This window comes from Onychomys torridus, chromosome 19, assembly GCF_903995425.1.
Source record: "Onychomys torridus chromosome 19, mOncTor1.1, whole genome shotgun sequence".
Taxonomy (NCBI): domain Eukaryota; kingdom Metazoa; phylum Chordata; class Mammalia; order Rodentia; family Cricetidae; genus Onychomys; species Onychomys torridus.
This window is the reverse complement of record NC_050461.1, coordinates 36,524,187-36,639,036: the sequence shown is the minus strand read 5'-3', so window position 1 is coordinate 36,639,036 and position 114,850 is coordinate 36,524,187. Positions and strand designations below refer to the sequence as shown.

Below are 114,850 nucleotides of genomic sequence, written 5' to 3'. Positions count from 1 at the left end.
TTGTTTTATTTATTTCTTTTTCAAGAGGGTTTCTCTGTGTAACAGCCATGTCTGTCCTGGATCTCACTCTGTAGACCAGGCTGGCCTCAAACTCACAGAGGTCCTCTGCCTCCTGAGTGCTGGGATTAAAGGTGTGCATGACCACCACCAGGCTGAGAATTGTAATTTTTACACTAATATGAAAATACAATATTTAATTTCTATATATTTTAGCCATAATTTAAACTTTCAAGCATTAGAAATTATAGTTTCATTTTTGAAATATACTTAAGTATCCTGAGTTTACAATTCTACACTGTACCAATGGATTTAATTACCATAACACAACATAGTAGACAAACTGTCTACTAACAACAAAGTAGACAACAACATAATCCCAACATATAGCTTTTCCCAATCAATCCTTTAACTATGCAAAAAGAATTCATTTTTTACTCACCTAAATTTTATTACAGGTGCTTTCTAAGACAAGGTCTCTAGCCCTAGCTGTCCAGGAACTCTGTATAGACCAGGTTGGCCTCAAACTCAGAGATCTCCTGCTTTTGCCTCTGAAGTGTTAGGATTAAAGGCATGTACCACTATGCCTGGCTACTTCTTTTAAGTTTTTGAGATTATGATATAGTTATATCATTTTCCCATTTCCTCCTTCCAAACTTGCCCATAAACCCGTCATTGCTCTTTTAAATTCATGGCCTCTTTTTTCATTGTTATATGTGTATACGTATATGTATATACAACCATATTCCTAAATACAGTCTGTTCAGTCTGTAACTGTTACTTGTATGCCTATTTTCAGGCCTGACCAGTTGGTACTGGATATCTAATCGTTGTTATGTTCCCCGAGGAAGACTGTTTCTCCCACTCTCAGCACCCTGTGGTTGTCTTTAGTTCTTTGTGTAGGGTTGAGGTCTGATCTTTCACCCATCCATGTTGGCATTTCTATTGTAGCTGTCCTTGTTCAGCTCATGTTTAAATAGTCATGTTGATGAGACTTTATGGGTGTAGCTTCTAACATTATTAGGAGACAAATTCTCACAGAAAACTTCCTAGTCCTCTGGCTTTTACAATCCCCGCCCTCCACAATGTTCCCTGAGCCTTAGGTTCTGGGCATGTTTTGTAGATGAATCCACTGGGACTGGGTTCCATAAATCTGCTCTTTGATTGGTTGTGGTTTTCTGCAATGATCTGTTTGTTGCAAAGAAAGGTTTCCTTATTGAGAGATGAGGAACACACTAACCTGTGACTATAAGGACAGATATTTAGAATGAGTTAGGAATTAAGCTGCTTTAGTAAAGTGGTGGTGGTAGGTTCACCTCTGAGAGCCATGACATCACTAGCCCTGAATAGTTGCCCAGGTTTCCAGTACCAGGCCTGATTTCCTTCTTATTGAGATGGTCTTAAGTCCAATTATAGAGCTATTGGTACCCCCAGGTATACATGCCACAACTTCACTCTTATGGCTATCATGCCATGCTGGTCATTGTAGTTCATAGACATCATAGCTAGCTAGGACTGTTGGTTGCTTCCCTCCTGTTGGAAGTGCCTTGACAGTTAGTCCTTAGGGAGGGGTCTTCAGCCCATTCCATTTCAGGAATCTCTGGGCCCCGAGTCTGAAGTGCAACAATTTCCATTCATTTTTACAGATTATTCTAATTTTTATGGGTGTGTGTGTGTGTTTTGCCTACATGTATCTCTGTGTACTCCATCTATACCTGGTACCCATGGACGCCAAAGGGAGTATCAGTTTCCCTAAAACTGGAGTTACAGGTTGTAATCTACTGTGTAGGTTCCATGAATTAAAAGTCCGGGCCCTCTGGAAGAACAGCCAGTGCTCTTAACCAATGAGCTGTATCTCAGTCCCATTCATTCATTTTTGTTACTTAAAAATTACATTTTCCCACCACTGCATTTCTAAAAGTATTGTTTAAATTTTTTTTAAAGATTATTTGGAAGATCCAAGAATTTGGTCTTAAAGCAAAAAGTAAGAATTATAGAAAACAAACAAAACTCACCAAACTTTTTAGTACTTTGAAATGGCATATTCTAGTGCCTTTAAAAAAGGCACTTTCACATTGTTTGACAAGTACTTGAGAAAGCTGCTATTTCTATTTCTCAGATATATCCTTAAAGTCATTAATTGCTTCATGAAAAAGTTGGTGAATCCCAAAATTCAAGTATTTTTCTAGAATGCTCATGAAAGAAGCGTTCATTCGGATTTTTCATTACTCATCTTTAGAAACCTACACTTTTTTTCTCATTGCTCTTTGTGTCAAAGTGTTTAAAATAATGCCTTTGAACAGTAGCTACCAAAAGATGTGGTTCAAAATTATAGACTTGTTCTTATACTCCCCACATAGCTTCATCATACATTTTAAAAGTTGGAAGGAACCTCACAGATGGTCCTAGCTCATCCATCTCCTCAGCACCCATGACTGATCCCTCTGTGTTTCTCATTAGATGTTTTGAAGCAGAAAACATGGTATATGAACTTCCAAGGACCTTCTTGTCTGTTTTGAATCTAGTCTTACTTCATACTGCTTCTGATTGCACTTTGGAGTACAGACAACCAAAGGAATTTATCATCCGCCTCCTCAGTAGCACAGATCCATTCACGTTTTGGACCTTGAAGAATGAATGCATTCTTAACATCTGTGAAAACATTTGAGATACGTTAATTTTTTTCATCTGTTGAAAGTATACCACTTAACTGTATTTTTTTTTTTTTGACTGTATTTACAGTTACATAACTCACTCTTGCCTGATTAAGGAACATCTTTCTTTTTACCAGTTTAGTTTACTTGGCTTAAACATAATGTGCTCTGTGTTCATCAGTGATCTCACATTCACATATGGCAAGGTTTTCTTCGTGGCTAAGCAATACTGGACTTGAGCTACACAATGTTTCATTTTCAAAGGCAATAATCAAAATTTTTTTGTTTGTTTTTGTGTTTCGAGACAGGGTTTCTCTGTGTAGCTTTGTGCCTTTCCTGGAACTCACTCTGTAGACCAGGCTGGCCTTGAACTCAGAGATCCGCCTGGCTCTGCCTCCCGAGTGCTGGGATTAAAGGCGTGCGCCCCCACCACCCAGCAAAAAAATGTTTTAAGTTCAAAACTTGACTGGCTAATCCTAGAATTAGCCTACAGTCAAGAATTCAAAGTGAGGACAAATATAATTTAGAAGATTGTCTTCTAAGCAAAATTGAAACATCATTAAAAATCCCATCTTTACCATTATTTGTCAGTTATTTTGAAGACCAGATGATAGATAACGTGAAGCCCTTTAACCCCTTGTTTCAGTAGAAGAAACTAGAAAGAACAGGAATCAGTAAAACCTTTCCTGGTGGCTGTGGAGAGGCTAGACTTGGAATTGCCTTAGCATGAATGGTACAGTGAACCGGTCTTCGTGCCTGTGCCCTTATGTAAGCGCAGCTACAGATTGCAGTGCAAGGGGACTGAAGAAAAGTGCCCACTACTCAGTGGTTAAAGGTGGAGCGAGACTCGGGAGTCAAAAGCGTAAGTAAGGTCTTGGTTCCTGCTTTAAGTTGCGGGCCTGTCTACACGCGGGGAAAGTATTGCAGTGAGAAATGTTGCCTTCCAGTTACCTGTCCTAACAGAAATGCAGAAAAGAGACCGATCCTGTGAAGCTTGAGAAATAGAGGAGGTACAGTATGCAACATTAAAAATAAGCACCACTCATTTAAGTAGTGTTCTTTAATGACATGCTATTTCTATTGGAGTAGCAAACCAATGTTTAGTTACTAAGCACACTTTGTAAACACTAGCTCTTTTAGAGAAGAACTAGCTAAATGCTAATTTAAGGAAGAAAAGAATAATCAGGTCTGGAATAACAACTTACTCCTAGCAGAATAGGAAAAATGAAAGAGGGCTGAGACTGTAGCTCAGGGGAGTACTTGCTTAGCATGTATGAAACTCTAGATTCTATCTCCAGTACTGCCACTAATAGTAATAGATTGATAGATTGTCTATCTATCTATCTATCTATCTATCTATCTATCTATCTATCAGACAGACAGACAGACAGACAGACAGATGATAGATGGTAGGTAGGTAGACAGACAGACAAACACCTGAAATGTGGCTCAGGCCTGTAGCATCTTCAGAAAGTGTAAGACAGTTTCACAGCAGCCCTCAGGATGATATGTCCCTTGCCTACCTCTGTGGCTGAAAGTTGTTTCTGTTGTCTGAGGTACGTGTCTGGTATTGCCAACTTTTGATTCTTCAGAGGCAAGTTAATGAAATCTTAGTATTGGTAATTGTTAACAAACTAGCTAATTGTTCCAGCCTTTCCCCTACTTGGATATTTTTATAGTTAATGAGTTTGGTATGAGATAGCTTTTCTCATGAAAGAAAATACATACATTTGGAGTCTGGAATGTCTTCTATGAGCATCCTGGGAAGGGCCACTGATGCACTGAACTGGTAGATTGTTTTAGAAGTCCTTTCAAATGGAGTATGAGCTGTGCCCCGGCTGGTAACAAGCAGTGCATCATTGAAAAGGAAGAGGCTGAGGTCTCGGGTCTCTTCGTAGAGCCTGTTAAGAGTGAAGAAAGGTGCTATTTTCATGGGTATGCACCTTGCTGAACAATTAACCATCTTTAAATCGATACACCTATGATTAAGACCTTACCCCACTACAGACCTTTTGTGTAATTCATGGAATCCTTGGTAAAGTAATCCTGCCCCTCTCAAACTAATAATGTAGGCCACCAAGGTACCTTATAGAGTTATTTGATCTCATCCATTAGACAAGTATTTCATAATGTGCAAAACATGAACAGTGAGGACTGGAAAGATGGTTAAGAGCATGTGTTGCTGTTGCAGAGGACTGGGGTTCCATTCCCAGCAACCAAATGGTGGGTCACAGCCATGTGACTCCAGTTCTAGACACCCAGTGCTGCCTTCTGACCTCTGTAGGCACCAAGCACACACATGGTACACGTGGAGCAGGCACACGTAAAGGAATGAATCCAGCTGCTTTTCTTTTTTTTTTTTTTTTTCCGAGACAGGGTTTCTCTTTGTAGCTTTGCGCCTTTCCTGGATCTCACTTTGTAGACCAGGCTGGTCAATTTTTTTTTTTTATAAAATGAGCATTGACTGTTCCTTCCTTTCCTCCTTTAGTAAACGAATTCGGTCATGACTTTTCAGCACTTTTGTGAGGTTTGGTGGTATGCTAGAAATATTTGGGTGACTGAAAACCATACAGTTTTGCTTTGTTTCAGCTAAGATTGACACATCGGGTAGGGAAATATAAGGGAATGGTGTGAGTGGAGGCATCCATTGGAAACCTGGAAGACCCATTAGAAATTGGGCATCCAGTAGAAACCTGGGGAAGAACCATTTAACTATTGGTTAGAAATTAGTTTCTTACTCCATTTGGAGAGAAATTGAAAGAGAGGTAGTTCAATAGCTTTGCCCATATGAAAAATGAAAAGTAAATTGTTCTTTGTTTTTATTGACATTGCTAAAAATGGTCAGCTGTAGGCAAAGAGCAGACTTTGGTGTGCTTCGGACCTCATCTATGACCCTCTTTTTTTTATCCAGGTTGCTGGATGATTCTTTGCATATAATCAAATTCTTTACATGAGCTGTTATATCTGTCAGGGTTTGCAGTGAGAAGCAGTTTGTGAAGGAGTTCTATATTGTGTACAAAACATGATGTAGTTCATTATAATTCACTTTGTAATGACTGATAACACACACACACACACACACACACACACACACACACACACACACACGCTGACCTGAGTTACCAGGATTTTGTCATATTGGACTTTCTATGCATATGGGGGCTGCATTTCTGGCAAGCACCTAATGACACCGGTTCCACAATTCCAACCAGGCTTTGAGAAATAGGACATTTAAGTCATTTTAGTTACATCTGTGCCTAAGAGCTGGACCAAAGACTGGATCAGAGTTAGGAAATTCAGGTAGAGAACACTTTAGGTTCATTTTAGATGCTTGAGTATGCAGGTAAATAGAAACGTAGTGGTCAAGCACTAGAGTCAGCTCTTGCATGTAAACATTTCCTCCTTTCTATGGTTATGATTTATGCTGCTGTGAATGAGTTGTTTCACATTTACTTATATTTTGAGGTGGGGAAAGCTTTAGATCAAGTTGATGAGGTACTCTCAAAATGATAGGGCAAAACTAGGAAGAAAGGAGAGACAAAGCCAGAAAGGGTGATTGATCAACCACACATAGAAAAGGCCACACATAGGAAAGGTAAAGAATTCTACCATGTTGTTTCCCAGGGCATGGGGAAAGGTTTTGCCATAGAGCCGATAAGAACAATTCTCTTTTTTTCTATATTTAAGTTTAGACAAATGTTTTTTTAAAAAATGGCTTTATGACAGGAAAGAAGCTTACAGTGTGCTATGAAGAAATGTCATTGAAACATGCTTGCTTGAGTACTGAATGTTGGGCTTTCCCCTTTAGAATGGACAAGGCTGAGTGACAGGAGCAGCGAGAGCCCTTGTGTAACCAGTGAGGCTCAGAGAAAGGAAAGAGCTGCACACTCATGGAGTGTGGCCACTCGAGGACAGTGGAGGAGGAACTTTTTCTACGTGTGTCTGATGGGCATTCACCCCTTGGTGCTCTAACAAGTCCCTTGACAAAGTCACCACAAGCTCTCCAAGTTCCTCTAAACAAGCAAATCAAGTAATTCCACCTGTAGTACTGACACAATGAGCCAGGATTTCAGACAGTGGTCTTGTCTCCCACTCCAGGAGCCCACCAGGCTGTCACTGAGCTGAGAAGACACTCTTGACTGGGGGACAAGGGTGGTAGGGGAATATGACCCCAGAGTTCTCAATAAGGTCTTTAACAAAAGCCTGCCCCCATGGGGTTCTTTTAGCAGCCTGGGAAAAGGGGCTGCTTATTCACTCCAATCCCCACAGCCTTCCTATCACTTCAAGGAGTGGAGTTCACCTGTAATCCCAGTCCTTGGGAGAGCTAAGGCAGGGGACATCCACAGGTTAGAGCCCAGCCTGGGCCACAGTGACGAGAGAACTACAGAGTATGCCCCCTTCTCACATCTTTCTACCGCACCAGTAGGACAACGGTATAATTACAGTAGACAAAACACAAGGCCCAGACACTGTGGAAGGAGTCTTGGGGTGGAAAGATGGTTCAGTAGTTAGGAACACTTACTATTAAAGATGACCAGGATTTGGTTCCCAGCATCCACATGTAGCTCCTGTAACTCCAGTTCCTAGAGGGTCTGACACCCTCTTCTGACTTCCATGGACACCAGGCACATACGTGGTCCACATGCATGCATGCAGGCAGAACCCTCAGAATATCTTTTATTTTTAGGAGGCTCTAAGTCTGGGCCTGGACAAAACAAGGCCATGAGGGGAAATGGCAGCCTTTCACTGTAACAACAATAAGCCTAGCCTAAGTAGGGGGCATGAAACCTCACACCAAAAAGGTCTGTTTTTGTTCATATTTTTCTAGCTTTCAGTGAGTGTTGAGTGCTGAGAGGCAAAAGGCCGAGAGAAGAGAGAGGGCAAGCAAGCATCAGAACCACAGTTGGATATGGCAGAGATTTTGAAGCATTCAAGTTAGGAATTTAACCATGGTTAATATGTTAGAAATCTAAAAGGGAAAAAATGGACAAAACAGAAGAAAACTAAGTAATAGAATAATAGAAACTTATAAAGTCAAAGGAAATGGCAAAAATAAATTGTAACAAAGAACCCCATTGGTGGGTGTATGGGGAGACTGCAGCTGAGTTAGGAGTGGTAAGCTGGAAGATGTGTTGAGGAGAAAAGTCTTAAACTGAGAAACAGGAACAGACTGAGGTTGGAGAGAAGAGAATATTTAAATGTAAGGCCAGTCAAAAAACAAAACAAAACATACATGTCATGGGAATACCAGATAAGAGAGAAAAGAACAGGAGAAATCCTCCAAGTTAGTTTGCTTAGAGGATGGAGAGATGTCTCAGTGGTTGTCTGCTGTTCTTCCAGAGGACATGAGTTCACTTTCCAGTACCCACATCATGGCTCATCACTGCCTATGATTCCAGCTCCAGGGCATCCAACACTCTTATCTGACCTCTGTACACCCAAACTGACATGTGTATATCCCCACAGAGTTGCATGCAAACCACAGTCCCAGAAAGCTCCAAAAACAGACTAAATCTCTACACTTAGGCATAAGGCACCACTCCATCAGAAACTCAAGGACAAACTTGACTACAAAGAACAACAAAAATCTAGATAAATAAGGATAAGAACAGCTGTGGGATTCTCTTCGAAACCAACCAAGCAAAAAGAATGGTGTGAAATTCTGAAAGAAAGAAATTGCCAGCAACCGAAAATTTCATAGCCAGCAAAATTTTTCTTCAAACATAATGGACATTTTCTCAAACCAAAATTAAGGGAACATATTGCCAGTAGTTACGAGAAGACATGAAGGCTGTTCAAGAAGCAATACATAGAGTGACCCAGCCTGGATCAGCTAACATGTCCCCGCCATGCCAGCTCCTTTTGACTTGTGTCAGAAGGCAGCTTCTTCCCACTACTGCAGCTCTTAACCATTGCTACCAACCAACAGTGCAACAAAAAAACAAGAATGCTCACTCAGTCAGTGAGGCAAAAGACACTGTTGTGATTTGATCTTTCTCTGTTTACATTGGTTTCCTTGTGTGGGGAGAAGGATGTGCCACAGAGCATGTCGGGAGATCGGAGGAAAACTGCAGAGGTCAGTTCTGGGGATTGAACTCAGTCTTCTCATGGCCTTCGATTTTCATTCGAGATGATCCAGATGAGGATGGAGGTGAAAGGAGTGACCCATCTACCCAACTGCCCTGGCACCTTTGCTGACATAATCACTGTAATAAGATTATGTGCTGAGTAATTTGCCTCTGCCCTCAAGACTGAAAACATTGACCATTTCCTAAGGTGGGAATCAGGAAACTATGTAGTCTATCACCTGTTTGGTAAATAAAGTTTTATTGGCACATAGCCACAGCTGTTCATTTATATAATGGTACTGTTTGTGAATAGAGCACAACTGTGCAGCTGTCTCTGCTACAACAGAAGAGGTCATTGCCATAGAGCTCATTTGGCCAACAAATTCTAAATATTTATTCTTAGGACCTTCATAGAAAAATGTGTCCATTCTTGTTCTAAAAGAGCAACAGGAAGACTAATTTATGGCCTTTGGCATCTTTCCATCTGTCCCTACACATCTCTGAGCATTATAAAAAGTAAATATGGTAAAGTCATTTTCAGTGTTAACTTGAACAGCTATCTAAGGATAATGAAATGATCCTCTTGTTTTTTAGCAGAATATTGGTGTGAGCTCCCACAATACTTGGCTCTGATCTCATTAGGAAACTGACCAAAAGCCAGGCAGTGGTGGCACACGCCTTTAATCCCAGCGAGTTCCAGGCCAGCCTGGGCTACCAAGTGAGTTCCAGGAAAAAGGAGCAAAGCTACACAGAGAAACCCTGTCTCAAAAAAAAAAAAAAAAGAAAAGAAAAAGAAAAAGAAAAAGAAAAAAAGAAACTGACCAACCTTTAGAAGGTCTACTATGGAAATTATAGTCTTGGCAGACACTGTTTTCTCATTCTACCATCTGGAATGCAAACAAAATGATAAAGTGTCGTACATCACCTGTAGGCATGTGCATGTGACTTTGATTCAATACAAAGGTTTTCTTGACTGCACACAAGGTCAAGCATTGTACTGAATGTCAGGGGTGAGCAATGAGCAAGAATTTCTGCTTTCAAGGTGTTCACAGCCTCAGCCAACTGCTGCTCACCTTAAAGAGAAGTCCATTGTCTCACTACAGCAATGAAGTTGAACTACATCTTGGATCCTAATCAGGTATCTGTTTACTCCTGATAGGGTCTATAAAATAAAAAGTAGGATATACGATTATTTGAAATCCCATTAGTGCAGAACTGTTGTACATCCTAGAGCAGGCAAAAGTTGACTAGAACTTAGTGCAGTTGTAGAAGAACCTGTCTTGTCCTACTTTATAATACAAGCTTCCTTTAGCAAACCAAAGTGACAATGAAAACTATTTGAGACTGTCAGTTCTTTAAAGCTATCGAGATACTTTCTTTGACACTTTTCCTAGTATCAAGAAACAAAGTTAGGGAGGGGATAAAAGGAACTGTCGAGAAAAGGGGGCAAATGAATTAGTAACATCAAGACGTAGGCCTATGCATTGCTCTGGCCATGGGGATGCCTTCTCAGTGTGCGCAGAAACCCCAAGATGATGTTCTGTGAGTTCTAAGAATCATACATTTGCAGTCCAATTAATCACACTGCTCTTTCTATACCAAGACATAAAGAAAGAAATTAGGACAAAACTACTCCTGCTTCTCCAATTTGACCAAGTAAAAGTACCTCCAGTTAATTAATACTTTCATTCATCATCTATTCCAAGCTCCTGCTTTACGTTAGACACCAGAAAACAAGTCAAAACTCACACATGGTAGTGCGCCCAGTCTATGAATAGATGAGTACAGGGCCATATGATAGATAGGGCTGTCTGTAGAGATATGGAACACCAAGGAGAAAGCTCCCAGCTAGAGACCAAAGAGACTTAGATAAGATCATGATTGATCTTGTTTTGTGTGTGTGGTATGCAAGCACACACAAAGGGCAGAAGGACAGCGGTTGTCCTGCTCTATTGCTCTCTTGTCTTCCCTTCAGACAAGGTATCTCAGGAAACCTGGAGCTGAGCTGGCAGCCAGCTAGCCCCAGCAATTCTGTCTCCTCCCTCAATACTAGAGTTAAAGGTATCTGTCTGCCTATAGTCTGTCTGGCCTTTTATGTAAGCTCTGGAGACTTGAACTCAAGTCCTCATGCCTTCGGAGCAAGAGCTCTTACCCACTGAGGCATCTCCACAGCTCTTGAACTAATTTATAAAGGGCTAATAGCACTTATCCGGTGAAGTAGGAAAGGAAGACAGTTTCAGAGAAGAAAGCATATCTTCAAAGAACAATGGCGCCAGGTGGTAGTGGTGCACATCTTTAATCCCAGCACACAGGAGGCAGAGCCAGGTGGATCTCTGTGGGTTCAAGGCCAGCCTGGTCTACAGAGTGAGATCTAAGACAGGCACCAAAGCAACACAGAGAAACCCTGTCTCAAAAAACAAAAACAAAACAAAAACCAAAAAGCAATGGCAAGAGGGTACATTATTAAAGAATGGAAAGGTGTGTATGGTGGGCTCCTTGGGTTGTAGGGGAGTCAGAAGATGAAGGCCGACAGGCAGGTTTACAGAGAGATAGATGGCTAACAGGGGTTTCAGTGTGTGGACGTCTTCAGTGCCCTGAACCTTGCACCAAGGACTTGATCATTCAGACAGAGATGGCATAGAACACATGACAGTGCTGTGCTCGGCTCACAGGGAGTCATGATCAGAGCACCACCACCGAACAAGGAGCTACTTACAACCTTGGAAGATCCCAACCATGGATAGGGCCCAATGCACATGTGAATTTTCTAACGCAGATAACAGGGATATGTTAGTTACATGGAAGCCTTCAGCGCTTGGCAGTAAACAAAACTTAGCCACCGCAGGATCTGTATGTCTCTTGCCAGTGACAAGGTTATACTCATGAGTGTGAGATGCAGCAAAAACATCAGTGTACATACAGGGCACCCCGAGATGATCATCTGTACGTCGGACAGCTGTTCTTTCATGTTGATGTTTTCCTTTATCTAGAACACAAGGTTATATTAGGTAAACAAAGGACATGACATTTTTATTAATATTTTGTGACACCTGGTAAAGAGCTTGATACTTTATAAAAATACCAATTTTCTGGACCCAGTGTTTTAATAACAGAAAAAATCATTTCTGGGTATGATATGCTTACACAGCATATAGGGAATAATGAGTGCTTTAGTTACTGAGTCACTAAGGCACCAAAACTATACAGAGAGAAACCTTGTCTCAAAAAAAAAAAAAAAAAAAAAAAAAAAAAAAGGAAGCAAAACATTTTACATTTTGGCTTTTTCCTTTTTTTTGTTTTTTGTTTTTCGAGACAAGGTTTCTCTGTGTAGCTTTGCGCCTTTCCTGGAACTCACTCTGCAGTCCAGGCTGGCCTCGAACTCACAGAGATCCGCCTGGCTCTGTCTCCCTAGTGCTGGGATTAAAGGCCTGCACTACTACTGCCTGGTGGCTTTTTTCTTATCTATACAAATCCAAATTTTATATACTTTCACACTAGAAGAGGTGGTGCTGGGGCTGTGACTCAGGTGACAGAGTACTGTGGATGATGGATTGATTGATAAATAAAACTCTGATTGGCCAGTAGCCAGGCAGGAAGTATAGGCGGGACAAAGAGAGGAGAATTCTGGGAACAGGAGGGCAGAGGCAGAGAGATGCTGCCAGCTGCCGCCATGAGGAGCAGGGTGTAAAGTACCGGTAAGCCATCAGCCATGTAGCAAGTTATAGATTAATAGAAATGGGTTAATTTAAGATATAAGAACAGCTAGCAAGCAGCCTGAGTCCTTGGGCCATACAGTTTGTAAATAATATAAGTCTCTGTGTGTTTACTTGGGTCTGAGGGCCATGGGAGCTGGGCAGGAACAGGATAGCTTCAGCTACAACAGAGTGCTTGCCTAGTGTGCACAAAGCCCTGGGTTTGAGTCCAAGCAGTACAATTCCTAGGATTATTGGGGAATGTCTGTAATCCCAGTGCTCCAGAAATGAGGGAGACAGGAGGATCAGAAGTTCAGTGTGATCCTTAGCTACATATCAAGTTCAACCTAATCCAGGACACATTAGACCCTGTGTGCAGGGAGCATTGTGACTGTACAGTTTTCTAAAAACATTGTCTTTAAAAGGGGAAAAGAAGATATCCAGGGTCTTCAAGTGAGACCACCACAAGAGCACAGAAACATTCTGAAGGGTACACATGAATATCAGCAACCCACCTGCTCTATGTAGTCTTCATATTTCTTGATTTGATCAATTGCAGTGGTCAGGTCCCCACGGTCTGTATGTCCTGCGGGAGTATGGAGTCTCAGAGCATAGAGAAGGTGAATATATTCTCCAAATCTCCGGGATGGACACAGAAGCAGCTCTGGCAGGCTGTACAGGGCAGAGGGTAGGGTGCCCTAGTTAGTACTTTTGATCATGGAGAGTCTGCCCTTGAGTGCCCAGCTGTGCTCTCCCTGGAAACTCACCTCAGCATTCTGGTAACAATGGTCTTATCATGCCTCTTCAAGAAAGCTCGGAATGCTGGGGTCATTTCTCTGCACTAAAAGGTGAGAATTACATTGTCAAATCTTTGCTCTGTCAGATAGTTATAAAGCCTTGTGTTCCACCAGCAAGTGATGATCTCCGGAACACCAAAGGGAGCATCTCCATCTAATCTAAATATCAATAGTACTATTTCTGTGTTCTAATACATTAACTCCAGTATTTTAACTATGCCACAGATCTACCCCATCCATTAATTTAATCAGTAGAGAGAAATGGAGATTTATAATTAAGATAGGATTGGACTATAACTAGAATAAATTGAATAGGTGACCTTGTCAAGTTACCTGACTTTCTCATCTGTAAAATGAATGGAATCTCACCCATAAAGGGTCTGCCATGCAATAAATCCTACTTAATCTCTGTAATCACTGATAGTCACCTTTAATGCTGCTGTCAGTCATGTTTTCCAGAGGAATACTACAAAAGTATTCCACTATACTTAATGTCCATGTCAAATGCACTCATCACTACAAGTGTACCCGTGAAACTATGTCCTTCCATTCAGTGTGTACACGTCTAAAAGATGTCAATATTTCTAATGTCTGAGTCTAAGATTTGCTCATTTCAAGCCCCCAAAATAGTGCAGAAATAAGGCCATTTATAACTGCAAACAATTAAAGGACTTAAAAAGATTTGATGGTGTTAGAATAATAATAGCTACCACAGCTAAATGTATTGAGCAGCTGTATGCACTCCTCATGCTAAGGAAGTAGGTATCAGTATTGGCCATGGCTATATAAGTTTTGCCACCAGTTTGTTTCTAATGACACTCATTGCTCCAATTCTTGACCTCAAGGTCAAAAGTCATGCTCAAGGTATCCATTGAGCCAACCTTGTGTGCCCTTTTCCCTGACTTTGCAGCAGCAGAGTATTCAGAGCTCACAATCTTGCTCCAACTTGTTCAATGTCCTGTCACTGAGCCACTAAGTGGCTGGCATGCATGAAAATTTGGCAGTGTATTATGAGGATTGCTACAGGTCAACTGTCAGTGACTGAGCACTGCTGTGTGCCCACCACTGTGTTGGCCTCTATGTCAAGGTCCCTGTTCTCAAAAAGCTCCAAGCGTATGGGAGGAGACCTGAGAGAGAGCAGCTGAGGAGGACTCCTCCCCATTTACCTCAGTCTTTTGAGTTGTACAGTGTTAGCATGGAGGTGACAACCACTTACCTTCTCGATGGTTTTCAGAACAACTGGATAGTTGTTGAAGAAATTGGTATATGTGTTCAACTGCCTTCCAAACTTCATGAATATTTCTCCCACACAGTGGGCTGGGCTCCATTCCTGTAGTCTGTCTCGTAGATTATCTAGAAATTCTCTACAATATGAGAAGATTGTATCTAGAGATAGGATCCTGTGAGAGCCTCCAAACATAAGCAATGAACTCATTGGTATAGGCTTTTCTGCCTACTGTAGTAGGGCTTGATTTTGACCAACTGAGTGCTTTACCACAGAGAAGTCTGAATTTGACAGGATGGGAGAGCTGGGCAATAAGGGAGGAGGTTGGCTGTCCAGGATCCCCTGTTTTACATTAATTTTTTGTCAGAATCCAGCTTCCCACAATAGAACCACTTCTAAATGTCCCACCCTCAGAGAGCCACAGCTGTGGACACTCTCACAGTCCTCTGAGGAGAATGGAGCCTTCAAAAACTTCAAGGCCTTGGCCTTTAACCTTTAATTTGCATACAGCCATAACTTGCATATAGCCCACATACTCTACAGATCCAAGGTGACCCTTCTCAGCCATTCCAGGCCATGAAAACAGAAAGAGGTCTCATCAGCCTTGTAACTGGGTAGGTGGTGGGCCCAGAGAGGTGAGGAACGCTCTCTCCAGATCTGTAGACATTGACTAAGCCCAGCACTTGACTCACTTAACCCTACTTCAGGTAGAAACCACTGTTCTTCTCTCTCTTGATACATATAGGAACCCCACAATGGAAAAGTCCCCTATTCCCATCGAATCCTTGTATTCCTGTCCTGTTTTTTAGTTAGACATTGTTGACTCTTTCCCATGGACTTTTGTGTGAGCAGTCTGTTGATTACAGAATGCCTCGGCATTGAATTCTTTTTCCTGCACTTGTGACCTGGGGTAGGGGTCGAACTGGAAGCCATCACTGCTAGTGGTAGCTGTCAAGTAACATGCAAAGGAGACGGACTCTCTGCTCTTCCAGGTAAGGGGATCCCCAAGAAGATAGAGAATGGCTGAGCCACGGCGGGACGTCTGAGACAAGATGTGCTCTTCCCACATTTTAAAGAATCCATCTTTCGGGTTTACCTGTTGAGTTCTAGGATGCGCAGAATATCAGAGAAAATGATGTGTATGTTGGCAGCACTCAGAATAGCTCTGTTTGAGGAGAGCGCTGCCCTCAGGGGCCTGGCATACACGTCCCTCACGATTCCCAGCATCTGCACATACCGTCTCTCGCTCTGTACAAGCTCCCTCACAACGTGGGTTCGTTTCTCTACTGAGTTCATCTTTAGCTTTCTCTCCTGTAGAAAACGCCAGGAATTCAGGAGAAATATAATGACGAGGCCCTCCGCAAGGGCCCATAGCAAGATATCGGAAGAGGAGGAAAAGGCAAGACCCAAAAGAAGGGTCATCTTAAGGGAACGTGGCAATGGTGTAGATCTCAAAACCACGCAGCAGCTTAGTGAGCTCAGACAGACAGACAGAGGTAGGCTATCCACTCTTGAGTGTCTTCAGCTCTTCTCTCTCATCCACTGCAATAGTGTAAGGAACGGTACATGAAGTGCCCGCTGTGTGTGCACAAGCTTATTTCTTCCCTCACACATAGCAAAGATGTCTCTGTTGACATCAGATAGGGTGGGGAATACCCCTGCAAAATCACCCTTCCTCTGGGAGTGGCAGGAACGTTCATTCAGCTCCTACCTTTCTGATCTGAAAGTGATTTTTTTTTTTTTCCCTTGAGACAGGGTTTCTCTGTGTAGCTTTGGAGGCTGTCCTGGAACTCACTCTAGCCCAGACTGGCCTCTGCCTCCCGAGTGCTGGGATTAAAAGCGTGCGCCACCACTGCCTGGCCTGAAAGTGATTTTATGCTCCCTCTGTTAACAGAACAGCATAGAAGTCTTTTAGAGCTTTTTTTTTAAAAAAAAATTTTTTTTCATTTATCACTAGAAAACAAAAGACTTGTTTTTCTGGCCCCCTGGGGATTGAACCAGTCCTGTACATGCTAGGCAAACTACATTTGAGCCTAAACCATCAGGCTCTGATCCTAGATCCCAACCTCCAAGGACAAATGCTTTTCCATACAATTCTTCTGTCTCTAAGCAGAATTAAATTTCTTTTTAAAAAAAATCCTAGGCAAGACATGGGTACACATACCTGTAGTCCCAGCATTTGGGAGGTCTTATGAGGCAAGAGAATTGTGAATTAAAGGCCAGCCTGGGTCACACAGCAAACCAGGTCTCAAAAAAACAAGAGCTGAGGGTACAACCCAGCAGTAGAGCACTTGTATAGGGTGACTCTGAATTCAAGTCCTAGCATGGCCAAAAACAATTAAAAAATAATAATAATCCTAGCCAGGTATGGTAGTACAGGTGTGTAATCCCTAATGCACAGAAGGTAACAACAGCAGTTGCTACCATCTGTTTGTGATGGGTTTCCCTGCTGATTTCTAGAAACTGGTCTGTAGGGAGCGTGAGAAACCATGTCTGAGAGTCTAGGTAAAGTCACTTAGGTTTTCTAACTCAGGTGTTCATCTGTAAAACTGTGGATACTAACATCTTTGGAGTCTCTGGAAAAAGAAATGTAAACAAATGTGAAGCCATGTTGAATATTCCAAAATAAAACATGCATGCTGTGCACTTTGGCCGCTGGAACAGCCTCTGCATGCCTGACATCCCCCTGTAAAGGCTGTCCTGCAGCCCAGGGCAGAGCACTTCCTCTATATTGACTAGAGTTTGTTGTCTGATATTTTGATCACATTCTGACAATAAAGTGTCCTTTGAATCAGAGGGTGGAGCTAGCAACTAGCTGACCAAAATTAACCATAGAGGTTTTGGAGGAGTGAGGACAGAGAAAGTCAGGAAGTTGTAGGGCAGGGCTTAGAGAGGATGCCAGCCTTTTTGGGTAGAGGAACGAGAGAGAAGATCACTGGTCAATTCTTCGCTGGTTCTCTGATCATTCAGGTTCTTACCCCATATCTGACTCCTAAGTTTTTATTGATAAAGACTAATTAGATAAACACATTAAGAGTAAACTTTTGCAGTTAGCCTGTAAGTTGGTGGCCAATTAAAAACTGAAAATCTTCATACCCCTGTGTCCTTTCTTTAAATGATGTCCCACTCGGAAGGCAGAGGCAGGCAGATCTCTGTGAGTTCGAGGCCAGCCTGGACTCTAAAGCGAGTTCCAGGAAAGGCGCAAAGCTACACAGAGAAACCCTGTCTCGAAAAAAATGATGTCCTTAGTCATGGAAAATCTTGGGGTCATATACAGATTGGTTTTCTTCCAGATGTCACATCTCCATCTTTTGAATCAACTTTTGAGTCTATAGCAGAGTTACAGGGAAAAAGAAAAATCTGTCTTTTCCTCCAGTTCAATTAAGTACTCGGTTGGTTGTTCCTCTCTTTAAGGGATGTTTCCAAGGAAAACAAAGAACTAACCATGGTAAATAATGACTTCCCTGTCAGTGGCAACACTGTAAGATCCTAGTTGGTAATAGTTGGCTTACCAGCTTAACCAGCACCTCCATGTTCAGGTCGCTTTGGCTTGGACTTGACTTTGTGTCCTGAGAATTGTCTTCTACGGCACTTCTTTCCTGAAGATGAAATGGAACTTGGTTACTTGGAGGTGGATCCTGAGGGCCCTGAAAGCCCATTCAGTACTCTGCCCACACGAGCCTTGGGAAACCATCTGCCTTCAGTTCTGATCACAGGGTCCCTAGGCCCACTGAATTAAGCACTTGACAAATGTGGTACCTCTCTTAAACTAAGATGTATGTTTTTAATAACAGCCTTTAGGGCAGTGGTTCTCAACTCCTTTGGGGTATCACATCAGATATCCTGCATGCCAGATATTTACCTCATGTTTCATAATAGCAAAATTAGTTATGAAGTAGCAATGAAATAATTTCATGGTTGGGAGTCACCACAGCATGAGGAGCTGCGGTGAAAGGGTCAAAGCATTGGGAAGGTTGAGAACCACTGACTTCGGGGCTAGGAGCTGGTTCAGTGGGTAAAAGTGCCCACATGTACATATGTGATCCCAGCCTTAGGAGGAAGAAGGAAGAGGGTCGCTGGGGTTTGCTGGTCAGCTAATCGTTCTAGAACAGCAAGCTCCAGGCTCAGTGAAGAGTCCCTGCCTCGATGGATGGATGGATGGATGGATGGATGGATGGATGGATGGATGGATGGGTGGGTAGGTGGGTGGATGGGTGGGTGGATGGTGATGATGGAAAGATGGATAGAAGATACCACTCTGGTCTCCACACATGTACATATGAACATGTGCACACACAAAATTTAAAAATATAAACAGCCTTTAGCTTCCTTTGAGCTACTATACCTAAAAACTAAATTCTAGCTTTTTCCCTGAAAGGTAGGGTGGGGGTCCTGCCCTTTAGGGCTCCTCTCAAGCTTAAAGCATCTCCACGCTCCTGACCTAGATGCTGCTTTTTCCCTTCACAGCTGCTGGGAAGTGGCTTATCTCACTTTGAAGATGCTAGAAAGAAGAGGCTCTAACACTTTATAAAATTCACCCTTTTTCCAACTCATGATAAAGTGTCATAAAACAATTCACATACTCTTCCAAGATTTGTGTTTTCACATTTAAATATGACTTTTTCTCTCTTTATCATACCTTGCAGCCCGTCTATAAATTAGTGCATCAGAATTAAAAAGTCCCCTGGTTACCTGAGCAGCATCCCAGGGGCCCCTCTAGCAACAGAACAATAGCCCTATGTTCCTGTTAGAAGACTGCTGCTCTCACTACTCAAAGCTAAAACTCTTAGTGGAGATCCCCTGCTGTCCCTGGAAGAGGTCGGAGGACAAACATCACCTTGTTTGAGGATTTGCTTGTCTTGTTTCCTTGAGACAGAGTCCCCAGTATCCTAGACCTCCTTAGATTTGCTCTCTAGCGAGGGCTGACCTTGAACTCTTGACCCTCCTAGCACCTCCTAAATACCAGGATTACAGGCATGCACCATCAGGCCTGGCTATAAACATCAGTTTTCAACCAAGACTCGGTTTACTTTACCAGGAGAAAATGAGTATATTCTGTTACTGTGTGGTTTCATATAGCAGCTGACAGGTCCAAGGGCAACTCCAATTCCCCAGACTCCAAAAAGCAGTCCAGAAATGGACCCAACCTGAACTATAGGAGGATTTCTGGCAGTTAGATCAAAGCCAGCCTTCCTGGGGAACTTGTGAAGCTGGTTCCCATCTATGAAAAGGAGTCATTTCCAGTTGCCTCTATCAGAAGGGACAAACGGCTATCTGTGGTGCCTGTGAGCATATCAAAGCCCATGCTAGCTTCCAGGCTCCTGCAGTATCACAAGTGCCTGTTACACATTTTAAAGCCCAGGCTAGCATCCTAGTTTTTCTCACCTCCTCCTCTACTAAACTCCCTCCAGCACATGGGCTCCCTCCCTCGCCAACTCATTCTCCTTATAACCCTGCTATTCTCATGTTCGTTCTTTCACCAGCGGCCCTACAAGAGAAAGAAGCTGCTGACGTAAAGCGAGAATTACACTCACACTCTCTATAAATTAGGACAGCTGAAACCCTGCAGAATTACACTGCCCCCCGCTCAGATGAGGTAGGTGCTCTAAAGTGGAAAACCAGCCACTATTGCTTAGTTCTCAGATGTCCCTCAAAGACCATGCGTTGGAAGTGTAGTCACTGCCCTGTAGTACCGTGGGGACATTGGGTCATGGGGGGGGCACACCCTTGAAGGAATCCGGGGACATTTATTATTGCCACTCATCTCCATGTTTGCACAGTTAGTGTAAATACTACAGAAAGCCATGCAGGCACACAGCAGCCCCGAGTAAGGACTGCTTGGACAGCAAGATGAGGCGGCAGAGGAGACAGACTAGTGACTGCATTGGTTTATGGTCCTGTCACTGTGACAGGCCACCCAACAGAAGCGACTTAATGGAGAAGGGATTTACTGTGGCTCACAGTTTCAGAGGATCTCAGTCCACTGTGGTGGAAAAGGCAGGGTGGCTCATCTCCTACAATGGCCACTCGAGCAGGGGGTGATAACTTATCCACATGACATGGACCAGAACCTTCTAAGGCAGACACTAGTAACCAACGTCCACCAGGCAGGCTCCCGAAGACTTCTAAATGGTACCACACGCTGGCACTAAACACTTGAAACGAGAACCTGTGGGGACATTTCAGATTCAGTGTAATGATTAAGATGGGTGGATGGGCGGATGGACGGATAATATCAGACAGGCACACAGGCAGACGGAGACAGAAGAGATCTGGATTTGATAGACAAACCATTATTGCACAAGCCCCTTCAGGACTTCCTTCTGAGAGATATCATTATTTCCATTCTTATAACTGTGAGCTTATGAGCTCTTCTAAACAAATATCTATAGTTTTAAAACTAAGCCCTAGTGTGTGGAGATAGCCCCTTTCTGGGTGGTCTAGCAGGGTACACAGCAAAGGGAAATATCCAACAGGTCTCCCGGGCCCTGCCCTGTGCTGTGCTCTAGGGATACACTAATGAATTTCAGAACATCGTGTGAATAGGGCAGCAGGTCATGCACCTGCTGGGGCAACTCAGAAGTCTATACCTACGAACAGTCTAGATGGGGACTTTGCGTTGGTGACAGTGTCCTAAGCCCTCAAATATCTTTTCCCTGAGTATGAGAGGTTCTGTAATGCCACTTTTTCTCCATGTAATAAATCAGTTCTGTGAATGACAATGAATTCTGATTTCGTGTAGCCAAGAGTGTGGGGGGCCAAATCAAACACTGGCAAAATTATTCTCTTTTGAAGGATTAGCTTCAACCTTTTTTCTTTTATAAATTTAAACCTCAACTGAAAAAGGAAGTCTTCTGTAGCCTGTCTTCTATCATTTATGAAACCCAGGGCTTGAAGATCTCAGCTCTTCAAAAGCCTAGCACAGTGGCCACACACCTGTGGTCCCAGAAGCCAAGAAGTAAGGGGCAGGAAGAGCAGGAGTTCAAGGTCTTCCTCAGCTCCATGGTGAGTTCAAAGTCAGCCTGGGATACAGGAGACCTTATCTCAGAAAAGCAAAGAGGAGGGAGAAGAGGAGGAAGAAGAAAAAAAGAAATTCTCTTGTTTGTTTGTTTTGATGGAATCTCATCATATACCCCTTGCTGGCCTGGAACTTGATACATAGACCAGATTGGCCTCGAACTCACAGAGATCCACCTTCTTCTGCCTCCCAAGTGCTGGGATTAAAGGTGAGCGCGCCCTGTCTTAGTTTCATATGCAACACAAAGGATCTTAGTCTGCAATTTTTTTTCTTTCAAGTTACCTCAGAGAGGACTCAGCTGAGTGAGTGGTGAAGCAGAATGTAAATTTACAGCTCTCCTACAGCAAAACACAGCTCGCAAGTTAGCGAAGGAGCTGTTCTCTGAAGTGGCTTACAGGCCACTCACATTAAGTACCATGAAACACCCTATTTAACAATAGTCTGTGACAGTGATCTTCCTGAAACAACTGGCAGCTTTCCAGGAAAACCATCATCCTTCAGGAGAATCTCTTACCCACAGGAGCCTTGCTTTACAGAGAAGTGCCGTGGCATGGAAAAAAAAAAAAAAAAGCAACAGCAACTTTTACCTTTGCAGGTGGACCCGGTGTTACTTTTACATCACATTCTATCAGAATATCATTTCCTTCAGATTCCTCACTCCTTTTTCTAGATTTCTTCAGTAGGAAAGATGACAAAAAATCCAGAGGTTTGTCCTGAGAAATGAACCCCACCCCCCAAAAAAATCCTATTTATAACTTTCATCTGACATATTAAATATACGACAGAAAAGAGAGCATGGGCTGGGTTCAGTTGGTAAATGGCATGTGTGACCTTGAGGGCCTGAGTTCTGATCCCAATATCAAGGGAAAACTGGGCTCTGGTGTTACATACCTGTAACCCTGGGTAAGTGCTCAGATGGAGCCCTGGAACTCACTGGCCAGCTGGCCTAACTGAATCAGTGAGCTGCAGGATTAGTGAGTGCCCCTGTCTCAAAACATTAGGCAGGAAGTGATCAAGGAAACACCTGATGCCAACCTCTGCCTTGCAGACACACATAGACGTCACACGTCACACCCATGTACCAGGCTTTTTCTTTTGGGCCACCAAGCAGCTCCCAAATCGTGACACAGAGACTCATTATTAGTTTTGAATGCTCAGCCTTAGCTTGGCTCTTTTCTGACAAGCTCTTCTAAATTAATCTGTTTCTCTTTATTTACCTTTTGCCTCGGGGGCTTTTTACTTTCTTTCTGTATATCTTTTTTGTTTGTTTGTTTTTTGAGACAGGGTTTCTCTCTGTGTAGTTTTGGAGACTGCCTGTCCTGCAACTCACTTTGTAAACCAGGCTGACCTTGAACTCACAGAGATTCACCTGCTTCTGCCTCCTGAGTGTTGGGATTTAAGGTGTGTGCCACCACCACCCGGCCCAAACTTTCTGTATAGCTTACTTTCACTGCTTCTAGTGTCTGCTGGCTGGCAGCTCCCCGGCTTCTGGCCCCAGACATGTATCTCATTCTCTTCTCCTCTTCTCCTCTTCTCCTCTCCTTCTCTCCTTCTCTCCTTCTCTCCTTCTTCCTTCCTCTGGAGCCTACATGTCTCCTCCTATTTATTCTCTCTTCCTGCCAGCCCTGCCTATCCTTTCTCTACCTAGCTATTGGCTATTCAGCTCTTTATTAGACCAATCAGGTGCCTTAGGTAGTAGGCAAGGTGAAACAAATATATTTTTACATAATTAAAAGTAACACACCTTTACACAATTAAAGTAATATTCCACAGCATAAACAAATGTAACACATCTTTACCAAATTAAAATAGTATTCTACAACACACACACACACACACACACACACACACACACACACACACACACACACGCTCGCGCGCACGCACACATGGACACACACATGCACTATACATGGATACATGAAAAAGAAAGGACACATTTTAGCAGAATTTGCAGCTCTCTCCTTAAATCATATGACTAGAAAACAGTAATTGTTATTCAACTAATATTAGTAATTCCTCCTCATCCCATATTCTGGTTGGTAGATACACTCTTGGTTCTCAGCTTTTTTCCACAATCCCAGTTCTTGGGGAAGGATCTTTCAAGATCTTTAGACTCAAAGTGGCTTACAACAACCCTTGGCTAGGTGAGGAAAAGACCAGCATGAATCTTATCGTCTCTCAGGAGGGAAGCAAACCTCGGAGAGGCACAGGGCAGCAGCACCATGAACACACCGTGGAGTCTGATTCCTTCTCACACTGTATGTAGGTTGAAGCCTCATCACAATTATGCCATCTGTGATTTTTCCTCTACCAAACATGTCTAGCTAATTGGTGTTTGAGAGAAAGTGCAGGATCTTTGCTGTGGGATAGCTTTCTGTATGCTGTGAATATGTGTTGCTCTGATTGGTTGATAAATAAAGCCCCATTGGCCTATGGCAGGGCAGGATAAGGTAAGGTGGTACATTCCAACCGAACACGAGAGGAAAAAGGGTGGAGTTGAGGAGATGCCAACCCACCACCAAAGGAGCAACAAGATGCCAGAAGACTGGTTCTCCACGGCCATGTGGCAACATATAGATGAATAGAAATGGGTTGAGTTAAGTTATAATAGCTAGTTAGCTAGAAGCCTGACCCACAGGCCATATAATTTGCAATTAATAGTAAGCCTCTGAGTGATTTATTTTATTTAAGCAGCTGTGGGACCACATGGCCAGGTGGGACCAGAGAAACCTAACAGGTATAGATCTTTCCAGGCTTTTGGGTCACTGAATATCCATGATCAGTTCAACAGAGAAACTTGTCAAGGCCGTGACTCACTGGGTGTTGGGTTGGAGTACCCCTGAGCTGACTCTGTGGCAGGAAGTCCATGGCTAAGAGTAGGTCCACACAGTGTAGCTAAGCCTGCAGTTATCTGGTGCTGCCCCCAGAAAACCTAGGGAAACCGCAGCAGACAAACAACAGCAAGGGAAAAGAATGTGTGCAGAGATCATGTGGAAATGGTAGAACCACCACATGAGGAGGGAGTCGGTCCTTGAAAAATAAAGATCTTGCACAGCCCTGAGAATGTACCAATCATGGCTTCTTCCTCTTTTATTCTGAATTCCCCCAAATGTCTGTTCATTTCCCTCAGCTTCACAGTTATCCTTGAGGCTGTGAGAAAGGGAGCCTATGGACTAACATCATGTGTGTGTGTGTGGGGGGGGGGGTTCTATTGCTGTGAAGAGACACCATGGTAACTCTTACAGAGGAAAACAATTAATCAGAGGTCTAGTCCGTTATCTTCATGGTGGGACATGGCAGCATGTAAGCAGACATGGCGCTATAGAAGGAGCTAAGAATTCTACATCTTAGTCCAAAGACAACAAGAGGTACACTGAGATACGGGGCCTGGCTTCAGCATATATGAGACCTCAAAGCCCACCCCCACAGTGACAAGGCCAAACAAGGCCATACCTGCTCCAACAAAGCCATACCTCCTCCAACATAGTGCCAGTCCCCATTAGCTTATAGGGGCCAATTACATTCAAACTACTACAGTGTGTGTGTGTGTGTGTGTGTGTGTGTGTGTGTGTGTGTGTAAGCCAGAGGACAATATTGACACTGCCCACTTTTTATATTAAAGAGGCTTTCTCATTAGTCTGGAACTCACCAAAGAAGCAATGCTGGCTGGCCAGAGAGCCCCAGGGAACCACCTATTTCTCCCTCCCTGGTACTTGGATTACAGGCATCTGCCATCACACCTCACTTGTTTGCATATAGGTTCTGGGGTCAAACTCAGGCCCTCACACTTACAAGGAAGACACTATGCTAGCTCCCTGGCCAACTAACCTCCTCTAGTCTTCTGAAATGTGTGCTGCCTTTCCTGGCAGGCTGTCCCAGATGCCATGATAATACAAACGCTTCTTGAGACCCGCCAAGTATCCCTAGCCTCCAAATGCTGCCTCGCCTGTTTTTCTTTTGGTTTTCTTTTCCACCCTCCCTGTCTAAACCCTTTGCCCATCATCATATTGTATCTATTTTCACATGTTGTGGTTCCCCAGCTCATACTACTGTATAATGTTTATGTAGACTATATGTTTTCTAACATATAAGGCCATGAGCATGTTTTCTACCAAAATTAGAACTTTCTTCTGACTGAAATTGGGCATGAGACAGAAAACAGCACACAAATTAATAGACTTTAAATAACCCAGGAGGTCTCCTGCTTCTCTGTTTTATATCCTTAGTAAATCACATCTTGAGTCCAGAATCTCTCTCTGTCTGCTTTTATAAACTGATATAATTTCTCTGAGGATCTGTGTCCCAGAGCAATAAATTGGTAAAAGGTAACAAATGTAAACTAGGGATTTATTTGTGCTGAAATTTTTCCAGTTTTCTTTCTTCAACAAAAACACTTACAGACCCTTCTTTTGACAACTCCATCAGTCCATCGGCCAGAGCCTGTGCAGCATCTTGGTTACGAAGAATGCTGGCCATACTCAGAGCGTCAAACATAAATTGCCCTGAAATGTAAGGCACATACATTGTACTTAATTTGTGCAAGACATGTGATGGTAAAGAAAACAGTCATCACAGTTATTTTTTTTAACTGGGCAACAATGCGAGGAACAGAACCACATTTTTATTATTGCCATGAGAAGCTCTACTACACAATAGGAAATGAGTCAAAGGGATTTCTGTGTGGCAAAACCGACACTGAAATGAAATCTAAGAATTAGACAATAAGAAGACAAATTATGAATGGAACCTTGTTTTCTTTTCTTTTCTTTCTCCCCCCCCCCCCAGCTGAGGATCGAACCCAGGGCCTTGCACTTGCTAGGAAAGTGCTCTACCACTGAGCTAAATCCCCAACCCCATGATGAATGGAACCTTGTATGTTAGATGTTGGATCCAATGTACATTCTCCCACTTCCCCTCACCTTGTGTTCAATGGTATCTATCATTTTTTTATATTTTAATATCTAAATGCTTTTACTGGAAAACAACTTTTCCATTGACTTCTTGTTCTCAACACACTTTCATAAAAAATATTTACTTTTCCATTTTTCTATCTAATCCTTAGTATCTATAAAAGAAAAAGGAGGAATTATTTCTCCTGGTTTATAGCTTTTGTTTTGTTTGGAGGGGGTGTTTTATTTGTTTGTTTGTTTGTTTGGTTTTTGAGACAGGGTTTCTCTGTGTAGCCCTGGCTGTCCTGGAACTTACTTTGTAGACCAGGCTGGCCTTGAACTCACAGAGATCCTCCTGCCTCTGCCTTTCAAGTGCTGGGATTAAAGGGGTGTGTGTACCACCACTGCCTGATTAAATAATTTTGTTTTCCTTTCAGTTTTTTCAAGACAGGGTTTCTTTTTTCTTTTCTTTTTCTTTTCTTTTCTTTTTCTGAGCTGAGGATCGAACCCAGAGTCTTGCGCTTGCTAGGCAAGCGTTCTACCACTGAGCTAAATCCCCAACCCCAAGACAGGGTTTCTTTACATAGACCAGGCTGACCTCAAACTCAGAGATCCACCTGCCCTTGCCTCATGAGTGCTGGGATTAAAGGCGTGCACCACCACCACCACCACCACCACCACCACCACCACCACCAGGCTGGTTTATAGTTTCTAAACTATTTAAGAATGTTGGTTTAGCCTTTCCTAAATGTGATTGTACAGGAAAATACATGGGAAGAATCTCCACATAAGAGGCATTTGTGGAGCAAAATGTAGAATATGTACTGATGGACAAAATACCTGTGCTACACACATGTGCTACTGTTTGTATGCACAGCAGGGAAAGGAAGTAAGGCATGGGTCTGAGTGTTCAAATGATACTATCTTAGTCAGATGGAATGTTTAAAATATGAAGAGATGGTTAGTGATGAAGGGGGACATATTTACCCAGATGGTGAAAGTGCTTCATGCAGAATGGACTGTTTTAGTTTGTGATTTAATGTTGAGAATACATTATTCCACAAAGATTATTATGGTAAGTTGATCAGGGGAATGGAGTGGGAATGGAAAATTGATTCCATGATGTCCAACAAGCTCATTAAAAGACCATGGAACCCAGCACCAAGCTGCATATTTTATTTTATTGTTTAAGGAGAAAATTGTAATATATCATTTATATGCATATTTGAAGGGGAACCCAGATGGGCTTATCTGCCTGAGGCATCTGGGTGAATTATGTATTTTAGATACTAACTAAACTGTAGAACAAGTTGCTAGGAAATATCTTTCTGTATGCTGTGAATATATGTTGTTCCCATTGGTTGATAAATAAGCTGCTTTGGCCTATGACAAGACAGCTTAGAGGCAGGTGGGAAAGGAGAAAGACAGGAAAGAGAAAGGCAGAGTCTAGGGAGACGCCACCCAAGGAGCAACCTGTAATGGGATGCAGGTAAAGCCACGGAACATGTGGCAATACATAGATTAATAGAAGTGGGTTAATTTAAGCTATAAGAGCTAGCTAGCAAGAGTCCTTCCCTAGACCATACAGTTTGTAAATAATATTAAGCCTCTGGGTGATTATTTTGTAAGTGGCTGTGGACGGGGTGGGACCAGAGAAACCTTCCAGCTACAAGTTGTATAATAGATGCCATGAGTATGAGTTGTTTAACTGCAAGAAGGTCATAGTGGCAAAAGATACAAAGTTCTGTCCAGGGCAGATGGGCTGCTGTGTGACCCAATAAGATAGAGACACCTGAAAACAGGAGTCAGCTCCAACATCCTGAGCACGGCTAGTTTTCTCTTGAGTATTTGAAAAACCAAGGAGGTGATGTCTGACCAAGCATGTGTTACAGCTTGGTTTTGCTGATGTTCTCAGTCTTGAATGTTCTCAGATAATAAATAAGCTCTGGCCTGATCTGCAGCAAAAGTGTCAGAGATCTTACCTATGATCTGGCCACTGATGCTCTTCTGGAAGTTCTTGAAGAGCGGATGTAACTCCTTCCTCACGGATTTCAAGGCGTCTTCCAGGGAGTCTGTAAAGCTGGACCATGCCTGTAGCTTGGATTCACTGAAGTAGTTATAAGGAGGTGGTCTGTCCTGCTGTGCCCCCAGCCAGTCGCTAAAAACTGATAGGATTTTTACTTTTATTATTGAAGACTTGAGATCGCTGCGTGCATACATATGTATGTAAGTACGTACGTTATGTACATAGGTGTATATGTGTGAGTGCACATGTGTACACTTACATGTAGAGGTCTGGGGTTGTTTCCCAGGTGCTGCCCACCCTATTATTTGAGACAAGTCCTCTCATTGGCCTTGAGTTCTCCACATAGCTCAAGACTTGACCTGAAGCAGGGGATTTCTACTTTTTGTTTAAAGCACAACCAACTCAGCTGTCTTTATACTGGGCACAGTGTCCTTTCTCAGGAGAAGATAAGCAGCCACAGCCTGCTTTCGGGGGTAAAATAAGAAACTTGAAAAGGACACAGTGAATGCCCGTCTGTTCAAGGCAGATTAGGTTGACATGTTCTACTTGAAATTAGAAATGAAGTCGCTGCCTGGTGCTTTGGGAAGCCAAGTGGATGGATGTAAGTAAGAATGTATCTCTCCATTCTGAAAGTGAGAATTCTTCCTACTCAGCACTTCCCACACCCCTGCCAAGCCATCCAAGGCCAACCCACAGCAGCCACTCCTGCCTCTCTCAAATTTCGGGGAACTCAAAATATTCCACACGGCTATAGGGGATGGGTAAGAAAGTTAGTCTCCTTGAAAAGCAACTACATCATGATGGAGTGGCCCACTGGTTTTGTTGTTGTTGGTATTGTTGTTGTTTACCCGAATGGATAGTAAGATCCATTTGTTTCTCCTGTCACTGACAAGCATGTGCAACACTTTCTAATGTGTTCTTTTACAAGCAAAGTAAGAAGAAACCACTGAAAGAGAAAAGGACCAGAGGAGGGAAGGAGGAAGTACAGCCCTTCCTTAGGGCGGACAACAGGGTGCAAACCTTGCTGCGCTGAGCGGGGCAGCTCTCTCCACAGAGCCTCAGGCACCATCGTTTGCTGATGTTGTGTGAACTACAGTGAACCAGCCATGTCTGCTTCAGAACTCTGTGAACTATGAAGTCTGTGTGCTTTCTGTTCCCCTGCATGGGATCATTTCCCTTAAAAGTGTCACGTTCGTGCCAACTCCCCCCAGTCTCGAAAGGCCTTTGGGGAGGAAAGAATCAGCGTTTGCAGCATTTCCAAGACAGGCCAAGCCCTGTTTGGTAGGCTGAGGGGAGTTTTCCACGAGAAAATGAGTAGTGACATTGCAGGACAGCCCTGTGGTTCTCTGGTCAGCCAGTGTTCTGTTTTTATCCGATGTTAGTAGCTTTCTTGTGAAGGTGTACATGCAAGTGTAATTTCTCTTTTGATCTATTTCCCTTCTTGATCATGCTACTGGGTGGGGGCAAAGCCAAGCCCTTCTCCAGCTCCTTAAGGCTTCAGTTTCTGTTCCCAAATAAAACCAAATCCATTCTTTTTTTTTTTTTTTTTAAACTAGGAAAACACATTCTTTCTCTAAATCAGCAATTGGACAATTTTGATGAACTCTTTTTTTTTGGTTTTTCAAGACAAGGTTTCTCCGTGTAGCTTTGGAGCCTTTCCTGGAACTCACTTGGTAGCCCAGGCTGGCCTCAAACTCACAGAGATCTGCCTGCCTCTGCCTCCCGAGGGCTGGGATTAAAGGCGTGAGCCACCACTGCCCAGCTGATGAACTCTTTAAAGAGGGTTTTAATAAATGATGGCTTGAAGCAAAATATTTGCAGCAAAAAGTCCTTCTCTAAATGAATGACTCAGTGACATGAAATGGAAGGGACAATTCCCGAGAGAGAGAGAGAGAGAGAGAGAGAGAGAGAGAGAGAGAGAGAGAATAGCAATTGCCATAGGCAGATTGGGATGGGTGTACATTGGTAAAGGTGTACATCAGTAAGGGTGTATGTACAGCCGCTGCTTGCTGATGAGGGGAAATGAGACAGAGGGCATGTTTTCCTAGTATTTGCCTTCAGTGATGCTGAAGTGCTCTGTTACTGGCCCCAGCAGCCAGTTCTCAGATACACTTACTGTGTTGGTATGAACCAGTCGCAATTCCGGTGGGGGCCGAGAAGAATGTGCCAGTTAGTTGAGACAGCTGAGAAAGGACTTCCATGCCTGCTTCTGCACAGTCCAAAAAGCTTGCTTTAGTTTACACACAGAGTTCTCCAGAAACAGTCAAATATTACTTAGAAGCATGACAGAGCTGGCCAAGAAAGACCACAGGCAACTGTCATCTTCAAGTCCAATCCTTCCGTCAAAGAGCCCATGCACACCTCACCTTTATCACTACAGACTGATGTCCAAACACCTGATCTGTGAGGATAAAGCAATAAGATATGGGAAGAGGCCATGCAAATGCTTTCCTGCAAGTTTGGAATACTTAAGCCAAAGACAGAGAAAAACTCACAGGGGTTTCCTAAAATAATCTGAGTAAAGGAGGATTGTCATTGAAAGTGGACAGGGTTGAGACAGATAAACACAGGATTCAACAAAATTGTCCCGATTTAATGTGGCGTTAATTTCTCCCCTTATTCAGTGACAGAGACTGGAATATAGGATGGATTATTGAATTCAATGAATAGATCAAATTACTTGAAAAGAAACTTATGTAACGGATGGGATATTTTAAGTCTCTGTTGTCCAAAAATAAATACCCTCTTGCTTCTAGGAAAAAGGTGGTAGAAACTGATGGACTTAGATGCCTAATGTCTTCATTGATAATGAAATCAGACAGAGAGTCCACAAGAGTCCACAGACAGAGAGTGGACTAAAGTCCATATCATCAATTGATTGCAGTAAACTTGTACATAAAGTTCCGGGGAGGGCTTCCTTACAAAGAATGGTGTTGGGAAAATAGGCACCCATATGTAAAATAAACTAAATTTCAACCCATGTCTCCTATTCTGAAATAAATCAAATGGGCCACAGATCTAAATGGCAAACTTAAACTCCTATGAAGTGCAGGAGGAACTCTTTCTGATCTTTGATGGTGCAAGGAATTTAGAAATACAGGAACTGAAGGGATGTCTCAGAGGGTAAGAGCACTGGCTTCATTTCTAGAGGATCCTGGTTTGGTTCCCAGTACCCACACAGCTTCCGACTCATGTTAAGTCCAGTTCTGGAGGATCTGACGCCCTCGTCTGGCCTCCATGGGCACTACACCCATGCGGTACAAATGTACATCTGACGGAACACCTCCAGGCACTTTGAAAATTATTGGGAAATATGACAATAAAAACATAATTACAAAAGTAAATATAATAAATTTGATTTCATCAAAATTAAGAAATTCTGCTGTTCATTGGAACCATTCAGAGAAGGAAAACATAAGGCACCAACTAGAAAACAATCTACTTTTCAAAATGTGCGAGATCCTTGGACAGACACCAAGGAAGATTTTTAAACGGCGGATAAGTACATACAACGATGCTCAGCATCGTGACTCGGTAGGAGACTGCAAATGAGAACCACTGTGAGACACTTCTCTATCCACTTGAATGGCTAAAACTAAAACAAGTAAGTATCACCGTGTTGAGCCATGCACTTCTCAGACACACTCTCTAGAAAAGTAAAGGTACACAGCCACTTTGAAAATCAGCTAGCTCACTTTGTAAAAGTTAAACACTTACCACTGGGATCAGATATACTTTAGAGAAGTGAACGCACACGTTCCCACATGTGCTCACAGCAGCTTCACTTATAAAATACATTGTATAGATGAACAAATTATAGTATACAGTGTAGGGGTACTCCATGCTATAATCACAGTGGTAAAAAGGAATGAGCCATTGATTCATGCATTAAATGGGTTCGTTTGTGAAGGCTCACGAAGTAGAACTCTAAGTAGACATGTCCCCTGCCTCTCTAGAATGTTAATGCTGACCTGATGCTCCAAGAGGCACAAAGAAGTCTACACGTCCCCCTTCTTCTGTGGTGGCCACACAGCTTCCTAATTTCTCCCAGAAGTCCCTCACTTCAGGCGACAGTAAATTTTTAATACAAATTTTATAGCCTAAGGAAAAAAATTGAAATATCAATATTGGTTTGTTACATCGTTATAAACAGAAACTTCTAGTAGTCTGTGAAAATGAAATCACAAGTTCAAAACACAGTATTTGCCCTTAAAACCAAGATCTCCAGTGCACCTGTTCTTCACAAAGCACCATGTTAAGCTGAGCGGTGGTGGTGCACACCTTTAATCCCAGCACTCGGGAGGCAGAGGCAGGTGGATCTCTGTGAGTTCGAGGCCAGCCTGGTCTACAAAGCGAGTTCCAGGAAAGGTGCAAAGCTACACAGAGAAACCCTGTCTTGAAAAACAAAACAAAACCCCCAAAACAAAGCACCATGTTAGGGTCATAGAAAATGCCTTTGAACAGCACTGTGGCCAAAGGCTCCTTCACACTCTGGATTAATGCGGTGTTAGACACTTGGGTTTTGGTCTTTGTGTTTCTGCCTTCATTATGCACCAATCAGGATTTGAGCAGTGGTTAAGGTGAATGGCCAGTCAAGTCCTAGGATCCTGCAACTGATTTCCAAAGTAGAAAAAGCTCCCACAATTGTCAATGAAAAACTAAGGTCTGCGTAGAAGTAAGGCTCCCAGAGTTGGCCAATGTCACCTCCAAGTCTCCTTTACCCCCACTTCCTCAGAGTGATGTGTGACTCGTTCTGCCGTGCTGTAGAATATCCCTTCACACAGTGTGAAGATGTGTCACTGTGACTGGTTTAGTCAAGAGCTGAGTGGCCATTAGCTAGGCAGGAAGAGTCATGCAGGACTTCTGGAGTCAGAGAGTTCTGGGGAGAAGAAGGCATTGTCACCAGGCCGATGTGGAGGAAGCGGGATGGACAGTATAGAGGAAAGGTAACTGAGCCATGGAGAAGAACATAGATTAAAAAATATGGGTTAATTTAAGCTATTAGAACTAGTTAGGAACAAGCCTAACATGGGTCTAACTTTCGTTAGGTCTTCATGTCATTTTTTGTGAGCTGTCGGCCCAAAGAAAAAGCTTGCTACACTGCCATTATGCAAGTTCCCTGGAAGCTCTCATCCCACATGGATGGAAGTTCTGATGTTAATAAAATTAAAACAATTCTGCTCTAGATATAAGAGGATAAGAGGATAGATACTAGAAGTTTTCTTAAAGGTATTCATTGTCTCCTCCCTCCTCCAAAGGGGTAAATGTTGACGAGATTTTTTAAATCTTCCCACAGCAACTTAGGTTTGTCAGCCATCCCTCTCCTTTGCAGTGCACGCCAAGTGAGACTTCAGCAGAGGTGACGAGTGCACACCAGTTTATCTATCTTGGTGTGCGTTGCTATGGTACATTCATCAGACTCAAAACTTTTGTGCATCAAAAGATAAAGTATAAAGGACATCTTTGTGTGGTGGTTTGAATAAGAATGGCCCTCACCAGGGAGTTGCACTATTTGAAGAGATTATAAAGATTAGGAGGTGTGGCCTTGTTAGGATAGATGTGGCCTTGTCAGAGGAAGTGTGTTGCTGGGGATGGGCTTTGAGGTTTCAAAAAGCCCATGCCAGACTCAGTTTCTCTCTCTCTCTCTCTCTCTCTCTCTCTCTCTCTCTCTCTCTCTTTCTGCTTATGGAACAGGATGAGACTCTTAGCTACTTCTCCAGCACCATGTCTCCCATGTCTCCCTTCCTGCTGCCATGATGATAATGGACTCAACCTCTGAAACTGTAAGCGTATCCCCAAATGCTTTCTTTTATAAGAGTTTCCTTAATCATGGTGTCTCTCACAATAATAGAACAGTGACAAAGACACTATAGAAGAAGAGAAAATACTTGCAAATCACACATCTGGAAAGGAATGAATGTCCATACCATACAAAGAATGTCTACAACTCAACCTATTCAAAAATCAACCCACTTTTTAAGAAGCAAAGGGCTTGTTTTCAGAAAATACACAAATGGGCAGCAAGCACGTGACAGATGTTCAGCATCGCTCATCAACAGACATGCCAATCAAAACACAGTGAGACTGGAGACTCTGAAAACAAAGCCCTTCACAAGTAAATGGTGCAGAGAACTTGGTATGCGTGTACATTGTTGACAAAAATCATACTTATGGGTAAACCTCCATAATCGTGGAAAGCAAGAGCAAAAGAGGTTTGTTGTTCTCCTTGACAGCCAAGAAGTAGAAGCAACCCGAATGACTGCTAGTGGATTAAGTGGCAGACAACCTGGGGCATATACATGGAGTAGATTAGTATTTGGCTTAAGAGAGAAAGAAGTCAATTTGTGCAGTGTTTGAAGCCTGAGAGTATAAGTTAGAAATCTAGTCACAAGAAGTCTAAACAACTGATCCCATTTCTGTATTTAAAGGACATGATGGCTATCCGGGGCAGTGCTAGGGGAGGAAGACAGATGTTCCTTAAGTTTCAATGCAAGATGGAAAAGCTTTCGAGGAATGTGAATGGGGCGGTGGTGGCATACACCTGTAATCCCAGCACTTGGGAGGCAGAGGCAGGCGGATCTCTGTGAGTTCAAGGCCAGCCTGGTCTACAGAGTGAGTTCCAGGACAGCCAGGGCAACACAGAGAAACCCTGTCTCAAAAAAACCCAAAAAGATTAAAAAAAAAAAAAAAAAGGAATGTTGACTAAACAAACTGTACACTTAAAAAGGATTAAGATTGTAATCATCATGCTGTGATTTTTTAATCACAATATTTAAGATTATCAAGTTGCGTTGCTTTCTTCATGCAGACAAAATGGACCTTTCCTAGTGAATCAGAATTTAACAGCGCTATGACAGTCACATTTGTGGATAAGCCTGCAGACACTCAGGCTGTGGGACTGTCCTCCAATCCCCAGACCCACCTTGGAGTAAGTCAATTTCTCTGCTGTTTCCACCGCTAAATATTCCCAGGCTCTGTGCCTTCCGTCCTTGCAGAGCTCTGTCTACGAGATGAAGCAGGCCTTCCAGGGTCACACCGCTGTGTTCGTACAGCACAGTCACGACACCCACCTTCACACCCTCCACCACCATCTAGAAGTGAGAGCGTGTGCACGCTTTAGACCCAGTCAAAGAACCAGGGGTGATGCGCGGTCTGTGAGAACCGCCGGAGAACAGCTTCAGAAAGCACAGAAAGGAAAAACTGAACACTCACTAACTCTTTACTCCTTCTCTAATTATGAGGGACAAATGAGGTTCATGTGCAACCCCATCATGCACATCAATAGTGCTAACGATTTAGGTTCTTTTTCTTCCAGCCTCTTTATTTTTGTACATACCATACCAACTTAATGCACACCTTATGAAAAACAATACAATCGAATTAATACCATTTTGCAATGGACTTCTTAAGTAGATTTTAAAATCTTCTAATTATATATATAAAATTAAAATACATAACTTCATTTCATTTTATTTATTTTTATATGTTGAGACAGTCTCATTGTATGGTCCTAGCTTACTTGATACTCTCTATGTGGTCAAGGTTGGCCTCAAACTTGCATCTATTTTCTTGCCTCAGCCTCCTAAATGCTTGGATTACAGGTACACACTACTATACTACCTAGCTATAACTTCATTTTATAATGATCATATTTTAATGGCATCTTTTTGTTTGTTTGTTTGTTTTTTTGTTTTTTTGTATGTGGAGCTGAGGATCGAACCCAGGGCCTTGCGCTTTCTAGGCAAGTGCTCTACCACTGAGCTAAATCCCCAACCCCATGGCATCATTTTTAAATAGATCATAAAGTAGTACTTCTAACCCACTTTTGAAAACTATTGATCACAAAAAATTATTAAATATCTTGGGAATTCTGGAAGAGTCTTATTTTGTTTTGGTTTTTCGAGACAGGGTTTCTCTGTGTAGCTTTGGAGCCTGTCTGGGAACTCACTCTGTAGCCCAGGCTGGCCTCGAACTCACAGGGATCTGCCTGCCTCTGCCTCCCAAGTGCTGGGATTAAAGGTGTGCGCCACCACCACCCAGCAAGAGTCTTAAATATTTTCAGTCACCATGCTGGCTATTTTTTTAAAGAACAACAAGTTCAATCCAAGAGAAGAGTTTTGATACCAACACAGCAATTTGGACCTTTCGTGCTTTTTCAAAATAAGTTTGATTACTTTTATCTTTATTATTTCCAATTTTTAAAACTGTATGGGGTCTTGTAAATGTTGACTTGATTGGACAATTTTCCTTTCAAAAGATGAGTCATTTTCACAGACATGGCAGCCAAAAGATTTCATTAGTTTAGATGGAAAAGAGCCACTCAGGAAAGGGCGGGCCTCCTGGCACAGCGGTATACCTCATAGGCAGGAATCCGCGATGATATTAGGATGACATGTGTTTGCAAAGCACCAGAAGAGCTGTCATCAGTCCTACCAACCCCATGGTGATTTTTCTTTAATAATAAAGGGTAAGAGTGACTTCCAGAGAGATTGCTTCTGTAGGAGACAAGAGGGATGGATGAAATCCTAATATTTTGCTAATATGACTTTTGATAAGTGCCAACATCCTCTGAACACTGGTGGGCAGCCAATGTCCCTGAGTTCGTAGACTCTCCTAGCAGTCTGAGGGATAGTGACAAATAGGGGTCCCAGTTTGGTAGGGCCAAATCTGTCCCATTGTCTCTTCCACATGAGGAATGCAGGAAGAGCTTCTCATCCCTCACTTAGCTTTTATTGGGCACTTAAAATAAATACTATGGTACACCTAAGGGTTCTAAACTATATTTTAAAAGGGGTAGCAAGCGATTCCTAATTCACTTCTGGCCTTTAGGGGTTCCTGAGTAATGTCTCCATTCTCTCCACAGCCCCATTCCCACATTACCAAGGACAAGAGATGTCCTATGCTTCTTAAAATTCTTTATGTGCCTTCGGGTGAACAAAACATAATTCCACACTCACAAATGTTCCAACACAGATCTTCATGTGGTATCAGTGTGAAGCTGGAGGCGTGGTGGAATGTGAGGATTTAGTTATATTATGTTTACATTATGACAATTGGGTAAGTTATGCCCCCTATCTAGATTTTAGAGTCTTCATTTGAAACGTAAGTATAGAATCCAACGTGGAAAGCAAAACAAACGTCTTAGTTTCTAAGCAGCTGTGCAAATTGTGGAAGTTACAAACATCAGAGAGGAGAGGTAGGTAGAATAAGAAATGAATCCTTGGGGCTGGAGAGACGGCTCAGCAGTTAAGATCACCAATGGCTCTTCCAGAGGATGAGGGTTCAATTCCCAGCACCCCCATGGCAGCTCACAACTGTCTGTAACCCCAGTTCCAGGGGATCTGATACCCTGACAGAGACATGCAGGCAAAACACCAACACACATAAAACAAAAATAAAGTTTAAAAAAAAAAAAGAAGAAGAACTGAATCCTGGCACTGTGCTCATGTATTATGACTTGAGTCACTGAAAACAGCCAGAATTTCTCTCAGTAGGAGAAGAGTATTGTGTTCAGATTTACAAATACAAATGGGAGTTTTGTCCAGATGTGTTTGGATGCTTCTATAATTTGGATATGCAGTTTTCCTCGGGTATCAAAAGGCTTGGTCACCAGTGCATGGTGCTACTTGGAGGTAGGGTGGATATTCAGAAGGTGGGCCTAATAGAAGGAAGTTGGGTCATCGAGGATGTGCTTTTGAAAGAAATGTTGGGACCCTAGTGACTTCCCCTTTCCTCTTTACTTCCTGGGCACCATAAAGGGAATAAGCATCTCCTGTCCTGTGCTTACACCATGATGTTCGTGTTGCTACAGGCCCAAAGAAACGGAACCAACTGGTCATGAAGCCATGGACTGAAACAGACCTTTCTTCTTTATGAGTTGATTTATGTCAAGCATTCATTAGGACAATGGAAAGATGATGAACAAAAACACCAGGTTCCTTTCATGTAGAGAAATGTCATTTTTGCTCAAGAGCTTTAGAAAATATGTGGTATCTACAATATAACTTTACCATAGGGTTAAATAAGTTTTGAACATTCCATATTTTCCTTTTCAGAAAGCATTTAAAAACTGCTATTCTTGAACATTAAGTCACTGATTCCTTCTCTGACATTTCATAGAATACAAACCATCCAATTAAGGAAGATCCCTATGTTGGCTAAATAATTCTATAATGAATTCTTCATAACACAGGAGAGTCTCGAGCCCTCGGGAGGTAGAGTTTGCTCACCGCTTAGGCAAAGCATCTAAAGATGCCAGAACAAGCTGTCTTTCCAAAGCTTCATAGAATCCTGCTCCATCCCTCCCCATCTGAGGACCATGGGGCAGGCTCGAGGACTCCAGTATCCTGGAGCGCGTTCCACTCAGCCAAGGGGGTCGAGCTTTGAATAACTCCTCTGAAAAACAAACAGCAGCAAGCTTCCCATTTATACCACATGTTCCCAGCCAAGCTGACATAGACCAAGACATCAGAAAGAAAACCACTCCAGGGAAAATATTCCAAACAGTAATTATAGCCACTTGCACACATTCCTATAGGATTTCTTATTCACTCTCTGTCATTTGGGGTCAATCAGCAAAGCTCAGAGAAAAAGAAATTCTTCTTGTGAGGACCAAATAATCAGCCCATATATTTGACTCCCTTTCTCTCCTTATCTGGGGTGATTTCTCATGTGTTTCAATCTTCTCAGGGAAGAGTGGGAGAAGAAGAGAAGGGTGAGCTCAAGCCCATTGACTGTGTTTTAAGAACATGTGTGCATCAGAGGCTTCCCCAAGCACACGCCTCATCCCTGTTTTCTTCTTGCTCGTCAAAGAAATTGCTCTTCTGGCTCTCATCCCCATGGTCACACCTCTTTTTCACCAGCCCCAGTTCTTCTGTCCTGAATTTACTTATTGCTTTGGCCTGTGTTTGCACTTCCTCCTTTTATGTGTGAATGGGTAGGGGGAGAGGCAACATGCATGTGTACAAGCGTGTGCACAGATGTATGGGTGCAAGCACACAAGTGGAAGCTAGAAGTTGACTGAGCTCCAGGGCTGGCCAGGAAGCTCCCAGGATCCTTCTGTCTCTGTCTCCCTAGAACTGGAATTACAAGGCACATATACCCTAGCTCAGGGTACTTCCCCCACCCTCATGTAGGTACTGGCAATTTTACCTCAGATCTTCAGGTTAATATGACAAGCATGTCAGCAACTGAGGCATTTTATCAGGTCCCTTCTTTGTTTATGCTCTGACAAACTTAGACTGTGATGGAGGTAGATGCTTGACCTTAGACATTTCATCTGAAATATTTTTTATTGCCAATTAACTGAAAGAACATAATAAAGGAAGAAGGAGCTGGCCTTGAGCATATGCTGATGAGTAACCCCACATGCTCTCCTTCTAGATGGGAACCTGTATGTAAACCCATTTGTTCAGGATCCAGGTAAGACAGAAAGTTTTATAATGCTACTCACTCTTACGGAATGCAATGTTCTCCCAAATTATTTTCCTCAGGCACTTCTCTCTTTGCCTCTCCTGGAACTCCTCATCTTCTGGTTTGGGTTCATTGAGTGTTCCATAAACAGCAGCAGCCTCCCTGGGCGTTAGCCAGTCCAAGCTGGATACGCAAGCAATGTAGTGGTGCTTCCAAGCTCCGTATTCATTCTGTGTTGGCGTATAGGGCAGAAACCATCCAAACTTAGTGCATTTGGGCATCCATAAGCAATCCTTCGGGAAAGACCAAGAGAAAGACGAGAGGCACATTTCTAAGTTAATAGTTTTCTAACAATGGTAGTTTCAGTCACATACACGATTTTTTGGTAGACTGACATTTCTAGTATTGTTGGCTTAATGTCTAAACTTCAATCTACAAAAAGTATGAAGTATATTTTATTCCATATGAAGAATGTTCTTTGGTGAGTATACATTATATTATAAATACATTATATATATATATATATATATATATATATATATATATATATGCCATCTTGTGACACTTATCCAGCATTCCTATAGCATTCTGTTACTTTAAGTCTAGATTATGAGTATTCAAGTATAATAGTTTGCTTCAGACCAACCCTCCCACAGAGGAGAATTTTTATTGAACTCATATTATATTGTCAAATTGCAACAATTTTTGACATATTAAAAAACAATGACTTTCATGTGGTTCACTGAAATCACAATCTAGACAAAATATAAAAAGTTGGGCACAACGGCATGTGTCCATACACCTGTACTCCCAGATCTTTGGGAGGCAGGGGTTAGGAGGTACACTATGAGCGCAGGAGTCCTAGGTCATCCTGGAAGACATTGCAAGACCTTAAAAGACACACAGTGTGAGTGTGTGTGAGTGTGTGTGTGTGTGTGTGTGTGTGTGTGTGTGTGTGTGTACACATTCTAAAACTACCAGTGCAGCAAAAACCTTGTGCCCTCAAGATCTCAGAACAAAAGGGAACCCAGACTGACTTCAAGGCGTTTGCCAGTTCTTTGCTTTTTAATTCACCATGTAGCATAACTGAGAATGACCTTGAATTTCTGACCTTCCTGCCTCAGTCTCTGGAGTGCTGGGATTACAAGTGTGTACCTCCATCCTGGTTTATGCAGCGCTAGGGACTCATCCCAGGATCTCAAGAATGACAAGCACCCTATAACTGAGTAATTCCCCAGTTCACATTTGGCAATTTCAAAGTAAAGTGTGCTTAGGCTGAGAGAAGTAGGCCACGTGGCTGTGGCTCAGAGATTCGGAGTGCTAAAGAAATGGAAGAAAGAAGGAGAGGGAGAGGGAGAGGGAGAGAGAGAACTAACCTGGAATTCAGGGCTCACCACTGCAGAAAGAGTAAGACTAAGTTATGTAAACTATGACAAAGAGTGAGGCCAGCTTTGAAGTAGTTCATTCCTTGATGGGATTTGCATGGTCAGTTGCTGGCCTAATCCCATGCTAGAAGCAAAAGTAAATTCTCTCTGGAGGAAGATGACATCATCCAGAGACCCAGATGATGACATCAGTGTTTCATGCCCAGTACCTGCACTCAACCAAAAATAATTTGAATACTCAGAAAGACAGGAATTCTTTGTTTGTCTTTCAGTATTTAGTAACTATAGAGTCCTGATGAAGAGCCAAACATTGCTATTATAAGACATAAACTTCAAAAAATTTCTATAATTAATATGCCCAGGAATATTGAGAGGCCAAATGGAAAATGTTGGCAACAGAAGCCAATCAATATTCTGGGCCTGGAAAATATAAAAACTTAATTTTAAAATTCAATAAACAGACAAGAGCACATTAGAATCCAGCTACAGAAACAGAAAACTGAAAGACAGATCAGAAGAAAATCCAGGCATAAACACCGAAAGCCAAAATGATGGAAGATTCACATAAGAGACTGTGGAGCCAGGCTTGGTGGTACACTCTTATAATCCCGTCTCTCGGGAGGCATACCGATAGATACACATACATATACATACATGCAATTAATACATACATACATGGAACTAAATATGATAAAAATAAATCTCTAAACATTAATACCATATATGGAAGAATGATAAAGCTGTCGGGCAGCTGTGGATTTTGCTATTACAGAGGAAGAGGGATGGGCTGTATCCGATCTGCTACAGGCACTCAAGGACAGCTCTACATTTGTTGTATATGTATATACACATATTAAAAAATATGACAAAATGGCACAAAACAGAGGGAGTGTACACAGTTTAAAGGGTCTAAGGTCCTTGCATCGTCTTTAGAGTAATCAGATAACAGAGTGCATATGAGGATCTCTGATAATTATGGAAAAATATTTAAAACTTTGAAATGAAGAATAAAAGTATGCATGTGGTCCAAAGGAAAACTTGAGTAGAATAAAAACAGAACATGAGCAACAGATGGAAGACAACGGGAAGCTGTGTGCTCTCAGGAGGTGGAGGAAGTGTAATCTGAAATCCAGAGTATTCTGCTGTTTCAGGACAAGCTCTAGGCCAGCTTGGAATGCACAAGACCTCGCCTCAAAAATAATAAACTTATTAAAGATAAACAAAACTATAAAGATGCATGGTGGGTCTCAACCCAAATGTATCAGAATTTATATGAATATAAATAAACTAAACACTTTGGCTAAAAAAAAAAAAAATCGTTGTTTGGGCTTAGTGGGTAAGTGCTCCCACACAAGCATGAGGACCTGACTTTTGACCCCCAGAATTCATGTGTGCTGGGTAATTTTATGTCAACTCGACACAAGCTAGAGTCATCTGAAAGGAGGGGACCTCAACTGAGAAAATGCCTCCATAGGATCTAGCTGTAGAGCTTTCCTTAATTAGTGATTGACTGGGGAGAGCCCAGCCCATTGTGTGTGGTGCCATCCCTGAGCTGGTCCTGGGTTCTATAAGAAAGCAGACTGAGCAAGCCAGTAAGCAGCTCCCCTCTAAGGCCTCTGCATCAGCTCCTGTCTTCGGGTTCCTGCCCTGTTTGAGTTCCTGTCCTGACTTCCTTCCATGATGGACTATGATGTGGAAGTGTAAGCCAGATAAACCCTTTCCTTCCCAACTTGGTTTTGGTCATGATGTTTCATTGCAGCAATAGAAACCCTCACTAGGACATCATGTAAAGCTGGACACATTTGCACATCTGTAATGTCGGTGCTCCTACAGTGAGGTGGGAGATGGAGACAGAATCCCTGAACCTCACAGGAGGACTCAGCAGCGAATAGTGAAAGACCATGTCTCAAAAAAAGGTATAAGATGAGGACCAACACCTGAGGTGCTACCTCCACATAAGTGCTGGGACACTGCGCAGTGCCCCCCACCACATACACACACAGATAAAAGCAATCCAAGCTTGTGGACAGGGGTTACAGCTTAGAGGGAGTGTATATGCTTAGCATATATGAGGTCCTAAAAACCAAACCAATATTAAAAAAAAAAAAAAAAAAAAGCCTGCCAATGCTGAACAAGCATACTCTCTTTAGAGGGCATATCTCAGGTGTGTGGCTACAGAAAAGCCAAGAGTGGAAATATAGAAACACTGGGTTGGGCTGGAGAGATGGCTCAGAGGTTAAGAGCACTGACTGCTCTTCCAGAGGTCCTGAGTTCAATTCCCAGCACCCACATGGTGGTTCACAACCATCTGTAATGAGATCTGGTGCCCTCTCCTATATACATAATAAATAAATAGATAAATAATAAGTAAATAATAAGTAAATAAATAAATAAATCTTAAAACAAACAAACAAACAAACAAAAACCACTGGGTTAAGTCAGAGTGCCTGAGTCTGAGGAGCCTGGGAACAGTCAATAAAACCAGGGCCGTTGTCTGGCTTGAGCTTGAGGCCCTCACTGAGTACCAGCCAGTGTTTGAAATGAGATCTGGACACAGTCATCCCTGGACACGTGCAGTGTACAGGAGAAAACATGAGACACAGCTGGAGCACATCTGCCTTCTCACAATGAACTCTCGTAAAAGACAGTGGACATGCACCTAGACCAGAGGCAGAAGCAATGGCAGATGTTGGCTTTTGCTGCTGTTCTGACCCTCAGAAGATGGCAGCCAAGGATTCAGTGGATGCTCTGATTATGAACCAATTTTCCAGAATTAATTTATCATGAATAAAATAATACCATATAAAAAACAAAGCTCAAAACATTTTTCATAAAGAATAGGGAAATGAATGTACATGAAATGTTTTTTAAATAATAATCACATTGAATAATTCACAAGCATGATAAAGGTAAATAAACTATTGGAATAGTGTATATAGCCGTGATTATAAAATGTTACTGGCACTGGTATTTAGCTCAGTGGTAGAGTGCTGACCTAGCATGTGTGAGCCTCTGGGTTTGATTCCCAGTATAAAAACTGGGAAACCAGCGGAGGAAAAAAAAAAACAAACAAACCTCCTAGTAAAGAATAAGTTACTGAATTTCACTGATCTCTATTTTTAAGTGTGTGTGTATGTGTGTGTGTGTGTGTGTGTGTGTGTGTGTGTGTGTTTTCATGTGTATGAGCATAGGTGAGTGTGTACCAATGGAGGTCAGAAGACAGCTTTGAGAATTAGCCTTTACCTTCCACCTTGTTTGAGGCAAGGCCTCTTTTGACCTTCACCACCGTATACAGCAGGCCAGCTGGCCCATGAGTGCCCAGGGTTCTGTCTCCATCCCCCATCTTGCAGGAGAAACATGGGGATTACGGACATGTGCTGCCATGCCCAGCTTTCTGTAGGTTCCGGGGATCAAACTCAGGGCCTCACATTTATGAAGCAAGCGTCTTTAGCCATGGAGCCAGCCTCTCCCCAGCCCTCCATCCTTTCTCCTTAGGGGCATTTAACTACCTTTCAGGCTTTCTGCCACTGTTATTTCAGGGAAGAGAGCCTTCCTGACTGACCCACCACAGATTATGTTGCTTTTGTGTCCCATAACTAGGAAGTGAGAGGAGGAAACCTGTTCTGTTAGAAACTTCCAGGGCCAGCTGACTTGAGCCGCTGCACACAGGTCTTTTGGACTCAGAAAGGAAAAGATATACAGAGAAAGGGAGCGCGGTAACACTGTCGAGAAATCCACTCTGGCCACCTGCTTCCTTTCTGAAAACCAGTCTTGCATGAACCTACAAAGAAAGACACAGAAATTTAGTTCTTAACATTGTCATCTAACAGTGACTGAAAGATGCTTTAAAGATGCATGCCAGTCATTGTTATTTTCCTAAGTTCCATTGTAAAACAATTAAATCAGGGATTGGGAAGTGGTAATATGCCTCCCAAACCTGAGCAAGATCTTGAGTTACATTCTCAGCATTGTATGTATGTATGTATGTATGCATGTATGTATCCATATGTTATGTGTATATATGTATGTATATATGCATATATATACATATATGTGTTTATATGTATTTTGTCTGCATATATATCTGTGCACTCCTGTGTGTCCCTGAAGAGGTCAGAAGAGGGCATCAAATCCCTTGGAACTGGAGTTACAGAGGTTGTGAACCATCATGTAGGTGCTGGGAATCAAACCCAGGTCCTCTGGAAAGTCAACCAGTGTTCTTAACTTCTGAGCTTTCTCTCTACCATGTGTTCTCAACTTATGGGTCGTGACCCCTATGTCAAAAAATATTTACGCTCCGATTCATAACACTAGCAAAATTACAGTTAGGAAGTAACAACAAAAATGATTTTCTGGTCAGGAGGGCTCACCACATGAGGAACTGTACTAAAGGGTCGCAGCATTAGGAAGATTGAGAACCACTGCAAGTCTAGCTCCATTTTTTAAATGAAACTTTAAGTCAGCAGGCAAAGTGACGCATCGTTCCTTATGGCATTTTCATCCATATAGCATCAGCCTCCATGCTTGCTGTCTCCTTCCCTCACTGAACTCCCCATCCCTTACTTCCTCCTTGTTAATCTACCCACCAATAGCCTCTGTTTGGTTTTCATGTCAGACATATTCCCACACTCCCCTACTAAGCTCTCTTCCTCCATTCTCATGGTCCCCTTTCTAGTTTTATAATATTTGCACGCACATACATACATGTGTGCTCACTTGTGTTTGTACAACTGTTCTCTTTATATATTGGTGACAAAACTCTATAGTGCTAGGCTACCAGAAAGGTGTGGTCTTTGAGTACCTACTGCTGGAGCAGGAAGAACTGGAAGCATTCCAGGCAGCAGGAAGCCTGCATCGCTGTCAAACTCACTGGAATCTCAGACATCTATGACCAGCTCTAAGTGCTGGAAAAAGTCCTGCTAATCAAGGCCTTTGGCACTACAGAATTTTCTCCCACTGCTAAGTGGCCACTACTATCCAATGTCATCAGGCCCCAGTAGACACAGATGAGCAAATTCCTAGAGCTTGGCTTAAGCCTCAACACATTTCCTAGAAACAGAAGCAGCATTTCCCATTAAGGAAAGACTGTAGCCACCTTGCGGAACACCTGTGACTCCTAGAGGTGGTCTTGACCACACCTTACCAAAACTGCTGGCTCAGTCTGGAGCCTCATCTACAAGTCCCCAGACCTGAAAACAGGATAGCTCACTGATAAAATCATCTACCATTAAGAGTGGCAGCTCCATTCTGCATAATAAAGACCACCATGTTGGAGTCTCTGTGAAGCACTCTGAGGTTCAAGTGGTTTAAGCCATACATGATGTCCTGAGACTAAGATCCAGCCACCTTCTAACTGCATCCATGGCCATGTAGAATCAGAATATTATGAGGCCTCTGTGTGCATCAGATGCAACCTTCACCGTAAACTCAGTTTTGTGTCTGGTCTACATACTCCTGTGATGCGACCACGTTTTAAAGTGATGGAAACACTGATGAACATCTCTGCTGAAGATGAACATCTCAGCTAGATTTATGCCCCAAACAGAATCATAGCATAAGGACTAGAACACCTGGTGAGAAATTCTCCTGACTCACAAAAAAGCCACTGTTATCCATGAAGCTGTATGGTTCATAGACTCTTGCCAAGCTTAAAGCAAAGTTCTTCTGTGCATTTTCAGTTATTTTAAATTGTAGTCAGGCCTCCCACTTCAATGGCTAAGCTATGGCATCCAGGAATCAGTGCAAGGTAGAGAGTGAAAGGGGTAGGCTGTGGAATAATCCTGTGACACACTGTAAAGATTTGCCACTCAAATTGGTTTAATAAAATGCTGATTGGTGTAGTTAGAGTTTTCCTTCCTGGCCCAGTCAGGACAAATCTCTCACCTGCCAGTCTCACAGTCGCTTAGACCCAACCAAGAAAGCACACAGAAACTTACATTGTTTAGAAATTGTATGGCTGTGGCAGGCTTCTTGTTATCTACTTCTTCAATCTTAAATTAACCCATTTCTGTTAGTCTATACTTTGCCACATGGCTTGTGGCTTACCAGTGTCTTTACATGTTGCTTCTCATGGGGCGGCTGGCGGTGTCCCTTCCTCAGCCTTCTACCTCCCACAATCCTCTTCTCTGCTTGTCCCACCTTTACTTCCTGCCTGGCTACTGGCCAATCAGCATTTTATTTATACAGTGTGATATCCACAGCAGATTGGCCAGTATCCAGGCAGGAAGCATAGGCAGACCAACCAAACTAAGAATGATGGGAAGGAGAAGGGTAGAGTGAGGGTCACCAGCCAGATGCAGAGGGAGCAGGAGATGAACATGCCATGCTAATCAAGGTACTGCCACCTGCCTGGTAAAGCATAAATAGAAATATGGGTTAACTTAAAATATAAGAGCTAGGTAGTAACAAGCCTGAGCTATTGGCTGAGCATTTATAATTAATAGAGGCCTCTGTGTGGTAATTTGGGAAGCAGCTGATGGGATAGGGAGCAAGAGGTCAGGAGAGGAAAACATTCATTTACAGGATAGTGTACATTTCTTTTTATTTTTTTCATGAACACTCATGTGAAAAGAAATAGTGCATTCTTTTTTTCCTTTAGAATTATTTTATTAAATCATAAATGTACAACAGCTTCTTAACTCTACACATGCACTTAAATTTTTAAAGGAAAAATGTTATGTCTTATTACAGCATGATCCTGGCTAATAGCTTTTGAAAACTTTTAAGAAAAATCTTAAAAAAAGGTTTCACATGTCACCTGAAACTTACAAATTTAACATTATCAAAGAAGTAATGCTTCTACACTCTTACAAAGACCACTAGAAAAAGACATCAATTAAAAAGCTAAGAAACTGTTTCAAAGGCATTTATTCTTCCTTTTCCTGCTTAAACCACACCTTACTTCCAAGAATAAACATGGATTTGGACCCTGACTGCCATGGCACACCCATGACCATCCTTACATTCACCCCAGGCCATTTATGAAATTGCTGTAAAATGGCAACTCCATGTTCCTGTGGGATTCATAAGCCCAGGAAAGGACAACTAGTTTATCTTGAAGGCATCATGACCGGGCATAATTCATGCCCAAGATGTGGAAGTAGATAGGGCTGAAGGAGGATGCAAAAAAGTCCATTTTCTATTAAAGATACAGACTGGCCTCACCACAGAAGCCTTCTCTGACTTCTCAGTGTTGGGCACGTCTGTCCCCACTTGGCCAGCTGGATGAGATTTGGTTGACACATAAGTTGAGAACAAACACATAAAACCTAGCGTAATTCAATGCCAGCTAAAGATAACACAGAGGGTTACATTAAAAGAGTCTCGGGTTCAAGGGGCTGGGCTGGGAAGGGCTGATCCTGATGGATGACTTAGCCATGACTATACAGAGAGCTCTCTCAGCAGACCTGGTTTAGTTCAATGGAAGAATTAAGTGCTGAGAGCCAAGTGTCCTTTTTTTTTTTTTTTTTTTCTAATTTTTTTTTTAAACACGACAGCATCCTCTATGATTCTCTGTTCCCCTCCCCCATGCTATAAATATACATCAAATCTCCCGGGCCAAGTCTCTGCTTTTGCACTCACTCACTGGCCCAGGGCCACACAGCCCATCTCCACACTGCCTAAGCTGTGCGGTGATGAAAGGTGAGGTCATCCTTCCACAGCTCTGTTTATATGCGTTTTCCCTGGGGTAAGGGAGGAGGGGGGAATTGGCCTCAGGGTTGGGAGCACTAGATAAGATAAAGGGAGTCAACAAGAGTGGGAGAGGTTTGTATATGTGGTTATGATCATAATACATTCTATACATGTATGGAATTTGTCAAAAAGAAATAAATCATATCCTATAAGAAGTTTTCCTAGTCATGCGGTGGTGGCACACGCCTTTAATCTCAGCACTTGGGAGGCAGAGCCAGGCGGATCTCTGTGAGTTCGAGGCCAGCCTGGGCTTCAGAGTGAGTTCCAGGAAAGGCACAAAGCTACACAGGGAAACCCTGTCTTGGAAAAAGAAAAAAAAAGTTTTCCAAATAAAGTCTGTTCTAAGTGTACATTCCATGGAACTTCTGTGTGTGCATCCCCTATACAAAGCAGAAGATAGTACATGGCATATAAAAGCACTTAAATACTTGTTAAATAAATGTGTTATAGGAAAAAAAAAAAACAAACAGGTAAAATCCACCCTACCACCTGCAGGGAGAAGTCAGTGTCTCTAGTCTTTTGCACTGGAGTTTTTGTGGGAGATGCCTTGATTGATTTACACTAAAAAAAAGAACCCTGGGACTGGAGAGTTGGCTCCTTGATTAAGAGTACTTGCCACTTTTACAGAGGACCTGTGTTCAGGACCAAGCCCCACATGGTGCCTCACAACCATCTATAACTCTAGATTCAGGAAATCGGATGCCCCTCTGACCTCTGAGGACATCAAGCACACAGGAGGTGCGCTTCACGTGCAGGCAAAACACTCATACACACAAGGTAAATAAAAAGAGGAATCATGACTTGCAGCCAGATGTGGTGGCACAAGCCCGAAGTAATGGCACTTTGAAGCCTGAGGCAGGAGGATCAAGAGCTTGTATGGCTCCAATCATAAAAGGTCTTATTAATAAAAACAATCCTGAAGCCAGGTATTGGGGTGAATGCTGAAAGATCAGAGAAGCCAGCCACAGCCAACCTCACCTCACCAACTCCTAGCTGATCCTGTTTCCACGAATCCTCAGACTGAAATCCTCTGAGTCTTCACCCAAAAGGGTCTCAGCTGAACTGCTTTAGTTCCTGTTTCCTCATGCCTTATATACTTCTCTCCGCCCTGCCATCACTTCCTGGGATTAAAGGCTTGTGTGCTTCCCAACCAAAGGCATGAGATCTCAAGTGCTGGGATTAAAGGTGTGTGCCACTACTGTCTGGCTGTTTTCCAGCGTGGCCTTGAACTCACAGAGATCCAGACAGATCTCTGCCTCCTGAATGATGGGATTAAAGGTGTGTCTGTCCTCTAGTGGCTGGCTCTGCCCTCCAATCCTCAGGCAAGTTTATTAGGGTCCACAATAAATCACCACATGATTTATTCTTTAGGTCTGTGCTACTAAAAGAAATAGACTTCTTTTCCCTTTTAGTTGGTAACTTCTACACAAGATAAAATTTCCTTCCCATCTAGAGCTGTTGCTACACTATAAAATGTGTTTCATTTATTCCTACTTTTAATATCTAGGCCAGCCTGTTCCAAACTGTCAATCATTTCTCCTAATTGGATAACAAGCAGGCATTGGAGAGACTGTCTGATGGGAAAGAGCTATGATAGGTTCACTCAGCCTGGTGGGGGCTGAGTTAAAAGTGAGGTGGCAAAGTAACTAGCCTGCCCCCTGCCAAACTGTCAAGACATGAAAGACAAGGACACCCTGAGCAACTGTTCCACAGGGAGGGAGGATCTAGAGACAGAAAAACTGGGAGCCAGATTCCATCCCCAGAACCCAAGCTGTGTGTGCTGGTGTCCACTTGCCAGCCCAGAGCTGAGGCTGAGGAGAGCCAGCACAGCACACTGGGCAAGCCCAGAATAAGGAAAAACCCTGTCTCCAAAAACAGTGTCTAAGGAACACAACTCAAAATTGTTTTCTGGGCTGCACATATATGTGCTCCTTTGTGCACCTGCACCCACAGACATGTATGTACCTGATCACACATTAACACATAAAAGAAAAGGGAAATTGACATTGACGTGCTAAGGGTTATGAGAATCACAGTTATAACTCACTCTCAAGTGATAAAAGGGATAAAAAGGCAAGCTTGATACAGATGTTTACTACTGAGCAATACACTATTAAACTTTAATCAGGTAGAGGAATTCATATGGAAAAGGCAAAGAAAGTATTTATATTATTCTTGCCTAAAAAGTATTGGAAAATGATTGTTTTAAAAGAGAGACCACAACAGGTAGTGCTGGTGTGTGCCTTTAACTCAGCCCCAGGGAGGCAGAGGCAGGCGGATCTGTGGTTTTGAGGCCAGGTGGGTCTACAGAAGGAGTTCCGGGAGAGTCAGGGCTACACAGAGAAACCCTGTCTGGAAACCAAAACAAACAAACAAAACAAAATGAGAGCGTGAGTACTTACTTCATGGTATGTTTTATATGGACCTACTTCCTGGCCTTGTTTAAGCTACTGCTGTTTGTTACCTATATCCACACAGCCTAGTCACACCCAGAGACTGGGCCTTACAGTGAACTCCGGCAGCACAGTCTGGGAGAGGACAGGGGTGTAGATGTGCAGGGCTGGCACGGTATGATACCCACAAATGGGTCATTTGAGGACTCTTCTCAGTGTTGATGATAAAGTACATGTAATAACTGTGTCACTTCCTTTGAAATTAACATTCAAACTGAACAAGACCATGGCACACCAAGAACAGTTAAGCTCCAAAGGATTACGGTTCCAACTACAACTACAAATTGTCTGGTAGAATTTAGAACCAGTTTTCTGGCGGCTGCTGTTCCCCCTCCTCCCCCTCCCCCTCTCCCTCTTCCCCCTCCCCCTCCTCCCCTCCTCCCCTCCTTCCCTCCATCTTTTTTTTTCTTCTTTCTTCCTTCTCCTCCTCCTCCTCCTCCCCCTCCTCCCCCCCCCCCCTCCTCCCCTCCTCCCCCTCCTTCCCTTCCTCCCCCTCCTCCCTTCCTCCCCCCCCCCCCCTCCTCCTTCTCCCCCTCCATCTTTTTTTTCTTCTTTCTTCCTTCTCCTCTTCCTCCTCCTCCTTTTCCCTCTCTTTCTCCTTTTCCTCCTCCTCCTTCCTCTTCATCTTCCTTTTTTAAAGAAGATTTACTTTATTTATGTGTGTGTGTGTGTGTGTGTGTGTGTGTGTGTGTGTGTGTATGTGTGTGTGTGTACACGTGCACAGATACCCTTGGCAACCAGAAGAGGGTGTTAGGTTCCCTGGAGCTGGAGTTACACAAAAAGTGGGTGCTGGGAACTCAACTCTGGTCCTCTGGGAAAGCAGCAAGCACTCTTGTCTTCTACACCATCTCTCCAGCCCCTCTGAGAGAAAATTTACTCTCATTTTGGAATTTTAAGAAAATTAGCAAAATAATATGTAAAGCTGAAATTTTTTTCAGCCACCTTTTCTTGAGGTGCTGGGAACACACATACCCCAGTGTGTCATGCATGCTAGACAAGTATTCCACCAACGAACTATATCCTAGGCCTTGGTTCTTTGAGGCAGGGTCTCTCTGCATGTAGCTCACACTGGCTTTCAACTTACTTGGTGGGCCTGACTGGCCTCAAACTGACCATCTCCTTCCTCAATCCCAAGTGCTGGGATTGTAGGCATGCAGCACCATGCCCAGCCTCAGCACCTTTTCAAAGAAGGGTCTCTGGGTATCTTGGAATTTTTACTTCCAGCCTCATCCCACATTGTAGAATGTACGATTGCATCCCAGGGAGACCAGAGAGAAAAACAGAATGTGAGTTACTTATAAACTACACTTCAATTATCCACGTTTTATGTTTGTGCTCTGCTCTGCTCTGCTACCAGACTCATATTAAAGAATAATGACTCTTAAGCAAGAAGACAGAAAATGGCCCAATTATGCTTAAAAAAAAAAAAAAAAAATCCACGCCGGAGTAACAGAAGGAAGGTTTCGCAGTAATGACACGCGGCTCATCACTTCGCACTTAATGTCGCCAAGGAAGAAATCAATGAAGAGAAATAACAACACAGAAGGAGAAAATGAACACAATGTGCTTTGCTCATTTTCTTGTGACAAGGATAGTTTTATCTAAATAATTCATGGCAATGCTTTGCAGTGTGTTACTGATTGCACAGTGTGTACTTTCAAAAACGACACAGCTCAGTGCTAGGGGACTCCAGTTTCATTTTGTTGTTAAATTTCTGATAAGAAGGAGAAAGAAGTTGCCAAAATTATGATGACAATGGCTGGGAGGATGGGGGCGGGGACTAATGAAAAGGCTAAGGTCTTTTTTAGTTGCCTAGGCAGCACATCTCAGTCTAGTGGCTGCTTGAAAACATGTATGGGGAGGTAAGGGTCTACTGTGCAGCTTGTTTCAGCCAGTCGCATAGACTAAGAAGACATGTTGGCAGGATGAGAGGTACCAACAGCCACCCACCAGTGTGCCCTTTCATCCAACAATCCTTTAGGAGTCTGTCCTTAATGATTGAGGACGCGGCCAAGGACTCAGCTAAAAGATAGTCCTGTGTGTGTTGTTTGTATAGCAAATGCCAGAGAAACAAGCTAAATGTCTAAGATAAGTTATGGTATATTTATAAAACCTAATAACGCTTCTTAGAAACCAAAACTCTGAGCCAAAAGGGGAATCCATGTGCTAATTTCAAATATGTAGGAGGACTGGGGATATAACAATAACATTTTAAAGCATAATCTCTTCCCCCAAAAAAAGTAATGGTAAAGTAAAACTGCAATTTACACAGACACACACACACACACACACACACACACACACACACGCACACACGCACACACGCACACGCACACACATGCACAGTGCACTCAAGTTCAGACAGGGAAGAACCAACACACAGATGCTCTCAAGAGAGTTGAGTCCTTACGCTTTACTTCTCTCTCTCCTTGATCCCCTGGGAAGATGCCAGAGGCATGCTGTCAGATGGGACGCAAGAGGAAAGATCTAGGGGAGGGATGGGATTCAGAACAGACATGAAGTTTATGTTAGCATAAGGTCCAAATCATGGGCTGTTGAGTGCTCAAGTCTTTTTTTTTTTCCCACAGAAGAGCTGTTTATTAATATAGGATAGAAAAGATGTGACAGGCCTGTGTGAAGCACACACGTGAGCGAAGAGACAAGAGAGACAGGAGAGAGAGAAGAGAAGAGTGCTCCAGTCTTAAAGCAGACATCTATATCAGGCTCTCAAAGGCCCAGGAAAGATTATTGAAAAGATGAGAGAGTCCAAGAGCAGGGACATGGGGTGGGAGAGGGAGCACAGAATCTTGAAATGCTGTCTTCTGGATTTGATGAGGCTGAGGTAACAAACACACAGCAGTTCTGGCTACCTGCACAAGACCTGCAGGCGTACACACACACACACACACACACACACACACACACACACACACACACACACTCTCTCTCTCTCTCTCTCACGACACGAAAGTAGGAGGGAAGCCTGTCCTGGAACTCACTCTGTAGCCCAGGCTGGCCTCGAACTCACAGAGATCCACCTGCCTCTGCCTCCCAGGTGCTGGGATTAAAGGTGTGCACCACCACTGCCCAGCTAACAGGAATGGTTTTAAATGTTCATTTGGAAGAGAAAAATATATTTTAAAGTAAAAAAAAAGTATAGTTTTTGAAACAAAGAGTAAACTAAATGGATACATTGGAAGAATAGACTCGAAACAGATGAAGAGGAAATGAGAGTCTTGGACAAGAGCTGAACTGTGGAGATACCACAGAGTCAAGGAAAATAATGACAGACATGAAGTTATAGAACTTGGTATTGTATACTGATATTGTTTACCTCCAAATGTCCCTTAAAGGCCGATATATAAGACAGGCTTGGTTGAGAGGTAGTGGAACTTAAGGGGTGAAGCCTCAGGGGAGGCAGTTAGGTCATTGGAGACATGCCCTCAAAAGGCATGGAGGGATCCAACTCCTTCCTCTCTTTGTTCCCTGGCTACTTGATGAGAAGAGCAGCTGCCTTCATGGGTGCTCCAACTACCAGATACTACAGACCCCAAGCAATGAGCCAACCAAAGACAGAAACCTCCAAAACTAAGCCAAAATAAGCCTTTCTTTCTTTTACCTGGTTGTTCTAGGTATTTGTTACAGTAGAAAAAAACTGAATTTATTCTATTTACACTATTACCCATATAGCCATAAGGAGCACAAGGACTTCCTAAAATTTCAATCAACTCATGAGTGTTGTTCTGGGAAGGAAATTCAGAATTTTTAGAACATCTTAAATACTTCTTTTCTAAAGAGTAAATGATACAGAATTATTTCAGAACCAAAGGGCTATTTTGTGCATATTTATTGTGGTTTGGTTCATTGATGTATTCATTAAACCAATACTGATTGGATCTCATTATATTTTAAGGTCTTAATGATAAGAAAGAAAAAGGGGGGAAGGCAGGCAGAAAGGAAAGAAAGAAAGAAAGAAAGAAAGAAAGGAAGGAAGGAAGGAAGGAAGGAAGGAAGGAAGGAAGGGGGAGAGAGAGAGAGAGAGGGAGGGAGGGAGGGAGGGAGGGAGGGAGGGAGAGGTGGTAGTACATACCTATAACCCCAGAGCAGATAACAAGTTCAAGGCCACCCTGGTCTATATTCAGAGTTTCACAATGGTGAAGGCTACATAGTGAGACCCTACCCCAAAAAGCAAAACAAGGGGTTGAGAGATGGCTAAGCAATTAAAAGCACTTGCTACTTTTTCAGAGGATCAGGGTTTAGTTCCCAGAACTCATTCGGTGGCTCATAAACCATCTGTAACTCCAGTTCCAACAGATCTGAAGCTCTCTTCTGGATTCCACAGGCTCTGGGCAGGCCCACGGTGTACATACTTACATGTAACAAACACTCACACACATAAAATAAAAATAAGTAACTCTTAACCAAAACAAATCAGGAAGAAAAATAACAGGATACAATTCCCGCATTTATGGAGCTTATAGTCTGATCAGGGAAAAAAGCATCGATAAATAAAAAATCTGATAGAAAATGAATACACCTTGAATGTAGTAAGTATTACAGCAAATAAGTATACACTGCTGTGCCGTTGTTGAATTGACGGAATCGGCTGACCTGAGAAGTCCAGGGAGGCTTTCCTGAAGGAGCTGAGTGGACAGTCAGCAGCTCAGAGAAGAGGGTGGTGGGAAGAAGTCCCCTCTAAGCAGAAGGGAAGGCCAAAGTCGCGGCATCAAGGCACTGTCAAGAGCTGGAAAACAGGGAACTTTGGAGATGTGGTGAGGAGGAAAGCTGGGAGGCTAGAGAGATGGCTAACCAGGTAAGAGTGCTCTGTAAGTGTGAGGACCTGAGTTTGGATCCCACCCTCCCTGTTAGAAGCTAGACATGGACACCTACCTGCCTGCCTATTACCCCAGCACTACTGGAGGTAGAGATGGAAGGATTGCTAGTGACCTTCTGGGGGCCAGCTCCAGGTTCAGTAAATGACCTTGTCTCAAAGTCACACAGTTGAGAATGTTAGAGCACAATGGTCCTCTAGTCTCTTGCCTCAGCGCGCGCACATTCACACACACATACACTCTCACAAACACATACATACACACACACCACATGTATGACACACACACACACACCACATATATACCATACATCATACACACACACCAGATGTATGACACACACACACACACACACACACACACACACACACACACACCACATATATACCACACATACACACACCACATATATCACACACATACACACACACACACACACACACACACACACACACACACACACACACAAATAATGAAGAAAAACAAATGGTGGACTAGTGCTATACCCCCCCCTTCACAGTCTTGGGGACCAGATGAAGGGGCAAAGATGTTAAAAGGGCAAACTGGCACCATCCCAGGGTAACACTGACTCTGTGAAAGGAGGAGCTGAGGATGATGGAGAAGCTCCGTCAGAGGCCGCGGCTATGACGCGGACAGAGCTTGCTAACCTGGAGGTGGAGGGGCGCGCAGGATGAAGAGGGAGAAAGCTGAATAAGCTGTAAAGAGCTTGAGGGTAATTGGACAAGTGATGAGTGAGACTGAATGGCTGATGGTATCAACCAGTAAAAGAGAAGGAGAAAATGGGCACATTTTGCCCACAAAAATAACATTTTTAAGCACGTTGGGTTTGAGAGAGATGTAGTTAAGATACTTAAAAAAAATGTGATATGTCTTAAGGACAAAAAGAATTGCAAAAACAGTTTAGCAAATTTCGGTAACTATGTAACGTGTGGTGGCAGTGGCTTGCCTTATTCTGGCAGTGTTGTGCATACATTATTTTATTATGGAACAAAGAAAGAGAAGTAGTTACACTGACATCACAGGAAACCAAATTTCACATTTGAGAGAAGAAAACAGGCTGAGTGTAGAGTCTCTTGAAGAGGCTCTATGGGCCAAGAACAGAACACTTTACTTACGAAAAAATCATGAATATTGCCAGGTGTGGTGGTGCATGCCTATAATCCCAGGCAGGACTCAGAAGAACCAGGAGGATCCCTCATGAGATCAGGCTAGCTCGATCTACATCGTGAGTTCCAGGCTAGCCAGGGCTACATACTGAGACCTCATCTCGGAACCAACCAACCAAACAAACAAACAATCTGAAATTGAGTCCTATCAAAATATTTAAATTCATAATAAAAATACTTGAGTTTATAGTGCTCCAAAGAACTCAATCCTCTGGTATGGAAGAAGCTAGAAAACCAGGTTATTGTTGTTTGCTTTTTCAGGACAAACAGCACTTCAAGAGAAGGAGACTCAGCAAAGACAAGAAGCCTCTCTCTCTTATGGAGAATTTCAATTAGTAAGCTAAAAAGGACTGAACCTTACTTAACAAGTCAACATTTCACAACACAATCCACCTAAGATGATGACAGCCAGAGGGACATCTGAACCCCGCCCTTCCGAAAGGGAACCTTAAGAACACTGATCAGATGTTCTTATCAAAAAATCAAACCTGAATCCAGTTAGGTAGGCCCCAACTACTAATTTTCAGAAACTACAGGAGACAGCAGGGTACAATCAGATTGAGGCAAACTGTGGGAAACTCTACAAGTCAAAAGGGGAAATCAAGGGAAGGGCACCTATATATTTAGAGAAACTTAGGAGTCCCATTTAATTAATTTTTTATTCCTTTCCTTTATTTGTATGTGAATGGGTGTGTTGCCTGCCTAGATGCTCGGGCACCATTGCTGCAAGCCACAGGAAAACGTAATGGAATCCAGCTACTATCACAAAGCTACTACTTGGAAAAGTCAAGGACTTCTCCAAAGGTCAAGCCATGGCTTAAGAAGTCTTGGTGATATCTTAGCTTTTGTAAGTATATTAGCTGGTTCCTACAGCTATTTTCTTATAATGATATGTGTGCCTCCTAGAACTCCTAACAGTGCATTTATCTAAAACACCTATCAAGCATTCAAGGCCAAACTAAACAACACCTGTCTCCTAGGTCAGGCAGATAGCTTTATTTCTTGTGCTGTTTAGGGTGCGACCCTTCTTTAAAACACACCCTAACTTCTTACCTAACCACTTCTAGGAATGTAGACTGAGCACATAGACCCCCTTTTTGATATACTAACAGGTCATTAGCACTCAGTTGACTTCCTCCTTTACCACTCCCATTTTGGGTTGTAAAAGAAAGCCTGGTCGTCACTACCTGAGGAAGATTCTTACCTGCCTTTATGACCTGCTAGGAATTCAAGCCCGGTGACCTGGCTAGAGGGGGAGGATTGCTGTTGCTTGGGTTTATAACTGAACACCTCAGAGTCTTGGGAGGATTTAGAGGTATAAGGGGACGGAGAGGAGGAGAGAGGAGTGGAGAACTTGAGGACTGAGAGAGATAAGGAGGATTTTGACCAGAGAGAACGTGTGGATGAGATGGAAGATGAGGAAGAGCCAGATGGGGAAGTTCTAGCCGGGTAAGAACGAAATGAAAAGGACCTAGATGAGGCAGAATTAAGACGAGAGAATTAAGATAGAACTTAGAGGGAACAGTAGATAAAAGTAGAGAGAAATCTGGCAAGAAAGGAGCCAGGCGTGAGAACAGAACTGAAGCTGTGTAGATAGAATTTTATCTCAGAGGAATAAAGTAGACAAAGAGCTTGATGTACTTAGATTCATTTCCCGAAAATAATCCTTGCTGTTTGCAGTTTTTTGAGTCCCTGGGAAGTATAATATTAAGGCTGGTCCTTTTAATGTTACACAAGATACCATGACCCCTCAGTGCCAGCAGAAGCCAGAAGAGGTTATCAAATCCCCAGGCACTGGAGTTACCCAGAATTGTGAGCTACAGTGTGGGTGCTGTGATTCCAGCTTGAGTCCTCTGGAAAAGCAGCCAGTGATCTTAACCACCGAGCCCTTTCTCCAGCCTCAGGAATCTCATTTAAATCTACCCCAAGATACTAGATTTATGATAGTCCATATCAGAACAAATATATAGTGAGACCTTGACGTAAAAATCCTAAATCAAAACAAAACAAAAACCCTTAAAAGAAAAAAGAATTTATTTTTTTAAAAATGTTTTTAGGATGGTGGCCCACTCCATAGCCTTGGCTACCCTGGCTACCTTGTTATGTTGCCCAGGCTGGCCTTCAATACATGGGCATCCGACTGCCTCAGTCTTCTGAGTGGTGAGTCTTTAAGTGTGCATCACGATGCCCAGCCCAACAAATTACTCTTGGAAAATATTTTGTGTGTGTTTGCTGGGGTGAGGGTGGGAGGGGCGGTTGGGAGGTACATATGTGCCATGACCTGTACGTGAAGGTCTGAGCACAACTGTAGAGGTCAGTTCTGTTGTCCCATCCTGTGGGTCATGGAGACTGAGATCAGATTAGGCTTGCACTCAATGGCTACCCCCACTGGGACATTTTGTTCATCCCAACGAATTATTTTTGAGGTAAGAACTTACAAGAATGTTAAGGGAATCTGAGCTATGACTAGAGCTGTAATGACTAGTGAATTATTCATTTTGTTAGGCTAATAATGGTTTTGTGATTAAAATGTTAAGGTATGTTTTTTAAAGATATACACTGGGATAGTAATGTATGAAATGATGTGTTCAGAGTTTGGTTTACAATAATCCATGGTATGAATGTGGAGAAAAATCAATGAAAGAGAAAATGGACCTAGAGTTTATCACTGTCAAAAAAAAAAAAAAAATGTGGCGCCAGGCGGTGGTGGCGCACGCCTTTAATCCCAGCACTCGGGAGGCAGAGGCAGGCGGATCTCTGTGAGTTCGAGGCCAGCCTGGGCTACAGAATGAGTTCCAGGAAAGGCGCAAAGCTACACAGAGAAACCCTGTCTCGAAAAACAAAACAAAAAGTGATATGGGAGTTTAGAACATTGTTCATATAGTCCTGATAAAGCTTGTAAATTTCCTTTAGTTAAAGAAAATGGGGGTTGGGGATTTAGCTCAGTGGTAGAGCACTTGCCTAGTAAGCGCAAGGGCCTGGGTTTGATCCTCAGCTCCAAAAAAAAAAGAAAAGAAAATGTCTACTCAGGCACTGTAGCACACACCTAGACCACAGCACTGAGGCTGAGCCAGCTAGGGTATATAGCAACACTGGCTCCAAAAAAAAAAAAAAAAAAAAAGTATAATAAAAGCAGACTCTGCTGATGGCATTGTCCAGTAACTCTTTATGAACAGTGTCACTGGGGGGAAATGATAGAGACTGGGGGGAAATGATAGAGACTGGGGGGAAATGATAGAGACTGGGGGGAAATGATAGAGACTGGGTATAGGGGCTGAAAAGCTGAAGCTGCAGGGGTGGAGAGGAGAAGAAGAACTGGAATATGAATCACTGAAGTCGGGAGGCATGCTCTGAAAGTGGGGGAGTGAGAGAGTATCTAGGAAAGGGGAGACTGACCGGAAGGAAGCTGGGAATGGAGGAAGCTCTAAATGTGTGTTGTCGGCATGGACACGACCATGTTAAGGAACCCAGTGCCTCAGCCCATGGCAAGAAGGCAAAGCCACCCCCATCCCTGCCTGGAGCGAGGCTCAGAGGGATGGCAAAGCCTTCCTCTGGCCTGTGTGCAGATGTGGACAGTGTGTGCAGGAAACATCCACCATGGTTCCCTGATGGGGGAATGTCGTTTTGTATGCTGTGAAAATATGTTTCTCTGATTGGTTGATAAATAAAGCTGTTTGGCCAATGGTGAGGCAGAATAGGGTCAAGTGGGACATTCTAACTAGAGAAGAGGAAGGAGAAAGGCAGAACGGAGAAGACACTGCCAGCAGCCGCCATGAGAAGCAAGATGTAAAGATAAGGGTAAGCCACAAGCCACGTGGTAAAGTATGGATTTATAGAAATGGGTTAATTTAAAGTGTAAGATCTTGCTAGTGAGAAGCCTGAGCTAGTAAGCCGTACAGTTCATAATTAATATAAGCCTCTGTGTGTTCATTTGGGTTTGAGCGGCTGCAGGGCTGCAGGGCTGCAGGGCCAGGGGTGGGGGCACGCAGGAGCTGGGTGGGACCAGGATCAGAACTTTCAGCTACAGTTCCTCATGCACGCCTGTGTTTGTGGCTCACAGAGACTGCTATTACCCTACTACCAAGGTCAGCTAGACCACCTGCTTGTTCAGCTGTACATAACACCCCTGCCTTCTGTTTAGCTGTATGCAATAACCCTGCTGCTCTGTTCAACTATATATAATAAACACACTGGGGGGCTTTGGTTTTTCCATCAGAGAACGCAGTCCACCAGATCCCAGCATTTCTGTGTGACTGTGTCTGTTTCATTATTCCTTCATAGCCCCAGTCAGCTCTATCCCTGGAGCCCAGCTGGACCTTCCAGCCCATGGTTAGAAACAGAAGAACCAATTGGCTAGGAGAACCAGTGAGACAAAGAACAGCCAGGCTAGGGGAGCTGAACAGGGGGCTAGATCATGAACAGCAGGAATTCCCAGGCTTTGTTCAATTTTGAACTCTAATATAACCTGAAATGTGTTTGGCCCACAGTGGGCGCCCAGCCAGTGTCTGCTGAGTGCTACGTGAAGACACTTGACTTTTGCTACCTATCACTTACCCTTCTTTAGGTGAAATGACCTCAATTTATTGTTTAAGATTTATTTTAGGAACCTGAAGAGATGGCATAGAGGTTAAGAGCACCGACTGTTCTTCCGGAGGTCATGAGTTCAATTCCCAGCACCCACATGGTGGCTCACAACCATCTGTAATGAGATATGGCATCTTCTGTATACACAATAAATATTTTTAAAAAGATTTTAATCACATATGTATATGTGTATCTGTGGGGTGTGTGTGTGTGTGTGTGTGTGTGTGTGTGTGTGTGTACATGTGAGTATGGTGCCTGAGTATATGAGAGGCATAGATAGCATCCCCTGTACGGGAGTAACAGGTGTAACAGGTGGTAATGACTTGAGTTTCTATTTTGTGATCCTTGGGTATCCATAGAAGCTGGCTTCATTTCTAGATCTAAGCAGCACAGGATCAAGGCTAAGTTAATTCATGTGGCTCAGTCTCTTGGTCACAGCAGTCACTCAGATACAGCTCAGTTGGTAGAATGCTTGTCTAGCATGCACAGAGTCCTTGGTTTCATCCCCAGCACCACATACACGGGCATTGTGTCACATGGCTTTAGCCTCAGCACTCAGGAGGTAGAGGCAAGAGAATCAGGAGTTCAAGTCATCTGGGTACTAGCCTGAGGTATATAGTTTTCTAAGCGGGACAGGGGATTGTATGGGAGGGTGATGCCCTGGACCTATAAACTAATCAATTAAAATGAAACCCCGAATAATGCACTTTCATCCCTTGTAGACAGACTGAGGATGCATAAGAAGTCAAGAATGGGCTGGAGAGATGGCTCAGGGGTTAAGAGCGCTGACTCTTCTTCCAGAACACCCAAGTTCAATTCCTAGCATCCACATGACAGCTCACACCTGTCTGTAACTCCAGTTTCAGGGGACCCCGACACCCTTGGCAAAAACACAAATGCCCATAAAAATATATTTTAAAAAAATAGTCAAGATTGCTGAAGACAGAAAGCAGAGCAGAGATGGAGAGAAAGGCGGCATTGGCTTTATTACTGAAACTTGACTTCAGCTGCCACCAGATCTACCCCTGGAATTTCCAGTTATGTAGGAATAAAATCTCCTTAATTATTCCCATCAAGTTTAGGGCCAACTACATAATGAAGCCTATTCTGAAACCACTAAGCAGCCTCACCAGTGTAGGATGCAAAAACATACTTCCAAAGCCAGGGCAGCTGGTGCAGCCAATGTTCCTGCCCCCAGGAAGGAAGGAGATGAAGAGGCAGAAGCCGCCTTGAAACCTAGAGAACCCAACCTCCATGTGTTGTCCTTGGCCCTGCACCAGGTCACCTGGGGAATGGGTGACAATGGTTTCCTCAATCCCATTCCAGGCTGCTTGAGCCAAAGTCTCTATCAAGGCCCATGATCTATGTTTTACAAACTTCAGGCCAGTCTAATGGGACGCACTTGTTCAGTGTTTGTGAACTTGACTTCCCGCTTGGTGTGGGAGCTGCAGCTGGGCAGACTCTGTGGCTGCTGCTGGAGTCAAGGAGACATGCAGAGTATTCATTCGGTTTTAGGGAGAGCTCTCATTAACTTCGGAGACCCTGCATGAGGGGCGGATGGACTTTCTCCTGTCTGTGTGATTGCTAAGTACTTTTTCCCTCAGCCGCATTCTGGAGAGTTGAGATGACCAAAGAAATGACTACCAAATAGAAAGACTGTTTTAGGCCTCCTAATCAGGGCAGCTTCAAATTCAAGGACCCTTTGATGTCATCATGGGGCCAGTGTGTCTCCATTTTGGTTTTGCCATCCTCATGCTCTGGTCTTCAATCTGGTCCACTGAGATGTTTTCCCCAAGGACTAACTACTCTGAGCACTAATCCTGACACAACAGAGACCACAGGGTGGGAGAGGACACACACCTGTCCTTAAGTCCCAGCTGAAGTTCAAAGTTGAGGCAAACACCTGGAGGAGCTCTCTGCAGGCATTGCTAACATCTCTTGGGCAGAACTACTCTCTACAGGGCCTCTCCTCAACCAAACACACTCACAAGGAAGTGAATCCCATACGAAGAAGTCAGTCCAGTCCCCAGGTGCCCTGGACCCTCAGGCCCTTGGGTGTGGGGTAATCAGCTAATCTTCAGGCATCTAATTCCTGAGGGGGGGAGACAGTGAAAAGAGAGACGTGGAATGGCTTGGGTGTGCAGGTAATGAAGTGTGTAAACCCTAGGCAGGACTTGAGAAGAGATAAAAAATGTTTGTTCCTGCCTCTCCCTTACACATCTCAACCCTACCTCCCTGTACACTGGAGATACTACTGGGGCTAGTTCTTAGGATAAAGTTGTTTAGACAAACAAGGTATGTGATAACATCCCTGTGTGGTGGGTCTACATGATATAGGGGGACTTTAAACATGACAGAGAACAGAGATCTGAGAACCCAAGCGCAAGGACTTGCTTACCATGTCCACTGCTCCTCCTCCCCTCCCCCAACATGACAACTTTGGGGTTTGGTTTCTCCTTTCCTTTTAAACTTAAGCATTTTTGTTGGGGAAGGGGACTAGAGAGATGGCTCAGTGGTTAAGAGCTCTGGCTGCTTTTCCAAAGGACTGGGTTCCATTCCCAGCACTGACATGGTGGCTCACAACTGTCTGTGACTCCAGTCCCAGGAGATTCAACACCCTCTTCTGGCTTCTGAAGGCACTACACACCCATGGTGCACACACATACAGGCACGTAAAAACACCCATACACATAAAATAAAATAAAAATTGCCGGGCGGTGGTGGCGCATGCCTGTGATCCCAGCACTCGGGAGGCAGAGCCAGGCGGATCTTGGTGAGTTCAAGGCCAGCTTGGTCTACAGAGCGAGATCCAGGAAAGGTGCAAAAATACACAGAGAAACCCTGTCTCGAAAAACAAACAAACAAAAAAAGGAAGAAAAGAAAAGAAAACTAAATAAACTTAATTGTTTTCTTTATTAGCTTCATCAATCCCTACAAAACAACCCAATAATGAATGCCAATATTTTGTTTCACCGCCTCAAACAAACTGAACTGTGTAGAAGGTTGGAGAATACTCAGAATGTGGGCCTTAGTGGAAGAAAGAGACAAAATGGCCCAAACGTGCAGACTCTCTACACGTTCCAGATACAGCGGTTTGAAGTACAGGTGCAGCTTGCCTCTGGGCACCGCCTGCTCCTTTCTGCCCAAACTTTTCTGCCCTCTCAGGCTGCTAAGCCGCCTCCTCGGTCCAGCTGAGCTCCTTTGTAAAATCTAGTCTTAGCAAAGAACATTGCCAAGTCAACTCAGCACAAACCCCAACCCCTTGATACCTGATCACTTTAGAAATATGATCAGGTTCCTGATCCCTCACCACCCCCACCACCCCCAGAGGATGTCTGATCCCCTGGCCTGTCTCCAGCAGAGGCTTGCTAGGTTGGTTTAGACAGAATCCCCTCACCCCAGAGTTTCCTTATGGTGATTTTCCATCCACTCCACTCTGCCCCTTGGCTAGGATTTTCACTTTGCCCACATTGATCGAGATGCATCCTTCCTTTTCTGGTGGCAAATCTCACAGCAGTGATCCCACCACCCTAAAAAGCCTGTTTCCTCCTGCTTTATAGGGTTAGACCGACACTGGCTGATACTTTTGCCTTAATAACTTCCCCACTGCCACACGGAAAGATTCTCCTTTAGAATGAGTTTCTGAGCACAGAACGGCACAGTTGAAGGTCTCTGCACATCCAGTTTTCTTCAGACCACACACTACTGAGACTTCCCTCGCTCGACCCCTTACAGGGGCCTTGTGGGAAGAGTGGATGAGTGTACTGGAGTGGGCACAGGTGCTCTTTCTTAAGCAGACAGGAATGCATGGGTTTTCCTGCCCACCCCATGTCCATTCGACTCTGCTGGAGACAAACGGCCAGAGCTGATCTCTCTTGAGCTGATCTCTCTGCTGTTGCTCGTGACCTTCCTTCTTTCTTCTGTTGCCCCCTCCCCCACCTCTTGAAAAGGCAGTTGCATGAGTGTTGCCCCACCCACCCAGGAAGGCTACAAGTTTAAACTTCTCCGGTTCTGGAATGAAAGGCCTTTGTAGGAAGGCGATGCTGGCAGCCCGGTAGAGACAATTTAAAACCGGTCCCACCAGTACAGCAGGGAGAGCAATTGATTCTTAGTCCTCAGAGGCTTATCCAAGTGTGACAGATACAAACAGCCCGGTTGCTTTCAGAAGTCGGCTGAGTCCAGTGGAAGGCCTGCAGACACCGGTGGGAACCGTGAGGCCTGCTGACACAGGAGTGTTATGTCCTGGGGGAAATGCCCGCTGGAGAGAAGAAAGCACTCCCAGGGGAGGGGACTCTTCAGTGAAAAATAGCTTAGTTATTATACAGTTCCACTTAAGATTATCCTAAAAGTTAACAGCGTGGAATATTGTCTTAGATGTTTAAATATCTCTCACAGAGGTTAGGAATAAAGTTTCAAAGAAACTTGTGATGACATATTCCTGCTGATATTGAAAAATCATGTGCATAAATGTGGCTGTCTGAATTAAAACATATTTGGAACAAAATAAACATGTAAAACTATGGCCTCGAGAGAAAGCAAGGGAGTAGAAGAGGCGTGAGGAGGCGGGAGGCTCTGAGAGAAGCTGGAAGAGGGGAAATGGTGATCAGAATATAGTGTCAGAAAAAGATTTTTAAAAAATAGATCGTCAGACAAACAACAACGGCCTCTGCCACGAGAAAAGTACTGTTCCATAAATAAAGCAGTTTACACAAGAGTTCAAGCATTCAAGTGATGTATGTTTTTCTTATTTATTAAGTTTACAGTTGTGGAAGAGAAAGACTACAGAAATAAGGAGGATTCCAAAGAAACACACTGAATAGTAAACTTTGATGCTACTGTTACTGTCTGATGCTACTGCTACTGTCTGATGCTACTGCTACTGTCTGATGCTACTGCTACTGTCTGATGCTACTGCTACTGTCTGATGCTACTGCTACTGTCTGATGCTACTGTTACTGTAAGAACCACTCATTACACTCCTAAACATATACTTCACAGCTCTCCCCACCCGCACCCCTTCCTGAGGATGGAACCCACTCTTGCACATCCTAGGCAAACATTCCACCACTAAGCCCTCTCATATATTTGCTTAAGAGAGAGAAAAGGGCCAGAGAAATGGCCACAAGTAGAGGGAGGCATTTGCTGTCCAGCCTGACTACCTGAATTCAGTCATTGGACCCCACACAGTAGAAAAAGAGACCAGTTCCCACAAGTGGTCCAACCTCCACACTCACACCATCGCATGTTCGCGACCACCCCACCCCACATATGCTAAATAAATGAGTCTGATGAATGCTCAGAAACTAGACGTTGGTCTAAAACTGAACTGTAAAGAAAAACAAACAGCCAGGCATTGGTGGCGCACACCTTTAATCCCAGCACTCAGGAGGCAGAGCCAGGTAGATCTCTGTGAGTTCGAGGCCAGCCTGGTCTACCAAGTGAGTTCCAAGAAAGGCGCAAAGCTACACAGAGAAACCCTGTCTCAAAAACAAACAAAAACCCCAATAAATAAATAAATTTTAAAAAGCATCCCTTTAGAAAATTTGGATACAGATGTTCACAGGAGCATCATCTTCAGTAGCCCAAGGAGAAACAAATCAAACGCCTATCAACTGATGACAGGCTAACATATGACATATCCACAGGATGGAATATTGTTTGAAAAGAAGAAAAGTGCTATAAAGTGTGACATTTTAATACATGAAAGAAGTTACAAAAAGAAAAGTCACGTATTACTTGGCTCTGTTCATAATAAAGAGTCCAGAGGGGGTAAATTTAGAGAGACAGGAAGTAGACTTGTGTTAAACACATTTGAAAGGACATGAGATAGTGACTCTCATGGACTGGGGGCGGGGGGTGCTCTGGGAAGGATGGAGGGCAATGTGTTAAACTTAGATTGTATAATGACCACACAATTCTGTGAGTGTTCTAAAGCTATTCACTTGTGTCCTTCAGTTGCCAAATGTTATTGTATACAAATTGTATCTCGACGAAGATGTTTTAAGGGATGCTGATTGCATTAACTTGTTCAAAAATGAGTTGAGCGTCTAGATCTAACTCAACTGGAACACAGCTCTAATTGAATTAGACCGACCAGCAACCTACAGTGAACCTTTGGAAATGGCTGAGGGGTAGGTTAAGTCACCCAAGTATGAAAGCCTGAGACGGGGCAGAGTGTGACTAAACAGATTATGTTCAATAACAAAACCATCCCTACAAATTAAAGATAGCCTCGAAAGGTCAAATCTAGAAAGCAGAAACTCTCACACAACTTCCTGTGAACTCAGCAGCCCAGAGCATGTTAACAGCTGCAAGAACTATGACTCACTCATTGCTGCCTCCGTGGGAACACAGCTGCCGTCAAATGAAGCAGAGAAATTCTTCAGAACAGGTTGGTCGCACATGTTTATCCCACAGAGAGAAGAATTCAGGTAGCAAAGGGTGCAATGTCCAGGGATCAAATGCCTGTGTTAGGAAGCCTCAAATACACCACAAGATCTCTGATGACCTCCAGTGGTTACAACAGAAATTGCTTGCTTTATGGTCCTGGAGACTAGAAGGCACTGTACAAAGGGATGATGGGTAGGTGGTTTGGTCTGTTACTTTTTCTGGAAAGCTGTGAGGTAGAGTAAAAGAAACCACAGCAAATGACAATATTGAAAAATGCCTTCCTGACTTTCAGACACTGACTGCAGAGTGTCTACTAGGGCTGGGGAGATAACTCAGTGTTAAGAGCACATACAGTTCTTCCAGAAGACTTGAGTTCAGTTCCCAGCACCCATGTTGTACAGCAGCTTACAAGTGCCCCTAACTCCATCTCCAAAGGATCTGACATCCTCTTTAGACTTCCTTTGACACTCCTTCCCTACACACACACACACACACACACACGTAAATAAATATTATTTAAAGGAGTCTTTGCAATACATTCAACACAGCCAGGGAGCTGTGTCCTTCCAGTGAACCCCACTGGGAAGCTTCAGTGAACAATTTACTCTTTGCCCAGAGATGCAGGAGTGAGAGGCCAGTGGAGAAGAGGAAACCAAACCCAAACAGAACAGAACACTGACCTCAATGTGGTGGGTAGGGAGAGCCCGAAGGAAGGGTAGAAGGCAGTTTTTGACTGCCCCACCTCTTGAAGGTTTTTGATAGTTGTATAAGAAATTTAAGGTTAACCTTTCCTTGAGCTCAGAGTGAAAGCAACTAACCCCAACCTTTGGCATACCTAGAGTTTCACTAAGCAAACAGTAGGAAATAAGCCACTTCCTAGAGTCTCCTCTGCGCGTTTGACAGAGTTCCAGTTCTCCCTCCACTGGGTAAAGAGTTTCACTCCATGGACAAGGGACAACATCTCAGAAATGCCATTCAATTATGACCGTTGGCTGAAGTTACCAGCAGTTATCCCAGACGGACTCAAGGTCGCCTCTTTGGAGATGAATCCTGCAAAACCATCCTTGCAGAACCTGCCACTGGTCCAGCTAGGTTCTTCAGCCAGGTCCAGGCATACTGAGGGGCTTTCTAGAATATAGTAGATAGCCACACATCTTTGAGTACCTCCAATTTCTCTTACAAGAGCCCATTTCTAACATTTAGCTGGTTATTAAAAAAAAAAAAAAGCCACTGGTTGAGGCAGAGGTAGGCGGATCTCTGTGAGTCCAAGGCCAACTGAGCTACAGAGTGAGTTCCAGGAAAGGCACAAAACTACACAGAGAAATCCTGTCTCAAAAAGCTAGAGAGAGAGAGAGAGAGAGAGAGAGAGAGAGAGACAGACAGACAGACAGACAGACAGAGACAGAAAGACAAACAAAACAAACAACAACAACAAAAACCAACCCACTGGTTGGTCTGATTATCTCTCAAGTCTGATGTTTTCTCTGCTAACTGGAAAGCATCTGAGGGTTGCAGAACCATTGTGAGCTTCCCAATAAGAGAACGCTATTGAAGGGCTGGAGAGATGGCTCAGAATTAAGAGCACTGACTGTTCTTCCAGAGGTCCTGAGTTCAATTCCCAGCAACCACATGATGGCTCACAACCATCTGTAATGAGATCTGGCGCCCTCTTCTAGTGTGCAGGCATGTGTGTAGATAGAACACAGAATACATAATAAGTGATTAAATCTAGAGAGAGGGGGAAATAAAGCTACTGATCTCTAGAATACTAATTTTTGATCGGAACATTAGTCTTTCTAGCTGTGATTTCAACTAACAAATGTCACACTGTCTATGCCGAAGGGAAGGAAGGAACAAGAACAGGACTCCATTAACAATCAACACCTGGTGTGCTGTGTATCGTGCCCATGACCCTGAAGGCCACTAGTACTGTCCCTTTTTATATCTTTGTCCATTTAATAATCATTTATGGAATGTCTACCTATGTTCCCGGTATCCATCTGGCATATACTGTCTATTTGATAGCTCCAAGAAGAATTTAATAGACCAGGAGAATAGACCAAGCCACTGACAAATGTTTGCAAAAATGAAACAGCCTCCAGGAGTATGAAGGTGTTAAGCCTCCAGGGCTCTGTTTCAGTCTCAAGGAGGAAGCAGCCATTAGAAGAATCTGTTCATCAACTGTAAAATAACAATTGCCTCATTTTTTTTTTTAATAGAGAAAAACTCCTTAAGGGTTATATAAACATGTTACCATATTTTGGTTTCCTTAAGAATCAATATTACATCATTCTGCTATTTTTACCTTAGTTGTGATCTAGAACATTGTGAAAGAATTGTGAATAAGAATTCCCGCCGTTGCTTGTTGGTCCAGAGGCCAAACCAGTGACTTATGAGATTAACTCTTTCTTGAAAGAGCTAGAAGAGAGGAGAATGAGATTTCACTGTCCACTTCCATAAGTTCTCAGTTGCTAAGCAGTCGGTTGACTAATAACCTCATCGATAATATTTACATCATTCATGGCAGTTTATGAGTACTTTCACATAGGCTGTAAGGGTCTCCCTTCTGGGCTTAAAGTGTTTTTATCCAGGCATCCAGGCAAGCCAGGGCTTGTTGGGTGGGCCAGTGGGAAAAACCAGGGGGTGTCTAATTACAGAGGGGCCAGGAAGAGCCTCTGGAGAACAGAGGGCAAAGATGAGTCACTGTTCCTGTATTTACCTGGCTTAGTGTGGCCCAGGGCGAGAATCCAAATATTTCATCTTATGTACAGGCCCTACTCACTGAATTGTGGAAGCAGGACCATTTAATACAGCTTTGGTGTTCTTAACTCCTACCTCTGGAGCTTTATAATGACCATAAAACAAAAAATTAGTTATTATCGCACAACGCCATTGTTAGCTGAGTCTCCAGTGAGGACATACACTGTGAAGCAACATCTCTGGAAGCCAGGTTTCAGCCAGCTTGCTTACACAAAGGCATATACAAATTCATGGTCTTTATTGTAGATCAGGCTTTATCCCCAGCTACAACTACTCTCCACCATCTATGGAGGATAAGCTGCTGAACCTACATGAGCTCTGTCTCCATGAAAACCTGGCAAGATGGGCCTGTTGTTCAAAGAATTCTTCTTGAATTATCTTTTCGAAAGAACGGGCACTCTTGGGCTTCACAGAATCATGAAGTGGGCACACGATGGAAGAGTCGATTAAAGGCACAGAAACATACATGGACGTGTTCTTGCCAACTCTCCACAGCCTTTCCTTACTTTCCTCCCCCACCCCAGAAGCTCATGTTGTCCTGGAGGTGCAGAGAGCAGGGGGCAGATGAGGTGCCTCCCTAGATAACAGAGTCTTGGATGAGAAGACTCTCACTTTGAGACTTAGCCAGGTTTTATTTAAAAAAAAAAAAAAAGCCCCAAAACTAAACTATTGCGGGGTGATGGTGGCGCACGCCTAATCCCAGCACTCGGGAGGCAGAGCCAGGCGGATCTCTATGAGTTCAAGTCCAGCTTGGGCAACAGAGTGAGTTCCAGGAAAGGAGCAAAGCTACACAGAGAAACCCTGTCTTGAAAAACCAACCAACCAACCAACCAAACAAACAAACAAAAAAACAAAAAAACTAAACTATTTTTTCTTTAAAACATGACAATGTAAGACTCGACATACCCTGTAAAACTGACTTTACCAATTGAACTCATTTCTACTAGAAAGCACGGAACTCACCTGTCTGTTTAAGGACTGGTTGTTAAAGGGAGTCCAGGCACTGAACCTCGTACGGTAGCTCTCCACTTCCAGACTTTCCTGGGGAAAATTCCTGAGTGACGACATCTCAGCAAATGACTTTCTTCCACTTCTAGGAACTATAGGTTCAATTTAACACATGGATGTGTGGTTAAGAATGCTTAAAAACGCCGGGCAGTGGTGGCACACGCCTATAATCCCAGCACTCGGGAGGCAGCCAGGCGGATCTCTGTGAGTTCAAGGCCAGCCTGGTCTCCAAAGTGAGTTCCAAGAAAGGTGCAAAGCTACACAGAGAAACCCTGTCTCGAAAAACCAAACAAACAAAATGCTTAAAAACAACTACAATATTAATTGTTTTTCCTATAGGAATTATAGAGTTACTATAGCCATTAATATACAGGTGAACCATACATAGAATTACAATTCAGGTATGTATATGCATATACACATATGCATACATAGTAAACCATGAAAATATCCACCAAGTGCCCACGAACTCCAAAGTGTTACATTTGTTTTGTATTTTTTTAAAAAGATGTATTTATTTATTATGTATACAGTGTTCTGCCTGCATGTGTTCCTGCAGGCCAGAAGAGGGCGCCAGATCTCATTACAGATGGTTGTGAGCCACCATGTGGTTGCTGGAAATTGAACTCAGGACCTCTGGAAGAGCAGCCAGTGCTCCTAACCTCTGAGCCATCTTCTCCAGCCCTTATTTTGTATTTTCATACTTGTATCCAGGTCTGAATCTAAACAAGAGTTTTTACTTTGCTGGTAAAGTAGGGAGCTAAAACAGGTTTTCGGAAGTGCCGTTGTGGAATCAGAATTGGTAAGTATTTATTATCTATTGCTACATTACCAAATTTTAATAGTTTAAAATATCAACATCAAACATTTTTTTTTTTTTTCCGGAGCTGAGGATTGAACCCAGGACCTTGTGCTTGCTAGGCAACCGCTCTACCACTGAGCTAGATCTCCAACCACATTTTTTTAAATCTCAAGATTTCTGAGGATTAAGAATCCAGGTACAGGGTCAAGGAGATGACTCTGTGGGAGAAAGGGCTTTGGGCACAAGCCCAACGACCTGGGTTCCAGGCCCTGAGCCAACGTAAAAACTCAGGTGCGGTGCCCACATCAGTAAGCCCTGCACTCCAACATTTATTTGAAAAGCGGAAACAGGAAAATGAGCCGAAAACTCAAGTGTCATGCAGCCTAGTATGAGCAGTGCAGCGGCAGAAACCCAGAGAGAGACCCTGCGTCAGCAAGACGGAAGATGAGAACTAACTTGGACCTCCAAGCACCCCATGGCCACTTTTGCAAATGCAGTCAGTAGTAACGAATGTACTGCAGTAACATTCGGTTTCTACCCCTTTGTATAAAATACAAGTGCACTCTGTATATTAAACGGGTTTTGTTGTTGTTGTTGTTGGTTGTTGTTTGTTTTGTTTTTTCATTTTGGTTTTTCGAGACAGAGTTTCTCTGTGTAGCTTTGGTGCCTGTCCTGGATCTCGCTCTGTAGACCAGGTTGGCCTCGAACTGACGGAGATCCTCCTGGCTCTGCCTCCCGGGATTAAAGGCATGCGCCGCCACCTCCCGGCATATTAAACGTCTTTTGACTACCATTTTACTTTTCTCCCAGTAGCATAATATGGAAGATGGATTTCCATCTTTCAGTCCCCAGTAACTTCGTGCTGCGAGCCTTTTGAGGACGTACAACATGGACTGCGTGGATGTTATCACCGCATCTCGTTCTTAGAACTCATTTCTGCATCAACTGAAGATCTAAGGAATAAGTCACACTAAATGTACATGAGATATTTCAGAGAAGAGAGAAAAAGGTGAAGATTCTAAAATAAAACTTTGACACCGAGTCCTCACAAGAAGGAGGAATACTGAAGATTTACTACCATAAACAGAGATGTAGAAATCACCCCAAACCAACAAATTAGTTTCTGCTTCTTCTTCTTCTCCTCCTCCTCCACTCCCCAGGGTTCTATATCATAGGCTGGCCTCTAACATGCTTTAGCTGAGGATGACCTCGAACTTTTGATCCTCATGCCACCCGAAGAGCCTTAGTGTTGAGATTACATGGCTGTGCTGCTGCTTGGGCTGTCTGTGGCGCTAAGGGCTGAGTTCAGAGTTCAGACACCAACTGGCATGCCAGGCACGGATTCTACAGGCTGAGCTACATCCCCAGCTCCAGATTTCTTCTTAAAATGTAAATGTGACATAATGTCAGACGTGCTACATTATGGCATGTACTCCAATATGTCAAATATAATTTGACATTGTAAAATCAATATACTTATCACCATAAACTAAACAAAGAGGGAAAGTTATATAGTAATTTCACAAAAGGTGTATTTTATAAGCTTCTGGCACTTGTTCATAAGGCACACACAAATCTTAGTAAAGTAGCAGTGGGGTATTTCCTAATCCAAACAAGAGTGCATTTAAGAAATGTATGAGTTCGAGGCCAGCCTGGGCTACCAAGTGAGTTCCAGGAAAGGTGCAAAGCTACACAGAAACCCTGTCTTGAAAAACCAAAAAAAAAAAAAAAAAAAAAAGAAAAGAAAATGTATGTCAGACACTGAACACTGAACAAAGCTTGATGTGGACCTTCTCCTCTGATTACAATTAGCATCTTTATTTGACATTGTTCTGAGTGCTCTTTGAAATGTGATAAACCACTAACAGAAAAAAATGTGTAATAATGTAAAGGAAAGAAGTAAAATTGTCATTTTTGACATATATACTAAAGAATCAACAGATAACTTGACAGGTTCAAAGGCGGCTTCTTACAAGGTCAACAGACAAAAGCAATTTTATTTCCATATGCTCACAAATATTTAAAAGTTTTTAATTACTTATCTTTATTTTATGTGCATTGATGTTTTGCCTGTGTATATGTCTGTGTGAGGGTACCAGATCCCCTGGAGCTGGAGTTACAGACAGTTGTGAGCTGCCATGTGGGTGCTGGGAACTGAACCCAGGTCCTGCAGAGAAGCAGGGACTTGGCCACTAAACCATCTCTCCAGGCCCTCACAAACATTTTTAAGCAACAATGTATCATTTACAAATAACATTTAAAATCTAATTCAAATATGAATACTAAAAACTATAGCATGAGAAATGTTAAGATATATAATTAAGAACAAGTACCTTATAGATGTCTGTGGTGATAATTATATTTGTGCTCTGGCAAATAAAGCTTGCCTGAAAATCAGAAGGAGCTAGCCACTAGTTAACCATGAAAGTCTGAAGATCTGTACAGACAGACAGGAAGTGATAGAGCTGGGCAGAGAGAGGAAGTGATAAGGCAGAGTGGAGAGAGGTGCTCGCTCTCTTTTGGTGGAGGATTTCCTAGGGGTAAGAACTAGTGACTTGCTGTTATGTCTCTCTGATATTTCAGCTTTTACCCCAGTATCTGGCTCTGGGTTTTTTATTAGTAAAATCTTTTAAGATTCGTGTTACCTCTGGCACCCAACATGGGGCCACTAAAAATTATATCAAGAGAAATGTTAAGAGATATATAAAAAAAAAAAAAAGAACAAGGATCTTAGAGATGTCAGCCCTCCCAAATTACTCTATTACTCAGTGAAATCTCAATCAAAATCCAAAAACTGAGCTGGAGAAATGGCTTAGAGGTTAAGAGCACTGACTGCTCTTCCAGAGATCTTGAGTTCAATTCCCAGCAACCACATGGTGGCTCACAAGCATCTGTAATAAGGTCTGGTGTCCTCTTCTGATCATACATGCTGTATACATAATAAGTAAATAAATCTTTTTTAAAAATCCAAAAATTGTTGAACAATTAGAAGAGGTATACAGAAGAGCAAAAGACAACTTGGAAGAGAAGAAAGCGTCAGGACTCAACTGCAGCACGTGTGTCAGGATCTGCTTATTCTAAAGTTGGGGTAATAAGCACGTGAGATTTGGACCCAAGAAGAGCCAAAACAATAGAAGCCCAGAAACTGAGCCATGTGTGTATGGACACTCAACTTATAGCAAAGGTGGCACTTACATTGCAGGGAAAGGATGGCTCCAGCCAGCCACACACAGAGAAGGACAACTGCTCAGGTCACCCAGCTGATCACGTGAATCAGGACAATATATTACTACTGTTTCGAGTCACTGTTTTTTTCTTTTTAAGGTGGCTTGTTATTCAGAGCTAACAAAACCCAATGTACCTGGAAGTATATTTAAGCCATATAAAACTTAAAACATAGCACTGACACTGGGTTCAGGGTGATGAGGAGATAAAGAACAGGTGAATTACTAAGACAGGACGGGAAGCTGAGTGACACTGTTGCCTGTGTGACTGTGACTAATACAAAGTGTAACCGTGAACACAAACACATGACTAGAGAGGTTCCAAGCAGAATCTAGAAACCGATGATTCATGAACCTCTTTAGTTACATATAAATAAAGTCCAGTGAGACATCCAGCACCAACAAGAAAGGTCTGCTCAGTTTGGGGGTAGACTATTGAGGACAGTTTCCAGCTGGCAACAGTGTGTCAAGTAACAAACAGCCTCTGGACAAAGATCAAACAAACAGCCTGGCCACGAGACTCTTTGGTAAGGTCTGTGTGAGACTTAGGATAATTCCGGGCAGACTCTCCCATTTAGCAAGTAAAAGAATTTCTTGCCCGGAGGTGGTGGCGCAGGCCTTTAATCCCAACACTCGGGAGGCAGAGCCAAGCAGATCTCTGTGAGTTCGAGGCCAGCCTGGGCTCCCAAGAGAGTTCCAGGAAAGGGGCAAAGCTACACAGAGAAACCCTGTCTCAAAAAACTAAAAAAAAAAAAAAAAAGAATTTTTTTAATGATTTGTTTTTATTGGTGTGTATGTGTGTATATCTATGTGAACGTATACCGTGTGTGTTCAAGTACCCACAGAGACTAAAGAGGGCTACAGGTGGAAGAATGGCATGGAGGAAGCCAGAAAACTGGCACCACTGTGGAAAATAAATGGTTACTGTTACGTGCCGCTGACATGTGGGGTGGTTGTTACCTGGTACCCAGCACAGACAGAGAGCCAAGTGCAGGTGGGCACTGGGAAGGCAGATACAGCTGGTGGAAATGTACTTCAGACAGCTGTTTGGCATTACTTACTGAAGTTGAATATATATATATATATATATATATATATATATATATATATATATATATATATAACAGAAAAAGTACACCTATGAATTAAACATCAAAAAGAATATTTACTGCACTGAATTGCTTCCAGTGGGAATCATCCAAGCATCTACAACAGCTGGATGGATAAATGTATCATGTATCCATGTAGCAGAATACTGTGTATCATGGGATGGAGGACCTGTTACACGCAACCATAGATGGAGCACATGCATACCCTAGTGACAGAAGAAGCTAGAAACAGAGTAAGACAGTTTAACCACAATGGTGTTAAAAATCAAGACAGTTTCCTTTGGAGAAGGAAAGAGCAATATTTGGGGGGCACTAGAGGTGATTCTAGGGGCTGAGAATGGTCTAGAAATAGGAGTCCAAGTGAGTTCATGTCATAAAACTTTGAGCCCTATGGTTATGATTTGCCCTTTAGTTCTCTATTCTGAACAAGAAGTTTGTAAAGTGATATAATTACAACAACATAAAAAAACTATTAAGGACCATGAAAAAAATGAGTACAAATATCATGAAGCAAATTATAATACTTTATTGAAGAATATTCTAGCCAGGCAGAGGTGGCACACACCTTTATTCCCAACACTTGGGAGGCAGAAGCAGGTGAATCTTGAGTTCAAGGACAGACTGGTCTGCAGAGTGAGTTCCAGGACAGCCAGAGTTACACAGAGAAACCCTGTCTTGGAAGGAAGGAAGGAAGGAAGGAAGGAAGGAAGGAAGGAAGGAAGGAAGGGAGGGAGGGAGGGAGGGAGGGAGGGAGGGAAGAAAGAGAGAAAGAAAGAAAAGAAAGAAAGAAAGAAAGAAAGAAAGAAAGAAAAAGAAAAAAGAAATGTTCCAAAGTCCTAAGTGAATGGAGAAATGTGTCTCCTTTATGATTGCAGGACTTAGTGGAGAGAAGTGATGAATTCTCTCAAGCTCATCTATAACTTCAACACACTCTCAGTGAAATATTAACAACAGATGAATCCAGAGATGATGGCACCTCACTCCCAGCACTTAGGAGGCTGAGGCAGGAGGATCTCTGAGAAGCTAGTCAAAAGTAACACAGCAAGACCTTGTCTCAAAAAAAGAAAGGAAGAGAGAGGGAGGGAGGAAGAAAGGAAGAAAGAAGGGAGGGACAGAGAGAGAGAGAAAGGAGAGAGAAGGAATTAAATAAATAAATAAACAAATAAATAAGAAAGAAAAAGAAAGAAAGACAGACTTGATGTAAAAAAAAAAAAATGAGCTGAGATGACTCATCCCAGAGGACACCTGGCAACCTGAGTTTTGTCTCAGGAACCCATTGCTAGGACACACATGTTCTCTCTCTCTCTCTCTCTCTCTCTCTCTCTCTCTCTCTCTCTCACACACACACACACACACACACACACACACACACACACTCAATGCGAAAGGTCATTCAGCAGCTCTAGTTGCCTCTTACGTTAGTTCCTAGATACAGCAAAGCTCAAACTGGGTTGCCACATGTCAGTGATATTCTAGCTGACATGCAAGCAATTTAGATGTTTCTGGCAGCCCTTGGGTGCTATAAATGCCAAGTGAGCAAGTCACTGAAGAAAAGACCCGAGTCAGAAGACTTTCCAAGACAAGCATTTACATATGCACTGCCTCCTTTGCCATACAATCCAACGAGAAAGGCACATTTAAAAGTGACGATATTTCAAAGACAGTCTTGGCAACAATTTTGGGAATGTTCCAGGAGGGCAGCATGACACACACTGAACACCACATTTGAATCCATGCAGTCATGCAAGGCAGTAGTAGTGTATCATGACCAACAGCAATATAATGATGTGTTGTTCAGATTAAAAACCTCAGGGCAATGTGGGAAACTAGATATCTCCTTCTGAATCAGTAAATCAAACAAAGCCTATGACACTAAGGTGTTATAAATCACTCCAGGAGCCAGAAGAAGAGAACTGAACTTTAGCAAGCTTCTCAGAACCGTTGCTCTCCTCTGCGCAGAGGGATTGCTGACTTTTGTCCTTCTGGGTTTGGGTTACCTCACTCAGGATGATATTTTCTAGTTCCATCCATTTGCCTGCAAGATCGCTGACTTTTATAATGAGCCGAACACAATAGACTAGCTGCTGCTGGGCTTAAATACATGATCGTGTGTGTGTGTGTGTGTGTGTGTGTGTGTGTGTGTGTGTGTGTGCGCGCGCGCGCGCGCACAAGTTTACACAATACTATTTTCATTATTTGAAATGTCAGATGTCAGTTTGGGCTCAGTTGGGAGAGGCCTTGCCTGCTACCTATGAAATACTGGCTTTGAACCTCAGCACAATAGAATCAAGTGCTGCAGTAACATGCCTGTGATCCTTGTACTTGGGGAGGTAGAAGAGGATGCTGAAAAGTTCAAAGTCACTCATTCTCCACTGCATAGTGAGTTCAAGGCCAACCTGGGATATTTGAGACCCAGGCTCAGAAAGTAAAATAAAATGTCAGTGTTCCTAACCAGCTATTCAACCAGGGAGAGATGGACAGAACGGCGGTCACTCCTTCCTTAACGCAGGATGTCTTGTCCTTTTTGGAGACAATGGCTCACTCTGCAGTCCAGGCTAGCCTCAGACTCCTCAGTTTTCCAGCTTCTCCCTCCCAAATGATTTCTTTTCTTGTTCCAGCATTTTATAATCACCCAAAGAGTAGTTTCTACAAGATATTAGTAGGTGTTTCTTCAGAAACAGAATCTGCATTTAAATATAATTAGGAAATAATAATTGACCAGAGTTAATGTTTCTTTCATTACACAATGCTTCGGAAGCTTTGACATGCTGTCATTACAGCGAGTCTGTTAGAGGAAGAAATAATATATAACATTTTCCCTCATTCACTGTGACCCAGCACTCACCAGAGTGTATGTTATCTGATGCAATTATCACGGTGTTTATCTAATTCCAGCAGATTATTTCCCAGTCAGTGGCTTATTGTAATAAACACTGATTATCTCCCAGTGTCTGTGAGTTAGGAGTCCAGGTGCAGCTTAGGCAGGCCTCCAGTTCAGTATCAACTCAAGATTCGTCATCTAAAGCTGGACCCAGGAAGAAGTCCCTTCCAAGCACATGCAAGTGGTACTGAGCCATCTCTGAGCCCTTCTCTAATGTCTGTAGACCTGGGAGCTGTGATTGGCATCTGCTCTGGGTGGATCTTGAGGGTCCCTCCCAAAGGCCCATGTGTTGAAGGCATGGTGCCCAGAGTGGCTGTGCTTAAAGGAGGTGGGGCTTTTCTGAGGTACAGACTCACGGGCGGTCTTTAGGTCATTGTCGGCAAACCACTGAGGAAGATCATGGTACCTTAGTTCCCTTATTTTCTCCATTCTCTTTTCCATTACACGCACACACACACCATGGTATGCTATTTACCAAAGGCCCAAAGCAGCATGGCTAACTTCAGGGACTGAAACCTTCAAAGCTGTGGGCCAAAATAAACCTTTCTTTACAAGTTGTCTCGGATAGGTGTTACAGTGGCAGGAAGCTGGTTAGCATAGAGCCTTGTGGGGAGCCACTGGAGGATTGGTAGAGAGAGACCTCCCATTTTGGTGCCCAGAATGAAGGCTATAGTCCGCAAGTGTGTGAGCAGAAAGGAAAGCTGCTGTGTTTGTCTTGTTTCATTGTATTTTCTTGGAACAATCAAACCCGGATTAAGAAATGAATTGGCTGGTCACCAGCCAGTCTACAGAAAGAGCTGCCTCATTATGGAATAAACCAGAAAACTGCGTCATCAGTTAACTGTTTCCCCGAGTGATCTGTTTTGTAGCTGAAGAAAGGCAGAACAGGCCAGTCTTACTTTATTACAGGGGCACGTCTTAGAATATCATAGACAAAATGGGTTTGTTGGGAGTGGGAAGATGGTTCAGCTGTTCGAAGTGTTCGCAACACCTGTGGAGTTCAGTTCCAGCACCCACGTGGGGTACCTCACAGTCACTTCTAACCCCAGCTCTCTTCTGGACTCTGGGCATCCTAGTGCACACGTGTGCACACACACGCACACACACACACAGAAAAATTAAGGAAAATGGTACTTGTGCTGATATTTTGAAACGCTAGATATGCTTAATGATTTAAAGCTACAAAATCAAAGCAAGAAGTAACTGCACTATTTAAATTCATTCAAGAGAAAAAATGCATGACTGTTGCCCTAGTATTATTATTATTTTTTACCTCCTCCACTCCTGTTTCTCTCCCTCTGAAATTAGTGTTTTCAGAACAGTTTCCGAGGCTCCTGAACAACACACAAGTCAAATTTCTGAGGACAGACTGCCACAGGTGGGATGTGCCAACCGCTGCTTGATTGCCTGAACTTGAATATAGATGGTGCCAGGAAACTGTTCGGATACTTTGAAGAGCTTTGTTTATTAATAAGCACAACTGCTGGGCGGTGGTGGCGCGCGCCTTTAATCCCAGCACTCGGGAGGCAGAGCTAAGTGGATCTCTGTGAGTTCGAGGCCAGCCTGGGCCTACAGAGCGAGATCCAGGAAAGGTGCAAAGCTACACAGAGAAACCCTGTCTCGAAAAAGCAAAAAAAAAAAAAAAAAAAAAAAAAAAAAAGCAAAGCACACAACAACCACCAGTACTTCTCAGAAGGTAGACACTTAGCAATATGTCACATTTATTTTCCTCATTCATGAAATCCTAGCATATGAAATATTCGAACCACAAACTAGTCACCATAGAGTTTTGGTCTCCTCTTTATTAGCCCTACAGCTCCTTCGCACATCTTTGGACTCCAGAGGAGCAAACAGAAGATGCTATACAGCCAGACGGGGAGAGCTAGCCTGAGCCAATCTGGAGTCCTGTAAAGAAAACCAGTGTTTTCCAAAGTGCGGGAGCACTTCCTTCTAACCCAGGAGTGTTCTGGAGGAGGGAAGACTTTAGTTGTCACAGCCCAACTCAAACCTGACCCTGCCAGGGGCCTCCAAGGTCATGGGGCGTTACTCAAGGTTTTTCCAGAGGTCCCAAGGAAAAGACATCACCAAGAAGGCAAGGGGCTTTACCTCCGGGAAGTGGCCAAGGGGCTGAGCTCCGTGGCGGCAGACTCCTCTTGGCACTGTGCAGTGAAAAGGAGAGGCAGTTCTCCAGATCCCAGCCTGGGGTGGCAGGGGTGGCAGGGAGAGCCCCATCTCCATAGGGATGACAACACAGGCCCGCCACCACGCCCCATGGGTTCCGTGTCCCTGCTCAGTGCCGCACTCCAGTGGCCAACCTCAGTTTTTGCTGCAGGAGGACTCTCAGACCCCAGTTTCAGACCCTTGGTTTTCTGGACTCCAAGTTCTGGGTGGGTTTCTTTTGTCGGGGGCGGGGGTGGGTGGGTGTGGGCAGTTGCTGCCGGATCTCGAGGGTCTGCTGGGAAGAGTCGCTGGGAAGAGGTGACTGACACAAAGCTGCTGTCTGCCAAGAAAGGCTAAGACGCTGAAGCGAAGTTTGCTTAGCTTTACATAAGCCAGCAATTTTCAAGTCCTGTGCTGGGAAAGGTGGCGTTTCTTAGCCTCTCTCATGTTCAACTTTAGCAAATGCTCAGGAAATTTTAAAGATTTTTTTCTTTTTAAAACAAGTATTAGTTATACAGGAATTAGAAAGACACATAAACATCACCATGTTTCTAACTGCTTTGATCAAAATGCCCTTGTTTATTGTGACACCTTACTTTTAACACCTCTTCTTTTGTACTTAAATGGGAAGATTTCGCAATGCAGTAAGTATGGGAAAGTTAAAAATCCTGTGAATCGTGGTGCTAAACAAAACCCAAGAATGAAGTCTGAAAGGAGGCACACAAGTTAAAATAGCTTGCTCCAAATTGTAATTCATTTTAAAAATACGATTTTTACAACATCTATGTTAAAAGGGTGGCCAGGCATTGAGGAAATGTAAATTAAAATTGATATTATATCTTACCTCAGTCAGAATGGCCATCATCAGGACTATGATGAGGATTATGGGTTGTTGGTGGGACTGTAAACTGGTGCAGCCACTATGGAACTCTGCGTGGAGGTGTCTCCAAAAGCTTAAATTAGAACTTTCATATGACCCAACTGTACCACTTCTGGGCATATACCCAAAGGATTCTGCAGCCTACCACAGGGATCCCTGCTGCTCAGCTGACCACAGCTGGGGCATGAAATCAGCCTAGACACACACAAATGGCAGTTTGTGTAGATGTCAGGAAAATTCTGACGTTTTCTAGAAAACAGATGGAACTGGAGAATATGTAACCAAGAATATGGTTACAGAGGTTACCCAGGCCTAGAGGACAAATGCCTCTCTCTTTCTCTCATGTGAGGATCTCAGCTTCAAATTTTTAGATTTGTGTGTTTTCCTTTTTCCTTCCTAAGCATATAGGCCTTAACTGAGTAAGTGCACAAATGTGTCAAGGAAGTGTGTGTGTGTGAGAGAGTGTGTTTGTGTGTGTGAGAGTATGTGTGTGAGAGAGAGTATGTGTGTGTGTGTTTGTGTGTGTGTGTGTGTGTGAGACAGTGTGTGTGTGTGGGGGGAGTATGTGTGTGTGTGAGAGAGAGAATGTGTGTGTGTGTGAGAGAGTATGTGTGTGTGTGAGAGTGTGTGTGTTTGTGTGTGTGAGTGTGTGTGTGTGAGAGAGAGTGTGTTTGTGTGTGTGTGTGTGAGGGGGCGGGGAGTATGTGTGTTTAAGCAGGAAGGAATGAGTGTTGTGGTGTGTGGACAAGTCAAACACAACTAAGGATGTACAAAAAGGCCTTTTTGTTTGGTTTTTGGTCTTTTGTGGGGGGGGCCCACCACCCAGCTCCCAAATAAATCACACATGGAGGCTTATTCTTAATTATAAATGCCCAGCCTTGGCTTATTTCTAGCCAGCTTTCCTAAACTTAACTTATATCCCATCTACCTCTTGCCTCTGGTCTTTTCCCATTCTCTTCTGTGTATCTTACTCTTACTCTGTGACTTGCTGTGTACCTGGGTGGCTGCCCCTGATGTCCTCCTCCTTCTCTGGCTCCTTCTTCTCTCTCCTTCCTTGATCTTTTTTTTCCTCCCAGATTTCTCCTTCTATTTATTCTCTCTGCCTGCCAGCCCTGCCCATTCTTTCTCCTGCCTTGCTATTGGCCAGTTCTTTATTAGACCATCAGGTGTTTTACATAGGCACCGTAACACAGCTTCAAAGAGTTAAACAAATGCAACATAAACAAAAGTAACACACCTTAAAATAATATTCTACAACACCCTATGCTTTGTAAACTAATTTTAAAACATTTTAAAAAGGAGTTTGAACAGAGGTATCTTTAATTAATGGACAATGTTCCTCCAGAAGACAATTTTTAAATGAAAACCTCAGTGTCAGCTATGAGATACTCCCCTATGAGTAACTGGTCAGAAAGGACACAGAGGCATCCCAAATAATACAAGTCATCATCATTGTTCTTGGTTGTCCACCATAGCAAAACAAAAACAAACAAACAAAAAAACAAAAAAAAAAAGGTAAAACCCAATTGAAGAATGCATAAAGAAATCAGGTTGAGGCTGGCAGCAGTGCTCGCCTTTAGTCCCAGGACTCAGGAGGCAGGCCAGGTAGAGCTCTGTGAGTTTGAGGCCAGCCTGGTCTACAGAGCAAGATCCAGGACAGGCACCAAAACTACACAGAGAAAACCTGTCTTGAAAAACAAAAACAAAAACAAAAACAAAAACAAAAACAAAAACAAAAAAAGAAAAAAGAAAGAAAGAAAGAAGAAATTAGGTTGAAATTGACCTGGAAACTTCCTTCCTGCAAGCTAATTGTTATAGTGATCTATGGTATTTTATAGTCTGCTGGGAAAGAAAGGTCATCAACAGACTACATACTATACTACTACCCTGCCAAGTAAGATGTGCCTACCAGAGCAATAATGGCATGGCTGTGATGGGGCTACCAACCACTTTGGGGTTGGATTTGAGGCCTGCTCCAAAGGAGGGAATTCAAGTCTAGTACGGTAAACCTGGTCAAAAGCCCATGGCTGAAGAGGTTCTGGGTCCTAGGGGAGTCCTGATTATTATTGTCAAATTGCTTTCTAAATCTAAATATTTATAAATGTTTATATCCAGTGTAGTGGATAGCCATCCCAGCATTGGCCTGGAAGTTTCCAACCCCCATTGAGGCTTCGGTAATGGTCACGCCCACAAGGCGGGGCGGAGGAGGAAGCGGAAGACGAAGGATCAGGAAGAGGTCTCTCTCTTGGTTCCCGGACTCTGGACGCTGGAGGTAGACCGAGCAGAGTTCTCCAGAGAACACCGCCAGACTGCACTATACCCTTGCCAGACCCTGTAACCTACCCCTTCATTTGTAAGTTACCCCACAAAATAAACCTCCCTTTTAACTACGTGGAGTGGCCTTAATAATTTCACCAATAATCCAGAGATTTAGTGCTGCTCTAACCCTGGTCAGAGCTTTGTTCTGCAATGGGCAGCGACCTCTTAACGGATTAAACTGCTGAGGGTAGGTGACATTGAGTACTCAGCACTAAACAAGCCATTTATTATCGAGTCCCCGGCGGCTCAGGGAACATCACGGAAAGAGCAGCAGTAATAAAGAAGCTGAGGATGGGAGGGATGCTGTGAAAGGCTCTCTTCCAGACACGGCGACTGTACTAATGAGCTCGCTGCACTAGGGTTACCTGTGTAAGATCAAGCCAGTCAACATTCACCGTGGATGAGAGAGCAGCTCGTGAGGCATCACCCACAGCTGAGGAGCTATTCACAATCGACGGCTGTTGGGGAAAGGGGACTCGTGTTTCTTTGGGGGTGTGGCTGCTTCTAGGCTGCCCATGGACACACACCCATACATGTATAGGAAGCACTAGCTGGACCCAGTGAGTTAAAAAATAGAATTTAACAAGGACTTGAAGGTGGGGAAGTACATGGGGTTCAGAAGGAGTGGAAGGAGGGAGTTGGGGGGGGGGGACATAATCAGGACACAATATATATATATACATGAAATTGTCAGTTTTCAAAAAATATTTTTTGAGCCGAGCGGTGGTGGCACACACCTTTAATCCCAGCACTTGGGAGGCAGAGCCAGGCGGATCTCTGTGAGTTCGAGGCCAGCCTGGGCTACAGAGTGAGTTCCAGGAAAGGTAGAGAAACCCTGTCTCGAAAAACAAATATAAATATATATTTTGTTAAAGAGGGGCTGGTGCAGGTCAGCGACAGTGTTTGCCAGCACTCCCGAGTCCCTATCACTGGGACAAAGGAGGGAAAGGTCGTGAGGCTGTATCTACCGAGCCTCCCCGGCATCAGCCTCATGCTAGGCATCTTTCATGCACTTGTTATCCTCGGCAACCACTACCAGCTGGGAATTCCTCGCATGCTACATTGGAAACCGAAGTCGAACACCCGAGTAAACACACGTTAGAAAGCCAAGGGTAAGAATGGGGATCCAAATCAAGCTCTAGCTCTAAAGCCATGCACTTTCATGAAACAGTATTTAAAAACGCAAAAGGTACACAATTCGCAGAGATGGCAGAAAATCCTCATATTATACATGCAGTTTACTTTGGAGGATTGTATCCTTGTATCCAGACTGCAGACTACTGGGTCTTCCAAACAGACAACAGAGACCATCATTTAAAACAATCACTTTATTAAAAATAGCGAATCTCACAAATACTTATCAAACATTTGTCACTGGCCATTGGGAAACACATCAGCGTGTGTACTGATTGTCGGACGTAAACTGAAGCTGGGCTGCCACAAGGAGGCCTGGGCACCACCACCGTGTGACCAGAACTGGGTCAGTGTGGTGATCGCAGGACACATCCTTCAGCCCTCCCGAATGTTTAGCACAAAGCATTTCAAGTATAACCTTAAGGCATCAGAAGAACACTCAGCAGCACAACTCTGCATCCCACTTCCTGATGGACCTGCAGCCAGGCCACGCCCTCCCCAGCGGTGAATTACAGCAAGCACGTGGACTAGAAGCGGGGCGCAGCGGGCATGTGAACACAATCACTGCACATGCGCTTTCAGCACTTGAACGTTGTGGAAGATGATTCTGCTCCTGGACTCGGCTGGAAAAGCAAAGGCTGCCGCTTCTCTGCGAATCCCCCAGAGCAGGCTGTTAGCTGGTGGATGGATTGGGAACATCCTGCGCGTCTGCCAAATGCAGCTTCTGTCTGGAGTCACCAGTTAAGAAGGTTTTCATTTTAAAGTGAGTACTTCTTTAAATTCAGGAATTTCCACTCAGTACCCAGGAAACTGAAGAAATGGGATAAGGGAAGGAGGAAGAGAGGGAGGGAGGGAGGGGGAACAGGGGAGGCTTAAAGGGAAAAGCTGTCATGTTGCCAACAAGTTTGGACAGTAGCTCAATGCAGAGAACAATGTCATGTGTATAATTCGAAGCTTAAAAACATTTATTCAGCGGGGCGGTGGTGGCGCACGCCTGTAATCCCAGCACTCGGGAGGCAGAGGCAGGCGGATCTCTGTGAGTTCGAGGCCAGCCTGGTCTACAGAGCTAGTCCAGGCCAGGCTCCAAAACTACACAGAGAAACCCTGTCTCGAAAAACAAAAAAAAACAAAAACAAAATAAAAAAAAACCAAAAAACAAAAACAAACAACCAAAACAAAAAACAAAAAAACCCATTTATTTAGGATTTAGTTTATGCAGTCTCAAATGCCAGATCCTCTTGCCTCAGCCTCCAGTGCTGGAGTCATGGGAGTATAGCATCATGTCTGTCCAGGCTTATTTTTAATGCAGCAAGAAGCATTTTCATAAGGAACCAGTGAAAATGAAACATTAAAAGACTAACCAACTTAAGACAATCGAAGATGCCATTTTACCATGTTTGGGGAAACAATTTCCTTATAAAGCCAAGCCTGAAAAAAATTATAACAACTCTGTAACCTTTTATATAATCTTAATTGTCCTTCAAGAAAACTGACTAAATGAGAATTTCTGCATGTGTCCTTGTCCCTTCTCACAACTACCTTTCATTTTCCTTAGTCCTAAACTGTCTAGCTGTTGCCCAGGTCAAGCAGTGGAGACACTGAGGACAGCTCCGAGTCGGCAGTGCATGTATGGAGAGGCTGCAACAGCATACAAAGGCACGGCCATCCAAAGTATCCTGGCTAGTGGGGAGTCTGAGATTTAACACAGTAAAGGAAGGCAGACTGCTCGCTTCCAGGTACAAACCGAACCGTTTGACGGAAGTAGTCAGCATGGATGTCACCTGTCTGACACAGAGGAGGGGAAAAGGCCAGAGCGTGTCAGCCTCAGAGCTGCAGTCTAAATGAAGGACTCCATGGCCGGAATGTGCATGATGTGCTCTGAGACATCAAGGGATAGAGCTCGGTGGGAACAAAAACTCTAACGTGATGTAGTGATGTACGTGCTGTGATCACCTGGAAAAGGCCTATAAAAAAGTTGACAATGGTAAAGAATAACAATGAAAAAGCATTGGCAAGAGCCAATGTGTAAACCCAGCGGTAGGGGGTGAGGCAGAGGATTACTGCAAGTTTAAGGAAGGCCAGGCTGCACCACACAGTGAGTGCTAGGCCAGCCTGGGTTCTAGAAGGAGATCCTGATTGAAAAGCAAAACAAGAAGAGAAAAAAGTGATGTTTTTAAGAAGATTAATTGAATGGCGATGTCTGAAGTCTAGAGAAATACATAATGTAACCTACAGATACGGTTTTTAAGGTTCTAACACTGAGTTAAAAGGAAAAACAGGTGACATTAATTTAAATGTTATTTACTCAGATATATTTCAATTTAAAAATTTTAATGTATTGTGTATGTGGCCATGCCACAGTGCGTGTGGAGCGCAAAGGTCAGATTTGTGGAGCCCATTCTTTCCCTTAGTCTTACCTGGGTCACGGTGGTTAAGACTCAGGCCCCCAGGCTACACAAGCACATCCTGCTGGCTCTATCCAGTTATAGTTCTTTTAAAATTCAAATCAGGCATGGTGGAACATGCACTCCTGCAACTCCAGCACTGGAAAGGCACAGGCAGGGGTATCTTAGGACGGAGGCCAGCCTGGGGGTATCTCATGGAGACCTTGTCTCAAAATAACCAAATAAACTCACAGCAGCAATGCTTTCAACATGCAATCAGAATTGAAATGTTGGTTTTGTTTTTTTTTTTTTCCATGTCTGAAATTCACTGTCCTTGTTACAGTAAAAGCCTATTTTAATTCTGACTAGCTAAATCCGTCATATGCTCAATAGCTCTACAGCTAGTGGCTTCCATATTGAATACTGAAGCTCAAGTCAGGACATAAAACCAAAACACTGAAGAGTCAGGCTGAGTGCCTTCAGTGTCCTACAGAGAATGAAGGAAGGATAGGAGCCAATGTGGTAAGAGCTGACACCTAGTTAAGAATGGCAAGTGGAGTTCATGTTCATGTCCACGCTCGAAGCAAAAGCACAGACTTAATGGTTGTTACTGCACAGCTGAGCAGTTAGTAACAGTATAAAACGATACAGCAGGATTCAGACTTGCTACTCTAATGTCTGTATATTCTACATAGTTTAGAAATTTCCTCATATACACCATTACCCAAAGCAGCTAGTATTACTTTTAGCTAGTATTACTATATAGTTTAGAAATTTCCTCATATACACCATTACCCAAAGCAGCTAGCCCCTTGAAGTTGTTAAAGAATGTCCCATTACTGAAGTGTGAACCACAATTCAGAAGTGCTATCTCATGCCATTATCACGTTCAAAGAGCGTTTCCTTCTCATACAAAAGCAGGTTGAAGGCAGGGTTGCTTCCCGTTATTCTCGTGTATTAGCAATTGTGTTGACAAATACATTAAAAGGAAAAGTCGGAAAAGTTCCTTACATCCTTGTTTCAGACTGGAATACCAAAATCAAAGTAGCCTACATGTGACTTGATGTGTTCCTGCAAGGTATTCCCACACTGCCCTAGCTCTGGCATGGGGATGCCACGTCAGCAGCTGTGAAAGGACCCTGAAAGCTGTAGCAGTGTTCAGTGGTACTTGACTTTCACCTTTATGCACCTTAAATAATACTATTGAGCATATCTTTGGATATCTGCTAGGTAGTCTCAGAATCTCAGAGTCAAAACAATGCTTATAGCCCAATACACAATTTTCATGACTTGAAAAGTAATAATTAAATTTCTTTTGAAAAAATAAGAAAACAATATAAGGCAAAAACCAAACCAGACACAGAATTTCAGCATGAGAAAAAAATGAAACAATTTGATTGGGAAAGTAAAAGGGAAGACACATAGCCCTTGTAAGGAAAGTAAGATACGGTAGGAATTACTTCCCCAGAACTACAGATTACGAACTTCACACTGCTGATAGTAGGCAAAGGATACATAGAAGAATTCAATTCTTCTAACTGCAACACAAAGAAACAAATTGAATATTAATTTTGACAAGATAAATATTAGTAGGTCAGTGTAAACCATGTTTTAAAATAGCTTCATGTAGGTTTTCTTTAACTGAATGAACAAACTATTTTTAAAAAATTCAAAAAATGTTCTAGGTTGGGAAATTCCTTTTTACAAAATAACTGAAGTAGCTGCAGCCTAAACGGAAGACCCTAAGAGAAAGTAAAAGCAAATGCTGAAGACTAGTGCTTTGCAAGTATTCTTAGACTCTCCTATAATGGCCGACATCTCTACTGTGTTTGCTAGTCCTTTTTAAGAGTCTCTAACAAAAGAGCATTAAATCAGTGGTTTGTAGAAAAAAAGAAACCCATTTCTGAAGGCTCAAGAGACCAGCCGTCCACAATTAAGAAGCCAACAGAGCCCGTGTCTGGCTAACAGAACAGCACCTTGTACTAGGTCCTCACAAAATGGAAGCACTGGGGTGTCTCTTTCCAGCCTGTTTTCCCAGGATACTAATCTCACTCTTGACCTAATTACCTTCCAAAGACCTATCTCTTGGTGAGACAGGGGAAGTTCTTCCCTTCAGGGTAAGGACTTGAAAGTATGAGTTCTAGAAGGATACAGACATTCAGACCACACTATCTTTAACTTTGGGAGGCGAAATATAAAGTGTAGAAATGCTGTCTGAGTCTGTAGCTTAGTGGTGGAGTGCTTGTCTTGCATTCATGAGGCCCTAGGCTTAATTTCCAGTAACTCAAAACAGTTTCAAAAAGAAAAGAAGGTAGGTAGGTAGGTAAACTAGACTTGGTTAAGTAGGTTCACTGTTACCAAGAAGAACACTGATGTGAGCCTCCTGGTTTCAAATTCAGTGTTCTTTTTGCCAAGATGCAGCATTTTACTAAATGCACCAGAAGTGCAGAAATTAAGCTTATATTTAATAGAAATAAAGCACAAAGCATGAGCTTGTGACATTGAATGTTATATGGCAGACTTGATGTTTAAAAGAGCAGGCTTGAAGAGAATTTTGTTGGTTTCTGCAAGAGGTCTCATGTACGTGAGGCTAACCTTGAACTCCTGTTCCTCCTGCATCCAATTCCCAAGTGCTCGGATTACAAGCATGCACTGCTAATCTTCTAGGTTTAAAGCTTGAAAAGCATGGGTAGACACCAGGAGGAGGTGGCGCAGGCCTTTAATCCCAGCACTCAGGAGGCAGAGGAGATTGGCTGAGTTTGAGGCCAGCCTGGTCTACAGAATGAGTTCCAAGACAGCCTGAGCTACAATGGGAAACCCTGTCTCGACAGCTGTCTCATACTTATTTTTAAAAAAAAAAAGAGTGAAGAAAAGCATCAGAACCAAACTCTTGTCACTAGTGAACAATGACAAGCTATGAATAATGAAGCTAAAATATGCTGGTCAGTTTTAATTTATTTCCTTTAGTTCTAAAAAAGTTTTGTGTGTGCATCACATGCAAGTATGTGCACTGCACACGTGGAAGCCAGAGGTCAACGTTTCGTGTCTTCCTCAATTGTTCACCACCTTATTTTTTTGAGACAGAATCTCTCACCAAACCTGGAGCTCACAAATTCAGTAAGAATGGGTGGCCAGTAAACCCAAGATCTTTGCATCCCCACCTCTCCAGGGCTGGGATTGCTGGTACTGAGGATCTGAACTCAAGCCCTCACGCTGGAGCAGCAAGAACTTGGCTGACTGAGCCCTCTCCCTAGCTCCCTAAAGAAGGCTGGAAAGATTTATTTATTTTTATTTTATGGGTATGAGTGTTTTGCCCGCATGTTAGCATGTGCACCACTTGTGAGCCCTCGGAGGCCAGAAGAGGGCTTCAGATCTCCGGAACTGGAGCTACAGACGGTCGAGGGCCGCCATGTGGGTGCTGGCAACAGATTCTGGGTCCTCTGCAAGAGCAGCAAGTACTTTTAGTCGCTGAGTCAGCTTTTCAGCCCCCTAAAAAAGGTTTTAAAGAGGCAAATTTATAAGATGTTATGGGCTGAGTTGTGCCCCATGCCATCCCCAACTAATACATTCTAGTTGTCAGTCATATGTCAGAATAGGTGGGTATTTGGAGACAGAGCCTTAAAGAGGTAATCCAGGCAAAATGAGGTCAGTGGAGTAGGCCCTAGTTCAATATGACCTTAACAAGAAAAGGAAATCCAGACAAATGTGCACAGGAGAATTCCATGAGCATGAAGAGGCCACCCACCATGGAGAACTGAAGCCTTACACAACACTTTGATCTCCAACTCCAGCTCCCAGAACTGTGAGAAAATACATTTCTAGTGTTTAAACCCCAGACTGCAGTGCTTTGTTATGACAGCTCTAGACTGACAGATGGAAATGTTCTAAATTGCTGTAAAGACCAACACTGGTCTACATTTAAAAAATTAAATATAAAATATTAAAAATAAGTAACCATCCAGGCAGGGAAAGGTCTTTTGACTGATGTCTTCCATGGACTTAGGATCTGCATATGGATAAGGTCTCTATAGAATACAGGCACATATGTAAAACTGTACAGAAGCAAGTATTGCCTTTAGAAGTTGGCCAGGATTATGATAATACATGCTTCCACAAATCTAAGTTTAAGCATTTCTTAGACTGTATTTCTCTAAGGGGAGTCAAGTATAACAGAGATGAAATTTGAGGACACAGAACTAAGAGAACCCCCGTGAGGGCACACAGTGCACAATGCTGTGTGTATGAAGTGCCACAGAGGCCAGTTCATCAAGACAGAAAGTACGTGAGGGCTGCTAGGGAGTGAGGAGGAGAAACTAACACACAGGAAGCCTTTAGGGGGTAAAGAAAATGTTCTAGAATTAGATGGTGGGGATGACTGAAAACACTGAATATATATATTCATATGCATTGCATATATACAGTCTATGTATATGATGACTGATATGTGGGTGTTGTTGCACGAAGATGTTTTGAGACAACAGAGAACACTCCACTCACGTCAGACAGAAGTCTGTCCAGGTTGGCGTCGCTGGCCGCTTTCCGCTTATCCTCAGGAAGCTCCTCTAACTCCCCGTACAGCTCCAAGTTCAATCGAGCTAATTTCTCCTGCATTCCCCGGACATGTTCCATCTGTTCTATGGAACATTCATTTCCTGGGGAACATTCCAGAACATTAACAAAGATTAGTGTTAAAGCCTATAACCCTCGAGGAACAGCTTTTCAATTCTAGGTGCGCAAAAGAAATCCATTTTCTTTGTTTGTAAATTGGCTTGCTAATAATTGTTTTCTTTGTATGATCATAAATCCTTTATTTTTTTGAAACAGGGTAGCCAAGCTGGTTCACAATCTTCCTGTCTTGGCCTCTTCACTGTTGGGAGCAAATACAGTTATTGGCCAGGAAAACAATGACCAACCTAAGAAATAATCCTGGGCCCTAAAATAAAATCAGGCATAACATATTAAAGCAAAATTACTCCTTAAGTAGGGAAGATACGTTTTTTCCCTCCACTGTAACATTGTATATAGAAGCAATAAGGCCATAATTATGTCCATTTTGATGACTGCCAGTTGAACTAAAAAGCCAACATTTTGTAGTACTCTGAGTAAAATGAGGAATTGTCTAAGAATTTCAACCCACAAATTATTTTTCTAGCCAATTATGTATTCTTCCTTTAGGAAACAGAAATGCAAATATTTATGAAGTGTGATGATTATACGTTACACAGTGTAATGATATTCTCTATCATATGCATGGTAATGCAAGACAACTTTGCTAAGGCATGGGTCTCATTGTTTCTTGAGTCCATAATTTCTTGATTTTACCTGCCCAGAACAACTAACATATACAAACATGGCATAGTCTATACCTTCATCTGGCTTACGTGCAGCCTCTGCAACCTCTTGGTGCTCCAATTAAGAAAACAAAAACCAAACCCACTGTTTCCCCCACATATACTGCAGAAGTACACTATAATTCAGCTAGCGCTGAAATGGAGCCAGGTGTGGCATCATAAGTGTTTGGATCTCCCGAAGAGATACAAGTTCATGTGGCGAGAGGAAGAGGGAGAAGAGGAGGAGGGAAGGGGAGAGGGAGAGAGAGAATGAGTGAGAATATGAATGAATGAATAAAGAGATGCAGACCTGATAGAGGAAAATGGAGAGGAAGGCAGATCTAGATGGCCTGCCAGGAGACAACAGAAGCTTCCTAAGGTAAAAAAGGATGTGTATCAATGGCAATTAAGAAAGGCTTAGTGATTCCCTAGAGGGAGCCATAAGGAAAGACCTGGTCCTTGCATATCCAGATAAATGCCCACAGTTTACAGATAAAGTGGTGTGGTGATGGGCTCTTAGGCATTAAGTTGTAAAAAAAACGTAATGACCTGGCCTTAAGGGAGGAAGATAAGTAGAAGAAGTACAGAGATTGCCACTGAGAAGAGCGGGCAGGGAGAGAGGAAGACGTGAAAACATTCTGGGATGCCATCTGCTGGTGTGGGGTGGAGCATGAAGTGGCGGAACACATCTGTGAAGGAAATAATGCTTCTTTTGGAGTCAGGGGCTCCTATGACTCCGGCCTGGCTTTGAATTCAGGACTCTCCTGCCTCAGCCTCCCCAGTACTGGGATTACAGGCCTGAGCCTGGCTTCTTTGTCAAATATAAGTATTACTAAGGACTAAAGACTCAGGAACCACAAAAGAAAAAGATGTGAGTACACAAAAATCAAGAACTTTACAGGATTAAATAGACTATCACAACATCTAAAGACAAATATATTTGGAAAAATAAGTCAGGAAATATGGATTGTTTACGGGCAAAATATACAGAAGGCTCTTGACAATGATAAAGAAGGAAATTTCCAGACTGAAAACTATGTAAAGGCCCTGACGAGAGCAATCCAACTACTTAACAAGTAGACATGGAAATCCAAATCAGATGGCCATTTAAAATCATTTCACTTGACTGGAAATACCTGAAAGATAATGTCAACTGCTGGGGGAGTCCAAAGAAAAAGAATCTTCCATAAATGGCCAATCAAACAAGAAACCAAAGCATTCAGGATACTCCATTTACAAATAAAACTGGAGCTGGGGTGGTGACCCACTTCTCTATTTCAGCACTTGGAATGTGGAGACAGGAAGATCAAGGACTGAAGAGCAGCTTCTGCTACACAGTGCATTCAAGACTAGCATACAATACATGAGACCCTGCCTCAAAAAACCAGTCAACGGGATGAGAATGGAACTCAGCTGGTAGAATGCTTGTGTAGCAGACACCAAGACCAGAGTTCAATCCCCAGCCTGTATAAACAGGGAGTCATGGCATGTGCCTATAATCCTAGCAGTGAGAGACAGGTGGCAACAGGAAAATCAGAAGTTCAAGGTCATCCTCAGCTGCACAGTGAGTTCAAAGCCAGCCGGAGCAATACAAGGCCCTGCTTCAAAAGAGGGGGAAATTCCCAGTGCATGGAACGCTGAGGCAGAAGATCATGAACTCCAGGATAGCCAGGCTACATACATAGCAAGACACTTTCCAAAAATAAAAGCAAATTGAACACACTAAGCCTAAACTGGTTTAGCTGATAAAGACTTCCCCTATTATTTAAATAGATAAATTATGTGATATGGCTTTGTTTTTCAGAAATGGATTAGGTTGCCTTCAAAAGAAGGAAGGGGCATAAAAGACCATATGTAGGGACTGAGAACCTAATTTAAATGAGCACTTCAGGATATTTATTCCATAATAGCAATCCTACTTTAACATTTTGGCTAACCTTCCCTTGTGTGGTGTTTGTTATATGGTATGCCGGAATGCACATGTGCAGACTGGCATGCAGAGGTCATTTGAGGGTGTCAGGTGTCCTGTCCCACCACTATGCCTTATTCCTTTAAGATATGGTCTTTCAGTGAACCTAGACCAAGGCTAACAGCCAGCAAGCCCCAGAAATCTGCTTCCCGTATCTCTGGAGTTACAGGCCTGCTTGTGCCTATGCCCAGTTGTTTTTTTTTGTTGTTGTTGTTGTTGTTGTTGTTTGTTTTTTTCGAGACAGGGTTTCTCTGTGTAGTTTTGGTGCCTGTCCTGGATCTCGCTCTGTAGACCAGGCTGGCCTAGAACTCACAGAGATCCACCTGGCTCTGCCTCCCAAGTGCTGGGATTAAAGGCGTGTGCCACCACCACCCAGCCATGCCCAGCTTTTAACACAGGTGCTGGGGTACAAATTCAGGTCCTTATGGCTGAGCAGCTGTCTTACCCACTAAGCCATCTCTCTGGCTCCAAAAACATCATTTAAAAAATTCCCCCAATAATTTTAGAAAGCAAATTATATTCCATGACAATAAAATCGAAAATCCTTACATTTTATGTCTATGTATTTCGTGGCCCCTTCTCTCCCTCTCCCCTGACACTGAGTGTGTGTTTTGTTGTTTTTGAGGCAGGTTTCGTGTAGCCCACCTTTGCCTCCAAAGCCACTGTGTAGCTGAGGATGTCTCTGAACTGTCTGGTTCTCCTGCCTTTATTCCCCGAGTGGTAGGATTAGAGCTGTGTGCTACCATGCTGGGCTTTATGTAGTGCTGGGTGTCAAACAGAGGACTTTTAAGCACTAGGCAATCTATTAACTACCAACAAGGCCACATACATACCCAGCCCTCTCGGGCATGCTTGTCCTGAGACACAGGCTCAGGTAGACCAGAATGGCCTCAAACTCCCTATGTAGTTGAGGATGACCTTGGACCTCTCGTTCTCCTGCCTCTACCTTCTAGATACTGGTATTGTAGGCATGAGTCACCACATCCAGCATCCCTTTGCCTTGTAACAAGAGAAAAGGATTCTTTGAGAGACCCTCAAACAACAGGGTGGGAGGTGGGTGGGTGGTGCTGAGGAATGATACCCAAGTTGTCCTTGTTCATACACACACACAAGAACATACCAGACAAAAGGAAGAAAGAAACATTCCAGAACACAGGATGCAAACATCCTAAAGACAAGGAAGGCATGAAGAGCACACCAATGGCTTACCGAACGCCTGCAGCTTTCCAGAGTGGAAATCATTCAGCAGACTGAGGAGGCCACGCTCCATCTCCTGGACATCGGAGACATCCGTGAGAAAGGAGTGCTGGATGGGAGTGGACTGGGCTCCCTTCCCTTCTCCTGCTTGAGGTCTGTTCTTTTCTTTTATCACTCTGCAGAGACGATACAATTGACCTGGTTAGACCTCTCAGGCTGTTCTAGATTAAACTCCTGCGGAACTTCTTAAATAAATGAACATTTTTTTTTTTAAACAAGAAATCAGAAGAAAGTCAACACTAAATTGAAACCTCAAGCCAACAGCAAACAAAAACAGGTGGTGAAAAATCTCAAATACATAAAGTGTAACCACTGAGAAATGTCAAAAGTTTAGTTAGAACATTTGTGCAATATGCTACTCTATTAGATTGAAAAGAAAATTGGTAAATCTTTTCAGTATCCTATTTTGTATATTTCATTTCTCAGTAAAACATACCACACACTCCCCTTTCTAAATGTTATCCTTAAACTGTTTAGAGCTGGGTGAGTCTTTTGGGGTTTCTGCTCTGAAGACAGCATGTCAGCCATGCTTGGGCTTAGGAGAAAGACATTTAAAATCCAGAATCAAGAATCTGGTAGCAATCTGAATCCTACCACCCTCCTCAAAGCCCCCCCCCCTTCCCATGCAGTTTCGAAGCCCAACTGAGTAACATAATCTAACTTGTCTATGCTCTTCTCAGCCACTGCCACCATCCTGTGTTGACCTGATAACTCCCCACATCCTCCCAGACGGCCCACCTGGTCCTGTGTATGGTCTCTGGTCTCCTTTTCCTCCCGACGAGGCAGACAAATCCATTTCTTTTTTCTTTCTTTCTTTCTTTCTTTCTTTCTTTTTTGTTTTGTTTTGTTTTGTTTGAGCTGAGGATCGAACCTAGGGCCTTGTGCTTGCTAGGCGAGCACTCTACCACTGAGCTAAATCCCCAACCCAACAAATCCATTTCTAAATAATGCCAGCTCGCATAATTTAAGCCTTCAAGAGCTAAGGCCTACCTTAATAGCCTTCTGAAACCCTGCTTTTCTTCAGTGTAGTTATTCAAACCTTTAATCCTGATGCACAGGAAGGAGGCAGAGGCAGGTGGATGACCAGCCTGATTTACATAATGAGTCCAAGAACAGTAAGGGACACGCCCCCCCCTCCTCCCACGAGACCCTATTTCAAATAAAACAAAACAACCGACCCCTAATGGTATTAGCCTCCTTGAAGCATATTTGCTATCTGATCTGAGTCCTGGACCCACACTCAGGCCCTTCACTTCCCACCATCTTGCCAGGCTACTGCTCATGAACCCTTCAAGCCTCAGTCAGGCTGCTATTTCCACAGAAAGACATCTGGGAGCCCTGTGATGAATTCTTATCACATACATCTGCATATACTGGGCTCTCAGACACTAGAGAGGTGGTGCCGTGCACACTCCTATGTAAAAACAGAGAAAGGGGAGTTCACATAGCACAGAGCCAGCCAGACTTCTAAGGGTGCTGTCCAGGTAAGGGTTAAAAAGGTAACAGTACTACCTTTAATAAGCACTGTAGATTCTGGATTCAGTACTCTACATAGAGAGACTCAGGACTTGATTTTCACCCAGTAATGAATGAAAACCTCATCCCCACAACTATACGCACAGGGATACAATGAATAGGGCATGTGTATGTGTACATGGGAGGGTCTGGGTGTGTACATGGATGGGGTGAGGTAAAAAAAGGAAGAAACTGGGGTTGGGGATCTAGCTCAGTGGTAGAGTGCTTGCCTAGCAAGCACAAGGCCCTGGGTTCAGTACTCAACTCAAAAAAAAAAAAAAAAAAAAAAAAAAAAGAAAGAAAGAAAGAAAGAAAAGAAAAAGAAAGGAAGAAACTAATGACTCATAAGCAATTTAGAATTCAGGCTGGAGAGAAGGCTCAGTGGTTACCAGCACTAGCTGCTCTTCCAGAGGATGAGGGTTCAATTCCCAGCACCCACATGGCAGCTTGCAACTGTCTGTAACTCCAGTTCTGGGGGATCTAACACCCTCGGTCTGACATTCAGACTCCAGACATGTCCAAACAGACATGAAGACAAAAACACCCATACAAATAAAATGAAAATAAAAAAAAAAAAATGGAACTTGGAGTGGTGGTGCACATCTTTAATCTGAGCACTCTAGAGGAAGGGAAGAAGAGAGAGAGCCCTTATGTGTTCTAGGCCAAGCTAGTCTACATAGTGAATTCCAGGTAAACCAAGGCAACCTAGTGAGATATTGTCTCAAAAACGCAAAACAACACACACACACACACACACAAAACCAAAAAAACAAAAACAAAAACAAAAAACAGGAGAAAATACAGAACTCATAGTCTGTCAGTAATGGTTCTTCACAAGGAAAGGCCTGCATAGTGTGTGTGTGTGTGTGTGTGTGTGTGTGTGTGTGTGTGTGTGTGTTTTAGGCAGCACATGCATGTACATGGTTGTATGTACATGTGTTGCATGCGTGTGTGAGGGCCAGAGGTCGATGTCAGGTATGCCCCTTTGTTGCTTTCCACTTTATTTTTTGAGATAGACTCTCATCAAACCTGAGCTTGCCACATCGGCTAGACTGCCTCAGCAACAAGCCCCATCTTAGTTTTTACATGGATGCTGGGGATCCGAACTCAGATCCTCACGCTTGTGCAGCAAGCTCTTTAGCCACTGGCCTGTGGTTTTTATACAGGTATTTTATATGGTATTAAACCACGTCATTCAGTATCTTAGTTTGCTTCCTCTTACTGTCATAAAGACCTTGACAGAAAGCAACTAGGGAGGAAGGGGTTGATCTGGCTTATAGTTCATAGTCCACTGTGCAGGGGAGTCAGAGCAGAGACTCAGGGTAGGAACCTGCAGGAAGGAATGGAGCACAGTCCATGAAGGGACTCTCTTTACTGGTTTGCTCAGCCTGCTTTTCCATACAACCCAGAACCACCACCTCAAGGGTGGCGCTGCCCACAGTGGACTGAGCTCTCCCACATCAATAACTAATCAAGAAAACGTCCCACAGAATTGCCTACAGGCCAATCTGATGGAGGCATTGCTTCAGTTGAATATCCAGCTTCACAGAGGACTCTGGCCCGTGTCAATTTGACAAGAAACACTCCAAGTGCTGTCCATTACCTCACCTGTGAACTTATTACAAAGGGTCATGCGAAGCCCCACTCCCGCTGATCTGGAATGTACATCTTAAAAAGATCCCCAAAATACCCATACTCTCTTTAAAACAGATAGACTCCACTATGGGTGTCTGTGTAGCAAATGTATTTTTCTTCTTCTTTCAAAATTTGGAAGTGTTTATCTACTAGATAACTTCTGCAGTTAACACCTCTCAGAAAAGAAGACAGACATACACTATAAAACTCTATTTATTAAAATGTGTTTCCTTTATGCATATGTGTGTCTGTGCATGAGGGTGTGCATGGCTGTGCGGCTGTGCCTGTTTCTGTGCAGGCAAGTGGAAGTCACAGGATACTCTTAGAGCTATCCCAGGAGCACTTTCTTTGAGGTCACCAACTAAACTAGACTGTCTGGCCAGCAAGCCCCAGGAATCCTCTTGTGTTCCCCAGGCTGGAAAAACAGGAATGAGCTACCATCCTAGGTGTTTTTATGTGGGTTCTAGGGATGAGACTCAAGCCTTTAGGTTTATAGGACAGGAGTTTTACCAACTGATTGAGCTCTTCAGTGCTAAAAAAAAAACACCTTTCTGAATATTTATTTAAACAAAACTCTCACTGTTGCTTAAGAGTCAAAGCCTGGGCTGAGACTGTGGCTCAGAGGCAGAGCACAGCATGTGTGAGGACTCAATCTGCAGCTCTGGGAGAGGTCAAACCACGAGAGGAAACGAGGCTGGACAGAGAAGACTTCATAGCACTTTACTGTGAAAACGTCAAAGGAAAGAACTCACCTCTTTAACTTTGGCCGCTGGGAAGTTGCCTGTGCTGTGGGATTTGAAAAGCCTGTGCTTTTACTAGCTGGGATGGCATTTTTTTTGGCATTAACAACCTGAGTAGAGTGGGCACTGAAAGACTTGGGGCTCTTCCTCTTCACTTTCCGCTCTTCCATTGTTTTAAGTTCTTCGACACATCAACACCAGCTTCGTATGACCTAAATATTGATATATAGGGGTTACAGCTATATGCTATAATATGTAAAGACAGTCAAAGGCACATTCCACAGACCAAAAGAGCAAGAATTTCAAGGCATTAAATTTAGGACAAGGAATCCCTTATGTCCGATTTACTTTGCTAATGCACATAAATGTGCAAATCTTAGATCTTTTTGTTTGTTTGTTTTTTGTTTTGTTTTGTTTTGTTTTTCAAGATAGGGTTTCTCTGTGTAGCTTTGCACCTTTCCTGGAACTCGCTTGGTAGACCAGGCTGGCCTCGAACTTGCAGAGATCCACCTGCCTCTGTCCCCCCACCACCCCCGAATGCTGGGATTAAAGGCGTGCGCCGACACTGCCCGGCCAAATCTTAGATCTTTTAATAAAAAACGCAGAACCATATATCAGGGTGAAAGCTGAAAGATCAGAGAAGCAGAACAGCCAGCCACTAGTTCTTACCTCTACGAAATCCTCAGCCTAAAGAGAATGAGTTCCTGTTTCCTCGTGCCTTATATCTTTCTCTGCTCTGCCAAATGACTTCCTGGGATTAAAGACGTGTGTGCTTCCCAAGCAAAGGTATGAGATCTCAAGTGCTGGTGTTAAAGGTGTGTGCCACCACTGCCTGACTCTGTTTTCTTTCCTATACTGGATCAATCTCATGTAGCCTAGTGTGGCCTTGAACTCACAGAGATCCAGATGGATTTCTACCTCCTGAGTGATGGGACTAAAGGTGTGTGCCACCTCTATGTCTAATCTAGTGGCTGGCTCTGTCCTCTGATCTGCAGGCAAGTTTATTAGGGTATACAATATATCACCACACATAAAGGTCTTTGTCTAATAATTTTTTTTTTAGCATTTTCTCTATTCACATATCTTCTAAGTATCTACTGATTCTCCTCCACAAGCCAGGCACTGTCTTTAGTTCTGGGGAAACAATAATGAATAAGACAAAGCCCTTAATCTCAAGAAGCCACCATTATATAAGGTGGCCAATATAAACAGGTTTGTTTATATTGCAAAACCCCAGCCTCCTTGCAGCTTTAGCTGCCTTCTCAATCTCCCTTCCAAACCAGACTCAAACATGTGTAGATCAGGGCTTCAGTAATCTAAACTGCAACTTGAAAACTTATGTAATGTACATTATATTGGTATGCTATGCACCACCATACTCAGATCTCTATCTATCTATCCATCCACCCATCCATATTTTAACTAAGGTGTTACTATGTAGCTATCCATCCATCCATCCATCCATCCATATTTTAAATAAGGTGTTACTATGTAGCTCTGGCTGGCCTAGATCTTGCTCTGTCAACTAGGCTGGCCTGGAACTCCCAGAGATCCACCAGCCTCTGTTGTCTGCATGCTGGGATTAAAGGCATCAAAAGAGTGCACCACCTCACCTTTTCTTTTTGAGAAAAAGTTTTGCTCTATGTCCCTGGCTGGCTGAGAAATGACCGTGTAAGCCATATTGGCCTCCAGCTTGTGATGATGCTCCTGCCTCTGCTCCCCAGTGCTAGGATGAAGGGCATTTCCACAAGACTGGCTATTTAGATCTGAATTTTTCTTAATTCTATTATTAATGGATCACAAAGTGGTCAGAAATATGAATATCTATTCATTCTCTTAAATTGTCAATTGCATTATGAATGTCAGGTCTTTTAAAAAAATACCACGTGGCTTGAGAGCCAGCTCAGCAGTTAGGAGCCACTGGCTGCTCTTCCAGAGGACTCATTTGATTTCCAGGACCAAGAAGGTGGCTTACAACAGTCTGTAGGTATCCAATGCCCTCTTCTGGCCTCCAGGGGCACTGTATACACCTGGTACATAGACATACATGCAGGTAAAACCCTCATACATAGCCAATAAAATTTAAAACTTAAAAGTGTTTAATTTAATCCTGCCATGACTATTTTAAAAGACTGAAACCGTCACTCCTAAAAGAATTACTTGGGAATTGTAAAGACAACGTTGAGGTTTTGTTTTTTGTTTTTGTTTTGCTATCTAAGGGACGGCTTTCTTGAGAAAGGGTCCAACACCCAGTCTCTAATCAATCTCAGATACCAATCGTGAATCCACTTGAATCAGTTGGGACTTGTTTAACACGCAATGCAGATTAAAGACGACCGAGCAGGTCTCCAAGAGGTGAGGATCTATCTGTAGAATTCATGATACACATAAACACACTAACCTTCAAATCTAAGAGTGCTAGTACACCTTTGGTAACAAAAGAAAAAAATAAGAGTTAACACGAAAAGCATCGCAAATAAACTAGTGGTTTTCGAGGGAACAAGCTTGCGATTTACTCCTTTCTGGGGGATAACATCTGTCACGAGACCTGAAATCCTTTTTGGTATGGCAAGCACCAGGGACCGTTCCAGAGAGGGCGAACTGCTCCCGGTTGAATGTGAGGCCTTGCTTCTAACCAGGACCACCGGAGGGGCCTCTGGACTGCCCTTCATCTCCCTTCCGCAACCCATCAGTGACGACCCATCAATACCCAGCAGTGACCAGAGCGGGTGCTGAGGGGCCCGAAGCAGCAGGCTGCGGGGTCCCCTCATCCCACTACGTACCGGAGGAAGAGGCTGCGATCCCCTTCCTTAACTGGAAAGGGTCAGAGAGCGTCCAAAGCCTCTGCTACAGCTGCAGTTTAAGTGTCCGGGATCGCCAAGCCGGGTCACCAGCCTGGGACCCGCGCCTGCACAGCGCCCTTTGTTTACGGAAGTGACGTCACAGGGGCGGGACCCTCTATGAGGCGGAAGCCACGCCCCTTCCTGGTCCCTTAGCATGGCTCGCATCACTTAACCTGGGGCTCAGGACTCCCGTAGCCACCTTCAGGTATGGCTCCGGCGGCCGCGGGAGAAGAGCAGTTGTTTCTAGCCACTCCAATTCTGCCCCTGCGACGGCCGCGTGGGAACTGGCTGTCTAGTCTCCTCCCCGGAAGCGGCTAGCCACCACGGTGAGTGACCGCCCCCATGCACTGCAATTCCCAGCATGCCGTTCGAGCACACCTGAAGGCGGAGCCTATTGTCACCCGAAGCGGCGGATCCTCCCCTCGGATTGGCTACCTTGAGTGTGGCTTGAAAAGCTGCAGACAGTTCAGCCCCGCTGATGCTGCTGAGCCTCCAGAGTGGGATTCTGTAAATAGCTGGTGTCCAGGCACTGCAGGTCTTTGGGGGGAGTTGGGTTTGTTTGTGTTGTCTGTGTGCCTGTCTGTCTTAGTTTTCTTTTTGACAGGGTCTCCTCCGGCCCAGATGGCCCTAGAACTGGCTGTGTTGCTGGGATGGCCTTGAACTCCTGATCTTCCTGCCAGCGCTTCCCACCTGCTGGGATTGGGGATATGTGACACCCAACTGGGTTTACCTGACTACAATCCTTTGAGATGGGTGTCATAATGCCCGTTTGAGAAATGAATCTGAGATTCAGAAAGGCTAGTAAATCACGCTCTCTGACTTCTCCACTTCATCCCTGGAAGAAAGAATTGAGGGTTGAGAGAGAAGGCTCGTGGAAGGTCTCTAGCCAGCCAAAGCGTGGCAAACATGACTCTGGCAGACCTTACCCTTCTCCCCATGCCCTCCCTGTCTTGCTAAAAAACCATTAGGTTACATTCCTAAAGCTAGCCACCAAGGTTTATTTCCTTTTTTTGGCCATTTCCTCCTCCTGAGGCTGACCACCAAGGTCCAGCTACCAAAGTATTGAAGTCTCGTAATCAAAAGCCCCTATTTGGCTCACCTAATTAACATGGCAGTTATGCAGCATCACATCTGGCTAAGCTTCCCTTTGAAACTGCAGTGTCTGATTGGTCCAGACACATCGCTGACCAATGGCATCACCAGTGTCCAGGCAGGCACTCTTTCCTCAAGGAGTATCTGGGATTTTATACCTGCCTTTCTCCAAGAGGTCTGATGAAGGATCTTATTACCCAGCCTTTGGAAGTTCTGATGCGCTCTTGTTAAAATAAAATAAAATAAAATAAAATAAAACTTATTATTTGGGGGTTATAGTTATAAAAAAAAGTTAATGTTTTAACTGAGTCTTTGCATTTCTAGGCTACACTTCTCCTTTTTTTTCATTTTTCTTTATTAAGAAATTTTCTACTCACTCCACATACCACCCACAGATCCCACCTCCTCCCTCCTTTTACTCCCCAACCCTCTCTTCCAAGACATCCCACATCCCCACATCCCCCAAATCAAGGTCTCCCATGGGGAGTCAGCAGAGCCTGGCACACTGAGCCTAGGTGGGTGCAAGCCCCTTCCCACTGCAACAAGGCTGTGCAGAGCATCACACCACAGGCACTGGTTTCCCAAAAGCCTGGTCATGCACCAGGGACATGATCTCGATGTCCTCCACCTGCAGAATCCCTCCTCTCTCTCATAGATTGGATTCCCAGAGCTCAGCCTGGTGCCTGGCTGTGGATCTCTGTATCTGCCTCCATCAGTCACTGGACAAAGGCTCTATGATGACAGTTAGGTTATTCGCTAGACCAGTCACCAGAGTAGACCAGTCCAGGCACCCTCTGGACCACTGCCAGCAGACCAAGGTGAGGTCATCCTTGTGGATTCCTGAGAGCCTCCCCAGCACCCTGCCTCTTCCCATTCCCATGATGTCCTCATCTATCATGGTATCTCCCTCCCTGCCCATCCACTCTGTCTCTGTTCCAGCTGGACCTTCCCATTTCCCTATGTTCTCATTTCCCACTCCTTGCCCTCTGTTACACACACACACACAGTCTGCTCATGTAGATCTCATCCACTTCTCCTTCACTGGGTCATCCATGTGGCCCTCCTAGCCTCTCTGGAGTTGTAGGTTGCAGTCTGTCCATCCCTTCCCTCACATCTAGTATCCACTTATGAGTGAGTACATACTATGTTTGTCCTTCTGAGTCTCTAGTTCCATCCATTTGCCTGAAAATTTCATGATATCATTGGTTTTTTACTGCTGAGTAGTACTCCATTGGTTATATGTGCCACATTTTCTTTATCCATTCTTCAGTTGAGGGACATCTAGGTTGTTTCCAGGTTCTTGCTATTACAAATAATGCTTATGTGAACATAGTTGAGCATGTGCCCTTGTGGTAAGATTGAGCATTCCTTGGGTATATGCCCAAGAGTGGTATAGCTGGGTCTTGAGGAAGACTTATTCCCAATTTTCTGAGAAACCACCATACTGATTTCCGGAGTGGCTGCACAAGTTTGCATTCCCACCAGCAGTGGTGGAGTGTTCCCGTTGCTCCACATCCACTCCAACATGCTGGAAATAATAAATGCTCATGTTGATTGCATATGTGATTGATAGTCTTTCTTGAGGGCTTCTTTGGGACCTTAACACATAACTGCAACTTAGCGACTGTTATGAATTGTAACATATTTATCTTTGTTATCAATGGTCTTAGGCAACCCCTATGAAAGGTCGTTCAATCCCCAAAAGGGTAGACCCACTACTCTATGGCCTCTGTTTCAGTTCCTGCCACCAGGTTCCAGCCTTGAGTTCCTGACCTGACTTCTCTCAGTGATGGACTGTGACTGGAACATGTAAGCTCAATAAACCCATTTCTGTCTAAGTTGCTTTTGGCCAGTGTTTTATTACAGCAAACTAGCACAGTGGGGGAAACAGAGGCAAGAGAAAATAGATGACCTGCTTCCTGTGTGCTTGTACTGAAGGACAACTAGATATGCACAGGTGTACAGGAGGCTCAGTTGGAAGATACAAAATTGAGAAAGTTGACTTGCTCTTGTGGTAAAGAGGAAAGAATCACTGGGGTAGAGTTAAGGGTATCTTAATGTTGGTGCTAATGGCAGCCGAAAAGGGAGGCAGGAGAAAGGGCAGTTGAAATGGGAGGAAGAACTGTGAAAAGAACAGTGGTTGACCAGTTGCAGAGATGCACACCTTTAATCCCAGGACTCAGGAGGCAGGATAGGCAGGTTTCTGTGTGGCTGAGGGCGGCCTGGTCTATATAGCGAGTCCAGGACAGGCAAGGCTACATTAAAAAGACCCTGTCAAAAATCAAAAAGTGATGATTGTTAACATACAGAATCTCAGAACTGTAGTCCAGCACGGGCTGGTTAGCCTGCACTATAGAGTCAAATGCTGTCTCTAAACAAAACAATCTAAAACTGAGAATGATGACATCTGTTATTTGACCTGTAATTGTTTACTATTGTTGTATATATGTGTGCACACACACCATCCTTCCACACAGAAAGAGTAATCCCTCATGGGCTCAAATCTCCCTAGAATTACTACTAGAGTCCAGGGAAGAGAACTGGGTTCAACATCTTCAGGGAGGTCTGAGGAGAACAATGGCAGAATTTGCATCAATTAGGTGGTCTATACACTGAATAATGTCATAAGAGACAGGTTCTCCTTAGTGAATGGGAAAATATAAACTACCACATGCTCTGTCGGCCTAGAAATAAGAAACACACTTTCTACCATATAAAGATAGGTTTCGTGCTGGGTGGTGGTGGTGCCCGCCTTTAATCCCAGCACTTGGGATGCAGAGGCAGTAGATCTCAGTGAGATTGAGGCCAGCCTAGTATACAAAGTGAGTTTCAGGGCAGCCAAGGCTATACAGAGAAACCCTGTCTTGAACCCCCGCCCCCCAAAAAAGAAAAGTTTTTTCTTTCTTTCTTCCTTCCTCCTCCCTCTCTCCCTCCCTCCCTCTCCCCTCCCTCCCTCCCTCCCTCCCTCCCTTTCTTCCTTCCTTCCTTCCTTCCTTTCTTAGACAGTCTTGCCATGTAACCTTGACTGTTCATTGTACAGAACAGGGTGACCTTCAGTTTGAGGTTTTCCTCCTGCCTCTGCCTCTTGAGTTCTGGGATTACAAATGTGCCAGCATGTCCATCCTGTGAGTTTAGATTCAACTGCACGTTTGCATCCTTAGTTTCTGGGGCCCCATGTGCCTGTCTTTCTTATTAGACTGCTGCTAGTTCCTCAAGGAAGGACCTGGGCCTTACTGTCTTTATATTCACCAAGGCCAGCATAAGGTCTGCAGCACAGAAAATATGAACCAGTTAGGGGAATTAAACTCTCAAGGCAGCAAGAAGAAAGGCATGATCAAAGCAGGCATTCCTGTGAACTGTTTCTTCTTCACTTAGAAGGCACGTTGCTCTGCTGATCTCTAGGTGGTAGTATTTTCCCATATTTGTTTGTGACAAACTACATTCCACTAACTTTTTGGGGAAATAAGCACATTTAAATACAAATCAAGTTGTCATCTATTTCTATAATTGTACAGAGGCAAATAAGTGATAAAATATAATTATATAATTCCATGAGAGTGTATATTTCTTCTCCAGTTTCAATACAAATGAGAATTCCTGGTAATTCTTGAAGCAGATTCTAGAATCTTGAGAGAATATGTGACAAGTTGGTGTACTGTTTTTCCTTCAACACACACACACACATGTGCACACACACACACACACATGTGCACACACACACACATGCGTACACACAACCCTTCAAAGAATGGAAATGTCTAATGTGAATGAGTTTGGATGATGGTAAGAATTAGAGAAGGCAGTAATATGTTCAGAAATAATTGATCTGACAGGTTGGCCAGATTAAATACAGTGGCTAGTAAAATTTGAATCTTGGATTAGCAGGAGTATTGGCCTGTCTTCCCAAATATTGCATGTAGAACACACACACACACACACACACACACACAACAAAACAAAACAAACAAACAAACAAACAAAAACCCAAAGCACTCCAGTTGAACTGAAATTCAAATTTACTGGAAAGCCCGGATTTTTTTTTTTTTTAATAAATTGTGCAATTTTACCAACAGTTTGTAATTGTTAGTCCAAAATAAACAAAAAGTTCAGGGAAACATGGTGTTTCCTTATTTGGAGAGATAATGAAATGCAGTAGCTGGTAGGCTCAGCTTCCTTGCTGTGAATCTGACTTTGTTAATTTTTGTGCTTTCTCCAAGAGGCTAACATCCCTGTGGGGAACTTCTCTCTGGAAACTGAGTCCTTTAGTAAGTGAACACGGGAAAGCCCAAAGCAGTTATTTTATATGAATAGTGTTTTATGACTTGTGTGTCTGGTTGAACATTGCCAAATCCTGGGGCTGATGAAATTATGCATGTCTGAAGCCCTGTTCTATTCTAAGCAACACACATACGCGCACACACACACACACACACACACACACACACACACACACACTTCCTAAACCTATTAATAGGAAGTTGATCCTAGCCTCTTTGCAGAAGTGATAGATGTTAATCCCTTAAAATATTAACAAATTTCCTAGCTAGCTAAATAAGATATTGTTTTATATTTATTTGTATGAGTAATACACAACCTCTATCTTCCAAGTAAACTGTGCTTTAGAATTATGTTTGTAGGGCCAGAGATGTAGCTTAGTTAATGGTGGTGCGCTTGCCAGGCATGTATTGAGGCCCTGGGCTCAATCCCCAAAACAAAAGTTGAAAAAAGAAAGAAAGAGCTTTCCATAGAAACATTATCAGTAGTGGTTAGACTGTAGGTTACTTAAGGAGTCTACTTAATCACATTACTGAAACACTGCAGTTTTAAGATGTGCTTTTTAAGGAAAAGGTTATTGTAATCGCATTTTTGTTTTGTTTTGTTTGTGGGGTTTTTTGTTTGTTTGTTTGTGTGGTTTTTTTGTTTTTTGTTTTGGTTTTTCAAAACAGGGTTTCTCTATGTAGGTTTGGCACCTTTCCTATGTAGCCAAGGCTGGCCTTGAACTCACAGAGATCCGCCTGCCTCTGCCTCCCAAGTGCTGGGATTAAAGGCATGCGCCACCACTGCCCGGCTGTAATCGAATTTTTAAAGGAAGAAATCAAAGTGAATATTTTAAATATTGAATACTCGTGTTTGAGGAAATATCTCTAAGTCCTGTTTAGTTTGCTTTTGTGTCAAAAGCCTCCTAAAGTGCTTCACTTAAATTAACCCTTTTAATGTTTATAATGACCTAGGAGATAGTCTATTAAGAACCCTCTGGACAGATGGGAAAACAAAGACCAAGAGCTGCCCCATGTCACACAGCTAATAAACGGACCTGGGGCTTGATCTAGTCCACAGCAGCCTTATCTGCGGGAGAACACCAGCCCAGGTGAGAAGAGGGAAGGAAGTGAACTGTGGGAGAATCTGAAGAGGCCATCTGATCCCCTGCAGGAACACTAGCCGGTCTCCTTCTCCACAGTCTAGAACAGTTCAAAGTGAATGGCCGCTCCTTTCCGTAATTGAAGGTATTGTGAACAGCGCTTTGGTGCACATCTGCCAGAATGGAGCTGTTTTAGAAATAGTCACAGAAAAAGAGGTGTCAGAAAGTTGCAGAGCTTTACCTAAAGTGACTGGAGAGGAGCTGACGGAAGCGGGAAGAGGATTTTAAAAATGCTGGCATGGGAGGTGTTTGTGGGCGCAGATCACTGGAGCTGAGGTCTGCAAAGAAAGGTGGGAGGGAGGGGAATCTGATTTACTATGAACACGAGAAGGTGTAGAGAAATGGGAGGGATAGGCCATGGCCTTTGTGTCCTAATCAGCCAGAATGTGAGACGACAGCTCAAGGTTGCTCAGGTTGCATCAGCCCAAGGTTACATTGTCCTGACAATATGGCAGAATCTCCCAAGGCTACCCAAAGTGGCAGTCCTTCCTCTTTACACACTCCATTCTTTCTTGTTCCTCTTCTGGAGCAGATATCGGTGAGATGGTGAAGGTGGAAGGGAACAGTCAGGTGTAGTGTCTAACACTTCCAAGTACCAGCCACTTGGGGGATAAAGAGAGGAAATCAGGAGTTCACGGTCAGCCTTTGCTACACAGTAAGTTCAAGGCCAGCCTGGGCTACATGAAGCCCCATATCTAGAATAAAAAAGCAAACAGTAAGTACACAAGGAAGAAAAGAAGGACCTGTCTTTAGGTAACAGAGTTCTGACCGTGCTGCTTTCTGAACTGGAGATAGCGATTTTGGCACAGGTAAGACAGTGATGCTTTCTTGAATGCACTTTGGAATGGAAGGCAGATGCCCCTGTGACCTGGTTCTGGGCAATGAAGCCTACACAGCAGTGTCTGCTTGTGGTTTCCAGGGGGTGTGGGGGGGAACAACAACTTTTTTTTAAAAATACTAGTCTGGTGGAGCAGGGCAATGGTTCAGTCAGTGAAGCAGCTGTTGCTTGAAGATCTGAGTTAGTATTGCTGTACAGCCAAGCATTCCTGGGGGGAGGCGTGGCCCTGCCTCGCGTCCTCAGCACTCAACTCTGGCTATGACGTAGTCTGTGTGATTCATGGACAGTGGCTCTTGATGGAGATGCTCACCTCCGTCTAATTTACTCTACTGTCTATAGTGTGATCTTAGTGTCAGGTGCTCAGGGGCAGAGACAGGCTTCTTGGGTTCATATTCTGGTGCCATGACCTCTCCGTGCCTCCTCTTCTTCTTCAGTGGCTTGCTGTGACATGGGGGCCATAGTCCATGGGAGCTCACAGCCTAACAAAAGAGATGGGTTAGTAATAACCTATTAGAAGGGTAGGTGCGGCCATGGAGACAAAAATAAAATGCTTTGCTTCCATGAAGAAGTCAATGCAGGGAAAGGGGGATGATAGCATAGATGGTGAGGCTAACCAACAACCAATACACACATTAAAACACACACACACACACACACACACACACACACACACACACACACGTCCACACATCTATGTATGTATTTCTGCCCATGGGCCTAAGAATGAAGGTCAGTCCTAGCACCGCATAAACTGGGCATGCTGGAGCACCTCTGTGTTCCCAGAATAGCCTTCCCTACAGCTTCCCCCAATCCCAGTGTGGTTAGGATATTTTATTTATTTGTATTTATTCTTATGGTGCTAAGGGTAGAACCCGGGGCCTCAACACATGGTAGGCAACTCCTGTGACGTGGAGACACATCCTCATCTCGAGGGTGGGGATAGGAAGTGGCCTGTAAAGGAGTGTGCACAGGCATGTGTATGCATGCCTGTGGAGGCCAGATATTGATGTCCTGTGTCTACATCTATCATTCTCCACGTTATTTTCTAAGATAAGCATCTCTCATTGAACCTGAAACGTGCAGATTCAGTATGACTAGCTGGCCAGCAAACCCTAGGGATCCCCCGCCTCCACCTCCACAGGCGTGCACTATGATGCTCAACTTCTTCTGTGGGTCCTGGGAATGAAATTCAGCTCCTCATGCCTGCACAAAAGCATTTTACCCCAAGCCATCTCCACAGTCTGAGGCTAGGATTTTTACCTAGCACTGGCTACTGCAGGAACTCACCTCGGGTGTTGCTATCAAAATGAACTCATTATTGAAGTAATTCTGTAATTTAAAAGGGCATCCCCCCCCATTGAAACTGTAATAATATCCCTTATGATTCATCTTAGCTTTTATCTCTTTGTAAGTAATTGTGTGTATGTATGCATGCATGCCTGCAAGCATGTATGTAGTATTCTGTGCTGTGTTGTGTGTGTGATGAGTGTGTTTGTGTGGTACATGCATATAAGTATTTAAGCATTCTGGTATGTAAGCAGGATGCTCAGTGTCTTCCTTGTAGATGTAACTGTCTTGTTAAATAAGAAACACAGAGCCAGTTGCAGAATTAAAAACCACGAGGTCAGAGCAATAGCTGAGAGCCTTACCCTTCACTGCTTCTGCTGTCTTTCCTCTCTGTCAGAGAGCTACTTCTGTGTGTCCTGTCTTTTTTATAGACTTTCTGTTCTGTTTTCTCATTGGTTGTTAACCCAGCCACATGACCTCCTCGTCACTACCTGTCTGTACAGACCTCCAGATCTTAAAGGCATGTGTCTGCCATGCTGGCTGTGTCCTTGAACACACAGAGAACTACCTAGCTCTGCCTCCCAAGTGCTGGGATTAACGGCGTGCACCACCACCACCCAGCTTCTGCTCTGGCTTGCTCTGACCTCAAGGCAACTTTATTAACATACAAATAAAATCACATTTGAATACAAATAAAATATCACTATACTTCCTCCTTCACCCACTGCCTTATTCCTTTGACACAGGGCCTCTTACTGAATCTGAGGCTCTCATTTTGACTAGGCTGGCTGGCCAACAGACTCTCAGGATACTGTTTCCACAGACATGTGCAGCCTTGCTCAGGTTTTTGAAGATTATTTTTAACTTTTTAAAAATTTTTATTTATTTTTGGGCTGTATATAAGCAGTGCCCACAGATGCCAGAAGAGAGTGGAGGATCAGGAAACATCAAGAAAAATAGGTGGAGACAGAAAAGGAATGTAAGAGGATGGGTCAGAGAACCATTGTTGCATGCTTGAACTTGCAGCTGTGGTTACTGTATATGATCAGACCGGCCAGAATCCCAGCATGAATAGGGGACAGGTTCCTGAGGCCCACATCCCAAGCTGCAGAGAAATTGGCAGTTGATGGCTGCTGGTAAGTCACCACCATGTCTGAGTAGATGGAGTCACAGCCATGTGCATATGGACAACACAATTGGATTCAGTAAGTTATTAAAAAAAAGAATAAGAGGACATGAAATTGTCAGGGAGCCATGTTAGGGGTCCCAGCAAGAGGAAGGGTAAGGTAGTAAGGGGTAGAAATAGTCAAAATACACATACACACACACATACACACACACACACACACACACACACACACACACACACACACGTATAAATATATTTTGATTCTTTGTATTATATAATACATATAAAATATGATTACTTTATTTTTTTTTAAATGTTATATATAGCTGGGCAGTGGTGGCGCATGCCTTTAATCCCAGCACTTGGGAGGCAGAGGCAGGCGGATCTCTGTGAGTTCAAGGCCAGCCTGGTCTATAGAGTGAGATCCAGGACAGGCACCAAAACTACACAGAGAAACCCTGTCTTGAAAAAAACCTAAAAAAATATAATCTGTATATAATGCATATGTATAATGTGAACACACACACACACACACACACACACACACACACACGTGACATTTTCAAAGAACAAAATAAACATGGCACTCAGCAGAAGGGAGGGAGAAGGAAAGGGCCTGAATCCCAATGATTGTGTGATCTGACGAGAGTCCAGAGGGGGCGGGTTGGCGAGGAGGGGGAGGGGTGGGTGGGGTGGGGGGTTGGTTGGGCCTCCATGGCAGGTGCAATTGTACCTCTCTTGGCCACCGCCCCATAGGTATTATGTAATGTGAAGGTGTGCCTCTACCCGTGTGAGTTTCAGACCAGGAGAGAAATCCACACTAGCCTGAAA

At 43.4% G+C, this 114,850-nt stretch overlaps 2 protein-coding genes across 3 annotated transcripts; both read right to left on the bottom strand.

Annotated features, from left to right (window-relative positions):
- Nucleotides 1–1,969: 1,969 nt before the first annotated feature.
- Nucleotides 1,970–82,268, bottom strand: Ect2l (epithelial cell transforming 2 like). The gene is made up of 22 exons (XM_036169036.1): nucleotides 82,195–82,268; nucleotides 72,028–72,164; nucleotides 70,610–70,722; nucleotides 44,785–44,947; nucleotides 39,822–40,074; nucleotides 38,599–38,764; nucleotides 36,726–36,864; nucleotides 35,292–35,460; nucleotides 32,341–32,469; nucleotides 30,486–30,578; nucleotides 28,326–28,508; nucleotides 25,853–25,956; nucleotides 22,039–22,164; nucleotides 17,946–18,032; nucleotides 15,530–15,744; nucleotides 14,425–14,572; nucleotides 13,179–13,252; nucleotides 12,927–13,083; nucleotides 11,640–11,705; nucleotides 9,793–9,881; nucleotides 4,380–4,552; nucleotides 1,970–2,649 (listed from the first exon to the last, which is right to left on the bottom strand). Exons 2-22 carry the CDS (start codon nucleotides 72,130–72,132, stop codon nucleotides 2,525–2,527), a joined length of 2,877 nt encoding a protein of 958 aa, XP_036024929.1. The 5' UTR covers nucleotides 72,133–72,164; nucleotides 82,195–82,268; the 3' UTR covers nucleotides 1,970–2,524.
- Nucleotides 82,269–86,756: 4,488 nt separating this feature from the next.
- Ccdc28a (coiled-coil domain containing 28A) lies at nucleotides 86,757–104,518 on the bottom strand. 2 transcript variants are annotated; one of them, XM_036169081.1, is made up of 6 exons: nucleotides 104,195–104,488; nucleotides 101,424–101,623; nucleotides 97,474–97,637; nucleotides 93,463–93,617; nucleotides 90,481–90,503; nucleotides 86,757–87,309 (listed from the first exon to the last, which is right to left on the bottom strand). In XM_036169081.1, the coding sequence occupies exons 2-6, from the start codon at nucleotides 101,579–101,581 to the stop codon at nucleotides 87,255–87,257; spliced, it is 555 nt and encodes a 184-aa protein (XP_036024974.1). In that variant the 5' UTR covers nucleotides 101,582–101,623; nucleotides 104,195–104,488; the 3' UTR covers nucleotides 86,757–87,254. The 2 variants fall into 2 exon arrangements, with proteins under 2 accessions (XP_036024974.1, XP_036024973.1); XM_036169080.1 differs by lacking the exons at nucleotides 86,757–87,309; nucleotides 90,481–90,503 and adding an exon at nucleotides 92,353–92,454 and having other exon boundaries at nucleotides 104,195–104,518.
- Nucleotides 104,519–114,850: the final 10,332 nt, after the last annotated feature.

Coding starts and splice junctions, on each gene's coding strand:
- Ect2l (XM_036169036.1), bottom strand. CDS start 72,132: ATGTCGTCACTCAGGAATTTTCCCCAGGAAAGTCTGGAAGTGGAGAGC. Junction 30,579..32,340: donor TGTGCCTCTTGGAGCATCAG/GTCAGCATTAAC, acceptor TGGACTGTGCAG/AAGCAGGCATGGAAGTCCTT. Junction 14,573..15,529: donor CGCATCCTAGAACTCAACAG/GTAAACCCGAAA, acceptor CTCATATTGTAG/AGAATTTCTAGATAATCTAC.
- Ccdc28a (XM_036169080.1), bottom strand. CDS start 101,581: ATGGAAGAGCGGAAAGTGAAGAGGAAGAGCCCCAAGTCTTTCAGTGCC. Junction 97,638..101,423: donor CAGCGGCCAAAGTTAAAGAG/GTGAGTTCTTTC, acceptor TCGTCTCTGCAG/AGTGATAAAAGAAAAGAACA. Junction 93,618..97,473: donor TGGAAAGCTGCAGGCGTTCG/GTAAGCCATTGG, acceptor AATGTTCCCCAG/GAAATGAATGTTCCATAGAA.